The sequence below is a fragment of the Harpia harpyja genome, chromosome 19, assembly GCF_026419915.1.
Source record: "Harpia harpyja isolate bHarHar1 chromosome 19, bHarHar1 primary haplotype, whole genome shotgun sequence".
NCBI classification, from domain to species: Eukaryota; Metazoa; Chordata; class Aves; order Accipitriformes; family Accipitridae; genus Harpia; species Harpia harpyja.
Window position 1 is genome coordinate 16,136,497 of NC_068958.1, and position 137,961 is coordinate 16,274,457.

Sequence of the window (137,961 nt, forward strand, 5' to 3'; positions counted from 1 at the left end):
ATTGACTCTGATTTTACAGGACAAATCCAAGTTATGGTATGGACATCTATGCCACCAGTTAATATTCCAGCTGGAAGCCGAATTGCACAACTCGTTCCTTTTCAAGCGCAGGTTCCCAATGCTCTAAAACAACTTAGGGCGACAAACGGTTTCGGTTCCACAGGAGAACCAGAGATTTTTTGGGCTCTAGACATTGGACAAAGAAAGCCAACTTTGCAACTTCAGTTTTTACACCCTCAAGATCAACCTAAATTCTGGACCTGTCAGCTATTAGTTGATACAGGAGCAGATGTAACAATAATTTCAAGCACAGACTGGCCATCAAGTTGGCCGCTGGTCAATCCAGCCCATGGACTCGTGGGGGTGGGTGGAACATCAACTACCATGCAAAGTGCAGTAACATTAAAATGCAAAAATCCTGATGGTTATGTTTGCTCAGTGCATCCCTACATTGCTCCTGTACCAGTTAACTTGTTGGGGCGGGATGTGTTAGGGCAGATGAGTTGTACCATTGTCAGCAATCCTAAGCATTTTGTGGAGCGGCCATTGAAGAGCGACCAACCCTTAAATTAAAATGGAAAACTGATGATCCGATTTGGGTAGATCAGTGGCCGCTAACCCAGGAAAAGGTCGCTAAACTGCAGGAGCTGGTACAGGAACAATTGGAAAAGGGACATATCAGACCAACAACAAGTCCGTGGAATACACCTGTGTTTGTAATCCCAAAGGAAAGTGGAGACTTTTACATGATTTAAGAAAAATAAATGAGGTTATGGAAGACATGGGAGCCCTTCAGCCTGGGTTGCCAGCCCTGAGCATGATTCCACGAGACTGGGACATTTTGATAATTGATTTAAAAGATTGTTTCTTTACCATTCCTTTGCATGAACAGGATGCGATGCGATTCGCCTTTTCGGTGCCATCTGTTAACAAAGCTGAACCAATGAAACGATATCATTGGACGGTGTTGCCACAAGGTATGAAAAATTCCCCAACAATGTGTCAAATTTTTGTGGATTGGGCATTAAAACCAATACGAGAGAAATGGCCTCAGTATATATATATCATGATGCAAAAGCCATTACACAGACATGCTCCGAGTGTCAACTTGTGGGTACAAATTCACCTGGAGCCGTAAATCCACGAGGTTTGCATTCTTTACAGTTGTGGCAAATGGATGTAACACATGTACCTGAGTTTGGTAGATTGAAATATGTTCATGTGTCTGTGGATTGTTTTTCTGCAGCTGTATGGGCAACAGCGCAGACGGGAGAAACAAGTCGACACGTCCAGCAACACCTGCGTTCAGCTTTTGCAGCACACGGCATTCCACTAAAGATAAAAACTGACAATGGGCCGTGCTACATCGCACAGCCAACCCCAAAGTTTTTTAGTCAATGGGGTATTGTACACACCACAGGTATACCACATTCCCCTACAGGCCAGGCAATTGTAGAACACATGAATCAGACTTTGAAACGCCAACTGCAAAAACAAAAAGGGGGAGAGCAGATGGCTACTCCTCACAAACGATTGAACAAAGTTGTATATGTGTTGAATTACTTGAGATTGACAGATGGCGAAAGTGTACCACCAATTGTAAAACATGTGCAAGGCATGGTAGGAGATTTGTTTGACATTAATAGCAATGTTCAAGTTAGGGTTAAAAATGTTGATAAAAATGTATGGGAAGGACCATTTCAATTAATAACCTGGGGAAGAGGTTATGCTTGTGTTGTTACAGATCACGGAACAAGATGGGTACCAGCAAAATGGGTAAAACCCTGGACAGTCGTTACATCCTTGGAAAAACACTGAACCTAAAAGGACTCCTCCTCGCTGTTATGGGTGACACACATAAGTGAAGAATGGATGATCCAACAACCAAAACACAACGTATGGGTAATCTTGGCGAACATAATGCATCAAGAAGCTATCTATTTTGCTTGTATATAGAAATGCTACAGCTTAGTGTAACTATATCTATTCCAGAATATCATGCTCTTTTTGTATTCCAGCTGTTTTACCTGCGGGGATAGAGCGTGGGGGGGGAATTCCATCAAAACTTAACGGGAGGCCATGCAGCCTCAGACGGCTTATATTACTAACACCCGATATCAATATGATTCACAGTAAAAAGGCTCACAATAACTAACACAGGGTTAAGTGGATAGCTAGTAAGTTTGGGAATTATGGGATGATTAAAAGATTTGCTTATGCATGGTTTAATTATTCTAATTGTAGTATTAGCAGTTGTAATAATTGTACCATATATTATAGAAATAGTTGAACGTATGATTGCAAAAGCATTTCATGTAACTTGGCTTGCACAAAAACAAAAAAGGGGAGTTGTAGGAACATATTTAGCTAACAGTCACAAGAGCATTCCAGATGCCTTTAGAAGACCTTGAGCAGAACAAACAAGAAGACATGAAAGAAGAAAGATGATAATAAAGCCAATTAGAAGAACACAAGTGTGCAATCCACGATAAAGGGAACTTGGCACAAAGAACCTCAATTTGGCAGTTTATCTTGACCAATTAGACTGAGACAAGTTTCGCATGTTTTAGATGGTATAACCAATTATGCCTTATGTTTATGCGCGTGTACAGAGATGGTATAACCAATCATATTCTATGCTTGGGCGCGTGTACAATGACTTTGCAGAATATGTGATTATAAATATGTGTGTGTTTTAGCAATAAAGGGTCGTCTGTCAACTTTACAGGCGTCCGTGTATTTCTACCTCCTGCATGAGACACTTTCAAAAGTGGCTAGTTGTCACGACCCAGACTGGACAGACCAGGGAGTCATGTTTAATTTGAAATTCCCTCAGGCCAAATTAAGGTGAAATGACACCAAACGATCAGTTAAAGATTTTATTTATGACAGAAGCAAACTGAACTGGGGTGGTGTGGTAGTTGGTGGCATGGTTTCTCACAACAGGAATTGATATAAGACTACTTCTGTAAACCGTGTAACCCAGGGTAACCATATACATCAATTCAGGGAATAAGGAGATCCCTCCCATTGAGTCACAAGGTTCAGAGCAGACCCCCTTGCTTTCCAGACTCCTCCTCAGAGAAGGGCCTAGGGGCGGCTGGATCCGCTCTTAGTCTCAGACTTAGCCAACAGTTTATGTCTTGAAACTACCTCAGTAAACCAGGTAACCTGTGGTAACCATATGCATCAATTCAGATACCAAAGAAAAAAACTGCTTTTGGATGGCCTTGCAGTGTCTGGAGAACTGTGTCATTAATGTAGACATAAATAATAGAGGCACTAACGAGCATTCTTTAGGATAAGATGTATCAAAACATGTAGAAGATCACACTGCGCAGAATCATCCGAGAAGGGTCAAAGAGCAGACAGGCGAGGAAGACTACAGAGGACTCCTGAAGACCACCAGAGACCTCGAGTATGCCTGTGTGAAGGACATTTACATATGATAATGAGTTCCCAGAAAACTAATGAATATGTAAAACTTTTCTCAGAAATCTAATGAATATGTATATAGAACCTGTATATAAACTGTGCAATTAACCTGATCAGGTGCACACAATGGGAGGAGGGATCCCCTGTGTGCCCAGCGCTGCAATAAAGGATACCTGCTTAATAGTCTTCTGACTATTGAGTCCTGATTTCGGCTTTTTACGGCATCAGAGATGCGAATGGTGTGTGAACCAGAGTGCTAATGTCTTAAAAAGCTGTATATGACTGATTTAGTAGGTATCTGAAAGCCAGAACCCAGGCTATAAACTGCTGCATCCCACAGTGGGAACAAACATGGGCCAGAATGGCTCCCAGTCCTCCCTTCTAAACTACTAGTGTGCCCTTCCCTAAGCTCACTACACAAATGTGAAGTCTTTTTTACCAGCCTGAATACCACTGAGTATACCTTGAAATGTGGCCCTTGAGAAGCCTCCGTCCTACACTAGCCTCTAGGACAACATCCTTCCCAGCCCCAGGGTAACAGTAAGCCACTGTACTGGTTTTGGCTGGGATGGAGTTAAGTTTCTTCACAGTAGCTTGTATGGGGCTATGTGTTGGATTTGTGCTGAAAACAGTGTTGATAACACAGGGATGTTTTAGTTATTGCTGAGCAGTGCTTACACAGAGTCAAGGCCTTTTCTGCTCCTTGCACCACCCCACCAGCGAGGACGCTGGGAGTGCACAAGAAGTTAAGTTAGTTAAACCTAAATGATTCTATGATTCTATAAATTTCTTGACTGAGAGGGTTGTTAGACATTGGAATAGGCTGCCCAGGGAAGTGGTTGAGTCACCATCCCTGGAGGTATTCAAAAAGCGAGTAGACGGGGTACTCCATAACATGGTTTAGTGGGCACGGATGATGGTTGGACTTGATGATCTTGAAGGTCTTTTCCAACCTAAATGATTCTATGATTCTGTAAGTTGGGAGGTGACAGAGCCGGGACAGCTGACCCCAACTGACTAAAGGGATATTGATACCGAAAAGCCAGTCGAAGAAACTCTCTAAGACTCGTTTTGGAGCTTTAGAAAGCAGGCATTCTTTATTGCAGCGCTGGATGCACGGGGGATAGTTTCACCTAGCGTGCATACCACAGCTTTAGCACAAACAGGTTATATGGAGTAACTAATTGCATATTAATCAGATTAGTATACATATACATAAAAATTATTATAACTGATTATCATAGTACTGCCTACATCCGATCATGCACAATGAAGAATTCATTTGAGTCGAAGGGCTGCTTTTACGACCACCGACCCATTTGAGATTCTGTTGGCTGTCCTTGAAGTCTTTGTTCTTGTTCTTTGATCTTGAAGCTTAATGCAGTTTCAATCACATGTGGTCAGTTTCAACATTGTTCTCATCTAGCATACAGGAACATCTAGTCATAAGAGCAAAGAACTGCAAAACTTATGAGTAACTACCTCTACTAGTTAACTGCTTGGCTATACTTTTGTCTATTGTTTCAAATAGTGTTGGTATAAGATTTCTAATAATTATTTACCAAATCTCACTTTTACAGTCACCTAGCAGCAAACCAGTTTCCACGGCTGTGTAGGAGTCGGTCAGAAAATCAGCATTGTCTCAACATCGTCATCAGGAACATGAACAGTACGCTATCTGACAACGGCCTGTTTGGAGCGCAGTGGCCGATCCCAAGAACGGAATGCATGGTACAAGGCTCCGTTAGAGATAACCGCATAGCTACTGTCAAAAAGGATGGATTGCAACTGTTACCATAACATTGATGAATAAATAATGAACTTTAGATGAACTTTGCTTCATTATAATACCAAAACACACCTCCTGGTCGAAGGCTACCCGCCTCCAAGACTTACCACGCCTCAGACACTGACCCTGCGCCTGTGTGATAGCCTCGCTCAAGAAGGGCGGAGACTCCTGAGGCAGAGGTGGAGCAAGGTGTGTTACTAAGCATAAAAGATGACTTCTGAACAACGGAAGCTTGAAGCTTCCCCACCAAGGACCACGACGATCGACGACGCAGCATTAGCTGGACCCGGGACCGTTAGGACATCTTGAGATCAGCGGTGGTAGCTATAACTTCTCTTTCTCCTCTCTCTAAACTTAACTTTACTTTTCTCCTTTCTTTCACCCATCTCTAACTATCACGTGCCTCTTCACAGGCAATACAATGAAGTTTTACTGTGTGATTATTGCTATCCCCTTTGGTGTTGGTCACCTTAATTTTGCACTTTCGAGATCGTAGCAAACGAACCATCACGAGTCCACCGAGTGGACCATGACAGGCTGGTACAAAATATTAAAACCATCGAAATATTTAGACATACCATACAGAATGTATGGACATATGCTATCATATTCCAGACGATATGACATCATGCTCAGCAATAAAAGCTGGGGGAAGAAGAAGGAAGGGGAGGATGTCTGGAGTGATGGCATTTGCCTTCCCAAGTAGCTGTTACGTGTGATGAAACACTGCTTTCCTGGATGTAGCTAAACATCTTCCTGCTGATGGGAAGTAGTGTATTAATTCCTTACTTTGCTTTGCTTGTGAGCACAGATTTTGCTTTACCTATTAAACTGTCTTTATCTCAGCCATGAGTTTTCTCACTTTTACTGTTCTGATTCACTCCCTCATCCCACTGGGGGGCAGGGGGAGATCGAGTGACTTAGCAGCCTACTGGGGTTAAACCACAACACACACACAAGGTAACTACAGCCTTTGATCCATGAAATGTCCATAACCCCAAACGCCAAGTTGGTGATTGCCTCAAGATTTGGCAGCTACAGTATCCTAAAATTAATGCATGTGTAGCCAAACCCTCATTTAGAGCAACCTGGAGTGACCTCAGTTCTTGCGATTACCCAAAAATGGTCTCTATAGCAACCCTACCCTCAAATCATAGGACAATTCTAAATTGTATTAATGGAATAAACCTAAGGCTGGTCCTAACCCACAGATAACTATAATTTAATTGTAAACTCAGTCTTTTACATTACTGTAAATGTGACTCTTGGGGTTTTCCCAGCCTTTACTCATAGGTAAATCCCAACTCAACTCCTATGGCAACCATAACCATAACCTCAATGCCATCCCTAAATTTCTTTCCTGGGGCAACTCTGTCCCTGACTTCTGGCCTTTGGAATATCATGCTGGGGATTGCTGGATTGTCTGTGCCATGCACATGCCCCAGCCTTGCAGGGCTGGTGAAATAGGTACCGGCATCCTCCAGGAATTGTCTTTGGCTCTTGGCTCACTTCCTTACTGGCTCATTCCTGTAAAGGTCTCCCACACTTCCTGACATGCTTGACTAGCCAGTTAGTCCTCCTTCTGGGAGCAGGAATAAAAGGTTGGCATTGACGGCAGTCCTGACAGACAGACAGCTCAAGTCGCTTTGGCACTTCCTTGCTGTGGACTGCATTATGAGAAAGTCAATGCTCTTTGGCTTTCTTCTTGTCTTCCTTGGCCTGGGTCTGCCAGGCTCCCAAGGAAAAGTCATCCCCTGATGTGACTTGGTGAAGATCTTACGTCAGCATGGCTTTGAGGACTTTTGGGCAAAACTGTAGCTGACTGTGAGTATAATGAGCTCCCATTGCACCTCTCTGCCTACAGCACCCTTGTCCTTCTCAGCTTCTTTGTAATCTTCCAGCAGTACTATTCTGTCCCTCCATTCCTTTGACTTCATCATCACTCTTCCTCATCCCCTTCCTTGCCCCCTTCTATTGCTTACACAACAAATACTAATCCAGAGCTTTATCCTCCCAAGCATTTATCCATCCATTTCTCAGACTTGTGGTATCACCAGTTTAATTATTTCTCCAGCTCTTCATTCATCCTTGATCCCTTCATCTCTTTCCTCTTATTTACCCTGAGCATACCTTGACATTCCTCCTCTAGGCTCTCTCTTCCTCCTGCAGGGATCTGCGTCGTGAAACATGAGAGCAATTACAATACTAAAGCATTTCATGACAATGGTGTGAGCAGGGACTATGGGATCTTTCAGATCAACAGTCAGTACTGGTGTGAGGATGGCAAGACCCATGGATCCAAGAATGTCTGCCATATCAGTTGCTCAAGTAAGTGGTGGGACAGAACAAAAAGCCTTTCTTTGTCCACTCTTTGAAAGCACCCTGATCTGTCCATGACATCTGCCTAGGAGCTGCTCTGGGCATTTCTCTCCATGTGTCCTTCAATTCATCCATCTCCTCAGTATCCCACCTACCCTTCCTGAATAACACCTTTCCCTCTGCCCATCTATCCCTGCTCTCCCTCTACCCCTCTTTCCTTCATACTGACCTTTTTTCCCTTCTCTACAGAATTTCAAGATGATAATAATGGGGATGATATTCAGTGTGCCAAGAATATTGCTCATGAGGCTAATGGCCTCAGTCCCTGATAAGGATATTTGCAGTGGGCACTGTGGAAGAGTGTGCAGAGGAGACAAAAGAAAATCCTGCTATTGACTGGGGGGGGGGGGCGGGGGCAATGGATGAGAAGCTGTATTTGGTAAAGTTTAGCTCAGTCCTTCTCCTAGAGCTGGAAGGAGGAGTCCCGTCTCCCAGCACCTGCTCTAACCCCATAAATTTCCCTCCCCTCCCAGACCTCTCCCTTTTGTTTCCTTCCCCTTCTCCCAGCTCCCTAGATTGAGCTTATCACAATTTTCATTGATTTATATCTTTCATGACCAGCTTTCTTCACCCAAGACTCAAAGACTAACCAAGTTTGGTTTTATAACCAATTCAATCATTATCTAACTCCTCAAATTACATCATGTATTTCTTTTCCAGGCACGGCTGGAGAGACAATTGCAAGGGCAAAAACCTGAGTTCCTATGTCAAGGGTTGCTAAATCACTCCATAAGCAGCAACTCTTTTCTCAGGATCACCAATGGTGAAGAATGAAGGTGTATGGAGTGGAGGCTATGGAAAATGGATGAGTGTGGGGAATTAAAAGCAGCATATTAGTAAGGTAGAAAGGTGCTGGCTATCGTTAACACTGTAAGGACTTTGCGCTACTGCAATGCAAGTAGAGAACTTAAAGGCTGATGGCTTAGTAGAAACAATGCTTAGCAGAAGTGCATTACAGGTGGAGTTTCAGCCATTTACTTGCATAGTCCTGTCTCAGGATTTTGTTGTCCTAACAGGACTTACCAAAGTTTAGGGTTTCTCTCTCTTTTTGTCTCTTTCTTTCTTCTCCTTCATCCTGCCCTTCCTCCCATCCTCTTTCCCTCCCTCCCTTACCTTCTGTCATTCTTTTGTTGTTTCTTATCTGAGTGTAGACAATATGAAAATTAATGAATGCTATATTAGTTGTAATACCTGCATAATTGCAGTTGCCTTATAACTAGGACACAGTCGCTGACTGAGACGGGTAGTACAGCTGGCTGACAGAGAAAACTATACTGAAACATGACCTTGCTCCTTGAATTTATCTGAGCATCTGCTCCTGGCTGGTGTGAGAGATAGGGCGCTGAAATGTATGGACATCTGGCCTGGCTAAATATGGCTTTTCTTATTATCCTTTGAGGTATCAGATCAAACACAGCCTAGGAAAGATGCAGGCAGCATCTCTGTGAGGAAATAATGGGTTGGAAAGCCAGTTAGGAAAGGGAAATTTTGCCATTTAGGTCACGAGTCCTTTTTTGAAACGAAGGCTGAATCCAGAAACAGTGCACAATACTGAAACCATGTTTGCTTCTTCATATGCTTTGTTCTGCTGCCTGGTGAGCAGTGACTGCTTTTATGTTTATGCAATAAAGGGATGCTTAACTCTTGTCCTATGTGAATGTATAAACCAACTATGAAAGGCATGTTTGTTCAGATGGCTGAACCTAAAAATAATTTTTAAAAAGTGCTCAAAGTAGCCTTGCCAGAAGACCCTCTTCCCAGCTACAGGGCAGATGGTGGCTCTTTCCCCTCCCATGACCCAGGAGGCTTCATCCTCTCATCAAGTAACTCACAGCAGAGCTATTCTACATGCTGGTGTCCATGACATTTTTGAGAAAACTCAAAAAACCTTGAGTCAAAGCCTTACCTTGTCCTTGTTTTCAGTGAACGTACTTTCCATCTATTTGAGGATCTGAACAAACCTTCTTATCTGGGGTTTTGCCTTGTGGGCTCAACCCTGGTAAAGGGATGCCTTCTGTCTACCTAAAAATTAAGACCATGCGTGCATCTCCAAGGACATACTCAACACGAAAAGATCAGGGGTTGTGGAAGTAAACTCTCTGCAAATGAAACACGTCCCTGCTAGGGGCTGCCAAATTCTGCCGCAGCTCCATAACCCCAGGTCCAGTCAGCAGCGAGGCTGAGCACGGGTTCCCAGTAGGCACACACATACACACACTCCCACACACAGAGACACCAACACATCTAGGTACACATGTATATGTATATATATACACACATATATACACACATATATGACTGGCCACACAGATTAAGACATACACACTCAGCACTCACAAAAACACAGACAGCACCAGTGGCCTCATTCTGTTCCCCTCTCTGGCTGAACACAATGAAGGTCTCTTAGTCCCTGAATGGGAAAAATATATGTACACACACATATGTATGTACATGTACACACACACAGGCATGCAATGCAGCTCCCTCCAGCGGCTGGGTCAGACCCTCTTGTCTGCCCGGTAGCTGCCCCTGGATCCCCAGTTGCTGGCACCGGGACACACCAGCCCCCGAGGCCGCATCCCACTCCATGCTGGCAGACACCCCCTCACTCACACGCACGCACGCACGCACGCACACTCACACACACAAGCGCGTGCGTCCGTGCTGGTCTCGGCTGCCCTCCCGCCGCCTCGCGAACTCCCGTGGTCCCTCCGGCAGCCACCTGCGCCCGTGGCGTCGGGCGGCCGCTGACTCCCCCCCCATCCCAAAGGCGGCCCGGAGCGCTGCTCCCCCTCCCGGGGCGGGCGGGGGAGCCCTCCAGGGATGTGTCCGCCCGGCGCCGCAGCAGCTTTCGGCGGGGCCCCGATGCCGGGAGCGGGGCGGGGCCGTCCGCGGGGCGGGAGCGGGGCCGAGCTCGGGACGGCCGCCCCCTCACACTGCCGCCTGGCTGCCGGCAGTGCGGCTCGGCTGTGCTCGGCTGGGTTCGGCTGCGCTCGGCTGGGCTCGGCTCGGCTCGGCTGGGCTCGGCTGCGTTCGGCTGTGCTCGGTTCGGTTCGGCTCCGCGGGGCTGCTGAGGGGAGAGCCTAGGCCGGGGGCACCACCGGTCCGGCCGTCCCGGGGCTCCGGTCGGCGGCCCCAGGCTGCCTCACTCTGCCCCGCGCACCGGCGGCACGGGAGGAGCCGCTGCCGGGACTCCAGCTCCGCCTGAAGGTTCCCGTGGGCAGTTGCGGCCTTTGGCTGGTGCGTGTGGGAGGGGAGAGACTGTGGTGGACCCGGAGCGCAACAGACTGCCTGCTGCCGTCTGTCTGTCCGGCTCCGGCAGCCCCGAGGGACAGGCAGGGCAAGGTCCCGCGGGAACCGGGCGGCAAAGCAGGGAGGTGCCTGGGCTGGGGAAAGGAGAAGCTTTCAGGAGGTGCATGAGCACACGTCTGTGTGGGCCAGGAGGTGCGAGGTGTTCGTTGGCGTGGTCACTGCTGGCAAACGGGCAGTGCAGACAGCGTTTCCAGCTCTTCACAGTGGCAGGAGAGGCCCCTGTGGTGTGGCAGGCCTTCATCATTGGCCCACTGCATTTGGGGCCCTTCCTAAGGCCATGTCCTTGTGCAGTGATGGAGCAGGAGATGAACATGCAACCCCACGAAGTGTGCGAGGAAGACAAGGATGGGTGTGAAGAGGTTTCACGAGGAAGGAGTCTATCCCTACTGGGCAGGTAGGAACATCTCTGTCAAGCAGAGCACTGCAGTGTGTTTTGTTAAAGCCATGTCAGGTTGGTGGTTGCCAGCACAGCCCTGTGCAAAATACAGAGCACAGCAAGGTGGCAAGCTGTTGCCAGCAGCAGCACACAGGGTGTGTGAGCAAAGGGGTGTAGAGGACATCAGAGAGGCCTTGAGTCTCCTCTCCACTGTGCCAGGCTGCACAGCCCTAGCTCGCTCACCCTGCCCTCTTCCTCTGAGACTTCCAGGGTGAGTCAAAGGGCAGCTGTTTCTTCTCAGCCTCAACGATAGATGGGCCCCACATCCTTGCTGTCCCTGGGACAGGTTCTCCTGCACAGGCAGCAGCAGAAATATGGCTCCTGGCTTTCACTAGGGTTTAGGGGGAATAATGAGGACTAAATGAGAAATGGGAACATGCATGGACCTGCCTCACACGGAGACAGGGCTGGAGCCCTCAGCAGGAATGATTTGACTCTGATTTCATACAAAATGTAGCAGAGTGGTGTAGGAGGGGGCATTTAACCCCTTTAGAATCGAGGGGCCCCTCCCCCAGAGTGCATCAGAACTGGCTGGAGCAGCTGCAGGAGTTGCTCTCCCATGCTATCTCCAGCTGTGGGCAGGGAGTGATCAGTTCTCTCAGCACTGTGGCCCTCGGGCCCTCGACACAGCCTGCTGCACAGCTGCAAAGTAATTTCCCTCCACAGTGGAATGACCCTGCAAAGCAAAGGAGAGGAAACTTTGAGCAAGACAGTGTGGTGCAGTGGGTAGAGCAGCTCCCTGGCATGCGTGGGGTTGACTGGGGCACAGCTGATCAGTCTCATTAGACTGTGGCATCCCTGTAGGACAAGGGATACTATTTGCCATGGGACATAACTGTAAGTAATAAGATCAGTGCAATTATTTTGCTGACTTAGTCCAGGAAACCCCAGGAAAAGCCCAAGAGCAACCCTTCTGGGTGCCTCATTTTCCCCTGCTGTGAAGAGGTGCTGATAACCTTCCTCTCTCCCTGCCTACCTTCCAGCTCAGGAGTTACTATAACTGTTCACACCATTCATCCAGTTGGGCTTTCCCAAGCCCAGCTGGACTTGCCAGGATACAGTCCAGCCTAGGCTTTTTGGGTTCCTGCATCCCCAGGCATCCTCCATATCATGGAAACAGGACTGGGAAGGTGAGGTTGAGCAAGGGGTTGTTTGAGTGACTGGTGCCTGCCAAGGGTTTCCTCTGCCCCTCCAGAAAAGCAAGCCAGAGGACTTTTTTGACTCGCCATGATTCCCTGGAGCTCTGAGGTTGGGGTCAAAGTCCCTGTCAGTGAGATGGACCCAGCCCCAGAGTCCCTACAGCCCCAGGATCACAGGGTCCAGGGCTCAACTGAGCAGTTTGCACCAAACGAAGGTGAAATCCCGCAGAGAGAGGGGACTGATCACTTTGTGGGTTACCTTCTTTGGGAACCGGCCAGAGTCGGGGTTCTCCATCTCACCCTGAATAATGTGATTCAGCAAATGGGGCTGCACGTGTTGCACCAGGCAGCCTGGCTTCCCACTTCCGACAGAGTTGGCTGGGGAGAGCTGGGGAGAGAGCTGACCCCCTGGGACAAAGGTGCTTTTCTTTCAGAGACAATGTGCCCATCACTGGGCAGCCTGTTCCCACCCCCAGCCCGGGTCAGTGGCATGTGAAGCACTCACCCACCTCCCAGTGCACTGTGTAAAGAAGCAACAGCTGCAGGGGCCCTTCTGCTGCCTCAGGAGCTGTGACAGCACCCGGGAGCCAGGCCGGGATCTAAATTTAAACTCATGCTTTTTGTGTTTGTACATGCGAGTGCAGGCTCCAGCCCCCACTCCCCCACTGCCTCCCCTGGTGCGTGGAGGAGACAGACTCTGCAAGAAGGGAGATCCAGAGGAGCTCCAGCTGGCTGGGACCTGGGGAAGGGGGGCTCCACTGTGGGGCAGGAGGGAGAGAAACGGCTAGGGGAGAAACATCATGGAGCCTGCTTCTCCCCAGGATGACGTGAAGAAGAGGCAACAGAAGGAGAAATCCAAGAAGCCGGTGCCGCCAGCAGCCCCCCGGCCAGCCAGAGCTCTGTTCTGCTTAACCCTGCAAAACCCGCTGCGGAAGGCATGCATCAGCATTGTGGAGTGGAAGTATCCTTCTGGCTGCATGGGCTTGGGAGCACCCATGTGTGTGCCTGTGAGCAGGTGTGCTGGGGAGGCGTGCTGGGGAGCAGGACCCTGTGGGCTGCAGGCAGGAGCAGCCTGTGCTGGCTGTCTCATAGAGTCTGTAAAAGGCAACGAGGCACTTGGAGAGCCCTGGTAGGATGCATTGGCACAGGCAACAGCTGTGCAAACTGGGGGCATGAGTAGGCTTGTGGGGGAAGCTGGGGCTGAGAAGCGGGTCAGGCCATAGGGACCTTCAGTAGTGTGGTGCAGGGACAGACAGGGACAGCCTGGGTGGCAAGGGACTTGAGGGAGTGAACTCATTTTGTGCTGACAGGAGCTGTGCTGGGGAGAAACAGGGGAGAGCCCACCGGGAGGGGAGAGGGTTTGGCATGTGAGGAGGGGGCACAGTGCCCATCCCGGGGTGGGAATGGGGCCAGGCAGAGGAGTGGGGCCAGGCTGGGGGAGCGAGAGCTGAGGATGGAGCTGGGGACAAAAGGCTGCCCCGAGGAACAGGTTTGGGAGTGGGTAGGGAGACCATGGTGAGCTGCTTGGGATGGCTCTTTGTGTGTGTCACTGCTTGCCTGATCCTGCAGCCACTCCCTGCCCTTGTGGTGGGGGCTAGCCAGCATCCCCCAAATCTTTGCTGACACCGTTGTCCTCTCAGCCCCGCTTTCTCATCCCCCCCGGCACTGCTGTCACAGGTGAAGGCTTTTGTGAGTGATACTGTTCAGAGAAACAGTCTCTCTCTGTGCCTCTGGCTTAATTCAGGGATGGGTTTTGTTTGGTTGTTCTTTGATTGGCCATCTTTTCACTGGGGCGTTGTAGCTCAGAAATACCAAAATGTCATGGTTCTGCCACCAATACAGGAGCTATTTTAGGCCATTAGATATTGCTTTGTTCACCTGTAGTTTACGGAAGGGAAGAGGATGGGAGATGAAACATTTCACTTTGGCTTCAGCAAAACATTGGGGCTTAAGCAAAAATGATGGAATTTGGGGATGTTTCCAGCAAATCCAGTTCTTCCACTCCAACTTTTCTCATTTCAGTTGCTGAACCTAGCTGCATGTTCCTGGCCTTAGCAGGATCATCCCAGCCCTGTCCAGGCTTTGCTCCTTTTGGAGGTGGCTTGGTTGCCTTAGGCTGGCTGTGTTGCTGTACGCATAGTGCCATGGAGACACCAAAACCATGCCCCCACACTGCCAGAGATGCCATCTTTTTCAAAGCCCAGGATGCCCATTTGCAGGCACTTGGAGCATGCTCATGCCTCTAGTGGTACTGTGCTGGCCATCGATTTTGAGCCCTTGTTCCTTCACTGCAAAGGCAGTCTCTGTCCTTCAAGGAGAGGGAGCAGGGCTAAAATTGGGGAACTCTGTTTCTGCTTCTCTGGTATGAGCACTGGGCTGTTCTACAAGCATGTGGAAGGGAGCTGTGTCTGTGTCTTAAATAGGCACTGAGTATGGAAGAAACTTGTGCATACACCCTAGTGGCAGGGGAAGAGCTGGAAATAGGACTTACGTCTTCCAACATGCTCAAACACATTCCTCCTGGGCCAACACATGCCAGAGAGAGTGTGTAGCACAGTGGGTGTCTTTCCCACGTTGGTGCCCTGGAAGGGGAGTGTGGAGGGGAGAGGTGGGTGTCCCACCAGCAAGGTTGCAGGTACATGTGGTTCTGACCTGTGCAGGACAAATGATCCAGGGCATCAGGTTTCTCCAGCACCTCTCTTGTGTCTGGCTGTATTTATACCCAAATGCACTTGGCTGCCCTCATTCAGGGATCAGGGTTTGCAAGGCATGACAGGGCCATTCCAGTTCCTGCAGGTTGTTATCGTCTTCAGGGCCAGGCAAGCTGCCAAGAGAAGATTAGCTGTGATCATTTTCTCTGGGGATACCTGGCATCTGGGTTCAGTATGGCAGTACACATTCCTGTTCCTTGGGCCCATCTCTGCTGTATCGCTTCTGCTGTCAGAGCACAAAGCTGAGCCACAGGAGTGGGACAGGGTCTTTTCCAGGCAGTTGGAGAGTAGGGAGTATCAGTGCACTCAGCCTAGAGTAGGTGAAACTCAGGCTGGATTGAGGCAGAGGGTTTTTTATGCTGAAATTTGCTCACGTCTCAAAAAACGTGTTTGTTAGCACAAGGAAATCTGGGTACTCTGCAAATTGCTGGGTATTGTGTGCTTGACAGCTAGCCCAGCAAGTTGATGGGACATGTCTAGCTTTGTGGTGTCACCCTGGTACTCCAGGTCGTTTTGCAGCCAGGAGGACTTCAAGGCAGATGGGTGAGGAGTCTGGGGACCCTGGGGGACCACAGAGCTGCAAGGCACTAAGGGCCTAATTCCCACTGCAAGGCAGATGTTGGGACCCTTGGATGCTGTGTGGCAGGAGGCCGCTGGAGAGGAAGAAGTGAGATTGCAAGACAGGAAGATGAGGAGGATGTTGAGGCTCTGGCTTAGTGGCAAGAGGCAGAGGCACCGTGCCCAGTGACACTACATGCCTCTTTTTCTGTTCAATCTGTCCCACTGCGTTTCTACCTAATAACAGTGCCAGACTCACAGACTTGCAAGCAGCAAGCTGATTCCAGCTCCAGTTACAAGATACATCACCCTTCAAGGTGGGCTGCTCATCTTACCCTGTCAGAGCAGGCAGAGAAGCCTCTAACCCCTGGGCTCTGCCCCATTACCTGGAACACAGAGGGGAACAGCTTTTCCAGCTGACTTTAGTTTTTAAAGTATCATCAAGCTGATGGATTGAAAGGTCCAGAAAAGGCAAAATAACGTGTGATGAGTGTAAGACACAACTGACAGCACTTGGCCAATTCAGCAGGCCAATATGGAGAGAATGTTCCCTAGGTGCCCCTTGGCCCATGATGCTGGATTTGACAGTGGTATGGCCACCACAGCCCAAGGCAGGCCTCAGCATAGTTATCTGGAAAGCTGAGCTAATTAGTTGATTAGCCATGGTGTAGGGAGGCGTCAGTATGGCTGCAGGTCCTCTCTGCTGGGGTACTGAGTTTTGAGGGCTGTGCTGGGCTCTGTAGTGACATCAGTCTGCATGGCTGAGCTGTAGGTGTTCCCACAGAGCATGTTCCTGGGAGCTGTTCTCCTTTGGAAGATCTACCCAAAGTGAGATGGGGATGCTGGGAAATCCTGTCTTGTACTGGAACCTCTGTACCCGCTGGATGAGATCGATCAGTTTGCCCGTGGTGGCAGGTTAGTACTTACAAGTGGGGATGGGAATGAGAGATCTCAAAACTGTTTATGGGGGTAGACACTGGCTGTGGTCATAAGTGTGGACGTTGGCTCTTAGGACTATGGAGAAGAGAAGGGGCTGGAGGGGAGTGTGCTGATTAATATCACTATTTGTTGACTTACACTGTAGGTGGGTCTGGCCCAGTGGGCAGCTGGACGAATATTTTCATCTCCTCCATCTGCTTTTAGTTTCAGTGGCTTCCAGGGGTACAGGCAAGGCAACTGGATCAGAGCAACTGAGATGTAGTCACCAAGAAACATTATTGGCCAGGAAACTTTTGAGATTAGCATTGTGACCAAAAATGTTTCTTGGAGTTTTTTGCATCATGCTGTACCCAGAGAGCCGGCAGCACAAGACCACTAGATGAGTGGAATAGATTCCTTTGCTTTTAGGTATGTGCATAGCTGCATGGTGCGGTGGCTAGGCACAAGCACTTCAGAGATGCAGCAGGGCCTGGATGTGACCAGCATAGGGGCAGCAAAAGATGATGGCTGCCTTCTGACCAGATGTCTACTGCACTCCCAGGGTGCCATAGGATGGCAGGTTTGGACCATGCTGGGAGGAACAGAGAGTGGGGTCCCTGGGGTGAGAGCCTGGCTGTGGATGAGGCCCTGAAGCCAGAGTTTGAGCTCTTCTGGGGCTTCAGGAACATGATAGCTGAAGCTTGACCATGAGGTTTCAGTGGCCCAGCAGAGCAGTGACAGCAGGAGGAGTCTGGGAGTGACCAAGTGCCTGTCCTAAGGCCTTCAGGGGGAAATAGCAAGTCACCCCATTTGTTCAGAGATGTCATAGGGCCCAAACAGCACAATTCCACCTTCTAGGGGGTGGGACGGAGCTCAGGCTGAGCACTCTGGGTACTTTCACCCTGTGGCACCCCTGGGGACAGTCACAGGAGGACTGCCTGCACTGGGGCACTGAGGCTGTAGGATACCCAGGGGTGTTAGCAGCTGGATGTTCTCCTAGAGCAGACCCTGGCTGAGCTGTCTTGCCCCGGATACCTTCTAGTCAGGGAGACACGGCCCACTTGAGATCTGCTGCTCAACAACATCTCCCTCAGATGCTGAGTACAGAGGGAGCCAGAGCCAGCGCACTCCGAAGGGTGATGCTTTGGTTAAGTGCCTACGTTATGCAAGAGGGTCCTGACCCTTCAGGATGATTCACTGAAAGACGAGGAGGGGGAGACTGCCAGCTCTCCCATCCCTTCATTATTCCTTCACTGCAGCCTTTTAATTTGTGCCCCCTCTCTATATGTCCTGTGCCAAAGCTGCCCCTCTCCAGCAGCCATGTGCTGAGTGTCCAGGCCCTGCATCTCATCCTGGCCCGTTCCCTCCCTCCCTGGGGACACAAGAAACGGGCAGCAACTGAGGAAGTCTGACTGCTCTCTCTGGTACTCTGCCCTGGTGGGAGGTTGTTTCCCCATAGCCAGTGGGGTTTCCCCGCACATACCGGGACAGGACAGGGCAGGGGCAGAGCTGTACTTGCTTTTTTGTTCCTGTCTCCACTCCTTAATTCTTCCTCTCAGACCCTTTGAGATCATCATCCTCCTGACCATCTTTGCCAATTGTGTTGCACTGGCCATCTACCTGCCGATGCCCGAGGATGACACCAACATTGCCAACTCCAGCCTGGTAAGGCACAGCTCTCCCTGCTGTCCTGCTGGGACGTGCACGGCTTCGAGGGCTCTGCAGAGCTGTTTGCTCAGTGTGGCATGGGTGCAAGATCGTAATACCTGTAGTGGGGGCATCTGCTGCTGCCCTGGGGGGTGCAGTCAGGTGTTGTTGGTCCAGCGAGAGATGCTGCAAAGTCAGAGGGAGGCAGAGTGGTGGAGAAACCGCTGCAAAACAGGTTTTCAGAGGGACTGAAACCACCCCTAGGTTGAGATCAAAGGCAGCAGATTGGTGCGTGAGGTACACAGAAAGGAAGAATTGGTGCCAAAAAAAGAATGAATTCCCTCAATATTTTATCATGACACTTCCAAAAGGAAACATCCTGTTCCAGAAAGGCTCAAATGTTTTGTTTCAGCATTTTTGGAATAGAGTTTTCTGACCTTTCATTTCAAAACTATATTTTAATTTTGGCTGGTTTTGTTTAAGAGGGGGAAAAAAAAAATCTCTGTTAAGCAGAGATGTTGCTCCTTTCCAATCAGTTATTCCATTTTTTATTTTCCCAGTCACTCCATTTTGCCTGGAATAAGTTGTTTTGATGTGATCCAAATCAATAGTTTGCACTATTTTTAGTTTGCCACCCCTTTCCCCTCTTCAGATCCATTGAGAGTCCGAGTTTGGTGACTGAATCAAAGCATCTAAATACGCCCTTTTTTAATGAAATATTCTCTTCTGCCAATTTCAGGACTCCTCAGTGTTGGGGTGTGTTGTGTGCAGCTATGGCTGGCAACTTGTGTCTTAAAAAAGCACTTTTCTGTTTTTTGCCTGTTCCTTGGGGACTCTGCACGGAAAAATATTAAAGCAGTCAAAGAAACTAAGATACAAAATACAAAGTAAGGTTTTAGTTGTGCAATTTTTAGTTCCTTGAACTGCTTTTGTCTCTTTCCCTCTCAACAGGCTTTTAATGGCAGTGAAGATAGTGTTTACTTGTCATTTCCTTGGAAAAAGAAGAGAGGTCACTATTGGCAATGTGTTATTATGTCTTTTAAAAATAAAACCAAGATAGGCCCACAGAGGAGGGTAATTAAAAATACCCACAGAGAGTTAATTCCTGGGTTGTTCATTCGGCCTCCTGGTGCGCTGTCTGACCAGCTTCTCTAACACCTGCGAGCTTGGGGCAGAATTAAGCTCAAGATGCTGGTTTTGGCTTCTTCCCTGGCCAAGGGAGCATAACAGGATTTGAAAGGTGTGGTTATCTCAGCTGAGAGATTAAAGAGACTGTCGCAGTTTAAACCCAGCCAGCAACTAAGCACCATGCAGCTGCTCGCTCACTCCTCCCCCCTCCCAGTGGGATGGTGAGGAGAATCAGGGGGAAAAATTAAAACTCGTGGGTTGAGATAAGAACAGTTTAATAACTAAAATTAAAAAAAAAAAGAAAAAAACAAACACCCCCCCAAACAACAATAATAATACAAATATAATAATTGTAATGAAAAGGAATATAACAAAAAGAGAGAAATTAGACCCAAGACAAGTGATGCACAATGCAATTGCTCACCACCTGCTGACTGATGCCCGAGCAGTGATCCAGTCTTCCTGGCCAACTCCTCCCAGTTTATATACTGAGCATGACGTTCTATGGTGTGGAATATCTCTTTGGCTAGTTCGGGTCAGCTGTCCTGGCCATGCTCCCTCCCAGCTTCTTGTGCACCTGCTTGCTGGCAGAGCATGGGAAACTGAAAAATCCTTAACTTAGGATAAGCTCTGCTTAGCAACAACTAAAACATCAGTGTGTTATCAGCATTATTCTCGCACTAAATCCAAACCACACTGTACCAGTTACTAGGAAGAAATTTAACTCTATCCCAGCCAAAAAACAAGACAGCGACAAAGCAAAACTGGGGCAGGTTGAACATGGAAAGCAGGAGGTGAGGACAGCAGGGATGGGGGCTTCCCGCTGGGAGGGGTTTGGGGATTTGGCTGAGACCAGGAAGCCTGCGAGGGCAGACCTGGAGAAAGCCCAGCAGCACGTGGCAGTGTGGCATGACGGGGGGACAACCTGGCAGCAGCCCGCCTCGCAGTGCTCCTAGGCAGGGACTGTTGCTGCCCAAGAAGGACCAACAGCCTTTCCCATAAACGGGAGGCAGGCAGGGGTGTACTGAGTAATGTCACGTATAAATGAGATTTCATCTATTTATATTTATTGTATATTAGATTCCTTAAGCTATATCCTATTGTCCTAGTGGGGTTTTTTCAGCCTGTTGCCATGCCAACAGCCCTCTGTATCAGGAGCCTGGCAGCGGCAGGCTTCTGTTCTTTCATCCCTGCTCTGCATGTCCCTTTGGCATCATGTTCTGGTGGCTTTGTAGGAGCAATCCCAGCTAAGAGGTGAGCCAGACCCCCATCACCTTGGCTATCAGGCTGTGCTCTGCATGGGGCCCACAGGTAGTGCAACAAAGGTTTGTTGGAGGCATTTATTCCTGCAGCAGAAAGATCCTGCAATGCATTTAATCTCCCCCTGTACTTTTTTTAATTGCCTCTCTTCATTGCCCAGTACTCTCCAGAGAGGATTGAGTTTATCTAAGAAAGACCTTGAAATTGTTGAGGAGGCAAAACGAGTGAGGGGAAACTGAGTCAGAGCAGTAAGGACATTGCCCCACGTTATTTGTGGAGGCAGGATCGAGGCTTAGTCTCATCAGAGCTCACCGCTAATGGTATGCAGGGGCCTGTCCAGCCTGACCTTCCTTCAGAGAAGCTTCCTATATCCCAGGCCCTTAATGCAGTGAAAGCCACTCTGCTTTAAAGCTGAGGGTCTCCAGCAAGGAGAGTCTTGGGAAGGGAGGATCTCCTGGGAGACCCCTGCTGCCACTTTCTTCCTACAAGGTTGGAAAACCTGGAGAGCAGCCACGCATGTGACTGTCATTCCAGGACCACACAGGGAAGGTTTGCACACAGAGTTTACACTAGATTTAGAGTTAGTCTCATGAAAGCTTTGTTAACCAGAGCTCATTTTGGGGGGGTGAAAAAAGTATATTTAATAACCCATAAATCTTCTATGAATCTGTTTTGCTTTATCCTGGAAGAAATACAGTTGTTTAATTTCAACATATTTCATTATTATTCTTTTTAGATAAGATTTCTTCTGATCCAGAAGATTTTTTTTGTAATGCTGTTTTTGTCTGATTTTGTCTAATTCTAACAAAATCAAAATATTTTCTTTGACCCTGCTGAAATGATCTTGACTTTTCAACTCAATCAAAAATTCACAACATTTATTTTCACTTTGACTTGAGTTTCCAAAATTGTCGTTGAGCTCCAAATCACACTGTCTTTCACTAGAAGTCTTGCTCCAGGAGCAAGCAAGTTCAGAAATGTGAGCTGGCTGCCTGGACTCCATTTATGGTCAACAGAGATATAAAGGCAAATTTAGAGTAGGGTTTGCCTGCTAGGGCAGTTGGTTTCCTCCTGCATTTCTGATGAGTGGTGTCTTACATGCTGCACACACTAAGTACCTATTTTTCCTCACTAATGGGACCCAAGGGTGACTGTTTAGAGGGAGGCCACCCTTTCAGAGCATCCAAAAGCAGCTGGTCTGATTCCCATGTGCTTTGTAAGCTTATCAGGTAGAACATGGTGAGTGGGGGGCTGGAGCTCAAGCTGTACAGAAGACACTCTTAATAACACATGTAATGGCCTATGTGTAGGCTCTTTGTTATTATGTTTAGGTAGAACAGATGTTTAATGTAAAGGAGTGTGCTTCCAAAAATCCCACCATTCAGTTACAGGAATATGGGCATCTGATGCTGTTGCAGGTGTCCCAGACCTCCATCTGCTGCTCTGGAGGGGTGTGACTTGCTTGTGGGTTCTGCGTAACATCTGCCACCCCAGCACTGTCTCGTATAGCCCAGGGCATCTCCAGTAGCCCTGAAAACAGCTATGTTTGGGCAGCTGACTCATGTCTAGCAGTCCTTGAGCAGAGATTGCTGGTCCAGTGCTGGTTTTGAAGAGCAAGTACCTGCTGTTGGGTGTCTGTCCCTTGAGGCTGGCATGGGTCACTCACTGCAGGGAAGTCCTGATTACATGTGGCTTTCTTAGAGCCTGGGGTCACCCTTAATCTCCCTGGAGTCCTCCAATAGCTGTGAGAATAGACCACATGCCTGCACATCTCCGTGCACGGACTCTGTGCGTGGGACTTCAGAAACTACTGTTGCGCTTTCACCCAGCATCTTGAGGAATGCACATAAAGACGCAGCTGTATGAGCTTCCCCTGCCTCAATCCTCCCCTTTACTCTGGGCTGGGGCCGCTGTCAAGGACCGGCACCCTGCCCAGCTTGTGGCTTGGCAAGCCTGGCAGCCTCCACGGCTCAGCCTGGGGTTTTGGGTAGGCACCTGAGCCAGGCCTGTCTGATCTCCCCGTTGCTGTCCCTTCCTGACCCTACTCATGTGTGCTCGGCCACCCCAGGAGCCTTTTCATATACAGCTGTCATGAGGTTGCCCTCTTTCAAGCTCCTTCCCCCATGGACAGAGCTGGCAAGAGGATTTCACCTCCCCTTTGCACACATCCCAGCTGTGACTTTTGCTGCCCATTGCTGGTGCACAGCTCTCACCCTCCAGTTTGGCCAACAGAGCTGACCACTTGTCCTGAATGCCAGTAAAAATACAGCAGCTTCCAGACCTGCTCCATCAAGCAGGATGCCCCACGGTCCCCAGCTCCACAGCAAGGCTTCCTCTGAAGGGACCTTGCTGACCATCTGCTCCTAGCCCTGCAGAAGGGCAGATTAGCTGCAGCTCCTCTGGATTTCTCTTCCTCTTGGGCTCTCCACACCCTGGGTCTGACAGGTGTCAGCTGAGCCATTGTCTGTACTGTGTCCAAATCATTCTGTCCATGGTTTTGCTGGCAGAGGTGGTAGCACCCGGCAAAGCCTTTTCAAACCAAGCAGACCTAGAGCATCTAGTCCAGGGGCAACCCTCAGGAATGCCACCAAGGTGTCCCGTAGACATGTGACCAGACGTGGGACAGCTGGTGTGACAGGGAAGGGACGTGAGGTAATGAGGAGCTGTGGACAGCAAGTGAGGGAGATGCAATGGGGAACAACTCGTTGTAGGGCCTGGCCCCTCCATGCTTGCATAGCTGATGGAGAGGTTTATTGCTTTTTTGGTTCCTGTCTCTGCAGCCCTGGGGTTTGTCAAGCCCAGGTCTGTCACTTGTTTATGGGAAAGAAGGAGCTGTGGCTGGGGGATATGGCAGGAAAATCCCAGCATCACAGAGCAGCTGAGGGTGGAGGGACCTCTGGAGGTCATCTAGTCCAACCACCTGCTCTAAAAAATTTGTGCAAATGATTCAAAAACTCTCCCAAATTCTTTCCCGCATGTGTCCCCCTCCCAAGTGCTCCCCATGCTATGACAGAGGCCACTGTGAGAAGCAGAATTGTTTGTCTCAATGTCTCTTCCTGGACATGGTTTGCAGCAGCCCAGAGGGGCCTGCCTGCCTTCCACTGTGCCCTTCCCATGCTGGATACCAGGTTTCCCACCACATACTCAAAAAAGCCTTCCTCTGCTCCAGCCCTCATTTTTATCTTGATTTCCAAAGGATGGGGAGCCTATGAGATTGCTGTAACTATGTTCCCTCCCATACATTCATTAGCTGTCCTGCCCCTTCTCCCTCTTACATCTGCAGGGCTTGTCTCATCTACATTCAGGAGAAGGGGAGAAAGACACAGAGCTACTCTGTTTTTGCAAAGCATGGTTGCTGCAAGCCTCTGGAGAACACCCTTATGGGTGTTTTATGTTTTAAAAGTCCTTATGAAAGACTTCAGCAGCATAGCTACCTGCCCTGCATGTCCTGGTGCAGGCAGTTTATGTTTGCATCCCAGTCAACCCATTGGTGCACATATAAAAACGATTTTTATTGGTGAGGGTGGTCAAACACCAGCACAGGTTGCCCAGGGAGGTTGTGGAATCTGGAGAAATTCAAAACCTGCATGGACAAATTTCTGAGCAACCCACTATAAGCTGGCCCTGCTTTGAGCAGTGAGGGCTTGGACTAGGTGGTCTCCAGAGATCCCTGCCAGCCTCAAACCTCCTGTGATCTGTGACAACTGCCTCAGCCATGGCAAGGGCCACCCCTCAGCCTAGCAGCGAAAGGGTGGTGTGAGGTGATGGGGGCTAGAGCTGCAGGGGGAAAGGGAGGCAGGGCCAGACTGAGAGGCTCTAGAGGAGATGCAGGGACTGATGGTGCAGGAGCAGGAACAGAGGGCATGGAGGAGGGCAGGAGGCTGGGGACAGTTTGGAGGGGTCAGGGAGGAGTGCAAGTGCCGTAAGTCCTGCTGCATGTGGATGTCTTTTGCTGGGAAGCAGGAGTAGCTATCTGGCTGTGTTACGGTCACTGTCCCCTTACCATCTATCCCCCACTTTGGCCAGCTGGGAGGCTTTATCCAAGCCCTGCTCCCCCTATTCCCTGAGAGGAGATACTAGAGACATGGAGCTGGGGCTCATTTTGGAGAGCCCTGTGTGGCCATAGGGACTGGGAGCTGATATTGCTGAGCAGGCTGGAGCTGTGTCATGTTGCATTGCATTGGCATGGTGCACGCTGTTATTCCTACAGCTCATTCAGCACCCACAGGTCAGGTTACTCTGTGTCCCCTAACATGGTTGAAGTGTGTGTGTGTAGCAGCCCAGTGTGTTATAAAGACCTTCATCTTTTTATAGTGGCTTTTGAAGGCTAGGCTGTTCATACACCCAATCCCAGCTCTGCCAGGCAGCCCTGCCACCCTTCCCAAAGCAGCCTCCCACTGTGGGTAGCCAGCTCTGAAGTCTGGGGGTGATGAGGGGATGGTGGGTGCTGGTGGCACAGAGTGGGTCCTCAGCTGCTAGAAACTGGCCAGGGCTTCAGTGAGGTCAGTGGAGTTGTGCCTGTACACGGTGTGTGCCTGGCTTGCAGGGTCTGCCATGTCTCCCTCATGGTGCAGGCACAGGGTGGCCACTTGGGTCGTGAGTGCACAGTGTCCATGCTGACCTGCAACATGGGCAGCACCAGATCTGTGCAAAGTGCATGACTGATTTTTTCTCAAATCAGCCTGGGCATGTGAAGGGGAGGTCTGCACCAGGTGCAGGGCATGTGGTGCTTGACCTGCTACAAAGTCTGCCAGGACAAAATACCCCATAGCTTCTTTCTGCTGGTATCCAGAGGCGGCAGTAAGTTTTGTGCTTTGTGGCCACATGAGTTTCATTGCCAGTATGTGTCCTGCCATACCACTTGGCGAATCCAGAGAGAGTTTGCCCTGACGTGCCCCACTGAAAGGCTACAACACCTCACCTCACTAAGATGGTTATGAGATGTCTTCATAGTCAGCAGCCTGGCTTCTCTAGCTCTGCTAACATCAGCACTTGCCCACAGTTTACAGCCAGATAAGCCAGGGCAACTGGACCTACAGCTGTAGGAGGTGGTGGGGGATTCCTCCAGCCAGCACTGATGGATCACTGCATAGAACCTCCACATTGGCCATGCCAAGAATTTTCCTTGTACTAGAGGGATTACACCAGCAGGACAGATCAGGATGATCCAGCTCCGTGTACGTGGCTGGTTCTGCAAAGCAGAACAGTGAGCTGGTACTGTAAGAAAATTTGCAATTATTGCCTCTCCCAGGATGGAGGGAACATAGCCGGGTCCCGGGGGCTGCCTGCTGGCTCTCCCTTGGCCCAGGTTTGAACCTCGCTGCTCACTGGCTGCACATGGTGGGCAAATACCGCTGGAGCTGGCCAAAGCACCGTTCATCTGGTTTGGGCTTCTCAAAGGGACCTTTTGATTCTGGGCAAGGGATTTTTAGAGGGAGATCCCTGCCAGTCAGAGACCCTGGAGCCTGAATCTGTCCTGCTGGATGAAGCAGGGCAAGGAATTAGCTTTTGCAGTGCTGGGGCTCCAGGTTGGATCCAGCCTGGGCCTTGGCAGCTGCAGGACTGCTGTAGCTTGCAGTGGGCTTCCCCCATTTCTCCTCCATTTGCAGCAAGGGAGATAACCCCACCACACCACTGGCTGCTAGATGTGGCTCTGCAGTCCCTCCATACCTGAAATGATCCTCATGATAGTCGTATTTACATGTCTGGGATTACAAGGACAGGCTTTTGGGGACAGGCTAGGGGGGATGTCAGTGATATGGAAGGAGGTGAGTGGTGTTGAGTTGCCTTAGTGGTAATTGAGCAAGCAGTGCATCTGTCTGAGCCCTGGCCCTGGTTTCTTAAATGGACAGCATTTTCCATTTGACAAACCAGAGGGACCCTGGGAGGAAGGTGTGCTTACAGCACTGCAGCCTTCCCCAGTGGAGACCCGCTCCCAATTTGGTCTGAGAGAGACATTTCTGCCTTTCTGGGTGCAATTCCCTGCAGAGCCCAAGCAGGGATGCTCCTTGCCCTTCATGGGGTGCAGATGGAGGAAAGAGGCCATGGAAAAACAGTAATATAAATAGCCCCGTCCATCTGGCTGGTTCAGAGGGATTTTAATCCCAGTCTGGAAAGGGCAGCAAGGGCAGTGATCACAGTGACAGGCAGAACCAGGTGGGCACAGGCAGCTCCTGACTGTGCTCCAGGGAAAGACGAGCTATTCTGGGCCCTGTGGCTGCAGGGCTGTGCTGAGCCCCTGCAGTGGGGTGCCAGGTCCTGCCTGGGAGTGGGTGCAATGCCTCTGCCCAGCAGAGCCCACAGGCCAGTTTCTAGCAGCTCACTCTGCCAGGCAAATGTCTGGCATTTGGCAGGAAGTCTTGACCCCAAGGCCTCACTTCCCTGGGAGCCCAGGGCACAAAGGAAGCCACAATGCAGCTGGCTTGTCCCATGGTGACTGTGTGGTGTCTCCAGGACAGACCCAGCAAGCCCTCAGCTGGAGAAGATGAGAAGTCGTCAGTGCTCTCTGTGGGAGGAAGGCTATGGGAGAATGGAAGGGTGAGGCAACAGGGAGGAGAATCGGAGATGTGCAGTGCCCTGAGCCAAGCACCTCTGAGTGCTGGGTTTGGAAATGGTGGCTTTGCTGGTGTAGTTTGTAAGAACAGGTACCCATAGCCCAGGGACATGGTCCTGGCAGCGTGCCATTGAAGGGATGCAGGGGATGATGCTGCAGGCCAGAGAGTGGCATGTGGTGGCTCAGCATGCCAGCCCTTCCTGCCCAGGGTAGCCACAGTGCTGCCTGGTGTGTGTGGGAGATCACAGATGGGTTGGTAGCAGGGGCTGATCCAGAGACATGCGGGGGGCAGCCGTGCATGGTGGTGATACCAAGAGAGGTGACAGTGTGCTCTAACAGAGCATCCTTTCCTGCTTGCCTTTCCAATTCCCAGGAGAAGATTGAATACGCCTTCCTGATCTTCTTTGCCATTGAGGCGATGCTCAAGATAATTGCCTATGGGTTTCTTTTCCATACGGATGCCTATCTCCGAAACGGCTGGAATGTGCTCGACTTTTCCATCGTGTCTCTAGGGTAATGCAAGGAGGGGAAGCTGCTGGTGCTCAGCTTGTGCCAGGCCTGGTCCACAGCCCATCAGCTACATTGATTTTTCTAGTGACTGCAGTGGGTTTGGGGGCAACTTGTAGACTTAGTTCATGGCCTTCTCCCATGGCACCCTTTTTCATGCCCTGACATCCCCTGGGATCCTCTCTAACACCTATTTCTTCCTGTCTGACTCCTTAACACCTCTTGGGTCTCCTTGCCCTGGAGAATAGGAGTGGCATGGGGTCAGGCTGACTGCAGCTGGTAGAGTCCTGTCCCTCGCTTTCCTGCCTGCAGAGCTCTGAATCCTTAACACAGATTTCTTGGTCTCCATCCTCATGCCCTTCTCTTTCTCCCTGTCCTTTCTTCTGCTTCTCCCCCTTCCTGCCCTGCTCTGTGCCCCGGCTCTTTCAGGCTTATCACCATGACCCTGGAGCAGGTCAATGCGAAGCAAGGAACTTCAGGGGGAAAAGGCGGCTTTGACGTGAAGGCCCTCAGAGCATTTCGTGTGCTGAGACCCCTGCGCCTGGTGTCCGGAGTGCCAAGTGGGTGCTAGGTGTACTGCCAGCATGAAGGGCTGGCGGGTGGATTGAACCCCTGTGTCTGGCCAGGGTGGGGGGCCATGGGGCAGGTTTCTTGTTGCTGCTGGATCAAGCCCAGCAACAAGGTGGGTGTGGAGGAGCCCAAGGTTCTTGCTCATCCCTACAGCTTGCAGTTGTCGACACTGAGGATCTGCAGGTAGGCACACATATAGCTCCCTCCATGGCTCAGTGTCAGCACCTTTTGGTGGCCAGTGTGAAAGGGGCCAGGACCTCACTCTAGTTTCTCAGGGCAGGGTTCTTCTTCCATAACTCATGTGAATACAGTCAGAATGAGAGCAACAGAATAAATGGAGGGGCACGAAGCGGCCTCCAGCACTGCCTGGTGCCTGGCTCTGCTGGGGTCTTCTGCATGCTTGCATGGTGGGTAGAGAAAGGATTTCTTGCTTCAGAGATTTCAGCCCTAACCCACCTATGCCCCTCTTGCCTTGACCCAGGGCATTTCAGAGGCTGCTTGTCAGAGGGGCTGGCGGGAATGCAAGGTGCACCCAAAGCTATTTAGAAAGTGGTTGACCTCCTCTCCCTTCTCCTTGGTGCAGGCCTTCAGGTCGTCCTGAACTCCATCATCAAGGCCATGGTGCCCCTGCTCCACATCGCCCTGCTGGTCCTCTTCATGATCATCATCTATGCCATTGTTGGGCAAGAGCTCTTCAAGGGCAAGATGCACAAGACCTGCTACTACCTTGGGACAGGTGGGGCTGTGTCAGGGGGGTGATTTGGCAGAGATGTCTCTGTGTGGCTGCTGTGGGGACCACAGAGGTTCTCTGGGTAGCAGAAAGACTGGTTGTGCCAGCATCAGGCCTGGGAGTGTGGCTGGACCGAAGGATGTTTGGTACAGCACACAGCTTGGTGATGGTATGTGGTGTGAGGAGGTGATGAAAGGGGCACTTTTTGGAAAGCTTCTGCAGGAGGCTGGGAGGTGCTGGGACCTGCTCTACTTGGCCTAACCTGCTGCTCACACCATGGCTTTCCCCCTCAGATGTGATTGCCACGGTGGCATCAGAGAAGCCAGCCCCATGTACCAGCTCTGGCCACGGGCGACACTGCACCATCAATGGCACTGAGTGCCGAAGCGGCTGGCCGGGGCCCAACAATGGCATCACTCACTTCGATAACTTTGGCTTTGCCATGCTGACTGTCTATCAGTGCATCACCATGGAGGGCTGGACTGAAGTCCTCTACTGGGTACGCTTCAGCAGCTTGGGCTTGGTGCCCAGCTCGGCAGAGGTGACTGCTGGTCCTGCCTCAGAGCAGGGAATTCCCTCCAGGACACAGGACTCCATAGCAGGGCTAGGTCTCTCCACCAGTGAAAGACATCCTGCCCCCACCAAGCTTCATACTGTGATGCACATCCCGTAATGCACCAGGCATGTCTTCTGCATCTCTGCAGGCACTGCCGAAGCTGTCCTTGCTCTCCAGACAGACAGTACGGTGCTCCAGCTCCCACCTTTGTGAAGGGGTACAGGCCAGGCACAGCAATGGCTGGCTGGTGGATGCTTCTCCAGCAAAACCCCATGTTTTGCAGTCTTTGGGAGACTTTCTTGCTGAGCCTTAGGCATGGGAGTGATGTTTAAATCTGTTCCCAAAATGCTTGGGTCTGGCTTTACCTCCTCTAAAACCAGATGCAGAGTCGTAAGGAGCCAGGGCTCAGAGTCAGGTTTATCTGCTAGCATCCCAAGCACTCACTTTAGAGGGGGCAAAGCTCCCAGAGGCTGTTCAGGGGGCCCTAAGAGGCGACAGACAGCAGACTGTGTTCAGAATGCTTCATCTGCCTCTCTCCTTGCCAGGTAAATGATGCCATTGGGAATGAATGGCCCTGGATCTACTTCGTCAGCCTTATCTTGCTTGGCTCCTTCTTTGTTCTCAACCTGGTGCTGGGGGTGCTGAGTGGGTAAGTGCCACCCTGTCCTTTCTCTTTGCCAGCAGATCAGTGAGCATGATCAGAGTGTTGATACTGGCTGGTTTTAGCTATACAAGAAGAAAGCCTCGAAAAGTTTCTGTTCCTTTTTACTCTCCCATTCCTCTCTCTTTTTTTTGCATGCTTAGAAACCCTAAGCCTTGAGTTACTTTGTGTGTTAGTGTTCATGACTGTCTGAGGTTTAGCTCAAAACCTAACACAGAAATCTTTTCCCTGTAGCACAAGCAGCTGTCAGCAAACACAGCCATGGAGCACCTTATTAGGTGTTTGTAGTGTTGAGTGTGTCTGCCAGCACTCACAGCAAAAGAAGCTGAGCAGGGAGCTCAAAGCAGCAGTCCTTACCCCACAGCTGTGGGTCGAGACACTCATTCTCACTGGTACCAACAGCGCTGCCGTCCTGTTGTGAGCACACACAATTTCCTTATGGCCAACCCAAGGAAAACACCTTTGATATGAATGCAAGGGATGCAAGAGAAATATTGTTAGTCTAATTAATGCTTCAGCAGTCTCATCCAAATACAACAACGAGCTATCATCAGTCTGGTTACAATGATCATAATGCTTCTATGCCAAATGACTCAAGTAGTGGTAATTCCCATAGCAGTACAGTTAAAGCTGCTATGCACAAAATATCTCTGGTGCAATGCTCAACCTACTATGCGTTGCTGTGGTGAGGTGCCAGCATCCCAGTTTTGTTGCTGGAAAGTGTGTGTTGTCCTGGGGAGTGAGGGGGACTTCTCTCCTCAGTTCTGTGTAGGCTCAGGGTCTTTTTTATATGTTTCAATCCTGTGTGTATAAGTGGATCACACTCATCGTCTCTATTAGTTCACAGGGTTAGTTATACCCTAATTACTTGGATTTCTTAGTCCTTTTCTATGGCAAGAACTATACAACTGCACAAGGTTAAAACAAATTGGCTGTTAATATAGCTAAAACAAGCTCAAAACCACAAGACAGACCACGGGCACCTGACCTTTGCATGAAGTTGGCTGTAACAGCAGGACGAGCTGGACAGTAGTCATCTGATCCTAGATTAAGTTGCAGACACAGCAAAAGTTTCTGAAGTATTTTTGCAAATATAGCTAAAATATGCTTGAGATCAGGAAAATCCAGACAAGGCCTGACAAGTCCTGAGGCATAGTATGTCTAATTATTGTTATATTGTCTGAGACCTGTTACTAACACATAGCAACACCAGATTGGCTGGCCAGCAGATCTACAGTCCTGCCAGATACCAGGAGAGAAAAGAAATTAATTAACAAAGAATGAGAAGAGTGAGACCCCCTGCATTGGCAGACCTGTCTTTCCCATGTTACCATGAAAAGAGTGTCCTGTTTACTTGCCATAGGATGAGCTCACCTTCCCCACATGGAGAGCTTGGGGCAGCTTTCTGCCCCTCAGATGGGTGAAACCCCACTTGCTCTAAACCTTAGCAGGGCTGGAGAACTCCCACAGCCTCCAATGTCTAGTGTTAGTTGGCATGTCCAACCACAGCATTCTGCAACAAGGAGCTCCCAAAGAGCAGCCAGTGGTGGGGAAGAAACCTTGCCTGCCATCAGGCATCAGGTGATGATCCCCCATGATCTTGCATCATGGAACAGGGCCAAGAAGGAGGAAAGTCACTAGAGCAATGTCGTGGTAACACTAAGTGGTAGGGTATTTCAGGCTTTTATCTTTCTGCAAGGATTGGCCTGGCACAGGGCTGTGGTACCTGACCTCCACACCATCCCCCTCCTGAGTCTCACTCTGCTGCTTGCCTTGTCCCAGTGAGTTCACCAAAGAGCGTGAGAAGGCCAAGTCACGGGGCACATTTCAGAAGCTGCGGGAGAAGCAGCAACTGGAAGAGGATCTGAAGGGCTACATGGATTGGATCACCCACGCTGAGGTCATGGACAGTGACCGGGCCAGGGGAGAAGGTAGCAGCTCTGCTTGGTCAAAGACCCTTAGCATGAGGGTTGGGTTCCTAACACTGACCATCCTAGAGAGGCAGGGTAGTGACCTTTGGAGTAGTCACAAAGTCTCGTGTTGCTTGAAAACTTATGAAACAAAATGCTTTGACTTCTGCAGAACAGTTTCCTTCCTTTTTTTTTTCTTTCCTGAATAATTTTATTGAAACTGACCCAAACTAGCAATAACTTGGCCCTCACGCTAAATCTCCACCTCAACCACTGTATTTAATATTTGCAGACTACTAGCAAGCCCTAGGTCTCCTTTGGCAAAGTGCACCTGAAATGACCATGAGAAGCCATGAGGAGCATGTGGACTTTTGTTTTCAGCGTCAGAGTGCAGGGTTACTAGCTTGCACACTAACAGATGCATGAATTTCTTGCCATTGCTTGACAATTTTAAGGGATTAGAAGTGGCTGAGGGAGGGGGGTGAACATACAGACATCTAGCCAATGGCTCAGAAAGGGCTGGGGAGCTCTGCCACTGAGCTGCTGCATCTGCTATGCCACCCTGCCTAGTGAAATAACTTTTGATGCCTCAAGCTGAGCGATACATGTGTGCAAAAAGCCTTCGGAAATACTTGGAAAGATAAAACACCTCTTCCACACCTGTGGTCAGTGCTTTTACAAACTTCCTGTTGTTCAGCATTTGCTCCAATCACAACTGACCCCAGTTTTCTCCATGCTGGGAGCGTCTTGCACTGAGGGAACCTACGTACACACTGCTGTCTCTTCAGGCTGCCTGTCTGGGTTGCTGCTGCTCTTGCTGCAGGGCAGGTGTTCCTGGTTTGCACCTGACACTCAAAACCTTCTACCCAAATTCTTGCTGCTGTCTCCTTGGGACAGCATTTCTTGGTTTCACTTCTAATGGGGAAGCTCTTCCTGATGTGCTCCGGGGAGAGATTCCCTCCCACATGTTCTTCCCAAGGGGTCCAACGAAAGCCTGGGATGTTGTTCCCTTCTTAGGTATGATGCCATCGGATGAAGGAGGGTCAGAGTCAGAGAGCTTGTATGAAATTGAGGGCATGAACAAGTGGATTCTCTACTTGTAAGTATGCACTGGTTGAACCATCTGCTGCTCTGCATGTGGGCTTGCACAGTCTCTTGCTTGCTGTCCTGGCTGGGCCAGGCTTTCTTGTCAGCCACTGGTTTCTGGGGGAGAGTCAGGGGCTGTGTGCTCAGGAGGAGATGCAAACATTGTGGAATTTTCCTCGGGTACTGGCAAAAAGCCACTTCAAGGTGAACAACCTCTTCACTTTGGGACCAGGCTCTGAGCATCCTCTCATGGCCCATGCAGGCTGTCTTGTGGTTTAGGAGCTGGGCCTATAGCAGCCAACCAGAGGTGACTGTAGGCCAGAAAGGAGCCAGGAGGTGTTTGTGTGAATGAACTGCAATGCCTGAGTGAATGCACCCAAGTGCCAGGGGCAGGGTTATGTTCCTCAGCCTTTTCCAGGGAAGGCCCCTGAAGAAGAGAGCAGGGGTGGCTTTGCTCTGCAGTCTGTAGGCACAGCCCTGGGCTGACCCTTTGGCCGTCTCTTCAGCCGTCGGTGGAGGCGTTGGAACCGAATGTTTCGTAGGAAGTGCAGGGATGTGGTGAAGTCCAAGTTCTTCTACTGGCTTGTCATCCTGCTGGTGGCACTGAACACCCTCTCCATTGCCTCTGAGCACCACTTCCAGCCAGAATGGCTGACACAGGTGCAAGGTGAGCAGAGAGCCTGAGGGAGAGGGAGGGCCTGGGACACCCCGCTGCCCCGGAGACACGCATGAACTATTGCTGTGCATGCACAGCCACACTGGTATGGCACAGGGGCTGTTAGACACATGCAGACTTGCCCATGCACACAAACACAGCCTGCACATGAGTGTGTGTACACCATCCCCCCTGCACTGTCACACAGCTGCACATTGAACGTGTGGTCCATACAGTTATACATGCACAGCATATATATTCTTATGGACATGGGTTTGCATGGTGAACACACATAGAGTGTATACATTTACACCTGTACATGCATAGTACACAGAAACACACATTGCATGCACTCATGCAGTATAGCCACACACATTTATGCATGGAGTCACGCTACCTGTACCCACACACATGCAAACACACACAGACACATGAAGTACAGCTGTGCACACATGTACACAGCTCAGCCACATGTACACACATGCACAGCCCAGTACACATGCACACACTGCATGGACTCACATGCACAGTACAGCCACACTCTTACACATACAAGCACACAGTTACACATCACCCTTCTCCTCATCTTCCTGTGTGCTCCCCGAAAAACAGCATTTGCTGCAGCTGCAGCTCTTAGCAGGCAGAGAAGGGAGGTGAGCAGCACTGCCCTCCTTCCCTTCCTGCTGTGCCATAGTGAGATTAAGAGGTCCATGCTCTGATGGGCTGGATCTTGCACCCCAGACAATGCCAACCGGGTGCTGCTAGCCCTCTTTGTGGCTGAGATGCTGCTGAAGATGTACGCGCTGGGTCTGCGCCAGTACTTCATGTCACTCTTCAACCGCTTTGACTGCTTCGTGGTGTGTGCGGGGATCTTGGAGACCATCCTGGTGGAACTGGGCACCTTGTCACCCCTGGGCATCTCTGTGCTGCGTTGCATCCGGCTTCTCCGCATCTTCAAGATCACCAGGTTGGGGAGGGAGCTCTGTGGGTGCTGGTGGCTCACAGTCCCCAGGCATCACTGGCCTTGTCCCTGGGGAGGGCTGCAGCGTGAGCAGAGCTGGTAGTTCCTGGATGGAGGAACAAGGCCAAGCTGGGGATTTCTGTCTCTAGGACGTGGTCTAGTGGCAAGGAGGACAGAGCAGGGCTTGCTGGAAGTCTCCTGGGGTCCCTCTCTCACTCTGGGTTCTGGGGTGTTGTAAATGGGGGTGCTGTGGGCTAGGACTCCTGGCTTCTCTTTCTGGCACCAACCCACTGCGTGTTCATCCCCCTTCCCCATCCTGCCTGCTGGTGCCCTGTGCAGGCAGCAGGGTCACTTGCCTGTCACACCAGGCCTGGAGCTTCGTTTCCACTTCCTGGGGCCTGGCTAGAGCAGTCCCAGTGCCCAGCCTGTGAGTGGTGCTGGTTCAGAGCTCCCCGTTCCTGCGCTGCCAGCACATCCCCCTGGGCCAGGCAGGCTGTTCCCTGCGCCTACCTGGTCCTGCCCACAGCCTTCCCCACTCCTTCATCTCCCGCACACTCCTGTCTCTCCTCTCCCCAGGTACTGGACATCCCTGAGCAACCTAGTGGCCTCCCTCCTCAACTCGGTCCGCTCCATTGCCTCACTGCTCCTCCTCCTCTTCCTCTTCATCATTGTCTTTGCACTGCTGGGCATGCAGCTTTTTGGGGGCAAGTTTGACTTTGAGGACATGGAAGTGCGGCGCAGCACATTCGACAACTTTCCCCAGGCCCTCATCAGTGTCTTCCAGGTATGGTGCTGTGGGAAGTGCAGCAGAGGGCTGGAGGACAGGGTGCTGGGAGTCTCACCTGGGCTGTGGGTCTCCTGGGAAGAGCTGGGGCTCAGAGAGATGTGGGTTTGTGGGAGGCAATGTGGCTTTGAGGCAGGAGCAGGGAAATGTGATTGGGGTCACGAGCAGTAGTGTAGGTTCAGGGCTGAGCAGGGAGGTGGGGTTTGGCTGTGGGGCTGTAGGGGCTGTAAGGGTTTGGGGCTGGAGCCAGGAGGGCAGGATCGAGCTGTGGGGTTCTACCGTGCTCTGCTGTGAAGGCTGCTGAGTCCCTGTTTCTGCTCTGCTCCCAGATCCTGACCGGAGAGGACTGGAATTCAATCATGTACGATGGGATCATGGCCTATGGGGGCCCATCCTTTCCTGGCATGCTGGTCTGCATCTACTTCATCATCCTCTTTGTTTGTGGGAACTGTATCCTCTGCCTGCGAAGCCAGGCCCAGGCTCCCTGTACCGAGCCCCATAGCATCAGCTACACAGGACTGTGAAGCTGGGGGGCTTCCTTAAGCTTTCAGTGCTTGCCTTAAGCTTTTCAGTTCTGAACAGCAAGGGAACAAACCACAGGCTTCAGGGCTTGCATTGGTGGTGGCTGGGGTCTGGATTCAAGGAAAGCACACCACGGGGCAAGTTTGGATGACCAGCAGACATAGATTCAGCCATCAGTCAATGCAGTAACAAGGCTGAGCTGGACAGACTGAGCTAATGCAGAGAGGGCAGTGAGCCCAAAGCTCAGTACCAGCAAGCATGGGTGCAGGGTTAGGGATCACCAGCCAGGGTTGTCTCAAGGGCTTAGCTCCAGGAAGGTTTCTCAGGACACCCTGGAGACCATTGACAGCTCTGGCCACATCCTCCAAACGGGAACCAAGTTCACGTCCTTAGCGCTGTCCCTCCAGATATCCTCCTCAATGTCTTCCTGGCCATCGCAGTTGATAATCTGGCTGAGGCTGAGAGCCTGACCTTAGCCCAGAAGGCCAAAGCAGAGGAACGCAAGCGGCGGAAGATGTCCAGGTGAGTGCTGCAGTCCCTGGCAGTGGGAGCTCCCAAACCAGGTGCTTTGGTGTGAGGGGACAGAACAAAATCGCCCATACCTGTGCCCAGAGTTCACTTCCTGCTCTCCCTTCCTCTCCACTCAGAGGTTACCCAGAGAAGTCTGAAGATGAGAAGCAGATGCTGGCAAAGAAGCTTGAGCAGAAAGCAAAGGGAGAAGGGATTCCTACAACAGCCAAGGTCAGTGCTGGTGGGGCTGAGCCTTGGGGAGCTCCTGGTGAGGGACCAGGCTCCTCCTCCCACCAGCCAGGACTTTCAAAGGCTTGGAGCCAGCCTGGGTCTGGACTCTTCTGGGCCAGAATCACTCCTCGCCTTAGCATCCTCTGGTGATGGGGACTCTCTGGGCACAGACAGGACAAGTTGCCTGGTGAAACAGGTCCATTGCTGGGCATCCTTTTCCTCTGATTCATTTCCTTGGCCACAGCCAGTTGTCAGTGGTTGAGATGGGCTGATGCACACCAGTGTGGAGGGGAGCAGAGCAAGTGAACAGCATCCCAGACCTCCTTGATGTCCACACCACACCTGTATGGAAAACCCTCTATTCAGCTGTGCTGACTGTGTGCAGAACTGCCTCTTAGAAACATCTGGCCAGCAGCTGCTTCCCTATCCACTTTCCAGAGATGCCCCATGGGGAATCAGCCAGGAGTTACCCCATGTCTTATTCCACCCATGATATAGGTGCATGGCCCCAGGCTCTTGCCCAGCACACATTCCCTTGTCCCATACTCTTGGTATTGCTCTTTGCTCAGATTGTAGCATCCCTGAGGTATTTCCCCTCACCCTACTCCATCCTGGGCCAGGACTCCATGTGCTTGGTGCTGTACGGGCCAAATGCAGAGACACTGCTTGCCCTACATGACTTCCAAGAGGATAGGGTCTGGCCAACATGCAGCATTTGGCAGCAATACTGGCACACTCAGCTGCACATCCTCTCTGTCTCTCCCTTGTTTCAGTTAAAAGTGGACGAATTTGAATCCAATGTCAATGAGATCAAAGACCCCTACCCTTCTGCAGACTTCCCAGGTAAGATGTGTCCCTGGCAGCACAGCAGGAAAGCTGGGGAGGAACTGCAGAGGGATGGTGCCAGAATCCTGGCTGTGTGAGGAGCAAAGGATGTGGTGACCCTCTGCCAGCCTTGGGGTACTGAGGTCCTCCTGGCACAGATGCCAAATCAGGATCACAGGATCAGAGGATTGTCCATAAGGTCACATTCCCTCTCCCTCTCTGGGTGATTCTTTCCTTTTCCCTCCTCGTGGCCACTGTGCAGGTGACGATGAGGAAGATGAGCCTGAAATCCCCCTGAGTCCTCGGCCACGTCCCCTCGCAGAGCTACAGCTGAAAGAGAAGGCTGTGCCCATGCCTGAAGCCAGCTCCTTCTTCATCTTCAGCCCAACCAACAAGTAGGCACTGAGCCTTCTCGCTGCCTCGTGGAGACAGGCCTGGCCTGGGTACCTCTGGCACCGACCCTTCCCAATAGGGTCCTACTTGTGCGTAACAGCCAGCTCTGAAGGGAGCCAGCTCACTGGTAAAAGTCTCTGTGGAAGGGGTGCACAGACATCCCTTCATGCCTAGGGCCTTCCTGTCCTCAAGGTTTAGCCATAACCCTCTTCCAGGCTACCATGGCCCTATCTGATGTCCCTCTGGCCACTCTCAGCATCTCATGTCATTTCTGTCCATGGCAGGTTTCGGATGCTGTGCCACAGAATTGTCAATGCCACCTGGTTCACCAACTTCATCCTGCTCTTCATTCTGCTCAGCAGCATCTCACTGGCAGCCGAGGATCCTATCCGGGCCGAGTCCTTCCGCAACCAGGTACCTGTGTAGCTGTGGAGGGTTGGGATGAGTGGGGGAGACCTCATGGAGACCCCCCCAGCTCCCCAGTAAGCAGAGACCTGCTTGCCAGATGTCATGCCTAGGCAGGTAGCTGTGATTTCATCCCTGCCTCTGGGAGGGCAATACACTCTGGGAGGAGAGGCTGGCTGTGTTTTCCATTCAGGGCACAGCTGGGACAAGTTTTTACTGCTCCATGTCTCAGTTTACTTCTGGGTGAAGAGATCCACCTGACAGGGTGTGTGAGATTACCTTGGTTCAAGGCTGTGGTGGCTTATTGGGCATAGGGACATCCTGTGAGGTGGTGTCACGGATGGAGTGACGCACTTGTAAGAGAGAAGTAGCAATATGTTTACTGATATAAAACAGTGATTTAATGAAGTTTGATAGTAAATGTGACAGTGGTCTGTTTAACAAGATTCAATGGCAAGGTACACTTGATTATTTACTGGATGGAGGACAGGGTCAGACAAAACTGTCAGGGAGACCCTCCTGTAGAGTCACGAGGTTCAGAAAGGACCCCCTTGCATTCTGAACTCCTTCTCAGAGAGGAGTTTAGGTGTGGCTGGATCCAGACTTAGTCCCAGACTTGGTCAACGGTTTATGTCTAAAGGATTACATATGCACGCTCAATCGTTGATATCACTTAACTTAGCTAAGTTTTCAAAGTTCCGGCATGCTTATTCCCAATTCACTTACCAAGTATCTGACGCAATAAGGATTCTCTCAACCTTGAGGAGTGACCTTGAGAGGTGTCTCTACTCAAGGGGAGATCCTGACATGCAGCCCGCTGTCGTGCAGGAGAGCACAACAGGCCCTGGACTGTCCACTGTTTATGGAGTAAGATAATTGACTTATAGTCATATTTACATACCAACTACAGATGTTAGTTTCTTCCAAATTTGGCTTGAGTCGGACATTGACCAGTACCGTGGTTAGGTAGGCGCATTGCTCAAATTAGCCCTTGGCTGTTGTGTTGTTATCTTGTCTCCCCCGAATCCATGTGACCAGACACATCCATTACAATGGCCACTGGTGGTTATCACTTGAGCAGGGTTATGGGCAATACAGGTCAGGTTGGGGTGGGGGGAGCACACTGTCACACTCCACCCCGTGACTATAGTCAATTCATCTTACCCTCACAGAGTGGTGGTACGGTCACCTCTTGCCTCTGTGCCATAAATAGTATATTGATAGTTGGTGCGCTTACAGATTCACGCTAAGTAGATAGTGAAGCGCTGCTGTTTGTTATGCATTAATTTGTATGTTTTGGGTGGTTGAAGTTGGATTATTGTTTTGTCATGTACCAAACCTTTATATACAATACAATTATAAGCAATATTAGAGTTAATAAAATCACAGCTGGGTGAAGCATGAAATTAAGAATTCCCATTGCTATCAATGACCATCCAAGAAGAGTTTCCCACCAATGGTGTTCTCCATCCTTCTTCACTCTTTCCAAGACACGGTGTATCATGTATCTCTTCTGTATCATGACGAACAGTGGTTAGGGGTTTTTGTCCATTGTTTTGGACGTGTTCTAGCAGTTCACACAGGTCATCATGTTGTAGTAGTTTCTTCACCAATGTAAGATTTATTCGGATGGGGGTAGGCAATAAATCTTGACTCAGTGTATAATCAGACTGTAACAATTGATAAGACGTAACAGGAGCTGAAAAGTCGCATCCCATAATTTTAGTAAAGTTACAAACACAAATATTTGAGTGATTACTTATATCTACAGTATTGTTATCTGTCAATATAAAATCACAAAGGGTTCTCATACAAACACATCCTTTTCCAATATATACAAATTCAGTTTCAGGGGTTTCATTGGGATATATTTCAAAATGACAAACATTTTGTTCAGTATCAAGACAAATGTCCTGGGCTTTGATGGTGTTACTCTCACAAATAAATCCTTGTTGTTCCCATACAACGCATGCGTTAACATCAACAGTTTGCCATTTGTTTCTGTTTTGTTGGGCCCATACTCCATGTTCTGAAAGATAAAGTATAGCTACATTGTGATTTAATCCTAGTGCAGTGATTGGGTATATGGTGTATACGAAAGCATTGTGTATTGGTAAGACAAAAGCTATGACCTTATTATTGATGGGGTCATAAGTAAAATTGACTAAATACCACCAGGACTGGAATTCTTTTTCAAATTTAGTTGCATTATCCCAAATTAACTTTTGAATTTCAGTGGGTAAGGTGCCCTCTTCACCTTCTCTTCTAATTGCTGCTACCATAGATTGCATCCACAGTTGAGCTTGGATACAACTAAGAGCTAGAGAAACATTATCTTGGGCTACACCAAGTGCATCCACAATCAGTTGGTGGTCCCTTTCATTAATTCTTTGCCATTGAGGCAGTATATCAGATATAAGAACCATTGTTTAGTTCGCAGTGCTAATAGAGAAGACCAATGGGTGTTCTAATTTATTTAAATCACTTGTCCTTGTGCTCAGTTTATAGTAACATGAACACAGCATTTCCATTTACCATCCTGCAGGGTGCTGTAAGAGAAAATAGAGACTTGTTTAGATGGCGAGAGTCCAAACAGGTTATACCGTTAAAAAGAAGGAAAAATCCATCGTGCACTAATTCTGTGTTTTGTACCACTGCTCTTGGTAGCTTCCTAGGCAAGTGGGCCATGAAGTTTAGTTAAAGTCAAGTCCTGCTAGGTAGGCATACCATTTTCTGATAGTGGGTTTTTGTGCAATGCCTTCTAGGGGAGCAGTCCCCTTTAGGGTTGCTTCTGGTAAATTAAATGGTCCTCTAGTTTACACAGGTATTCTCTCAGCTTGTTTAACTGCTCAGACTGAAGATAGAAGTCCCTTTTCCCATTCAGACTATCGTTGTTTGGTTTCTTTAAATGTGGTTGAGCTAAACAATAAAGGTCATTTTGGCCCATCAAGGCCAGTTTGGAACAGGTTACAGTAAGTAGCACAAGTAGTGAGTTCTGGGGAAACACCATTCGGCTGTAATAGGGTCACAGGGGTGTACTGGTCCCAGTGACTGATAAGTTTTTAATTCTTCAGTTAGAGTTTTGACCACCTCTTTATGTTCTAATTCCTACTCCCAGGGTTTGCCTTTCTGTAAGACTGAGTATAATGGACAGGAAATGATAGAAAATCCAGGTACACGCTTCCTCCAGTATCCTAAAGTTCCCATTAATTGTTGTAATTCCTTCCTTGATTGGGGCATTTGCAGCTCTTCGAGTTTTCTTAAGGTATGTGGAGGAAGCACTGCACTGCCTGCTATCCACCAAGTACCTAAAAATTTTACTTCTTTACTTGGTCCCTGACATTTTTCGGGTGCAATCTCAATTTCTGCTTTATTTAGTGTTTGCCATACTGCTGCTGCTGCTTCCCCCACCTTCTCAGGGAAAGTTCCTCCAATCAGAATACCATCTATATATTGGTACAGTTTCTCATCTTGGGGGAGTGAGACTGGAAAAGTTCAGCAAGTGCAGCATGAGCAATTGTGGGTGAATGTTTATACCCCCGTGGGAGTCTGTTAAAGATATATTGTATTCCCTCCCAAGTGAAAGTAAACTTCTCTTTATCCTCCTCCTTTAAGGGAACCATAAAGACCATATCTTTTACATCTAGCGCTGCCATCCATGGGTGTGCAGCTCTTGCAAAGTAGCTGTTCAGTTTGCAATGTTTGGTTCAGCAGCTGTTAGGGGGGCTGTATTAGCATTCAGGTGCCGATAATCAATTGTTAAACACCACCTCCCATCTGGTTTCCAAACTGGCCAGACAGGTGAGATCTATGGGGAGTGAGTTCTGGAGATCATTTGTTGTTTCTCCAAATCAGCTATGACTTCAGAAGTTCCATTTCGTGCCGCAGCAGAAATCGGATATTGTGGTACTTTAGTGATTTTTTTAATCAGGGAGTGCAGAGGCTGCGTGGAGTACCCGCACTGTGGCAACCCAATTTCTGCCGGGGCTGGAATGGATGTTTGAGCTGAAAGACCACACACTGCCATTTGGCAGGTGCCAGGTTCATCCCTTTAAAACATCAAAACCTAAAATATTTTCATGATTATCTTTAATTGCAGAGCAAGTAGTCACTATGCCCTTTTCGCCTGGGAGCCATAAATTGACCTTGGCAGTTTGACACACAACACTGGCTCAGTTCACACTGGTAATCTTAACTCTTTGCTGTCCGCATCACACACCTAGCTTCGGCATTTTGTTGTGTTAGTATTGAAATTTGTGGTCCCATATCTATTAAAAGCTTCACCAATTGTCCCTGAGGACCAACTAGAATTAAAACATATGGGCCATCATCACTTATCTACTCATAAGCATCCACTTTCCGGACAGGCGGGCCCAATTGCCTCCTGGACGTTACTCGGTTTTTGACTTCATGTCCTGCAGTTTCTCCCTAGGGACTGTTTCACTGTTATCTCGTTTCTGGAATGCTTCAATCAGTCTTAAGATAATGCCAGTAGGCTGACCTTGAATCATGGCTCTGGGAATGCCTAGGGCTAATGCATTCCTCCATAATTCATGCCTCTGTTCTTGAGATTCTGTTTTGGGGTATTTAAATTTGTTTACCTTTGATCTGGTTTCTGTTCCCTGTTTCACGGGTCTTACTTTGTGATGTCCTCCCTGGGGCTTCAGGTTTTGTTTTTCAGCTGGTGTGTCATCCCAGCCGATTTCTCAGCTGTAGTTAATAATGCCTTGCATTAACTCTGCCCATCTAACGAGTTGTTTAGGAGCATTATTGCCCTGGCTTTTATTATATTCAGTATCTCTTAATCTCAACCCGTTTTGCAACTAGATAGGGTTTTAGACCTTGAGAGGTGTCTCTACTCAAGGGGAGATCCTGACATGCAGCCCAGCCTGCTGTCGTGCAGGAGAGCTCAACAGGCCCTGGGCTGTCCACTATTTATGGAGTAAGATAATTGACTTATAGTCATATTTACATACCGACTACAGATGTTAGTTTCTTCCAAATTTGGCTTGAGTCGGACATTGACCAGTACCGTGGTTAGGTAGGCGCATTGCTCAAATTAGCCCTTGGCTGTTGTGTTGTTATCTTGTCTCCCCCGAATCCATGTGACCAGACACATCCATTACAATGGCCACTGGTGGTTATCACTTGAGCAGGATTATGGGCAATACAGGTCAGGTTGGCAGCAGCAGGGAGCACACTGTTACAGGTAGCAAGCTGGACCACTGGTGTGTGTGCAGCACCCTGAAACGCTGCTGACATGGAGCCGTGGTAGCCACAGGTCTAACCACACAAGACATAAATGGGTCTGTACCAGTGCAGTGTCTGGCAGGGACCGGGGGGTCACACGTGAGAGCTTCCCAAGGCACTCAGTGCTTTTGGGGATCAGATGCTTTCAGGTGAATCAGGTCAAGCCCCACTCACTTGGAAACTGAGAGCTTGGTCCCAGGCTGCAGGTTGGATCATGCACTGGGGAAAAATCAGCAAAGCTGAGGGAAGTTCAGGAGTCTTCTTGGCACTGGGTTTGCAGGCTCTGTTGAGCTAGGTGGGCTCCCCAGTCCACAGAGTGGATGGCAAAACCACAAGGCCAGGATGTTTGAACGCACTGGAGCATTTCCCATGTCACCCAAATCTCATCCAGTTCTTGTGCTTCTGTCCCCAGATTCTTGGATACTTTGACATTGGTTTCACCTCTGTCTTCACAGTCGAAATTGTGTTGAAGGTGAGTCCCCCTGCCCCGTGGTTCTGGCCACGCGCATGACCCAGAGCATGGGTCCAGACTGTTCTGGCCATGGGCACTCATGCTCGTTGGGTTTGGGTGCAAGCTTGAGGTCCCACTGAGGAGAAGCTGCTGGCCGATCCTCATGTCCCCAGAGTTCATGCAGTCTAGGTGGTGTGTGATCTGCCCCAGAGGCCACGTGTTCACTCTAGTGAGGTCAGGCAGCCGAGTCAGCTGTGCTGTGGCACAGGGACAGATGGGCCATGGCACCAGCATTTTCATTCTGACGTGCCCTTATGAAAAACTTTGAGAAAGAGAAAGCAATGGAAATCTGTGGAGTAAAACAGTAATTCAAGCAGCTGCTGCACGTTGCTCCCACTCCAAATCTCTTTACTCTTCTCCTCTTTAATTTGCTGAATGACTGGGAAGTGTTTTGTCTCCAGCCAGTACAGTACAGAGGATTTCCAGCTGAAGTCCGCTTCCTGCCTGGCTGCAGAGCTAGAGGTTGGAGCAGGATAGGGTCCCCAGGCCATGGAGCTGTGAGAAGCCGCTCGTGCCTTGTCCACCCCAGGCCTGTGGAGGGATCATCCCCCCAAGCCCTGCCTGGCCTCTTTCCTAACTCCTTCTGCTCTCCAGATGACAGCCTATGGTGCTTTCCTGCACAAAGGCTCCTTCTGCAGGAACTCCTTCAATATCCTCGACTTGCTGGTGGTTGCTGTCTCCCTCATCTCCATGGGAATCGAGTAAGCACCTCCACGCTTTGCGGGGTGGACACTGGTCTGTTTAGCCTGGCAGGACAGCTGGGGTGCTGCAGCTCTCTGTGCTGGATGAAGAAGGAGCAGCCAGTCCAAGGGCTGGGCATTAGCCCATGTGTTAGTGTCCATAAAGTCATGCTTAGGGGGACAGGGCATGGACAACTGGGAGGCAGGGAAGCAAACTCCTTGAGTGTCGAAGATCTGGGTAGGAATTAAATTTGGAGCTGCTTTTCCAGCTGCTTGTGTCTATTGGCCTTATGTGGGGTGGTGGCTTGGTGACATCTGCATGTCTCTGCCAGCCCTTGCCCCTCACCCCTGGTCCCAGCCTGGCCTCCATGGCTGCTTGGGGGGGCAGTGCCAGGCTGACCTGGGCAGGGGAATCGCCCCAGCTCAGCTCTGCCTTCCTCCTCAGGTCCAGTGCCATCTCAGTGGTGAAGATCCTCCGGGTGCTGAGGGTGCTGAGGCCTCTGCGAGCCATTAACAGGGCAAAGGGGCTGAAGGTAAGAGGGAGGCTGGGTCTGGGGGACCTTGGCCCATGAGAGTCCTCACAGGAGGTTATGTGGCAGGCATCATGCCGTGTGGGGTTTGCAGGGCCAGGAACCCAATTCCCTCTCCCCATCAGTGGAAGGGGTCTGCCCCATCCCACTGCTCTCAGCAGGCTCCTGTTCTTCCTGGGGCCCATCCCTGCAGTTGGGAGGGTGTGGGACATGCAGCAGAGGCTTGCCGCAGGCATGCTCACTTGTACACTGTCCTTGATCTCCACAGCACGTGGTCCAGTGTGTGTTCGTGGCCATCAAGACTATCGGTAACATTGTGGTCGTCACGACATTGTTGCAATTCATGTTTGCCTGCATCGGGGTTCAGCTCTTCAAGGTGAGAGGTGTCTCAGATGGGCAGGAGAGACGTTCTGCTCAGGCATATCCTAGACAGGCTCTTCTAGTCATAGCCCTTGGGGATGGTGTCTCCCAGTGTTGAGGGCAGCACAGGCCATACTCTGTTCTGCAAGAAGACCTGCCTGCACCAGACCTCCTGGCAGAAGAGCCTGCTGTGGGAGGAGGGCAGGAAATGCCCAGGATACTGCCAGGTCCAGACAGCACATGTAAAGGGACCAGCTGCCTCGCCCCACTTAGTGCCTCGGTTTCCCCTTTCTAAGGTGGCAAGTGCTTCTGACTTCCTCTGCACTTTGGATGCAAAGTGTTTGCTTTTCACAGCACCACTCTTGCTCTCTGGGCCTTGGCTGCTCTAAGGCAGAGCTGGCCCTGGCTGAGCTCAGCTTTGTTCTAATAATTGAGCTTAAATTCCCAGCCGACGTGGGGAGAGCTTTCAGGACACCCTGCAGACTGAGCAAATCTGTCAGCATACCTTAACGATTGTGTGGTTACTGCTCTCTTCCCTATTTTCCGAATAGTTTGCTCCCAGGTAGGATGAGCTAGATAGGTCTCAGCTCAGGGCCCTGGAAGATTTGTTCCCATCACTAAGCCACGTTTACTTGTCTCACCCTGGGATTGACCCCAGGGTCTGCCATGGCTCATGAAACACCCTGTGAACTGGGTTGCATTGGCATGTAGAGTGAGGAAGCCAGTGGTGGTGTGAGGAAGGGGCCAGAGTCAGCACAGAGGCAGGGTGGGGACTGACTGTGGGCTGTGAAAAAGTCAAAACTCCCCAGGGCTTCTGAAGCACAGCAAAATCATAGCCTCTTTTGATCTCTGTTAAATGCAGGGCAAGTTCTACAGATGCACAGATCCATCCAAGATGACGGAGAAGGAGTGCAGGTAAGAGCTCTCTGCAGCCCAGCACCAGCAGGGCAGTGGCCAGGGATGGGAGGGGTGTGTGTGGGAGGGGTGCCACTTGTGTTCCTGCATGGGGATGTTGCATCCAAAAAGTGGAGCTGAGCTCTCCTGCTGTTCCCCCTCACGCTAGGGTAAATCAGGAAAAAGCACAGGGCTATCCTCCACTCCCAGGGACCAGAGAGCCCTGGGCCAGCACTGCAGCAGGTGGGCTGAAGGGGGCCCTGCCCAGTAAGCACTGCATCCCTTCTGCTGCAGGGGTTATTTCATCAACTACGTGGATGGGGACCCCACGCAGATTGAGCTACAGGAGCGTGTCTGGTTGCACAGCAACTTCCACTTCGACAATGTCTTCTCAGCCATGATGTCACTTTTCACAGTCTCCACCTTCGAGGGCTGGCCAGAGTGAGTCTGGCTGTGTGTGGGGCCTACCAAGGAACAGGTCTGTACTGGGAGCAGGTCACTGCCACAGGCCTTTACCATGGTAAAGGAAGAAGAGCTGCCCAGGCTGAGAAGCAGGGCTAGCCATCCTGGCAGTGGCTGTGGAGCTGACAAGGTCGTCCCAGCAGCCCTGTCCCGCTGTTGTTGGATTTGGGATGTCCCCAGTGCTCTCTGTAACCTTCCAGAGGAGAGACGGTCTTTCCCACCTAATTAGGATCTCTGTTGCCTCGCTTTTCCTCCTGCAGGCTGCTATACATGGCCATTGACACTAATGCTGAGGATACAGGCCCTGTCTACAACTACCGGGTGGAGATTGCAATGTTCTTCATCATCTACATCATCCTCATTGCCTTCTTCATGATGAATATCTTTGTGGGCTTTGTCATTGTCACCTTCCAGGAGCAGGGGGAGAGCGAGTACAAGAACTGTGAGCTGGACAAGAACCAGGTAATGGGACTGCTGGGACAGGGCAAGGTGGACCAGCCCTGGATCTGGCACTGCTGGGGCTGGCTGATTTGGATCAGCCCTTAGTGGTGGCACTACTGGCGCAGATGAGTTGAACCTGCCCCAGGTCTGTTCGCTGCTGGGGCAGGATCAGCTGGACCGATGCCTGGCACAACGCAAGCCTTCCAGGGAAGGGCAGAGTGGACCAGAACCAGGGAGTGGGCCTTCTGGTGCAGGTAGGGTGCCCATACTGAGCTGGAGCAGAGGGTTGTGCCCAGTTCTGGGCTCCTCAGTACAAAAGTGACATGGATGTACTGGAGTGAGTCCAGCAAAGGGCACCTGAGATGATTGAGGGTCTGGAGCATCTGTCATACAAGGAGAGGCTGAGAGCTGGGTCTGGTGTTGAGAACAGAAGGCTCATAGGGATCTTACCTATGTGTATAAATACCTAATGGGAGGGTGTAAAGAAGATGGCACCAGGCTCTTTTCAGTTGTACCCAGTGACAGGACAAAAGGCAATGGGCACAAACTGAAGAAAACAAGAAATTCCATTTAAACATCAAAAAAATCATTTTTTGTGGTGAGGGTGGTCAAGCACTGGAACGGGTTGCCCAGAGAGGTTGTGAAGTCTCCATCTTTGGAGGTATTCAAAGCCCAACGGGACACAGTCCTGGGCAACATGTTCTAGCTGGCCCTGCTTTGGGCAGGGGACTTTGACTAGACCATCTCCAGAGGCACCTTCCACTGTCAGCCCTTCTGTGATGCTGTCATGCTGTGATTCTGGCTGGGGACATCAAGGTTGAAAGCAGCAGAAGCGAGACTGGCATTGGCAGACAATGTGGCACGTGCTGGGGAGGACAGCTAGACAGGGATGCCTGCTGGCCCAGAGGAGGTGTTGGCATGCTTAAGCACTGTGCAAGCCTGCAGAGGCAGCATGGGCACCTTGAGCTGACAGTGCCGGGGGTGATGTGAGCTGCACGTGAACCCAGCAGAGATGGCCCTGGCCTGCTGGGGAGGGAAGGGCCTGCTCAGCACCTCTCAGGTGCAGAGAGAAAACTCAGTGCCCCTTCACCTCTGGTTCATGTGATGTCTTCAGGCTGCTCTTGGCCCTCTCCTGAGAGACCCTGGGAAAGTGCCGTGATAACCAGGCAGGCTCAGGACTGGAGGGGTAGGTATGAGGGCAGCATGGCAATCTTTGGAGCCAAGTGGTGGCTTTGGAAACTTGGTCCCATGTGGGTGGTCTGGGAGTGTATTTGCAGAAGGCACAGCAGATAACTTGAACCATCACTGTCCCTGGCCCATGTCGCTGGGCTGAGAGAGAAGGGAGGGATCCAACTTGTGTCTGTGGGGACGTGCAGTGTTGCTGGTGGTGCTGTCTCTGTGCCTGTGCCCCTGGCACTGCCCTGTGCCTCGCTGTGGAATCACACCTGCCCTCCCCTCCCCAGCGCCAGTGTGTGCAGTATGCGCTGAAGGCTCGCCCACTGCGGCGCTACATCCCCAAGAACCCCTACCAGTACCAGATCTGGTATGTGGTCACCTCCTCCTACTTTGAGTACCTCATGTTCTTCCTGATCCTGCTGAACACCATCTGCCTGGGCATGCAGGTAAGGGGCACAGTGCCCACCACGGGTGGTGGAGGGGTGTCCACAGCAGTGGATGGGCTAGCTCAGCCCTACCACCTCCAAGAGAGTTTCTGGGGTGGAGGTCTTTCCTACACAGCAAAGCTCGTGGTGTGTGCTCAGCACCCCTGGGGATAGGGCCAAAGTGGGACTGGTTGAAGGTGGGGAGCCCATAGAAGGGTCTGCAGAGGGGAAATTTCCTTTTTGGTGACCATTGCTGAGCCGTAGGTCTGTGGGAAGGGGATCTGCATCCAGTACACACCTCTGACTCACAACAGAGGCTGGACCTACCGTGGGCTAACATGGCTCCTTCTGCCTTCGTCCTCAGCATTACAACCAGTCTGCAGAAATGAACCACATCTCAGACATCCTCAACGTGGCCTTCACCATCCTCTTCACCCTGGAGATGATCCTTAAGCTCATGGCCTTTAAAGCCAAGGTGAGAGGAGGGCATGATCAGGAGAGCAGGAGAGGGCCTCAGGCCAGGCCAGGGGGGTCTGTTTGCCCTGCATTTGGCATCTCTCAATTACAAACACCTCCAGGCCTGCAACTCCAGAGAACTTGTCCTTGTGAGACCCTTGGGGACCCCCACGTGCAGGACCTGTGAGTTTCTGGAAGGACTACTGTTTGTCAGGGCTACCCTTGCTAGCCAAATCCAACCCAATCCAGCTGGCCATTGTTCCTATCTTCAGGGTCATCTGTCACTGGTGGGGTCATAGCTCTAGCCACCTTGATCCACTCTCCTCACTTCACACCATTGCAGGACAGGACCAAACAATTGACCAGAGGGTACAAGGTCTGACCACCATCCCTTCTTCTGGCTCTCCCTGAGGTGCCAGAGGTCACTGGTGATCCTTCCTCTGGGCTCCAGCATCTCTCTCCTTGACTTAACCCTTGGATGTTCACTCCTCTTCTCTGGCTCTTCCGTGGCAGGGCTACTTTGGGGACCCCTGGAACGTCTTCGACTTCCTCATAGTGATTGGCAGCATCATTGACGTCATCCTCAGCGAGATTGACGTAAGTGTCAGGCTACTTGGGCACGAGGGTGTCACTGCAGAACACTGCTGCCAGCACCTGCCTGAGGCTGTGCTGCAGCACCTGCCCTGGGGCGAGACAGGGATGCTGGTGTGGCGTCCAGCTTTGCAGAGTGTTGGTGTCCTCTCCTCTCTCCCTGCTCTGCTTGGTTCTGAGGAGGGACAAGCCAGGATCAGCCAGATGAGTGTGTGGAGATCACAGCCGTGGCACTGTGGACCTTAAAGCACTGTTTAAACATAGGGGACCATCCCTGGCTGGCCAACATTTCACACAGCCCCCTCCTCTCCCGTCCCCTGAATCTGTAGGCACTGGGATCCTAAGGTAGACAGTGTACTCACTCAGGACTGGACCACGAGCAGCAGGACGTGTGCCAGCCCCTGCCCCACTCACCCTGATTGTCTTTCCCATGCACACGCCTGGACAAGCAGTCACCCATGCATCCAGCCTCGGATCAGTGCAGGTGGGAAGAAGAAGGGTCCCCACAGCTCCCTGTACCCACAGGACACTGCTGTCCCATGCTAGGAGAGGATCAGACACATCAAATTTCAAGGCATTTGCTTTGTGTGTGTCCCTTTATACAGTAATCAACACATATACACATACTGACTGTATATGTGTGCATGTGTATACACTATTTCAGAAGCTCTACACCATATAAACTGCATGGCTGGGTGGCTGCAGGCAGTGGCTATATGGTAAGCGCTCTGCTGGGAGCATTTTCAGAGCAGTGCTAGGAAGCCAGCGTGCCACTGCCTTTCATAGCACTGGGACATCCACACCCGGTGTCTAGCACTGAAAATGCCCTTCTGCACCAGGAGGTCGTGTGCTGCGTTTAGTAGATCTGATGGTAACCCAGAAGCAGCTGTAGGATCGGGTAGATTATAGATTAACCCTCTCTAGTGATTTTGCATGCCGTCTCCTCTCAGGAGCAGGTCTTGCCAGCTCTGATGCACTGCAGGGCTGTGTCTGGCAGAGCTGCTGCTGCTGCCACCCCTGCGCAGGGTGACCTTCAGCCATTCTCTGTGCCGGGGAGGAGAGGGTGTTCGGGAGTCCTTGGTGTGAGTCACCTTCTTTTCTGGAGGATGGTCCAGGCCTCACAGAGCTGGGATGAGCAAAACCATCCAGCTTCCTTCCCTGTGACAGCAACAGGCTTTTCCCTACACAGCCCTGCACTTCGATACTGCTGTCCTCTAGCCTCTGGGCTTCTCAGCCTTGACAAGCTCCCAGATTTCATGCCAGTGCCAGCAGCTTTCATCTGTCACTGGGTCCTCCAAGACCCCATCCTTGGCCCCCCAGCTCTCTGCACCTGTGAGCTGGTTTCTCATTGCCTGTCGGGTATCATTTCCTAGTGTGCTACCTCCTTCCCCATCCTGTTGTCACGCAGAAATGAAGTTCAAAGGGTGCTCAAGGCCCTGCACTGGGCAGAGATTTTCAGTCCCTGTGGAGCGAGAGACTGGGTCAGTTGTCACAGATGCCAAAGTACTGCTGTGTTCGGCCATGGGTCTGTGGGGATGCCCAAAGACACAGGTCACAGGCACCTGGAGGAGTCCGGTGCCCTGGCTGGGCTGGCAGGGACTGACCCAGGTGCTGTGCTCTGTGTGCCATAATGCCATTGGGAGTGGCAGGGCTGTGCAGAAGGCCAGGCAGGATTTCAAGAATGGTCCTATATGGCCTGAGCTTCCCTGGTCCTCTCCCCCAGGTCTGGATGCTGGGGCACTAAGGGTGCTGGTCTCCTGTCCCAGTCCCCTAAGCTCTTCAGGGACCTCTGTCACAGGCAGTCCTGCTCTGGCAGGTCTCATGCCCCAGTGACCATCTATGTCCCCTTCTGAGAGCAGAGCCCCTCATGGCTTCCCCACCCTTCCTCCATGTGCTTTCTTTTCCATCCAGCCCACATCTCTACCAGCATTGCCAGGCTTTTCCCAGCCATCTGGTGATGTGCAGGGGGATTAGAATTAGGAGGGGCAGGGCAACCTCACCTCCCCTTCCCATAAGTCTCCTCCCTGCTGAGGGAGCGCAAGGTGGGTCTGTTACCTCCGGTCCCCAGGAGCTGTTTGCAACTACTGCACTCATCATAGATCACCTTGCTGGCGCAGGCAGACGTTGGGGGCTACAGTGTTTTCAGGAGGGTGGCCTTCACAAAACAAGCCTGCACCACAGGGCAGGGGTGGTGGGTGACAGCTTGCAGCAGCCGAGCCATTCCTGGTGGCACCCAGGCACATGACTCTGGTTTGCAAAGTCTGTCCTATCCTCCTCTCTCTTTCCATTCTGCATCTTTTCTCCTCCCTTATGTCTCTGTGTGTGGCTGTCAGGGTGAAGTGGTGGGGAGAGTTGTGCTGTCAGGAGCCCTCTGCTAGCCACCACAGCCAGATCCTCACAGCTGTTCAATCATTGAGTTTCCCCAGATCCCAGGGGGTATTGAGGGGTCTGGGGCAAGAAGGAAGTAGGGATCGGGGTCCCTCTGGCAGTGCTACCCCAAGCTCTGAAGTGTAGGGGGCTGGCAGTGTCCATGCTGCTGTGTCACTCCTGCCACTGCCTGCCCTGTAAGGTCAGCCTCTTCGCAAGGGCTGACCCTTCTGGCCTACCCAAAGCCTCCTGCAATCACTGGCTGGGCCCACAGGAGCAAGCCTGCTCTCTGCAGGGGGCACTGGGACTGGGCCACCCCATCGAGGGTCAGGTGTTGGTGTGTGCGCTGGGAAGGAGTCCCCCTGCCCCAGAGTATCCTAGGCTCTCTGCAGAGGAGTGTGTGTCCAGCTAACTTTAGGAGCCTCAAGGGTTTGTGTGCATGTGTGTGTGTGTGTGTGTGAGCGAGCACTCCTCTGTGTGTGAATGCGTGTGCCCTGTGTGTGCCAATGTGCATGCAGACCAGCAGTTCCTGCCTCTCGGTTAGTGGGTGAACGGTGCTGGGCAGTGGTTTGCCTCCTACTGACACCAGTGTCGGTGCTTGCTCCCAGCAAACCTGCACCAGTTTTGTCTTGGTGTCCAAGCAGCCATGCTGAGAGCAGCCCAGCTTCCTGCGGAGGAGCTGTGGGTTGGCTTGAGCTGGTCAGCTTGCCCCCACACCCTGGGGGTGTCCATGGGAGGCAGCAAAATTACACAGTCCTGAGGTTTGGCCCAGATTTCCTGGCCCATACACCCCTGCCGTATATGTCACAGCAGGAGAGATGCAGTGGGGCACAGAAGTGGGTAATCCCTCATGATCAGTGTGTTTCCCTGGCCATCCATCTGCTATCTCTGCCCCTCAAAAGTCATGTCACTTTGTGAGCCCAAGTGACAGTGGGTCTCTCTGCCTGTCCTTCCCCTATGCTTCTCCTCTTGTCCCCAATGTCCATCTTACTCTATTCTGTGTCTGTGTCTTCTTCTTCTGCAACCACCCATCCCTTCCTCCCTCTCATTCCTGCCTCACTTCTGCTGACTCTCTTGTTCTCTTGACAGACTGTTCTTGCATCCAGTGGTGGATTGTACTGCCTCGGCGGAGGCTGTGATAGCATTGTAAATATCAGCTGCATGTGCTTGCAGTGCCCCTCTCCCCTTCACTGCCCATGGCCATGCCAGCGTGCCTGTGGCTGGTGTTTGCATGTGTCCTGCATGTCATTAAGACACACCAGACCCAGCTGCTCTGTCTGGGGTGTAGCTCTCCCCTTGCTGAGAGGGACTTGGGGCAAGACACCCCACACACAGACACCCCTTCCCACCCTGAGACGTACCGGGCTGTTCCCAGCCCTCCTGGGTCCATCTGCTGGCCCAGCCCTGCCCTGCACCATTCCACCCCATCGGCACTGCGACATCTGACCTGAAAGGAGCATCTAACAAAGGTGTCCTTGGCTGTTGAGGGCAGGACAATTGGCCTTGGTTCCTCTGACCATCACCCTGTCTGTGTAAGGCCTGAAGGGATTTGCCTGAGCAAATGCAGCCTCTGACACTGTTAGCTGGAGAAATGGTTAGAGGAGCAACTCTTGCGCTGTGCCTTCCCCTAGGGAGCCAGATGTGTCCTGTAGCTGCTGGCCTGATGTGCTGGGAAGCTGAGTGGGCCAAGCCCTGTGCTGGTGGCTGAGACCACCATGAGGGTGCAGTGGGGTGGGGGTGTCCTGGGTTGGCCCATAGGAGCTCCCGTAGGAGCTCTGAAAATGGGGAGGGGCTGGCTGCAGGGTCCCATGCACTGGAACCTCTTCCCAGGGGTCCCAGGGCCCTAGTACTGGGAACACCAGAGGGCAAGCTGGCCTTTGCTGGGCACTGCCCAGGTCCTGGCGGTGGGGACATGGTGCACTGGAGCTGGTGAGATGTTCTTGACCACCATGCTTGCTGGGCAGGTGCTAGGCACTAGCAGAGTGAAAGGCAAAAGAAAGGAGTGGGGAGAGGAGACTGTGCTTTCCAGTGAAGCCCTGGAAACTCAGAAATGCCAGACTGGGGAAACTGGAGCTGCTGGGAGGGGACTTCACAGCTGGATTTTGTTGCCCTGTAATAGCTGGGAGTGGGTGGGCTGGATGATGGGAGTGAGGGACATCCAGCAGCAGCAGTAAAGCTGTGGGAGGCCAAGGAGGCAGTGGGAAAGGCATCCCAAGCGGTGATGGAGTAGGGATGGACAGTGCCTGGCAGAGGCCAGGATGGTCTGCTCATGGTTCCTGGTGGCATAGGCTGGGGCTGAGGCTGTGCCATGCTGGAGCAACCAAGTAAGCAGGTGACCAAGCCCCCAGCATCTCCAACGGCCAATGTCCCAGGTGCTCCCAGACAAAACCTGTCCCTCTGAGCCAAGGAGCTGTGCCTGCTGGCTCCCTTCCTGCCTACCCGTTCTGCCCTGAACCCAGGAATCCCCAGCCCTGGGACACGGCTGTTCACCCCTGTAAGGGGGGAGGCCTGCAACCACCCCAAGAGAGTAGGCATCACTGCAGGTCAGGGTGACACTGGGCAGCGCTGCCCCAGAGCCACCCTGCCTTCAGTCCCTCCTTTGGTCCATGAAAGCCCTGCTGGGACATTCTCAAACCAACCTTTCTGTGCTTAAACAGCCATCATTAACCTTTCATGTGCCTGGTGCCTGGCCTACAGCTCACCTTACAAATGGGCCCTGAGGTGGGGGCGTCCCATATGGTACATACTGGCCAAGAGCCTGGAGGGACCTGAGCCTGTCCTTGAGTGGCCCTGTCTGGTGTGCGGTGAACAGCACAGCTCTCCCAACCTGCATTACAGCATGCCTTTCTCCCTGCAGTGTCCCATCCCCTTAGCTAACAGGATTGCTCTCATACCCATAACCAGGCGTCTCTGCCCTGGGGGTCAGAGATGTGAGGCAATGGGGCTGGGGAGATGAAGTCATTGGGAAGGCTGGAGGGGAAGTGCCAGCACATCCCCTTTACAGTCTGGTCCTCTGTGCAGGCAGGGGCTGTGAGGACCATGACTGGTGGCTGGAGGGGGGGGGAAATCTTGTTACCCTTCCCCCCACCAGGACCTGGACCCCCCCTTGTCTGCCTGGAGGCATCAGCACCCACTGCCCTCCAAGTGTTGTGCTCTGCCTGCAGGACTCTGATGACAACTCCCGCGTCTCCATCACTTTCTTCCGACTGTTCCGGGTGATGCGGCTGGTGAAGCTGCTGAGCCGGGGGGAAGGTGTCAGGACCCTCCTGTGGACGTTTATCAAGTCCTTCCAGGTATGCGAGGAACAGTGCTCCCCTCCCAGACAGGCACATGACTTGGGCTGTCAGCAAGCTCTGATCCTCAGGCTAACTGGGTGAGCAGTCTGTCCTCACCAGGCAGAGGAGGAAAGCTCCAGTGCCGGCAGGCTGCTGGCCTCAGACTGGACCAGGGGCTTGTGCTGTGTGGGAGAACATTGCCTGTATGGGTGGGAAGATGGGGGGGGGGTCTCCCTGGCTGACACCACAATGTGTCAAAGCTGGGCTGAGCAAGCAGGCAGGGCCTGCCGGGGCCCATCAGCCCTGGTCCCAGCAAGGCTGGGCTCTGCACCAATTGGGTAGCCCAAGGGCATGCTGCAGCATGTCAGCACACAGCCCCTAAGCCTGGGCAGCTCCCTCAGCCCTGGGCATCCCTGGGTTGTACTCAGCCTTCATCCCAGCTGCAGAGACCTGGTGCTCCCTTGGGGGTTGGCATAAGCCTCCCATGCATGAGAACTGGAGAGTGGGGCTAGTGGGAGGGCGGTTAGAGGAGCAGGCAGAAAGTAAGCTGTCCCCTCCCGACATGGAGGCCTGGATGCTGGCCTCACGCATAGCTCCAGACCCAGCCTCCTGTCCCTGGGATGCCTTGATGCTGGGCTGGTGTCTCACATGAGCCATGGTCCTTTTGTCACAGGCTCTGCCCTACGTAGCCCTGCTGATTGTGATGCTTTTTTTCATCTATGCTGTGATCGGGATGCAGGTGAGAGGCACAGGGATGGGATTTGGTCTTGAATGGATGCCCTGAGCCTGGTAGCATCCAGGGAGATGGGGTGGAGAGGGACTAGGTCCTCTGCCAGGCACTCCCTGGGACTTTGCATATGATGGGACCATTTTACCCTGGTCTCCAAGGATGCTTACAGCCCCACCAGCCTCCTCCCATCCCTTGGCTGCAGCTAGGGCAACTGAGGCACGCAGCAAATAGCACTTTCAGAGTCAACGGAACCACCTAGACACACAGTCACCAGTGCTTGTGCCTGGTTCATAAGACCTTGTCTTCTTGGCCCAGATGAAGTGCAGCATAGACAGGAGCATTTTCAGCATAGGCAGGAATGTCCAAGGAGCTCATGAACCCCAGAGCGCTCAAACCTCCATCTCAGTCTCTTTTGGGGACACCCAAACGGAGTAAATGAGGAAGAGGAGCTCAGGGACAGGGGTGCTCTGGAGGGTGGTCAGTGCCTGAGAAAGGGTGCTGGGGACCTGACAATGTGGTTTACAGATGTTTGGGAAGATCGCCATGGTGGATGGGACGCAGATCAACCGAAATAACAACTTCCAAACCTTTCCACAAGCTGTGCTGCTGCTCTTCAGGTCAGTCTTGTCTTGGCAAGCGAGCCACTCCAGAAGGGAGCTGGGCTCAGAGTTGGCCTGGGAGCCCACCAGCTTGGAGTGAGGGAGATCAGCATTTCTGTAGCTGATTTCTTTTTTGCCATACAGAAAAATGTCTTGCAGCAGTGGAAGCATTTCAGGAGTGGCTGTTGGTTTGCCTGGTGTGGCTGAGCTGCAGGAAGGAGGGACTCTTTGGGGTTCCTATTCTGAGTGTTTCCTTCCCAGACTGGATTTTAATTTGTGAATTGTGAGGATACTCCAGGGGAAGCAAAAGCTCAGTCCAAGGCTTTCCTTGACTCCAAACACTTCACTTTGGAGCTTTGAATAGCAGACTCCCCACAGCAAGCTCAGGATCCTTTCCCAGTGGCTCCCCATTCCCCTCCCTGCGTGCCCAGCTCACGTCCAAGACGGGCAGGGACCAGCTGGCATCCCCTCTCCTCAGGTGTGCAACCGGCGAGGCCTGGCAGGAGATCCTGCTGGACTGCAGCTACGGCAAGCTGTGCGACCCCGAGTCAGACTTTGCCGAGGGCGAGGAGTACACCTGTGGCACGGGCTTTGCCTACTTCTATTTCATCAGCTTCTACATGCTCTGTGCCTTCCTGGTATGCTGGCTCCCACAGGGCTCTCTTTGGCACCCCCATCCTGGCCCTGGGCAGACCCTGGTGTTGAGTTAGCCTTGCATCTTGTGAGCTGAGCCTGCAGCACCCTCTTCCTAGGGGCATCATCCCCCCACCCACCTATCCAGCCATGCTGTTTACCTGACACTGCACTCCTGTGGGGCCCAGGATCCCCCGTTAATTCCTTCCCACAGCTCCCATGTGCTGCCGTCCAGATGTGTCTGTGTTGGCTCTTGCAAGGGTGGAGAGGGAAGAGATGCCCTGTGCCTGCTGCAGCCTTTCACATGATCTCCTTGGGTGGGAGGCCCAACCCTGCATGGAGTGGCCCACAGCATCCCCTGGCTCCAGGAGAACCTAAGCCCCTTCTCCCAAACACGTCTGCCTGTTTTCCCATGGCCCTGGCTGGGGCCCGTGGGCAGCACTGCCCACTCCATGCTGCCAGCCGCAAGGGCTGTCACTGTCCCTTTTCCCCGGGGACCTGCTGAGTGCTTGGACCTGCCCTAACTTGCGTCCTTCACACCTGCTCCTCTGCCTTCAGATCATTAACCTCTTTGTGGCCGTCATCATGGACAACTTTGACTACCTCACACGTGACTGGTCCATCCTTGGACCCCATCACCTGGACGAGTTCAAACGGATCTGGGCTGAGTACGACCCCGAGGCCAAGTGAGTGACAGGGGGTGAATGGCAGGGAGGGGATGGTCTGTGGGGAGCCTGGGATGGGCTGCCCTGAGACACGCATGGCAGCGTGAGCTGTGGCACTCTCTAAGAGTTAGATCCCAGCATCTCAGAGGTGGATGAGGACTTGCCAGCATATTTCAGGGCTGATACAAGCCATTAGGGTGTTTGGGGACACGAGACTTTCAGTGTCCTCTTCATCCAGCCCTGTTAATGCTGCCAACTAAGAGTTGGCATGCCACTGTGCACCTTTATCTGCTGTCTGGTGCCATGGGGAACAGCTGCCCTCCCCAAAAGGAGCATAGGGAATTGTAGGGATTTGCGCACTGCAGGAGCACAGGACAGGGCACAAGGATGAACCCTCCCAGCCCCTGCCCGAACCACTGTCCCCTATGTCTGCCACGACACTGCTGATGCAGTTTGTTGCTCCACAGGGGCAGAATCAAACACTTGGATGTAGTGACTCTGCTGAGACGTATCCAGCCTCCCCTGGGCTTCGGGAAGTTCTGCCCACACCGTGTAGCTTGTAAGGTAAGAGCCAAGGGGGTGGCAAGGTGTGTGGGCACGAGGCATCTTCCCCAAGCTGTCTCTGCATCCTCCTCAGGGAGGCTGAGGGTGACAATCCAGCCAGCTTCCCCGTGTCATGGTTTACACGCATGCTCTGACCTCTCATGTTTAATGGAGGGGAGTATACTGGGGACAGGGAGAGATGCTGTTAACCTGCATGGAGCTGATGTATTTCAGGCTCCTGAAGATAAGGACTTGCCTGTGCTTACCCCCACACTGAGGGGGATGGCACTGGTGGGCTGGTCTCTGCCCGACCTGGAGCCCTCAGTGCAGAGGAACACCCAAGCCACACTGGGGTGCCCCACATCTGCATCCAGTGCAGGAGGGAAACGCTGGGCCTGAGTACCTGGCCACATCAACTGGACTGTAGAAGTTTGTTTCCAAGGGCTGATAGCACTGAGGGAGCTGCAAACACCAGCTCTGTAGGCATGAGTACACTTTTCCTGGCTTAGCTCATTCTGCACAAGTCCAGGGCCTGTGTGAGGCTCACATGTAAACCACATGGGCAGGGGCTCAGGCACTGGTGTAAACCCTCGTGGGTCTTGGGCAAACTCATTAGGAGGTTTGATGTCCAGATGCCTCACGGCAGCCTGGGGCACTTTTTGGAGGGTGGAGCGGAACACGGAATGACTCCCGTCTCCCTGAGAACAATGCTGTGTCAGTTGCTGGCTGGTTGTTTAGTCTGGAGAAAAGGTGGCTGAAGGGAGACCTTACTGCTCTCTACAGCTACCTGAAAGGAGGTTGTAGTGAGGTGGGTATCGGTCTCTTTTCCCAAGTAGCAAGTGATAGGAAGAGACGAAATGGCCTCAAGTTGCACCAGGGGAGGTTTAGATTGGATGTTAGGAATTATTTCTTAACTGAAAGGGTTGTCAAGCCTTGGAACAGGCTGCCCAGGGAAGTGGTTGAGTCGCCATCCCTGGAGGTATTTAAAAGACATGTAGATGTGGTGCTTAGGGACATGGTTTAGTGGTGGACTTGGCAGTGTTAGGTTTACGGTTGGACTCAATGATCTTAAAGGTCTTTTCCAACCTAAATAACTATGATTCTATGATTTTCTCCCATGGCACCAGTGCCCCGTAGGTTGCGTTATTATTTCCACCGATCTGATCTGGCTCTCCCTGCAGCTTGGTCTGGTGTAGCTGGCTGGTTAGGATGAGTGATGTCGCTGCCCCTGGCCCATGTGCTGCCAAGCAGTGGTGCAGAGCCTCGTGGGCCTGGGCAGAGCGGGTAGAGCTGGGAGGGCTCCTTAGCTGGCAGCTCAGTGCCAGCCTCTCCCCAGCCAGCATTGCTGCCCTCCAGCCAGGACAGGCTGTGTGTTTGTGGGGAGCTGCCAGCCTGCTCTGCTGCCTGGGGTCACAGTTGTTGGTTTGCTGTGCAGCGTCTAGTGTGCATGAACATGCCCCTGAACAGTGATGGCACCGTCACCTTCAATGCAACCCTCTTTGCGCTGGTGAGGACAGCTCTCAAGATCAAGACAGAAGGTAAGAGATGCTCCTGTCTGCCTCTGTGGCCTGATGGGGGGACGCTCTCCTTGTGCTGCAGGGTGCTGGTTATGCACCATTCCCCCACTCTGTCTGGGGACCTCAGGGCACTTGCCTGTGGGGCTAGACCCTCTGGTGCAACCCTTGGCTTCATACTATTAATTATCTCATTGGACCAGAGACCATGGGCACATGCATGGGGCTGCTCAGGCCAAGCCTGGAGGACATTATTAGTTGCAGGCACATGTGTTGCAGCCCTGAAGAGTGAACCATTGCCACCCCAGCTGCATAGCTTCACCCTGAACAGCTCAGAAGCAGTTCTGACCAAGTTCCCATCCCTGCCACAATGCACAGCCACCGGCCTCCCTTCCCGCACTGTTGAGTGTAGTCTGATCTCCCCCTGCCCCTGGCATAGCACCACCTGCTCCAGTTTTGTGTTTTGCCATGTATTTATAAGTTCAGACTGGAATGGAAGGGGATGGATCCTCTTTGAATTTAGCTGTGCTGGGGAGGAGTTGCTTTCACCCCCTTCCTTGCCAGCAGTGTGGTTTCCAAAGCCCTGCTTTGGGAAGATGCCACACCAGTTTGTTTGCATGCCTGTGGGTTAGGCAGTATCACACAAGCAGCTCTGTGGTTGGGCTGGGGCAGCCAGCTCTGGCAGGAGGTGAGGCTGGGCAGTGGTGGGCCACAGGGGCTGGTGTCTTCCAGCAGCATGGCACGAGTGCCTTCCTTCCAGCTGGGGTGGGGAACATGGCCTTGAGCACAGTGCATGCAGCCCTGGGAGGAGCACAGGAGATCTCAGAGCACACATGGGGACAGACTGGGATTGCAGGTGAGCAGGAATGGTAAAGCCTGTGAGAGCACCAAAGGGGAGGTCAAAATCTGTTGTTGATCACCAGAACAGAGACAGTGGCACTAATGCTCTACCCGTTTGCTAGGTCTGACTCACTCTATATAAAGTCTTTTTCCTAAAATCAAAGCCTCATTCTTACAAAGCTCATTTTTGTTGGGTGGGGAGGCTGGAGAGGAGCTGTCACACCCCGGAGGAGTCTGGCCAGGTTTTCACATGCTTTGTCTTCACCTATGTTCACATTCCCCTGGGAATGAACAGCTCTGTCCTGCTTGCTTTTCTTACAGGTAACTTTGAGCAGGCCAATGAGGAGCTCAGAGCCATTATCAAAAAAATCTGGAAGCGAACGAGTATGAAGCTTTTGGACCAGGTCATCCCACCTATTGGAGGTATGTCACCTGGTGGTACTTCCCAGAGGGGCAGAGTGACACCTGGTCGGGGTCTCAGCTGCTCCAACAACTCGGGGCCTTGTGATAGGCGGTATCATCATGTTGGTTTCCTCCCCTCCAGATGATGAGGTGACAGTGGGAAAATTCTATGCTACTTTCCTCATCCAAGAGCATTTCAGGAAGTTCATGAAGCGCCAGGAGGAGTATTATGGGTACCGGCCCAAGAAGAACCCTGTGGAGATCCAGGTTGGTAGCGTGTGGATGGTGTTGGAGGGATGACCTTTCCTGGGGGTGGTGGGGAGCTCTGCAGATCAGGGAAGACGCTTCCCACAGCTCAGGAAAGTCCAGGGTGACTTAGAGAGACAGAGCTGCAATGACATATAGGGACCCCTGTGCCTCAGGCACACTGCTGAGGGTGACCTTAGTCTCCAGGGTGCAGGTGACTCTGGAACAAGGAGATTTTTTACTTTCTGCCCCGCTGACTTCAGCTGCAGAGAGCGCTCAGCAGGGTCTGATGCCTCACTAAGCAGTTTTAAGACCTGGAAACCCCCACCACAGACCAATGTCTGGGCTGAATGCTGCTCATCCAGGCCCTTATCCACCTGCTCTTCTCCATTCCAGGGCCTTCTCCCTTTCCTCACCTTAGCAGTGTTGTGGATATTTCTGTGTGCGTGATGCTCTCTGTATCACCTCTCATTGCCTAGTGCAACATCAGATGGAGAGGGGTTGCTGTGCTTGATCTTGAGCAGGATCACTGCAGTCAGAGAAGCCTGCAGAGCACCCCTGAAGGATGCTGTCAGGGTGGGATGGGAGAGGATTTATGTGCCTGGCCAGAGCAGCTGGGAAGTCCCCAGCTTCTCCTGACCTTACAGGGAGGAAATCGCTTATAGAGATAAAAGACCAGGCCCCAAAGGTGCAAGGCAAGGAAAAGAGCCAGGGCCCAGATCAGATACCTCCAGATCAGGGACAAAGGCACAGCTACCCCTTGGGCATCACCAACCAGACCCTTCGTCAGGCTGCCCTTAGCATACCTCCTTGTGGGACAACATTAGCCCAGAAGCTGTTTCAACAAGCACAGAGCCAGCCAGTCGCAGGGTGACCCATGGCCCATCCCTGGTAGGAGACCTGGCAGGGCAGCATAGCTTACCAGGTGAGCATGCTTCGTCATGTTTCCCTCTCCAAAGACCAAAGTAAGAGGGGTGGTGGGGCCAGGCCACATCCAGCCATGCCTTCTTGTCCCCACCAGGCTGGGCTGAGGAGCATTGAAGAAGAAGCGGCTCCTGAAATTCATCGGGCCATTTCTGGGGACCTGACTGCTGAGGAGGAGCTGGAAAGAGCAATGGTGGAGGCTGCTATGGAGGAAGGGATATACAGGGTGAGTGTGGCCCTCAGGGCACCCCAGGTGGTGGTGGTCCCACCCAGCCACCATTTCAATGTGTCAGTGGTGGGTCAGCATGGCTACCAGCAGCTGGAAGACACTCCACAGAGGTGAGTCTGACCATGAAAGACAAGTGTGGACCACAAGGATGGATCAGCACTTCTTTCTTCTCCCCGAGCATCAGGACATCCTGGTTGAGTCATCCTGGGCAACCTGCTCCCTGCCTCAGTTTACCCTCTGTAAAAGGACCCTGCTCATGTGCCTGGCAGGAGTGTGCTGAATGTTTACTCAGAGGTTTGCAGGGCCCCATTCACACCTTCTGCCAGGCTAAGGCAGGACAGCTCAGGTGTCATCATCACCAGAGCAGGAACAGATTCACTTCCCACTCCCTGGGAGTCTTTGAGACAGCCTGGGCAGCTGTGGTATTGCAGGGTTGCACCTCCTGCTGTGTCCAGAGGTGCCACCGGCTCAGGCTATCCCACAGAGGTAGCAGGATTTGTCATGCACCGGCCTGGCTCTCATCCCAGTGCTGCTGCGTGACCATCACCCCTCAGTGCCTCAGTTTCCCCACCTGGGCAGTGAGGCTTTTGAAACTGTGCAGTCTGCAAGGCCCGAGCAGAGAGACCACTGTTCCCACGGGCATCTCTGCATGTCTCCTCCCATGGGAATGGCCCCAGAGCTCCAGGTCTCCCCTGATGCCCTCCCTGTTGGTTGCAGAGGACAGGTGGCTTGTTTGGCCAGGTAGACAGCTTCCTGGAGCCCAGCAGCCCCCTGCAGCCCCACGTGGCCAGCCAGAGGCCCCTGCAGTTCACGGAGGTGGGCAGTGAGGACCTTGATTCCCCCGTCTTCCTTGATGACTTCCCCCAGGAAGGCAACACCAACGTCAACAATGCCAACAGCAACGACTGGCTGGAGAGGTAAGGGCTGGTGAGCCTCGCGTGGGCAGGTGAGGAGGGGCAGAGCTGGGCCGTGCCTGGTGGCTCCCAGCGGGGCTGTGCTGGTGGCTGGCTGCACATCGGTCTTGCCCAGGGGCTCTTCGTGGACGGGTAAGGTCTGGAGAAGTGGCTGAGTTGCAGCAGCGAGGTCCCTGCAGACTGGGGGAGGAATTGAGCGCTGGCCGTGGAAGTGGCTCCATGGACACAGGAGCTTTGTGCAGAAATTCAGCCCTTGGGGTGTGAGCCAGGGCCCAGGCAAGGGGACAGGGAGGGCAGACACCCCTCGCTGGTCCCCAGACCCCAGCCTGGCACTCCCAGATATGTCCCCAGAACATGCAGGGTAGTTCCAGGGCTGGTGTGTGGCTCCGCATATCAGCGTGTGTAACTCCCTACGCACCCTTCTTGTCCTTCCCATCACTCCTTCATCTCAGTGCCATGAGGGTCGAGGTGGACAGCAGGGCTCCAGGGATTGCAGGAATGACCCTTCCCCCTTCCCCACCAGTCTCTGAGTGCCAAGGCCCAGGTAGGGGCCACCAGCACCTGCCTGGGCACAGGTACAAGGACAAGGGTTACCAGTGTAAGAGGATGTACTTAATCCTACTTCTTGGGGTCTCCACCCTGTTCATCCATCCCAGGTGCCCCTCCTGGTCTGCCCCCCGCAGCTGCATTCCCTAGGGTGGAGAAGGTGGGGAGGGCTGCACCCCTGGGTGGAGCTGGTCTCAGCGTGTGGTCCCTGCTCAGGCTGACCCACCTGCCTGCCCTTGCCAGGATGGAGTACGAGGATGAGATGCTGAGGAAGACAGTGCCAGCAGCACCCAGGCGTCCAGTGTGGGGTGAGTCTCAGCGTTGTTCCTCTTCTGGGGAATCTTGACCAGCCCAAGGGCCAGGTAGGGGGAAGGGGCTGATGTTGGCAGGCAGGAGGAGGAGACGCAGACCCCAACAACTTGGGGTTAGCTGAGAGCCCCGAGCACAGCAGGACCTGTTTGGGCAGCTCCAAGAGACCCTCCTCCCACCTTCCCACCCTCTGGGGTGATGGAGCATGGAGCCAGTGCCTCGGGCTGGGGGAGGACTGGCAACCCCTGGGCAGCAGGGCCACAAGACCATGTTCGTTTCCACGACCAGGGACTTCTCCTTCCCAGCTGTGAGTGAGGAGCCAGCATGGGGCAGTGGGCAGGTGCTGGGACTTCAGTTGGTCCTGAACTCCTAAGCCCTTTGGTTTCCCCAGTCTAGTTAACCCGTTCCCAGCTCTGGGTGGCAGTGGTGTCCTTGCTCTTGTGCCCATCTGATGTCCCCACCTTTCCCTCTCCCAGAACGCAACCACCCCTTACCTATGGAGAGGCTGCAACGGAGGCCGAGCAGGAGGCGAGGGTCCACCCCTGGGGGTCATGCATCATCAGCGCTGCTCCTTCTCCCCCAGGAGGTAAAGAGGGCAACGTATGTCCAGAGGCAGTGATGCGGGGGATATGGATGAACCTCCCTCCCTCCTGGGAAAGGCTGTTGCAGCCATGCTGGGGAGGAGCCGGTCTCTAGGGCTCCCCACCATGAAGCCAGCTTTCCTGAAGCTTTCCTTTCTGATCAGCTCAGGGGAGGAGCCAGGCCCCCATCCCACTGCTGCTGGAGGCACGGGGTGCTCATCCAAGCTGAGACAGCTCGAAGCAGCATCTCTCTGGCTCCCTGGCTGCCTCCAGAGCCAGGGCAGAAAAAAGGGGTGCATCAGTTTGCTCCCACAATCCCCTGGCTGCCCTTGGCTGGCCACAGTGCCTGCAAGTGCCAGGGCAGGTCTCTGCCCACATGGCCCTGCTGGTCCCATTGTGGGTGGTGCCCTGGACCCGGGAGCTCCAGCAGGATGGGAGTGTGTGTCCAGGCTGGGGACAGTACCTGCAGCCCCCACATTAACGTGGGAGAAATCTTCCATGGGCATTGCCCAAGCCCAGGCTGCAGCTTTTTTTGCTCCTCTCGCCCAGCTGCCCAGAGAGGATGGCACTGTGACAGGAACGGCATCCAGTTCAGCTTACCAGCGGGGTGAAAGCGGTGACCCAAGCACATCCTCCACCCCAGCCATCACCTTCCTCATTCAGGAGGTAAGGCAAGGGCAGAGGGAAAGGCAGGGCTTCCAGGGAGTGAAAGGGGCTGGCAGGGGTGCCATGCTCGTGCTAAGTTGGGAGGTTGGAGGGCAAAGCTTAGCTAAGAGGGTGAGCAGCAGGTATGTGCCAGCACAGAGGGCAGCAGGGAAAAGGAGGCAAGGGTGGGCTGCCTGCAGCAAGGGACACTTCTACAAACTGAGCACACATTGGGCTGTGACCCCATCCTCTGCTGCAGGCTCTGATCTCCGGGGGCCTTTCAGCTCTGGCCCATGACGCATCCTTTGTAGCAGTGACCAGGGATGAGATGGCGGCCAGCAGCCAGCTGGAGATGGATGAAGTGGAGAAAGCAGCTGTGGAGCTGCTAAAGGGAAGAGAAAAACTGCAGGGTACAAAAACTGGCTCTGCCCCCCAGGACGCCTTGGCCACATCACCAGCCAGCTCCCCAGGGCTCAGCGCAGCCCCCTCCCAAAAGACCATCGCTGCCACTCACCTGTGAGCTGCCTGACGATGCAGCCCAGCGGGCACGGTGCCTTCAGGAGCTTGCAGGCGGTTACTGGAGCAGTGCCACACTGCTCCCCCTCTCTGCCTGGGGTCCTGGTGGGCTCTGTCCAGCTGCAGGAGGATTTTTGGGCCAGGTCTCCAGGATGCTGGTGCAGGACAGGACAATGCTGTGGCAGCAGGGTTTTGCAAGAGCTGGACCGGTCATTAAAGTGTCCCTGCTGTGTGACTCCATGGATCCCCCTGTCCCCTCCTTCCTCTGCTACCCTGCCTGCACAGCCTGTGCCCGTGGCTGCTTGCTGCCAAGCCCAGCCTATGGAGGGGGCTGCAAATGCGAGACCACATTTAACCAAAGCTGGCAGTGATTCATGTGGCAGCTTCCAGTCCCCATGCTGAGGGAGGTCTGTCTCTGCTCCCAAGTGCTCATGCCTCAACCAGCTATTTTGAGGTGCCAAGCTCTGGGAGCCTCCTGGTATCCCAGCAGCTGGACCCAGCGTCCTGATGTCTCTGCTGAAGCCTATCCCTCCTGCTTGCAGCCAAGCCTGTCCTGTGGGGAGGAGGACAAGTGGCTTGGGCAGATTTACCTTGGGCTTGGGCAGCAGGCAGGCACAGGCTTTGTGCCATAGCGAGGCCTGGGGGCTTCTTGGCTCACTCTCCCAGCTAGGTAAGAAACAGGATGGGGCAGAGGCGTGAGAGCACGTCCAGGTTGGTGCAGGAGCCCTGGGTGTAACCAAGAGAAGAGTTGGCCACTGCAGTGCGATTTCTGTCACTTCAGGCATCTCCAGCAACTGCTCTCAGGCGTGGGCACCCACTGCTCAGCCCGGCCTGTGGGAGGTTCTCATCTAGCCCACAGACATGCCCACTGCTCTGAGGGGGACAGGCCAGAGACGGCACAGCCAGGAGAGTGCAGGTAGCACAGTGCTTGCTGCATGCCTGTGCCAGCGCTGCCCAGTGCTGTCTGCGCACTGTCCACTGCTGCCTGGTATCAAGTAGCAGCTGAGATTACTCCTCTCTGGGAATGGGTCTGCCAAGGGGTTTCACTTTACAGACCTCTGTGCCCCAGGCGGGGTGTGGGTGCCAAGCACTGGGGCAGCCCCGTCTCCCCAGGTCATCTCTTTGCTGGGATCTTGTTCCAGAGGGCCCCCAGCCCAGTCAAACTGGGCAACGGAGGGCTATTCCTTGCCTAATATATATTACAATGCAGCAAACTGATGGGTCCCAGGGGAGTTGCTGAATCAATAGCACTTGCCAGCTCTCCAGCAGGGCATTTATTTGTTAACTTAATAAAAGGGAAATGGCTGTTGCTGAGCTCCAGCTGCAGCCTGAGCATGTCTTGTACAGGGGACATGGCAGTGTAGACAGCTTCCCCCCAAGGGGATGCAGGCAATGAGCAGGGATGGTGTAGGGGCCTAGATGCTGCATCCCTTTCTCTTGCTTTACTGCCCTGGGGCAGGACGTACACCCCCTTACACACACGTATTCACAAACACATCTACCTGCTCCTGAGGAAGGGGCACAGCGTGGTTGCCAATGAGGTTCTGGGATCTGCTGTGCCAGGGGGGTGTCAAGTATGTGGTTCATTAGTTACAAGGTGAATGGTGATGGTTTCCTGGTCCCTTTACTGAGGTGCCGCACTGAATGTGCCACTTTCCAAGGCAGGTAGGTGCTCACCAGGGACTCCAAACATGAAGGGTAACACTATGATGGGGACGTATTGCAGTGATGGAGCAGTGCCTGTGCACCCTCTCCTGAGGTCTGAGGCTGCACAGGGGCTGATTTGCCCCAAACTAGCATCTGGGGGGTCTTTCTTGTGTTCATTTCTAGCTGAATTGGGGGACAGATCTGGCTTGTGACATGGCTGGCACAAGGGTGGGAGTAGGAAGATAGGGCCGGCAACACCACAGCACGGTCGCTGTCCCTCTCTGCTTGGAGCTTCAGTGGGCAAGGGTCCAGCCACAGAAAAAAACGGCAGCTCAGGGTGGGAAGTCCCCCTGACCCGGGTGTCCTCACAAACATGGCACCCAGGGACAAAGGAAGAGAAACGCTAGCTCCTCACATCCTTGCAGGACAACAGACAGGCCATATCCTGCTCATCCCCATGATGCTGTACCAGCATGAGGTGCCCTGAAACTTGCCCATCCCAGCAGATGACAAGCCAGCTCCCCCAGGGTACAGAGCCCCATGCGCATGTCATGTGGCCCTGGTACCTTGGGAGCCTCAGGAGGAGCACGAGCAGTTGGGGTGAAGGGATGGTGCTGTTGAGATGAAGGTATCCAGGCCCCAGAGCAGAGGGCAGATGCTGGGCTCTGTGCTGGGCATAGCTCTGTCTTCATTACCAGTCAGTCACCACTGCTGGCATGTCTTCGCTGTCCCAGAGCAGATGGGCAACTCTCCCAGGACACAGCCTGGGCTCCTCAAAGTAAACCTCAGTGTGCCTCAGTTTCCCCTCACAATCCATTGCTGTTCACCCTGACATCAACAGCAACCTGCAGAGCTGGGGTTCCCCTGTAGGTCCCACACCTGCTTCAGGCTGGGAGATGCTTTTTCCTGCTGAGCCAGAGGCTACCTGTGTCCCTGGGCAGCGCAGGCTCTGCCCGCACAGGGCAGCATGTCCATCTGGCATCAGCCCCAGCAATGTGAAGGCAACTGATGGGGAAGCCAGGAGAGAGCTCCTCAGTGCCTGCCTGTCGCCAGTCCTGCTCCCTGATGGGCCCTGGACATGTCCCCCCCCTTGTTAGCCTCCAACAGCAGCTCGTAGGATGAAGCCAATCGCCCTGTGGGCACCGTCCTCTGCTGTATGGGTGCCCAGCTTGGTGCTTGGCCCCCACAGCCACACAGTACGGACTGGGAGTGCTAGAGAGCTGTGTTGGCACCTGGGCACTGTCCTGTCATGTCCATGCCATCAGCCTCACCCCCTGTCCTCTTGGGATGGGCTCTTGCCACGGCCCTGGGCAACCCACAGGGTCACTGGCAACCCACAGGGTCGCCAGCCCCCCAGTCCCAGTGGCTCTGGCAGGAGGACCCAGCTCACCACTGCCCTGCACTGGCTCCTGCTGCTCAATGGTGTCATCCCCTGACACTGCAGAGCTCCAGGGTGGGACCAGGTGAAGCCATGGAGGTGTTTGGGTGATGCCAACCATGTGGGAAGGAAAGTCCTGGAGGTGATTGTTCACCTCCGTCCTCCTCCAAGCACTGCCACTCACAGGGGCAGGGACCTGCAGGGTCCCAGTCTCTGTCCCCTGTCCCAAACCAAGTCACTGCACCCCAGAGCAGGCTGGAAATATCATTTATTGGCACTGTGGGGCTGGAGGGTTTGGTCTGGGGACCACACAAGGGTTAACACCTTTGCAGGGACATGTTTCCCTCCTCTGTGCCAGGCATAACATGGCCTCATCGGTGGTGGGTGGCGGGGGACAGTATGTGGAGTGACTGCTGTGCTCAGCACCCGTGCCTCCGCCTGTGTGCACACCCAGCAGCACCTGCACCCTCACCTACACAGAGTGGTCTCTTGCAGGCTGTACGGCCCGGAACAGCCGGTACAGCCCGGTACACCCGGGTACAGCCGTGCGCAGGCGGGAGCGGGGCCGCTGGCCCGGCAGGGGGCAGCAGGGACCGACGGGAGAGGGTCGGGGGGGGGGGGAAGAGAGTGTATGAGAGAGAATGTGTGTGTGTAAAAGAGAGTGTGCGTGTGAGAGTGTGTGTAGGGGGGCTGTATGGGGTTCGCACACGACAGTTCTGTGCCTGTGTCTCTGTGTGTGTATCTATATGTGTGAGCGAGAGCGTGTCTGTGTGAGAATGTGTGTCTGTGTGTGTGTATGTAGGGGCTCTGCGGGGCATGCACACAACAGCTCTGTGTGTGTGTGAGAGAGAGAGTGTGTGTGTCTGTTTCTGTGTGTGTTTCTGTATGTGTCTGTGTGTGTCTGTCGCTGTGTGTGAGTCTGCGTGTCCGTGTGTGTGGGGGTGTGGGTGTATGTCTGTGTGGGTGCGTGTGTGTAAGAGTGTCTCTCTGTGTGTCTGTGTATATGTGTGTGTATGTCTGTGTGTGTCTGCATGTGTGTAAGAGTGTCTCTGTGTGTGTCTGTGTCTCTGTGTCTCAGTGTGTGTGAGTGTCTGTGTGTGTGTCTGTGTGTGAGTGTCTGAGTGTGTGTATGTGTGTCTGAGTGTGTGTCTGAGTGTGTGTGTATGAGTGCGTGTGTATCTGTGTGCGTCTGTGTGTCTGGGTGTGTGAATATCTTTGTGTGTGTGTGTCTGTGTGTGTGTGTGAGAGAATGTCTCTGTGTGTCCGCGTGTTTGTGTCGGGGACGCGCGGGGCGCGCACCCGGCCGCTCTCTATCTCGGTGGTTGCGGGTTCGCTCCCGCCCCTTTCCCGCGGCTCCGCCTGCCGGCACTGCGGCTGCGGGGGCGTGTCTCCACCGCCCCGCCCCGCCCCGCCCGGCACCTGGGGCCGCCCGTCTCCGCCCCCTCCCGCCCCGCCCCCCGCCGCCTCCCGCCGCCTCCCGCCGCCCGCGGATGCTCTCGGCAGCGGCGGCCGCGGTGCCCGGGCGGCGGGGGCATGGCGGCCCCGGACAGCTGTGTCAAGGTGGCCGTAAGGTAAGTGCTGAGGGGCGGGGGGCGCAGGGAGCTCGGTGCACCCGGGGGCCTGATGCCCACCGGCGGGCTGGGGGCCGCAGCTGCGTGTGCGCGGCGGCGTGGAGGCGGGGGGGGGAAGCTTGCGGGTGCCCGGCTCGGTGCTGCCCGGCTCGGTGCTGCCCATCCCCGGGGCAGAGAGTCCCCCCCGAATGAGGTTTTGCCGCCCCCCCCCCCCCCCAGCCCCGCCGCCGCCGCTATCCTCCCCACCCACCCACTCCGCATCGTTTCGGGGCTGCGGCCCCCCCCCCTCGCCCCAGCGGCTTCCCCGCTGCCCAGGCCCGCGGTGCCCACCTCCCCTCCCCTGCGGCCGGGGGGGGTGGGGTGTCGCGGGGGCGAGACTGGGAACCCCCGGCCCCTTCACCTGGAGGGCTGGCTGTCGCCCAGCCTTTGCCGCTCGGCAGCTCCTGGCTGCGCCGCGGGTGGGTTCGACCCCCCGGTGGTGTCAGGCAAGATGCCGGGGTGTGGGGAGGGGTCCCTGCCTGCTTACCCCCCCCCCCCCGGCTAGGTGGTAGGGAACGTATGCGGCATCTCGGTGTCCTTTGTGCTGACTCCGGGCTGGGAACAATGCGCCTTCCAGATCGTGCACCTCAATAAAGGAGCTGCCGGCGGCATCTAATTCCTGCGGGGGCTCGGGGGGGGCTGCGGGAGCTCGAGGGGCGCTGGGCTGGGCGGCAGCCGGAGGGGCAGACCCGGCATCGTCCGCGGAGCCCCGCGGGGGTGGGCGAAAGCGGGGGGCTCTTTGTTAGCGCCGTGCCAGGCTGGGTGTATTCTGTGCACAGCCGCTGGGGTCCCGCAGACCGGCCTCGGTTCGCTTCTCTCTGCCCCGAGAGGAAGAAGGAGCCCCCAGAGGAAGGGGGGGTACGGCCCCCGCCGAAGCCGGCGGGAGAGGCAGGGCGGGACCCTGCCCGGCTGTCGCGGCTGGAGCTGCCGTCCCGCGGGGCAGCGGCGTGGGGAAGGGACCGGGCGTGCGGCTTCCCCCCGCTCGCCCCGTGCCTGCGCCGGGTCAGCCCGCCTCTGCCGGAGAGGCGTGAGTCCGGCCCGGCCCTCGGCGCCCCGAGCTCCCGGGCAGGGTGTCGGAGTGGAGCTGGGCGAGGGGATGATCGGGTCCCCGTGGGGACACGGCTCGGCAGGCCCAGCCCCACGCGGTTCCACCGACCTCGCCGTCCGGCTGCGCCTGCCTTGTCTCCCACCGTGGGGCTGCGGGGTCACCCTGGGGAGGGTAGGGCAGGGCAGGCCGTGTTCCCCTGCCCGCACCCCTGAGGGCACGAGGCGGGTTGGGGTGCTGATGGCAGTCTGCAGGGGGGCTGCGTTAGTCCTCGGAGGAGGATTCGTGGCGGGCACTGCCCTGGCGGGTCCCTGCTTGCCTGGGCAGAGCGAGAGCACAGAAGATGCTGGGTGCAGCATCGGTGATGGAGGGAGAGAGGATGGGTGTGGGGCTGTGCGCGCTGCTGCGTGTGTGCCCGTCTGTGTGCGTGTGCGTGCGTGTGTGCACCAGGACACCTCCCAGCGCTGCCTGCCCGTCCAGTCTTCCTGTCTTGGAAGCAGGCGGTGGCGATTTTCTGCCTTGCTCCGTTCAAGAGGCTGAGAATCGGGGCCAGGCTGTGGTTTTAAAGGATGGGGGAGCTGCAGGGGAGGCGACGGCATCCCCCTCGTGCGGGTGCTGCAGGGGTGCCTGCGCAGGGGCAGGGCTGGGCTGGGCCAAAGCAGGGGTGGCCGTGCCAGGACACTGACCTGGGAACCGAGTGATGCCGGTGGCTGTGGGTGGAGATTTCCTGCTGGCCGGACTCTTCCCGTCCTCCATCCTGCATTTCTCTCGAGATGAAGCCTTTTAACAAAGGCCCAGCTCAAGGCCGGGGTCCCTTTTACCCAGGAGATGGAGTGGGTGCTGCTGGGGCTGGCAGCCGTGGAGTCGTTTCTGTGGGGTTCTTCCTACCTAATCCCTTTGGCCCCTGCCAGCAATGGGGTCGAGGACTGTCCGGTGCACAGGGAGGGGATCACAACCGGGAGGTGACTTGAATATGCAGCATTGCAGTGGGGCTGGGATGTCCATGGCGACGATCCGGGGAGGGGGGCGAGGTCCAACTCTCTCCCACCCCCTCCTTGAGGGAGCGAGCCAGCATCTCACTTGGTGCAGCCAGTGGGAGCCGGGCAGCTGGGGCGATGCGGTGGCGAAGGTGAGCCGGCAGGACAAAGGAGGAGGGCTGGGAGCAAGGAGGCTGCGAGACAAAGCAGGCAGGTCACAGCGCCTTGTGGGAAGGTGGCTCCTGAGGCTGGGCTGAGTGCGCAAGGGCTGAGCTGCTTCCCCTGCGGACCACCTGGCTTTTCTGCCAAAGCAGCCCCAGGGCGCTGGTGATGGGACCCCTCCTGCCCTGGGCTGGGATCAGAGTGAGGTTTTCCTTTGTGAGTGCTCGTGACACCCCGCCGGTGGAGCAGCCAGGCTGCGGGAGTCTCCAAGACCCCCCACCCTCCAAGCAAACCTGCCCCAAAATCCCACCTCCCTTGGCCATCAGAGCACAGAGGAGGTTGAATGCCTCTAGGGTGCAGCAGGACATGGATCAAAGCTCCCCTTTTGTCCCTTTATAATAACATGAATGTGCCAGCTGTGTCATTTCTTCCGGGTCTCTGTGTCTGTGCTGCTGGTGGGAGCGAGGTGGGACCTGGGGAAGGGCCGGGGACACTGGGAAGTGATGGGGGCTTTGGAGGAAGGTGCCATGTGCTGTTGGGGTTGAACGGTGGGGTGATGGGGTTGGTCCAGCTGTTGTCAAGAGGTGCTGCAGCCACCGGGACCCGTCTCTGGGGCCTCACAGAGCCCTCAGGGAGGGAGGAGTGGGGACAGAGGAGCAGGGGTGGTGGGGCTGTGCTGTCCTTGGGGGGACTCCCGGTTCTTGCTGGTTCTTCTGGCCTGGTGAGAGGAGGCAGGAGGGATGCTGTGGTGTTTCACTGTCAACTTCACAGGTTCCCATCTTCCCCTCGGGAGACCCCTGACTGCCCCGCTGGCACTGGGGGTCCAACGGACCTGAGTGCTGAGACACTGATTGGGACACAGAGGCATTATTTAGGCTTCCTGCATGCCAGGAGTGAAATGGCCGGTACCTGCTGTAGCACTGCTGTCAGCAGAGGGAAATGCAGGCCCAGCAGCTGCTCCTGGCCCAGGGGCTGATTTGTACCTGCGCCTTGTACCTGCAACTCAGACCTGCACTGTCTGCAAGGGCAGGGCTGGATTCTGCCCCAACTCCCGTGTTCCTTGCAGGCAGGGTCTGCCTCCACTTGCCCGTTAGCGTTAAGCCTGGCATGTCGCTTCCTGGGTGCGTCTGAGCTTGCCGGCTCCGGCGGACGCTGCTGGGGAGGAAGCGATGGGGCTGAGCCGCCGGCAGCGGTTGGGTTGCGCGCCCTGTCGTCAGTGTAACGGTCTCGGCCGGGAAGCTGCTGCCTGCCATGATGGTGCTGAGTGGGGTGGCCCGGGGAGCCCTTGCTCCTTGCTGCTTCGGGGGGGGGTTTCCTCAGAGGCTGGGGAAGGCAACAACTGCCATTTCCTTCTGTAGGTGACCTTCAAATGGATGGCTGCAACGCAGCCAGCTCGGCAGCTCCCTGCTTGTGCCCTCCGTCTGGGAGCGCAGCCATTGATTTGAGGCTCGTGCCTCCCCTTGAGCCTCAGCAGCATCCCTCCCCGCAGTACCCAAGTTCTCAGTCAGGTGCTGTCGGCTCTTGCAGCCGCAGTGAGCCAGGGGTGCAGCAGGGGAAGCGGGACTTGCCATGCTGGCTGCAGGAGGTGGAGCCCAGCCCCATTGCGCACGGGTGGTTTGCTGTGTCAGGAAGGGCTGATGGCGCGTATTGACCCAGAGGTCATTAAACTCCTTGGCTGGGGCAGGGGGAAGTCTGAGAAGCCGGGCTCACTGTAGAAATGCTCCCTGCGGGCACTTTCAAACTGCCCAGCTCATCGGAGAGAAAGTGGCACCCCCTGTGCCAGAGCTGCCAGCGGCACCCAAGTGCGCCTGGCCGGCTGCGGAGACTCAGGAAACGGTGCTTGTGAAATTGGGGAAGGAAGTTGTGTCAGATTTCAAGTTTATTTAAACCCTGCAACCTCCAGTGTTCTGCTGTTCTCATAAACGCTCCTGCCGTGATGCTCTGCGCTCCACGTGGGCAGCCCGGTGCTGGCTGTCTCCTGCCCTGGGGAGCTGCTCCCACCTCCTCCTCGGGAAGAAGGACGGGATGTGCCGCTCAGGATGGGACAGACTCACGTGCCCATTGCCATGTGCCCTGGAGGGCCTCGGCTCAGGGGGAGCATGCTGGCAAAGGCCAGGTGCCAGGATCAGCTGGGCTCTCAGCCTTGCCAGGGTCCTGGCATCTTTGCTGCCACGTGACTGGGGCTCCTCTGCCTGCTGGGATGGTTTCTGTGGACCTGAAGCCTCCGGGACCAGCTGGGGTCAGTCCCTGAGGAGGCAGAGTTATTGTAGCCCACCCAAACCAGCTCCTCCCAGGGCAGTTTTGGGTCTGGATGGAGAGGTGGTGTGAGCCCAGCTCGTGCCATGCCAGCATGCGTGCTGCCCAAGGGCTCCAGCATGGAGAGGGGTGGTACGGCCTGGTACCCACTGCCCACCATCACCACAGTGCTGCTGCAGCTCTGAGCCCCTTTGGTGTGGCCCAGGGAGGACACTGAGGAGTGGCTAATGGGACACTGTCTCCTGCCAGGTCTGGCTGGGGCTGTGCCGGTTTTGCTCAGGTGTCACAGGGCCATTGAGGGGAGAGATGAGGCAAACCCACCCCACTGCATGGGATGTGCCTGGCTCCTGTCGTGATGCGGGGGACAGCCTGTCCTGGTCAGGGGGGCAGCCCAGCCTTGGGGTGCCCCATGTCCCATCTGCAGGGACTGGGAGGCTCCCTGGCAAGCAGCCCTGATCCCAGGAAGGAAATATCTCAGGAGGCTGCTATAGCCTGGGGGTGCTGGGCAGGCAGAGCACCGGCATGGGTGCCCCAGCCACTTTCCCCATCCTTTGCCTGCACCGAGGGCAGCTCAGCCCTAGCAGTGGGGATGCCCCATGTCCCGTGGCTGTTTTGCTGCTGTGCTGAACCCATCCAGGTGAGCTGCTGCTCTTTGGTTTCGCTTTGGGGCTCCCCAGCCCCGGTGTGAGGCAGGGTTGTGCATGTTCTCAGTGCCCAGAGAGCAGCATTAAATAGGCCTCCTTGGTCTGGAGAGAGATGTTGGGGGCCGTGGTGGGTGGGGGGCCCCACGGGGTCTCAGAGGGAAGTGCTGAGCCCAGGTATGTGGGCGCGAGGGGTTTTTCTGTGCCTGGCTTCAATCAGGTGTGCACTCGCTGGCTTTTACAGCGGAAATGTTAGAAAGGAGATGGAGACGGGTGCCAGTGCGAGGGGGGAGCAGGGCTGCACCCTGCGGTCCCACGCAGGCACGCCATCTCCTGCAGCATCGCTCAGAGCAAAACAGCTTTAAGAGGCTTTTGGTGCCTGCACCCATCACCCATCAGCAAGGGATTTAAATATGTAATGCTATGAAGTCTCAGGAACTTGGGAGGCTGGGGCTGTCTCTAAGCCAGAGGACAGAGCCAGCTGCAGCTTTCCTGCACCAGCAGTGAAATTGGGGGCAGGAAAAAACTGCAGGAGATGAAGCCCTAAACAAAGCTGTCGGGAACATGGCTCCTGGCCCCCGGAGAGGGAAAGCAATATCCCCGCTGAGCCCGGTGCTGAGGAGCCAGCCCTGGCCGAGTGGCTGTCACGCTGCTCCTGCTGCGAGGAGGGGCTGGCCCCGGTGGTCCCACGGGGCTGTTTCCTGCCGGCGGCTGTCAAAACAGTCCCTGTCGTTGGTTAAACAGCTGGCAGGTTTGGGATGTGGTGGATTGTGAGGGCAGCTGCTGCCAGGCTCTGCTGCAGGAGATCAGCATGCCGCAGGGTGACTCTGGTCAGATGCTGATGGGTTTCTGCTTTAGCTTGGTGGGAAGGAAGGTGACGGGCCTCCTGCCACCCATTCCCCTCCGGGCAGACCAGGAGCTGGTCCAGTGCTGCCCTGGCATGTCCCCGTGTCCCCCCGCACTGGCTCTGCACTGCTGTGAGGCTGGGGTGGCTGGCAGCCTCATCCCACTCGGCATCTGCCCCTCTGCCCTGCTCCACATGGACACAACACAGTTGTCGTCCCCATTTCCAACAGAGGGTTTGGGGCTGAACCCGAGGTCCCAGGGATCCCAATGAAATCTCTTCCCCTCCTCTGCAGCTCCCTGGGGCCAGGGCATGGGGGGGGGGGGGGCAGATTTTTTGTCACAGCTTGCTGTAGCCAGGCCTGGCCCAAAGGTCCCCTGTCCCATGGTCTCCCCACCCCACGTAACCCCACGGGGCTGTGAACACCTCCCTGCCCACCTGCCCATGCACCGGCTGGTGCCTCTGTAGTGTCCGGGGGGGTGGCTCAGCAGCCCCCCTCCAAGCTCTGGGTCTGTTCTCCCAGCGTCGCCAGTCTGATGTCTGGGCCAGCACCAAGGGCAAAGCTCTGGAGACTGGCACAGGGGCGGCCCAAGGAGCATTTCTGCACCGGTCTGGCCCTCCCCAGGGCCGAAAGATTTAACAAAAGTCTTTCTGCCCCCCTGCCCCTGGGCTTTGCTGCAGTTAGGGCCCCACAGGCTCTCAGTCCCCTCCCTGGAGAGCAGTGCAGCCTGACCTTTAGCACCAGGCACAAAACTGCCTCCAACTTCTTTCCCCGGCTATTCCTTCCTCCTGCGCCACAGCCTGGGGCTCATCTGAGTGCTGGAGCCCAAGGACCCAGGTATGGGTGCTCAGGGGAGAGGGATGGAGGTGCCGGGGCAGAAGGGCAGTGGGGCAGGGTAGGATGTGCTGGGTCTGTTCGGCACACTCTTCCACAGAAGTTGCAAGGGTCCCGTGAGCTTCATGCGAGCTTCTGCACTGCTGGGTATAAAAACCCAAATATCCCATTGGCAGAGCCCTGTGGGTGTGCTGGGGGCATGCTGCTTGGGTGGCAGGAGTGGAATGTCTCCATCCCTGCACTGGTTTGGGAGGAGATGAGCAATGCTGGCAAAGGAGGAAAGGCATTGTGTTGAGGGAGAAAGGCTGGAGCTGGGCTCCTGGTCCTTGCCTACCTCTCTGCCCCCCAAGCACTGAGCAAGGGCACTTCCTTGGCCCAGTGTTGCAGGGCTGGGAGGCACAACCTGGCCCCTGCCTGCGGTAGGAGGAGGGGGTCTCTTGGGCCACGCCACTGTGGTCTCTGCTCATCTATTATTTCATGCTGCACCTGCCCAAGAAGGATGTTAGGGCAAAAGGTGCCTGTTCCCTTCCCAGCTGTGGGACCAGGTTTACTCGTGGGTGCTTTGTAGCATCCCCCCTCCTGATGGCCAAGGGCTTGGGATTTGGGGGGGGGGGGGGGGGGCGTGGAAAGGCACCTCTTTTGTGCTACCCGCTCTCCTGTCTTGCAGGCAAGTTGTTCCAGATGTCCCTGTGGGCTCTGGGGTTGCAGCATCTTCTGCCAAGATCAGGTTGTTTTCCCAGTGGCAATCAGAGTGTGCTGGGGGGCTGCAGGCATGCCTGCTTTCTGGGGGCGGGGAAAGCCTTATCTCCAGTATGGGTGCACCAGTACTGCGGTGGGACTGGGACATGGCAACCTCACAGGGGCACCTGAGAAAGGGAGAGACCCTGTGGGTGTGATTCACTGGCGTGGGAGGAAATGGGAGCCTCAGTACTGGGGTGCAGAATTGGGAGGGGGAGTGTGTCCATCTGTCTCCGTTGGACCCATGGCATTTCTGTGCCCCCACAGGGTCAGGCTGATGGCCCATTAGGCCCAGAATCTCCTGGCAAACTATGGTTTCCTATTGCTCTCCAGTAACTGCTGACGCTGCTGCTGAGCCAGTGTTTTCGTGGCCGTTCCCTCATGGTCGGAGGGGACCAGGGGCCCTGCCGGGGTGTGCGTCGAGTTGCGTATGCTGCCACATGTGTGTTTTCTTGTGCTGCCTACCCCGCCTGGGGTTTTGGGGCCCTGCACCCCTTTGTGGATGGCTGTCCTGGGTCTGTCATCTGCAAACATCCTCCTGGTGTTTCCTAGCCGCTTCTCTTGGGCAGGTCCAGCACGGAGCTGATGGCATTGCCAGTCGCTTATGGGGGTGGAGTCGCCCAGGGAGATCCCAAACTCGGTCTGCTCCTGCTCCCCTCTAGGCTGGGTAAAGCATGATCCCGTGCTTCCCCTGGGCCCTGCTGGTCTCTGCCCACTGCCTTGGGCTGGGTGTCCCTGAGTGCTGGGTCCCCGTGCAGGCAGCACATCCCTCGTCCCTGACCCACGGTGGGTCTCAGTGCAGAGCAGATGGCACGACTCAGCGCCGTGTGCTCCTGCCAGAACTAATAAGCAGCACATGGTGGCTGCCAAGGCCTGATTTAAAGGTTTTGCTAAGCCAGGGAAAGCCTGGAGCAGGAGGATTGGGCAGGCCCGGTGGGGTCTGGGGTCCAAGACAGCTGGGTTTGCCCCGCAGGGGAGCAGGCTGGGCAGCCGGGAGCTGGGTACAGCCAGCACATCCATGCAGAGGATCTGTGTTGGGGTCCCTTCCTTGGGGCGATGGATGTGGGGTGGAGGCGTGTCCCTCCACTGAGCTATGTCCAGCACACCTCCATGCACACCCCAGCTCTGTGGGGACCTGCCTGTCCCCAGGCTGCCCAGCGCTGTGGGGCAGTGGGGACCCAGCAGCCAGGGAGCTCCATCTGGCCCCTGGTGCTGGTCCAGCCATGCTGGCCATGGCACCCTCTGCTTTGATAGCGTTTGGCTGGAGCACAGGCAGTGATCGTGTGGCGTGGGTGGCTCCACAGGCAGGCTGAGCCTGGTGCTTTCCCGTGTTGTCCTTGCCCCTGCTAGGAGGTGGCTTGCTATATCTCTTAATTGGAGCATTTGCTGACCAGACCTGGCAGTCCCCGGGGAGCCTCATTCAATTTTCTCTGATTGCTGAGCTGCTTCCCTGCTGTGGTAATTAAATGCTTAAGTTTGTCTTGATTTGGGTCCAAAGCAACCTGTGTGCAAACAGCCAGCCCTTGGCAGCCAGCCCTCTCCTGGGACCCCGTGCTCAGGGGCGGAATGGGGCCAGGGGCATCCCTTCCTGAGCAAGGGGGCAGACCGCCCCCCCTGGGATCAAGCCACACTGAGCTGAGGCCTGGGGAGCCGCTGTCTGGTGGTGAGGGCGGGTAGCCCCACGCTTGCTGTGCTGGCCTGGAGGTATGGGAAAACCTGGAGCACTTTGATCTTACCCTGGTGATGCTGGCAGCACCCGCCTGCCTGGGGAGCTGCTTGGCCAGGTTGAGTGCCCCATACACTGCCACACTGAAACTCATGTGCCCTCTTGCCTGTTGGGTTTGCAATGCCCGGGGTGTCCTTGACCCATAGGATGTCCTAGGGGAGGACAGGACGATGTTAGAGCTGCTCTCCTGCTGGCTGCCCTGTGCTGCTGGGTGGGATCGCAGGGCAGGAGCAAAGCATGGGGGGAGCAGAGGGTGTAGCGAGGCTGGCAGATGGGCTACGTGCGAGTCTGGGCCATCTGGCAGATGCTCCTGCAGCTCTGATGCTGGGGAGGCTGGAGGGAGCGTGAGCAGGGCAAATGCAGGTGATGTGGGGATGGGAGTGGGGCAAACACAGGCAATGTGGGCATGGGAGTGGGGTGAATGCAAGGTCATGTAGGGAGGGGAAATGGGACAAATGTGGGCGATGTGGGGAGCAGGGTGATGCAGGAATAGGAGCAGAGTGAACAGAGGTGATGCAGGGAGTGGGGATGGGAGAAGGATGAATACGGGCAATGTGGGGAGCAGTCCCAGGTGCTGCCTGGGCTTGCCCAGCCCGCTTGTCTTGGCAGGCACATCCACAGCAGCCGGGCTGCACGGCTGGTCGGGGTCTGCCAGCTCCAACCTCTGCCAGCCCACACTGGCAGAGGTGCCCACAGGCAGGCAGGAGGCAGTGCCCCAGCCCCTTACCTGGTGCCGGAGCTGCCAGCATTGCAGCGGGCAGCCTTGCCCCTCTGGAGGTGGGACAGGGTGGACAAGAGCAAGTGGCTCTGAGCCTCTAGGGCCTGGCACAGAGAGGGAAAATGCCATGGAGCTCTTCCACCTGCTGCTCCCTGGCTCTCTGGCTCAGCTCCCCGGGAAACAGGCTGCCTGGCTGGGCAGCCTCCTCAGCTCCAGCCTTGGGAGGGGAGAGGAATGGCTCCTTGCATAGGGTCTGCAGGCAGCCACCCTCCTTCCCAGAGTGGTCTTGGAGGGACAGGAGCTTCCTGCTGCAGTCGGGGAAGGCTCTGCCCATCTGCAGTTGCAAGGTTATAAAAGGCAGCAAAAGGCTGCTGCAGCTGGGGCGTCACCGGCACCCCCAATCTGGAGCGGCTGCCCTGCAACACCCTGCCAGTGCTGAGAAATGTTGGTGAGTGGGTGTGTGCTTGGCCTCCCTGGGGAGCTGGGACAGCCCCCATTTGAGGTGGATGGTGCTGGGTTACAGGCCTGAGGGGGTGCTGGAATCCCCTCTGCCCCTATGTCCATCCTCTCCTGCCGGGCTGTGCTGGGTGGGACGGCTGCCCTGCTGCAGGGGTGGCTGTGACTCAGCAGGGTGGTGCGGGCTGGGGGGAGCTTGGCGTGTGTCTGGCTGTGGGTGCAGGCAATTTGGGGGGGGGGGGGTCGTGGCTCTCACTGGGGGCAGAAGGGCTATGGGAGTGTGTTGCCACAGATTTGGCAAAGTGCTGTGGGCCAAAGGATGCTCTGGAGCCCTTTGGGGTTGCCATAGTGATGGGCTGGGAGGCGGGAAACTGAGGCAGTCAGGTGAGGGGGCAGGGGGACATGAGGACATGAACCCGGCAGTTCATGTCACCCAAACTGTGCCTTCCTGTGCAAGGAAACAGCCTTCCTTTGGTGCACAGTGGGGGCTGGGTGGTGTCTGCTGGTGGATGCAGCCCTGACATGGGGATACTGGCTGTGCCCAGTGAACCCCATCCCCTCCGCTTGTTGCAGGGCTTGAGATGCTGGGACGGGCAGGTCTCTTCCCAGAGGGGCTGCTCCTGCCAGGGTGGAGGGACCTCCGAGCCGACCCTACGAGGACTGCCTGTGGGAGCTGGCTGCCCCGCAGTGCCCACCCAGCACTTGGCTCCCAGCCTTGCTTGGCTCCCCCTGCTCCAGCCAAACACTGGCATAGGGCAGCGGCGCTGAACAACTCGGTCTTTGTGCTTGCCGCTGAGCACACCCGTGTGTGCGCTGAAGCTCCCTGCCCCTCCGGGTGAGGGACCCGCTCCCCCCTTCCTCCCAGATGCTCGGTCACCCTGGCAGCCCAGCCGTGGAGACGGTGCTTTCACAGTCTGCCAGCCCGGCACGGAAGGGAAGGAGAGCAATGGAGAGGCTCCCAGCCGAGGTCCTCTTTGTGTGTCTGTGCGGCTGCAGGCTCTCCCTGGCACACATGCTGCTTGTGCTGCTGGGTTTGGATGCTGAAGCTGGAGCAGGCAGGCTCCTGCTGCGCTGCCCGTCATCGCCCCAGTGAGAGCTGCTGGTTCGGGAAGGAGCGGTCTCCACGTCTGCCTGCACCTCTGTCTCTGTCTGTGCATCCATCTGCCTCCCAACCCTGTGTGTCGGGTGCCCAGGGCTGGGAAGTGGCCAGGTTTGCTTGGCAGGAGCACTCGGCTGGGACCATGCAGCTCTGTCCTGGGTGCTCGGTCCCCTGTCACCATCCCTTCACAGTGAGCAGAGTGTGGGAGGGCTGGAGGTGGCGGCTGGGCTCATGGTGCCACTGTGGTCCTCCTGGCTCTCTCCACCCTGGATGTGTTGCCTGTGTCGAGGCTGGTTTATCAGCATGGGTGGGAGGGAGATGGGGCTGGTGCTGATCATCTTGCAGGCCCCAGGACAGCCTGTGTCCTCCTCCCCACGCCGGCTTCAAGCAGGAGAAGCAGTCCCCTGTGCCAGCGTGGGGATGGCTGCACGCAGGCTGCCTGGTGGAGCTGGGGCTCTGGTCCGCTCCTCCCTGAGCTGGGGGGGTGGCGAGGCAGCACCCCACTGGTTAAGTCCTGGTTTATTTTGGTTGCTGCTTAGCGGATACGTTCCTAATTGCCACATAACCATAGGAGTCTGTGCCATGGGCTCCCAGGGGATCAGCTGGGTTCTCTGTGGGTGTCCCAGCCCTTTATGACAGGGCACCCTTGTGTGTTTGGCTCTGCGATGGGTCCTGGTGCTGGGCACCAAGCTGTCCTTCTGGCTGGTGGCCCATGACCAGGTGCAGAGCAGGTTGGCTGACTGTGTCCAGATGCAGGTAAGGGAGCAGCTCCATTGGCCCGCAGGTTGGGCCCTGACAGCATCACACCCAGTTCTTGTGGGCCCATGGACAGACAGGATGTGGCCAGCATCTTTTTTGGTAGAGGTAGGGACAAGGAGTGCCAGAACGCACTCAAATGGTGACTTTATGACCACCAACGTTGCTGATCTCTGTTGCAGAGCAGGGAAACTGAGGCAGAGCATGGCAAGCACTGCCAGCTCCCCCAGTGTCACCTGGCGGGGTTGAGGACAGGTCCAAGGAGAGAGCCCGTGTTGGCTCTGCAGATGCTTATGTCATGTTTGGAGGAGGTATTGTGGTGCCCAGGCATGACTTGAGCTACACGTGAACACCTGCCTGGCCCCATCAGTGTCTCACATTGCCCAGTGCCTGGCATGGTGATGTTCCTGCTGGGAGGGCAGGGATGGGACCCCCTGATGTGGGAGAGCTGGGACAGTCAGACTCTGGGGAGCAGGAGGAGCAGCTGCACTGGCCTAGAGAAACCCGCTGTAATGTCTCTTGGTGGCCACATAAATCTCCTGTGATGCTGGGTGGCATCTCTGCGCCATCCCATGCGGGGCTGTGGCTGCTGCTGCTTGTCCCTGCCCTCCTGCTCCGCTTGTTCCCTTGTAGCAGGGGTCTGTCGTATTCGCACACCAGCTGGCAGCAGCTCCCAAGGACATCCCCAGGTGATGCTTGTCCAGTTGCCTGGGGAGCAGGACCTTCCTGGGGGGTTCTCGCATCTCCAGTCTCCTGGGGAGACAGAACAGCATGGGAGAACACATTGAGGACTGGCACCCGGGTCCTCTCCAGCCCCCGCAAGTCCCCTGGCTGTGAGAGCCAGGGCAAGTGATGGGGTCCCTCGGGTGCTTGGAGCTGGCTGGGCAGCGAGGTTTGGGGAGCGGGAGTGGGGGAGACATTGGTGTTGGCATGTGGAGAGCTGGAACAGCCCAGCATGGCTAGGCTCAAGGTGGGTCCCCAAATGCCCTATGGAAAATTCATGTGTGCACACCCCTCCAACACTGCTGCTTATCTTCTCTTCCAAATCCACGTGCACATATTTAATCACCTGGGCGGGGGGGGGGCAGAAAGAAATCTTTTGCTGAAAACCCTGTTCTCATTTTTCTTGAGAGGAAAAGAATTTTCCAAAAATACCATGGTTCCAGTTTGTTCCTCTGCCTGTTCCCCGGGGATACTGTCGCTGTGCGTGTCTGGGGTGGGGAGGGGAGAGAGAAGTGCATCATGTTGGTCAAAAACTAATTAAAGCTGGGGTTAATTTTCCTGGAGGGGGGTGGGACCCTGGGAAGGCGAAGGGAGCGAGTCTAGGGCTGAGCACATCAGAAGCTGCTTTCTATTGTGGCTGCTGAGCTAAATATACCCACGGACGTACATAGCTGTTCCCACACGTCTGCTGTGCAGGCTCCCTGCGGGGTGAGTGGGGTGCTCGTGCTGCCTCCCACCCCGCCGGGGACACCCTGTTCCCCCAAACACAGTGGGTTTTGGCCCTCCCAGGCTTTGCTTGCCACCGGCCAGGCTGGTGAGGAGCGGTGGCTCATGAGGAGCTCCAGTCTGCAAAGTGTCTGCTGCGGTCGCTGCGCCGGCTTGCCGGCGATGCGGCTTCGGAGGAATTAATAGCTGTGTTTATGAGGCACCCAGGGAGGGGAGATGTGCAGTCATTAGCTCTAATGAGAGCTGTTTGCCATGGCACTTGGCTCTGCACTCCCTCTTTCTCCATGAGTCCCCTGGGACTAGCCAGCTTCCCACAGCCGGCACATCCACCAAAACTAGAGCTGCTGCAGCCCTAACACACACCAGTGCCTGCACCGACGCAGAGCTGTGCCGTGGGTCTGGCCGTTCTGTACCCAGATTTCTTGGGGAGGGGTTGAGTGTGGTAGGTGGGGATGCGGTGGGTTGGTCGTGCATGCTGCCAGAGCCAGGAGCCCAGCACAGCCTCGCCTGTCCTCTTCACATCTGCTGAGTCCATGGCTGGGGACAGCCATTGGGCTGGGTGGTGGTTTGGTTTGGACAGTTGTTTTGGTGCTGGGACTGTCTCGTCGTGTTTTTGCATTTTGAATTTTAAGCCTTTGTAACTGCGCTTTGATCTTGCTGCCTCACAAGCGAGTGCAGCTGGCTGCAGCACATCCCGGCTGCCCGCCTGTACCCTGGCAGTCCCCGTCAAGGCTGCTCTGATGTATTGATCAGTGTCTACGTGCAGCCCAGAGCTCGCTGCCTGGCCGGGGGCATCGTGGCAAATGAGCCAGTACAGGCGTGGGGAGGCTGGCTGGCCCTGTATGGGCCGTATTCAGCTCTTGGTGCAAGGCCAGTTTTAAGTGCAGGCTGCATGTCATTACTGCGTCTGCCTGAGCCATGGTACCCAGCCCTGCCTGTCACCTCGGCTGTGGAGGTGACTGGTGGCATCTCTGGGATGCACCAACCTCTTTTCTCAGCCACAAATGAATCAAGGTTGTTGCTGGCTGCAGGAGTTGAAGCATCCCCTGCACTGTTTGCTCCACACTGCAGGCAGAGGTGCTGCTGGACCCCTGCCCCCAGCAGGCACAGCTCCAGCATGGGCCACGCTCGCATCCTCAGGACCAGACTTGTGTCCCTCGGGACAGGGGTGAGCCCCGAGGCTGCCCTCAGCCCGCTTCTCTTCCTGCAGGATCCGTCCCCAATTGTCCAAAGAGAAAATAGAGGGATGTCACATCTGCACCTCGGTGACGCCTGGTGAGCCCCAAGTCCTGCTGGGGAAGGACAAGGCCTTCACCTACGACTTTGTCTTTGACCTGGACACATGGCAGGAGCAGATCTACACAACGTGCGTGGGCAAGCTCATCGAAGGCTGCTTCGAGGGCTACAATGCCACCGTGCTGGCGTACGGCCAGGTACATGCTCTGCCTGCTCCTTGGGCTCTGGCATGGGTGTTGAGCTCTCCTGCAGTGCTGGAGATGCTGAGATGGCACCTGCAGAGGTTAGGGAAGGTGGAGGTGTATAAGCTCCTGGGTGTTGAAGGGACAGAGAGTTGTCCCTGGCCTGGGTGAGAGCTGGGGCAGGGGGTGGCCTTGGGTGGGAGGAGAGGGAGGCAGGGCTGGGAACATGGGAGCTGGTGTGGTGGTAGGGATCAGAGGGGCTCAGCAGAGGCGTTTGGGGAGCCTGGGGTGGCAGGGGGATGTGTGGGGTGCAGTGGGCAGAGCTGAGCCTGTGAAGGCCCAGCCAGCTCCCCCCTTGCTGCCTCTTCACAGACTGGTGCAGGGAAGACGTACACCATGGGCACTGGCTTCGACATGAACATCTCTGAGGAAGAGCAGGGCATCATCCCGCGGGCCATTGGCCACCTCTTCAGTGGCATCGAGGAGCGCAAGCGGGCGGCACAGAGTCAGGGTGTGGCGGCACCCGAGTTCAAAGTCAGCGCCCAGTTCCTGGAGGTGGGTGACACTGTGGCCCTGCTCTGTCCTTTGCTCAGCTCTGTGTCCTGGGCTCCTTGAGTCCTCCATGTCCTGGCTGCTCCCTGGCTGAGCTGGACCCCGCAGCAGGCATGTGGCCGGGGATGCGTGCCAGGGCAGAGGAGACTCAAAGCACCTGAATGTTGTTGACCTCACGATGGCCACAAACTGGGGTGGCTCCTTCTTGCCTGCAGGGACACCCCCCCATGGGGAAGAGGCTTATGCTCTGGACCCTGGAGATTCAGGGGACTCTGAGCTCACTTACTCCTATTTGAAGCTGAGGATAGTGGCATACCTGCTCCCCTGGGTCTGGACCAGCATTCCCAGTGAAACAAGGAGAGGAAAAAGTGCCATTCTTGTGGGGATTTGAGGAAGAGCTGTGTTTTTTCCCATGTCCTTTGCTGCATCTTTGACCTTGAGAATGCTTCACTGCATCCTCTCCCGCATCTGCTTTGGTCTCTCCATTTCAAAAGTCTCTTCTATTAACTGCTTCTTTCCCTGGAGAAGTTTGTCCCAGAAAGCCTGTGGACCTTGTGTGTCTGCAGTGGTTTCCCTGGAGCTGGTCCTGGGGTGAAAGTGCAAAGAAGTTCAAGATGGGAACTCGTTTAAGGCCCTGGTGAGAAAACATAGGGTGGTGTTGAGCAAAGCTGAGCTCCTGAACAAACTTCATCTGGTTGGTGTCCTGATCTGGGGTACAGCCCAGAGGAGACAGGCAGGCAGAGAGAGAGGCCCTGTGCTGTGATCTTGCCTCCATGTGGCTTTGGTGGCCATCACATCTGGGTTCCTCCACTGTTTGGGAAGCAGTGCCCAAAGTCACCTCCTAGCCTGGAGAGCTGGCCAGAGAAATCCTTCCCAATCAGCTTTCCATCTGCAGAGCCCTTGTTAGCTCCCATGGTGCTGTTGTGTCCGGCCACATCCTTCCCTCCCCACAACTTGGCCTGTCTGAACTCTTGGCTGTCTTCCCATGCATCCTCAGCCTTGTGGGGCTCTGCTCTAGGGAACCTGTGGGCTGGGATGGAAATGGGGACAATTTCCTGCCTGTTCTGAAGTCCTTCTGGGGGCTGAACCTTGTCAGGCTTTCTCCCTGCTGGAGGGTTGCCTAACCCTGTTGGGGCTGGGGCATAGACCTGCCTTCCCTAGGCTATCGGATCAGATACTGGCCTTCAGCCCAATGTGTGTCCCCTCACCTTATGTGACACACTTTCCCTTCCCTCTCAGCCCCCTGTATCTGCCCTCTAGGAGATCCTCTGCTGTCCAGTTTAGTTTCCCTTGCCTCAGTTTCTCCCACTCAGTTTGGGGTGACTCAACACTGCCCCAAGGAGCTGGGTGACCTGTTAGCTGGGGTTGGGACATGTGAAGGATGAACACTGGGGAGGGGATGTCCCAGGCCATCCTAAGAAGCATCTCTGCAGACCAAGAGGTCCAGCGCAACCCCAGGGGCACCTGGGGGTGACAGAGCAGTGGCCCTGCATGGGGTCACACCAGCTGCCGCGGGGATTTCCTGTAGCCCTTCTCTCTCTTCACCACCTCTGACCCCTGCTGGTTTTGGCTCTCAAAATAGCCTCAGAGATGTTTGTCTGGTGACTGCGGTGGAGGATGGGAGCAAAGCTTCCTCTGCTGTGTTTCAAAGCTGCTCATGGTTGCTCTCCCCAGGCCAGCTGTGCCCAGTGGGACACTGGCAGCCCCGGGGGGGGGGGGGCTATCTGCCAGCTAAGGGATCTTGAAGGCTTTCCAAGGGCCTTGTTAGTGTGGGGATAGTAAAACCCCATTGCCTGATGGCCTGGTGACAAAGGCCATTGGAGCCTGTCAAGGGCTTTGCCTACTGGTCCACCATGCAGGCATGGGCATGAAACCCGAAGCTCTTGCACTGAGACCTGTCCTAGAGCCACCCTTATCCAGGCAATCCGGGGAGGGTTTTGTGGCAATAATGGCTCTCCTGTGCCAGCGTGGGCACGTGGCCACATCAGATGCTGGTTACCACCCTGCTGTCCCGGCATTGGTACAGGATTTGGCCCTGCTGATCCCCGTCCTGTGACTCTCCTCCTGGGAGCAGGCTGTCAGAGCACAGTTTAAAACCTCGGGGAGCCTGTTTGCACCTGGGGTGACCAGGGACAGATTAGCCTGATCTGCTCTGCTGGCCAGGAGCCTGCGGTCCTTGGGTGACCCTGCTCACTGCACTGGGACGTGGGCGTGAGAGGGTGATATGTGGCACTGAGTGGTGGTGGCAGGGGGACAGACAGGCAGGGATGTCCCTCAACCCCAGGGTGAGAGAGGATGCTGCAGGGTCAAGATATGAATGGGAGCATCCTCTCTCAGCTCTGGGTCCTCAGGGTTTTCCCTGCTTGTCCAGCCCTCCCTGGTCCCCCTTGTCCCCTTTCAACCCGGCAGAGGTGACGTCAGGGAGCTGTGGTGGGAGGGGGGCTCCACTGGCTCCCATGTGTGAGCAAGGAAGGCTGGGGGGATGCATAGTTCCTGGGTGTCTGCTCAGGCTCTGGGGACAGGGCTCTGAAAATGTCCTGGTTCCCACACAGCTGCTTGTGTGGGCCAGGGACAGGACAGGGTCAGGCAGCTGGAACCAACCCAGACTGCAGCTCAGAGCTTTGCGGGGCAGATGGGCACATGTATGCATGCCTGTGCACACACATGCACACATGCACCATTCCTTATTGGCATCCTGTCCTAGCTGGGTACCCATGCATGCAGGTCAGAGCTTGCCTGTGCATCGTCTCCTATCTGCATGCACGTGTTTGTGCATTCTCTCCTACACTTGTACGCACACCAGCTCTCCTGGTCAGCCTTGCCTAAGCACACACGTGTGCACGTATGTGTGAACACACGCGCACCCCCAGCTGTGTGCCCTGTCGTCCTGGCTCTCAGGACTGCAGCAGCAGGATGGCAGAGGGCAGCTCCTCTCAGTCCCGCTGTGCTGGGCTCTAGCAGCCTCCTGCTTGCTACTACTCACCCCACACCTGCTTCCTCCCTGCTCAGCTCTACAATGAGGAGATCCTGGACCTGTTTGACAGTGCCCGCGACCCTGATGCACGCCACCGCAAATCCAACATCAAAATCCATGAGGATGCCAGCGGGAGCATCTACACCACAGGGGTCACGTCGCGCCTCATCAGCTCGCAGGATGAGGTAGGTGCAGGACGGGGCAGATATGGGTGCCCACCAGCCAGGGTTGTGCTACATGGGGACAGCCAGGCAAGGGGGGTATCTCACCCAGGATGGGACAGAGCAGCCCTGAGGTGAGGCAGGGAGAGGTCAGCATGCTTGCTGGGCTGCAGCAGGGTGCTCTCCTGACTCCCTAGAAGGGTGCTTCAAGGTTTTGTTCTTCCCTGCCCCATGTTGTTATAGCTGATCCAGTGCCTAAAACAGGGGGCTCTTTCCCGCACCACCGCCAGCACCCAGATGAACGTGCAGAGCTCCCGGTCCCATGCCATCTTCACCATTCATCTATGCCAGATGAGAGTGTGCACCCGCCCGGAGCTGGTGAGATGTGCTCCTGCCTCATGGCTGGGCTGTTCCTGGATCTGATACCCAGGCAATGTGTGTGGGTCCCTTGGAGAGGGGAGAGGGTTTGAAGTCTTGCAAAGAGAGGCAGGGCTTTGTCTTTCTTCTTTCCAGTCATAGCCAGGGTTAGCATTTAATGGGAGCTGAGGTCTGCCCTGGAGCAGCCCCATCCAAGGCAGGGATGGTCTGGCCCAAGGGATGGCCCAGAGCAAGCTGCTGTTGGGATCCTCTCCCCCATCCTTGAGGGGCTGGATGCAGAGGGTGAATGCTCAGGCTTTTCCTGATGTCTGAGCGCACCCAAGGGGGCTGCTGCCTGCTCTGGGTCTGTGGTGGTGACCCTCTCCATCTGTGCCTGGCCGCAGGTGAATGGGGAGGTGAACAACCTCCTGGACGGAGCCCAGCCCACCACCGAGTACGAGACCCTCACGGCCAAGTTTCACTTTGTAGACCTGGCTGGCTCAGAGAGGCTGAAGCGAACAGGTGCTACTGGCGAGAGAGCGAAGGAAGGCATCTCCATCAACTGTGGGCTGGTATGGCCCTGGGCACCGGTGTGCAAAGGCAGGGGGGAGGCAGGGCCTGCCTGGGGGAGCCTGGGACACCTTTGGGTCCTGCTTGGAGCTGCTCTGGGCTGTTGAGGTTGCTGCTGTCTCTGCTGGGGTTTATGCTACCTGGCCCTGTAGGCAGGAATATGCACAATCCAAAATACCAGTGGTGAGGGCACAGCTCTGCTGCTGAGGGCAGGACTATGGGGAGGGATACAGCTGGGCACAAGGGTGCAAGTCCTCAAAAGGTCGAGGTCTGCTAACTTGAGCTTAAAAAAATCTCCAGGGCTTGATGCTGCTCCTCGGTGCATGTGGGAGAGAGGCACAGCCCAGGGAAGGCGGGGCGAATGCTGAGACTGGCAAGGGAAGCCCCGTGCCTCCACCTCTTGCACCCCAAACCTGTGCTGCAGCACATGCCCCAGGCCTGATGTGCTGGCTACATGACAGCTGTATTCTCATTAGGAGCTGAATTTGGCGGGGGGGGGCTTTCCTTTGTGTTGGTAGCTGGCCTTGGGGAACGTCATTAGTGCCCTCGGAGACCAGAGCAAGAAAGTTGTGCACGTGCCCTACCGCGACTCCAAGCTCACCCGCCTGCTGCAGGATTCCCTTGGGGGCAACAGGTAAGGGGGTCCCAGGCTGGGGCTGAGCCCTGGGAGAGGACTGCAGGGGCTGTCCCCCTGCAAATAGGGCCGAGGGTCTATGGAGCCACATGGGAGCTATTTCAGGACTCAAATGCCTCATGGATTGCCCGGTAGGGAGGGGATGCCTCCTGGCAGGCAGTGCATAACTTTGCAGGTGTAAAGAACTTGGCTCCTCATGAGTCCCAGGCACAATTAGCCAGCTTTGGCAGAATTAGCTGGTGCAAAACACTCTGAAGCTCTTGCAGACCTGGGACTTGGCAGGTGGTGTTGCCCAGCATGGGATGGATTGAATTCGCTGCCTGCTCTGGGGGTACTTCTCTGAAGAGCCCATTCTTCCCCAGCAGTCCTGGCATGTGTGGGCTGGCAGGGGGAGTTGGATTTGCTCAGTGCTGTGTGATGTGTTGCTTGTGGGGTGTTGCCGGTGCTCTGGGTCTAGAGGGACTGAACCCAGTTTATACCTTGGTTATAAAACACAGAAGGGCCTAGTATGGGTGTCTGGGGGCATGCGGCCTGTGCTGGGTCCCAGGTTGCCAGGTGCCGAGTTGGTGCAGGGTGGGGGAAACTGTCCTTTCACCCTGACCTTCACCTCCCCAAGCCAAACCATCATGATCGCCTGCGTGAGCCCATCTGACCGGGACTTCATGGAGACCCTGAACACGCTCAAGTATGCTAACCGGGCTCGCAACATCAAGAACAAGGTGGTGGTGAACCAGGACAAGACAAGTCAACAGATCAGTGCCCTGCGGGCCGAGATCGCCCGCCTGCAGATGGAGCTGATGGAGTACAAGGCGGTGAGTGGCCGAGTGAGCCTGCAGAGGTGGGATGGAGGCAGGAGCAGAAAGCTTCTTCCTCCTGTTTGAATTAGGCTGGTTTTAGCAAGAAAGACCCTCCTGCCTACCATGCTCTGCCCCTGTTGATGGGGGTAATTGCTAGGTGAGATCAGGAGGCTTAAGAGATGGGGGCTTAGCTCCTTCCTGCCCTGCCACAGGCAGGACCTTGGGCAAGTCTCTTGGGGATGCTAAGGCAGGGAGAAGCCTTGAAGCATCTCTCACCCTCCGCCTGTTGAGCTCAGGCATTCCTGGTCCTTAGATTTGTCCCTGCCCCTGCTTTGGTGGCTGGGGCTGCCCCCAGGGATGCAGCAGTGGGTCCCCATGTCCCAGCTTGCCCTGCACTCAGGGACTCTCCTCCTGTTCTCACAGGGCAAGCGGGTCATTGGGGAGGATGGCTCGGAGGGCTACAGTGACCTTTTCCGCGAGAACGCCATGCTGCAGAAGGAGAACAGCACCCTGCGCATGCGGGTGAAGGCCATGCAGGAGGCCATCGATGCTATCAACAGCAGGGTCACCCACCTCATGAGCCAGGAGGCCAATCTGATGCTGGCCAAGGCAGGTGAGGCTGGGCTAGAGCGTGGCATGGTGGGTCAGCCCAGCGAGCATAGCTGGGATGGGTGCTGCAGCACAGCCCATGTCTTGCCTTGATCCACCTGCACCTCTGCTCCTCCAGGTGATGGTAACGAAGCCATTGGCACCCTCATCCAGAACTACATCCGGGAGATTGAAGAGCTGAGGTGAGCTGGGCACCATGGCTGGTGAGTTACCTGGGTCCCCAGGCTGGTGGGTGCCATGGTGTGGCCTGAGCCTAGGTGTGGCTTACAGCTCCGTGCCTCTAGCATCACCGGGGTGAGTTGTAAGCCCTGATGGAGTAGCAGCTGACTACACCGCTGCTACACTGGGGCTGTACAAGTCCCAGCCTTCGTGCCAGGCAGTGCTTTGGCCATTGTCATCCTTTTTGTGGCTGTTGATGGAGGGGGAGATCCTGCGGGAAGTGCCTGGTGTCTCCCAGGGACTGCTGGCCCCCCCCAAAGCTGGGTCCATCCCAGTGTCTTGCATGGTCCTGGGACCCTGTCTTGCAGCATCCTGACCTTCTGACCCAACAAAAATGGGAATGGCTTTGTGGTGACTCTGTCCCTTGCTCGCACCATCCTAAAACCAGGCAAGATCCCCTCCTCTGGGGACAGTGGGATGTCCCCTCTTTGACCACATCCCATCTCCAATCCCTAGGACAAAGCTTTTGGAGAGCGAGTCCATGAATGAGTCTCTGCGTCGCAGCCTCTCACGTGTCTCTGCCCGGCCCCCCTACTCCATGGGCTCGTCCCCAGCATCTGGCTTGGCTGGCCTGTGCAGCCCCGCTGCTCCGGTGGAGACAGAGGCCTCTGATGTCCTCCGACGGGCCAAGCAGGACCTGGAGCGCCTGAAAAAGAAAGAGAGGCGGCAGCGGAGGAAAAGGTGAAGGCAGCTGCTGCGCGATGTTGGGAAGGGGGAGGCTGCGTGTCAGTTCCTGTCTGTCCTTGTGGGGTCGGGTATCATGCTTCCTCAATCCATGCTAAAGCCAGAGCACTGAGACAGAACCCAGACGCCTGGGTTCCCCTCCCAGTGCTGCCTTGCCCTTGGTCTCCTTTTCATCCACCACAAGATCCTGAAGGCTGTTTTCCCCAAAGGGTCTAAAAGCAGGAGGTGAGGGGGGCCCTGGCAGGACCCGTCCCCGGGCTCCCCCATGCTGGGACTCACGAGCATCCCTCTGCTCTACCCCAGCCCGGAGAAGGAAGCATTTAAGAAGCGGCAGAAACTGCAGCAGGACAATGGGGAGGAGACGGATGAGAACGAGGTGGAAGAGGTGAGCGGGCTTTGTCCTCATACCGAGGGGGGTGTTCGGGTGTGGAGCATTGTCATCGCCCCATGTGGGAGAGGGACCAAGCTCAGTCTGGCCCTGCAAGCAGGCTGGAGGGGTCATGGAGCTGAGGACTCCATGCCGGAGTAGGGAGGAGCCGGATGCTCCCCAGTCAGCCCCGCTGTGGAGCAAGGAGCCCACATCTTTTTGGGCCTGGTTTCAATAAGCATAGGTGAAGGGGGGTTGGGCAATGCAGTGTTATTCAGCTGGGAGGGGATGGATGCAAGGATGGATGGGGCACAGAGCTGCTCAACAGTGTATGCTGGGGGTCCAGAAATGGTGCTGCAGCCCCTGGGCATCCTGTGTAGGAGGCTGAGTCCCATTGTGGGGGCTACAGCCCATCACTATGGGGTGAGCTCAGGTTTGCAGGATGGAAGAGCTGCAGAGAGAAGGGCAGGGCCATGTTGCAAGCTGAGGTTAGGCAATTGTCTCTTAGGAGGAGGAGGAACAGGATGAGAGTGGCTGTGAGGAAGAAGATGGACATGAAGATGAGGATGAGGACTCAGCCAGTGAAGAGAGCCTGGTGGACTCAGACTCGGATGCAGAGGAGAAGGGTAAAGTGCGGAGCCATGCATGCAGCCCAGGGTATGGGGGTGCATTTGCTGGTGTCTCCTGGCACTAAGCTCTGGTCCTGGGAAGGGAAAGTCTGCTGGGATGCCCCGGCATGGCCCCGTCCGTGTCTCCTCTGGGGGTCTTGGAAGAGCACCAGGGTTGCTGCAGGGAGTCTCCCAACGCTCTCTGCAGTGCTGCCGCTCCCCAGCAATGTGGGTTCCCATCAGCTCCCTCTGCCCTCTCCTTGTGCTGTGGTTCAGTGGGGCTGTGGGAGCCATGCTCCCCCATCCCTCCCAGCCTGACTGTCCCCCACTGGCCTCCAGCCGTGAATTTCCAGGCCGACCTGGCGGATCTGACTTGCGAGATAGAGATCAAGCAGAAGCTGATTGATGAGCTGGAGAACAGCCAGCGGCGCCTGCAGACCCTGAAGCACCAGTACGAGGAGAAGCTGATCCTGCTGCAGAACAAGATTCGGGACACACAGCTGGAGCGGGACCGGGTCCTGCAGAACCTCAGTGAGAACCGCCTCACCTGTGGGATCCCATCCCCGCAGTGTCAGGCCCCACTCCCTGCTCCTGCCCAGCTGACTCGGAGCCAAAGCATCCGCTCTCTGCACGCAACACTGGCTCTGGTAGAGCTTTGCTGTCCTCCCACCTCTGCTTGAGCCCCTGGGACCCCCAAGACCCTGCTTGTCTTGCCATGGGAGCTGGACTAGTCCGGCTCCTGACCCCAGCTGGTGCTGGAGAGGTGGCTGGAAAGGATGGTGAGGCAAAGCCTCCTCTAGCCTTGCACACTGCTTCATGAGATGTGGGAACACTTAAGGAAACTGAGGTGCTGAGGGGCACATGAAGAGCCCAAAGACCTAGTGGTATAGCTGATCTCTGGGCTCAGCAGGACAGGATCACCCACCCACATGGCTGCAGGTCTAGGTCTGCAGCTCCTCTCCGCCCAGTGACTGTGCTGTAACCCCCTGTCCCCACCCTGTGCTGAGCCCTAACCCATCTCTTCCAGCGGGTGCCCCCAGACAGACCTGAACCTGTGATGGGGCCAGAGCAGAGAGGTGAGGGAGGGGTCTGGCAGGATGGGGAGGGAGCAGTGCCCGGTGCCTCCAGGCAGTGTGTGTAGGTGCAGGAGGATCCCAGGGTGTGTGGCCATCACAAGCCCTCTCCTCGCTCCCCCAGGCACCATGGAGTGCTACACAGAGGAGAAAGCCAACAAGATCAAAGCAGACTATGAGAAGCGGCTGAAGGAGATGAACCGGGACCTGCAGAAGCTCCAGGCAGCCCAGAAGGAGCATGCTCGCCTGCTCAAGAACCAGTCCCGCTACGAGCGGGAGCTGAGGAAGCTGCAGGCGGAGGTGGCCGAGATGAAGAAGGCAAAGGTACCTGGACATGCCAGGGCAGGGAGCGCATCCCCTGGTCAAGTCTGGCTCTCTGCTCAGAAGCAATGTTTTCCACTCCTGGTGGCAAGTGCAGGACATCTGTCTGTCTGTCTGGTGGGTGGGTGCCCTGGGACAGTCGGGTGCCTGCACCGACACACGGTACCTTCCCGTTCCAGGTTGCGCTGATGAAGCAGATGCGAGAGGAGCAGCAGCGGAGGCGGCTGGCAGAGACAAAGAGGAATCGGGAGATCGCGCAGCTCAAGAAGGAGCAGCGCCGGCAGGAGGTGAGAGCTCAGCCCACCTGCATGCTGCTGGGTGTCCCTGTGGGGGGGGACTGGGCTGGCTGGGGGTGGATGTTTGTCCTGCTCTGGCACTCTGAGGTGCTCATAAATACCAGTCAGTGAAGCTTGGGGCCATGCTGCACCCATGGCCTCGCCAGGGGCTGCGCAGCCGCAGTAGAGCACATCTGGCTGAATCACTCCCAAGGGCCTCCTGGAGCTCCTAGTGTGGTTGTGGGAGGTACTGTGAGCTCCCCCCCATGCTCAGGGGGCAATGTGTCATCAGGGTCAGCCTTAAGGCTGGAAACCTGCTCGCTATTAAAATCAGGAGTGAGACTGTTCATGGCAAAGTAACTGCTCCAAGCTTTGGTGGTGGGAGCCCTGGGACTGCAACCATCACTGGGCAGGACCCCAGCGGTCTGTTTCTCTCCCATGCAGTTTCAGATCCGGGCTCTGGAGTCTCAGAAGCGGCAGCAGGAAATAGTGCTGCGGAGGAAAACCCAGGAGGTGAGGTGGGGGGGGTTTCTTCACATAGCCCCCAGCCCCCATGGGGATCCTGGCCCCAGCGCTTGCCTCAGAGACACCCTGTCCTCCAGACAGTGCCAACCCTGGGAGCGGGTTTCCCAAAAGGGTGGGAGGATTTTTATGGCTCAGTAACCAGGTGGGAGATGGTTACAGAGGCAGAGGAATTACCCATCTCCCAGGGCAGCTGAGCCCGGTGACAGGGGATGGGCTACAAGGGAGAAGGTGGAAGCCCATGAAGCACAAAGAGTCCCCAGAGCTCTTGGTCCTGCGGGGCCCTGGGGGAGACGGCAACAGGTTTGGGCTGGGGACGCCCGTCTGACACCCTCTCCTGGGCAGGTCTCAGCGCTGCGCCGTCTCGCCAAGCCCATGTCAGACCGGGTCGCAGGCAGGACAAGCCAGAAGCCGGCCATGCTGGACTCAGGCGCGGAGGTCTCGGCCAGCACCACCTCCTCCGAGCCCGAGTCTGGCGCTCGCTCCGTCTCCAGCATCGTGCGCCAGTGGAACAGGAAAATCAACAACTTTCTGGGAGACCCTTCATCCTCCGTGAATGGGGCTCGGCCCACCAGGTCAGGGCAGGGGCTGTGTGGATGGGTGATAAGGCATCCCAGGACTCCCATGCATGGCTTTTGGCTGGTGGCAGAGGTTGAAGGCCAGCTTCTTACTGTGCATTTGGCCCGTTTTAAACCACTGACCCAGTGACAGGCTGTGCTGGCAGCGTGTGACTGACTGTCACCTGGGCTTAAGCCCAGTGCTGGCCTTCCATAAGCATTAAATGCCATGGCACAACCCCTGCTGGGCTCATCTCTCTCTTTGCTAAGGGGTGATGGAAAAGTTGGGCGATCCAGAAATGATGCAGATGCCTCCTCCACTCCTGGCCAGCCAGAGCCCGGGCATCCTTTTGGGGCAAGCACAGCTTTCCAGGTATGGTGCGGCTGGTCGCCCATGTGCCTCTTCTCCCCTCTGGCTGTAGGAAGAAGTTCCCCAAGAAAGGGGCGAGCCAGACCTTCAGCAAAGCCGCCCGCCTCAAGTGGCAGTCACTGGAGCGGCGCATCTTCGACATCGTGATGCAGAGGATGACCATTGTCAACCTGGAGGCTGACATGGAGCGGCTCATCAAGGTGACAATGGTGCTTGGGACAGAGAGGGCTGTGTGGTGGGTGCGGGGCAGGGGGACAGCCGTGCTGACAGTACCAATGCCCCTCCCTTTTCCCCCAGAAACGCGAGGAGCTGGCACTGCTGCAGGAAGCATTGCTGGGCAAGAGGATGAAACTGCAGGCAGAGAGCCCCAAGGAGCAGAAAGGGCTACAGGAGCTGAACGAGGAGATCGAGGTGCTGGGGGCCAACATTGACTACATCAATGACAGCATTTCTGACTGCCAGGCCACCATCATGCAGATCGAGGAGACCAAGGTGGGTGGCTGGACTGGGCCCAGCTGGCAGGGAGAGACTGGGAACAACCCTGGGAGGCAAGGGTGTCCTTGAGCACAGCCAGGCTGGGCATCCCAGAGTCCTCCCCTGAGCTGTGTCACACGCTCAGTGGGGCTGCAGCCGCACAGTCATTTCTCATTAGGTGGTTAATTGTGGAGGGGAGTGCTGCCAGGTCCTTGGATGTCCATGGACAGGCTGCTGGTGCTCCACACCCCACTGCCCTGGGATTATCAGGAAGCTGCAGCCCCCAGTCCTGCCCGTGGGGCTGGTGGTCACTTATCCCCATGGGAGTTTTATGGGCTGGAAACATCCCAGGGAGGATCAGCTTTTTTTCCAGCAGAAACCCTGCAGGTTTTATGTACAGTTTTGACACTGGGCATGCCGCAGAGACACTGTGCAGCTCCCGGCTCCCCTCTAGTGGCTGCAGCCTGGGCTGGAGGCTGTGTGCTGTCCCTGGCTTGTCCCTGGCTGTCATCTAGATTGGCAGGGAAGAAGGGTCTGTTGTTAATTCACACTAGCCTTTGGATTGGTGACCTGATCTGCTGTGGATTTGGGTGAGGTTGGTGTCTGCAGATTAGTGTCTAATTAAGTGTTGGCACCAGGATTTCCGTAGCAACACAGAAGCCCTTCAGGTTGTGTTGGCCATCTCCATGGCTGGATCTCCCCAGTAGCCACTTGGGCAGCCTGAGGAGAGCAATTGTTGGACTGGGCAGTGCTGGCAAGGCAGTGGAGGTGCTGTGCTGGCCACAGAGCCTGTACTGCCTGTCCCATGCTGAGTGGCAAGCTCCCCTGCTGCATCCAACACCTGTCCCTCAACTTTTCAGGAGGAGCTGGACTCCACAGACACCTCAGTGGTGATCAGCTCCTGCTCCCTGGCCGAAGCGCGGCTCCTGCTGGACAACTTCTTGAAGGCTTCCATTGACAAGGTGCGGGGCCAAGTCAGGACCTGGATGCATGATGGGATTTCTTGCAGCTGGGGAGGGGAGCAGGGTGCCAGGGTGCGGACCTGGTGGGGGGAACTCGAGGCACCCACCTGAGGTCCGGCATGGCTGTCCTTCCCCAGGGGCTGCAGGTGGCTCAGAAGGAGGCCCAGATCCGCCTGCTGGAGGGGCGCCTGCGGCAGACGGACATGACCAACTCCTCGCAGAACCATGCCATCCTGGATGCCCTGCGAGAGAAGGCTGAGTCGCACCCTGAGCTGCAGGCCCTGATCCACAACGTCCAGCAAGGTGGGACACAGGGCTGGTGCATCCTCAGGCCAGGCACGCTGCTTGTGGGTTGAGGTGCCCACCGGTGCTAGCCCCCCAAGAAGCACCTCGATGTGTCATGGCTGGGACCAGCGTGCCCAGGGCTGCCCTGAGGGCGATGCTGGGTGGGGATGTGTGCTCTGTTCACCACACAACAGGGACAAGGACTGGGTCCCCCCCGTCAACTGCCTCGGCTGCCCCATCAGCTGCACAGTTCAGATGGGGCTCGGCACAATGGAGTCCCCTCTGCACTGCTGATGTGCTGTCTCCCTCCTGCACAGAGAACGGCTATACCAGCACAGATGAGGAGGTCTCAGAGTTCAGCCTGGCTTCAGATGGGAGGTGAGCACCCAGCCCTGGCCCTGCCTGAGCTGGAGGTAGCTGGGGAGGCCAGGGGTGGGGTGGGATAGGATGTCTGGTGCCACCCATGGGACCTTGCAGATGGACATGTATGAATAAAGCTCCACTTAAGCTTTCCTGTGGTGCCCAGCCCTTGGGGACGGGAGCAGAGATGTCTCTTACACATCAGCAGGGAGTGAAGACTAGGTCATCCCTTGGAGAAGGGGTGCTGGGGAGCGGGGGGTGAGCCAAGAGGTCTAGTGGGCCGGTGGCAACTGGCTTTCTGAAAGGAGTTTGGCACTGAAGATCTGTCTTTGCTTCCTTCTCCTTGCAGCATCTCCCAGTCTTTCACCATGAAGGGCTCAGCAAGCCAGGATGATTTCAAGTTCAAGGTTAGTTGGCCTTTCTGTCTGGCCCCATCACAGGGAATGGGAGGAGGGATGGAGGGACATGTTCAGCAATGCTTCAGGCCTCTGCTCTGTAGTCTGACCCTTGGAGAGCCAGGCTTGGCATAAGGCAGTATGGCTGGTCTCTGGGTGGGGTCAGCTCTAGGCAAGGGGGAACCAAGACCTTCTGGTACTGTGGTCCTCTGAAGCACCAGAGGTTTGGGAAACATCCACCACATCAGCCAATACCCTCCAGATCTGAGTGGGCACCAAGGAGGTCCCTGTGCAGTGCTGCATCCATTGTGGGCAAAGGTGGAAGAAAGCTCCCATTGTTCTGCACAGGCTGTCACATTTGCTTAGAGTATGGAGACCCGGCACTGTGATGAGCATCCCAGCACGACACAGGGGGAACTCAACCTCTGTGGCCAGAGAGCACAAGGTCTTCCACCCCACAGCTCTCTGGCTGCTTCCACTGTCCTCCCCTTGTGCTGCCTGTGCCTGAGCCCTCTGTCCTGCTCTAGGGAGAGCCCAAGCTCTCAGGGCAGATGAAGGCAGTGTCAGCTGAGTGTCTAGGACCCACACTGGACGTCTCCACCAAGAACATCACCAAGTCCTTGGCATCCCTCATGGAGATCAAAGAGGATGGGATCAGCTTCTCCATCCGAGACCCCTATTACAAGGAGAAGGTGTCACGCACCATCAGCCTGCCCACGCGAGGAAGCACCTTGTGAGCATGGGGTGATGGGTCTTTGGGCATTGGGAGGCTCATGGAGGCATGGGCCAGCAGATGGGGAAACTGTGCCCTGGCTGTGGAGTTGCAGAGTGGTGAGGGTGAGCCCAGTCCTGCATCTATCCAGGCTTGTCTGCAGCAAGCAGTGGTGGCTTTCTCCAGCGGGACTTGGAGAGTATGTTGGTATCCTTTGCAGATGGAGAGAAGGGTACTCCAGGAGGAAGGAAAGAAGGGGGGCATGCTCACTGCCCTGGGTTATCAGCCTTCTTGAAGGCTTCTTGTGTTGCCAAAAGCCTCCGCACTCGTGGGATGACTTGAGGCATCCTCTGATCTTGTGACTGACTCCAGGGCAGCCCAACTTCTCCATTTGCTCTGCTGGGGAAGGACAAGACATGGGTGTTCAGCATGGAGGGATCCCAGAAGGGGGACAGGCACCCACTGTGCTCTCTTTCACTTGCTTTAGTCCCAGGCAATCTCGTGGCTCGGACACTTCACCTCTGACAAGAAGGAAATCCTATGACCGTGGCCAACCTGCCAGGTGAGCTTGGGAGCTGGAGAAATGGCGACATGGGCAGGGAGAGGCTGGGTGGCCCAGACGAGTGGGGAGAGATGCTGGCTGGACCAGCTCTTGCTGGACCCTAGTGTGCCAGGCAGCTGCCAGGTGAGCAGTTCCCAAGTCATGTGTCCCTCTAATCCTTCCTGGCTCAGGCCTCCAGATGTTGGCTTCACGCCTCCCTCATCCCCACCCACCCGTCCACGCAACGACCGCAATGTCTTCTCTCGTCTCACGAGCAACCAGAGCCAGGGGTCTGCCTTGGATAAGTAAGTCCTGGTGGGGCGGGAGGGTCTGAGTGAGAGGGACCCATACCATGACAACATACGGGGTCCTGCGGTGGGGTGTAGGAGCACAGGACCTGGGTTGGCTCTAGCCAGCCTCCTGCCACCATTTTCACTCCCTGCTCCTCTCCGTGAGGGAGCAGATGCTCTGCAAGGGCCATGCTGGACCCTTGACCTGTCCTGCCTGCCGTGTGTCCCCTCTGAGCTGGCTTTTTGCAGGAGCTTGCAGTCCTGGCCTCTGGCTAAGCCCTACTTGGAGACAGGGTGGTGCCAAAATTGGACCACTGGAAAAGGCTATGGAGCAGGATGGGGTGAGGTGGGATGGCAGCTTGCAGGAAGCTGATGGACTGGCACCAGCCTACAAATGCTGCTGTAGCCTCCCAGCCTCCCCCTGCAGCAGGTCAGGTAGCTGCCCTTGACTTGGAGCATTGCTAGCAGCGCTGACGTTCCCTGATGGAGACCTGCTGTCTGATCCTCACATGCCCTCCTGCTCCTCTGCTCTCTCCCCTGGTTTTCCATGTGTGCTTCTCTTTCTCCCTCTCTCCCCTCCTCCTTCTCTGTCCTACACTGGCTTGGATGCAATAACAATCCTCCATCTCTGACTCCTCTGCTGCCTCTTCTAGTCTGGGTTTTCTCTCCCATAATCCTGCTAATTTTCTGCCCCTAGGTCTGATGACAGCGATTCCTCTGTCTCGGAGGTGCTGAGGTATAGACAACTTTCTATTTATTATCCCTTCCTTCTCTCCTCCTCTCTGTCTCACGAGTCTGCTCTCCCTTGTCCCTGCATGCTCCACCTGTACCTTGCTGCTGTCCCCCACCTCCCAGCTCACGTGTGCTGTCCCCTCTTGGCATGCCACCTCTAGTGTCTGATGCTGTCCCCTTGGTTGCGAGTTCAAACTGTTCCTGCTCTGATCAGCCCTTGGAAATGTGGTGCTGGGCTCATCTACGGGCACTGGCTGGTTTGGGGTGGCAGCATGTTCTCCTCCACCTCTGATGAGTTCTTATCAGCATGACACCACCATGTCCCATCCCATTCCCAAGCTCTCCAGCAGGATGGTGTGATGCTGGGGAAGGGGGCAAGCAACACTGGGTGCTCCCAGTGTGTCCTTGCAAGCATCTTCTAGGCAAATATCTTCAGGTGCTCCCCACACCTGGTTGTGCTTCCCTGGTGCTGGGTTGTGGGTAGATAGATCTCTTTCCCAAAGAAACCAAGTCAGATTGTGGTGCAGAGTTCAGTCTTGGGGCTAAGGTGCTCCTGGGCTTGTCCCACTGCACCTTCCTGCCTACGGAGGTTTCCCAACACGAGGGCCACCTTTCCCCCATCCTTTAGGAACACCAGCCCTCCAGCACCTGGGTGTCCCTCACATTGCCCATGCCTTGAGTTCCCACAGGCACCCAGTCACTGGGGAGGTAGCACCAGATGAGTCTGCGCTGCGTCACCTTGGGCAGTTGGCAGTCAGGCAGCAACAAAGTCCATCGATAACATCTCGCCCTGGGGAGCAAGGATTGCCATTTAGATTCAGTGTCACCTTGAGACTGGTAGAAACACTAGGGGTCAGAGGAGGGCTGTTTCATTTGAGGTTGTAAGTGCAGCTGCTCACTGAGAAAGATCACATGCATGTGATTTCCAAACCCAGATTAATGAGCTTGTGTTTGTCCTCATGACTAATGAAAACCTTACGTGACCTCAGGCCTGCCCTTCTCCAGCCCTGTGCCTCAGTTTCCCTACTTATAAGAAAAGACTAGCACAACCCAGGGCCCCATGGCTGCAGGGAGGCCGTGCTTTGGGACACCAGCTGGGAAGAGCCATTGGTGGCCATGCACACTGGGGTGCTGTTTCTCAGCACCCCGAGCACTGCTAAAGTGGAGGGGATTGGCAGATGCTGTGTCCAGAGGGGCAGGCAGCAAGTGTCCCTTGGAGGAAGGTTTGGCAGGGATAGGTCATCTCCTGCCCAGAGCCAGCGGTGGGTGCAGGGCTTCCATAGCAATTGCGACAGGGACACTGGGTGCAAATGCCAGTGCTGTCCTTTGTCACCCTTGTGGTCTTATGTAAAGGAGCGGGGCCCTGTCTCCAAATATCACCAGCCACAGGCTGACAGCCTCCAAAAAAACAGGGTGCTGGGTATTGGTACCCTGAAACATTTATCCCAGCAGAGCTTTAGGCTGGAGAAGGTGCAGTTTGTCCCAAAGTGACCTGAGGACCAATGAGCTGGGTCTCCTGGCTCCTTGGGTCTGTGCTGGCCAGGCATGAGAGTTTCAGAGGGAAAGCAGAGGCCACTGGGCAGCCCCCGTTTCCCGGTCTGCATTGCTGGGGCAGAGGCAGTAGGCAGGGGCTGCTCCTGGGGAGATTCCTGGGGTTTCCACAAAGACCTTTGCTCAGACATGCTGGGCTCAGATGGAGGGGCCCATCGCGCTGCCAGGTGGTGGAAGATGCTTGGGGTGAAGGCAGCTCTTGCTTTTCCATGCCCTTGGGACTGTGTAGCATGGTGCCTTTCCACACACACCCCACCATGCTTGTTCTTTCTTTCCCATGCAAGGGGCATCATTAACCCGGTGGGTGGCACCAAGAATGCCCGGACAGCCCCACTGCAGTGCGTCTCCATGGCAGAAGGACATACCAAGCCTGTGCTCTGCCTGGATGCCACCGATGAGCTGCTTTTCACTGGGTCCAAAGGTGCGTGATGGACAGAGAGGACGTGGGGGTTGCTGGCCTGCAGATGCTATGGGAGCAGGTTGGCATGGGGGAATACATGAAGTGCTGGACACCATGGGGATGGTTCCCCTTGGGCCTCTTTCCTGTTCTCAGCATTGAGCCTTGCCCTGCACTGCCTCGGTGCTGGGGCTGGCTGGCTCCTTTCCTCTGGCCCTGTGGGTGGGGGAAGGCAATGCTCAGAAGGGGTATTGCCCCCAAGCCACCATGCCCTTGGAGGGAGAGCCCCCCCAGCCTGACACTCTTGGGCACGTTTTTCTTTCCACAGACCGGAGCTGCAAAATGTGGAACCTGGTGACAGGCCAAGAAATTGCTTCCCTCAAGGGTCACCCAAACAATGTGGTCTCCATCAAGTACTGCAGCCACACGGGGCTGGTGTTCACTGTGTCCACATCGTACATCAAAGTGTGGGACATCCGGGACTCGGCCCGGTGCATCCGCACCCTCACGTACGTGGCAGGCAGCTGTGGGGGACTCTGGGCATCTCTGGCTTTGCAGAAGCCAGTCCTGGACCTACTGGGGCTGGGGACAGGGCCAAGTACTAGCTGCTCTAGTACCAGTTTGCAGTGCTGCGTCCTTAGGGAACAGGGAGGTTGGGAGAGAGCTTGGGGTGAGGGGACCAGTGGGGACCTCCTGCAGCGAAAGCTCAGGGTAAAGAACTTTGAAGACATTTGCAGCTACTTCTGGGGGTGGCCAAGAGAGCCAGCAGCTCCGTAGCGGAGGCATGGCCCCTAACAGCATCGTGGCTGAGTAAATCACAGGCCCTCCAGTGCCTTGGATCTTTATGAGGAGTTTGAGGACCTGAGGGAGCATGGGACAGTTTGTAGCTGTGGTCTGCTGGTCTGGAGCAGGGCTCAAATGTTAGGAGAGTATGGCAGGCCAGGGTTACCAGGTCTCTCCAGCATAGACCTCCTTTCTGCATCCAGCCTCAGCTCATCTACCTTGGCCTGAAGGTGTTTCTCCCTTGGTGCAGAGGCCAAATACCTGTGCCTCCCTGTGCTGACTGCCAGCGCTAGCCAGCTCTTCCTGCAGGAAGCAAAGAGGAATGGGAGAAGAGCAGCCCCCAAAATGGAAACTGGGGCAGGATGCTCCGTGTCATGCACACACCTGACATCCTTAGCTCCTTCTGCAAACAGGGCACTGGCATAGGGGACAGAGATCTTGTTGATCCCATTGTGGCCAGAGAGGTAGTGATACCTCTACAGCCTTTCCCCAGTGTGGCACCCACCTGTGCCAGCCTGGACCACAGCCCCATGTGGTTCCTCAGTGGGGCCTCGGTGGCTCTGATCTCTGCTGATCCTTCCCCGTTGACATCTCTCTCCCTTAGATCTTCTGGACAGGTGATCTCTGGGGACGCGTGTGCTGGGACCACCACCCGCACTGTCACCAGTGTGCAGGGGGAGCACCAGATCAACCAGATTGCTCTCAACCCCACTGGCACTATGCTCTATGCTGCCACTGGTAACTCTGTCCGCATCTGGGAGCTGAGCAGGTGAGCGGGTAGTGCTGGAGTGGGCAGGACAGCTTATGGATGCCGAGTGGATGCTATCTGCTCAAAGCCCCCTGAGATGACTCCCCCCCAGGGAAAGTGAAAGCCTTTTTAGCAATGGAAGTTGCCTGGAATAAGGACTTTCAGGCCCCTTTCCTATGGGACCCAAGGGGTGATAAGCAGCAATGAAGCTACTTGGGGTGGGAGGTTTGTCCGTGAGCTGGGCAGAGCTTAGGAGAAGGAGAAAGACAGGTGGGATGAGCAGCAGTACTCCCCTGGTTTTGCCCTTGCCCCCCTCCCTGCCAGGTGGGCACTGGGCTGGTGACCCCTTGCTGCAGCCTAGGCTCTGTAGCCAGATGTTGGCATGCCCTAAGGCTGCCTTCCTCCCCCGGGATAACTAGGAAGGGGGGGGTGTCCCTGTTCACAATCCCCCAAAGAGAACAACCCCCACTGGGGGGCACCAGGGCTGTGGGGGTCTCTGCCTGGGAGAGCCCCTTGAAGGAGCTCCAGCATCCAGGAAGGAGCTGGCTGACCCATGTTATTGAACTCAGGTTGCAGCCCATCGGGAAGCTGAGTGGCCACATCGGGCCTGTGATGTGTCTCACGGTAAACCAGACAGCGAGCAACCACGACCTGGTTGTCACGGGCTCCAAAGATCACTACGTCAAGGTACTGTCTGCCTTGGAGAGCAGAGCCCTGCGTCCCATAGGGAAGCCCAGTTGTTGGCAACCCCTAAGGTCTCTTCTCTCCTCCTGAAATCTGAGCCCAGATTCTGGTTTCACCTCTGCATGTGAGGTTTTTGCATATCTCCTTACCCCAAAGCTTGCCTTTTCCTTGGTCCACAATACAAATGCACCTTTGGAGAGGGATTTGCATTTTTCTCATCCCTTGGGTTCTGTGGCTGGTACTTGCATGTTACGGCTGACCCAGATTAGCAGCTCACCCTGTTCTGCTTGATTCTCCTCCCCAATGCAGATGTTTTGCGTCTGCTCATTCACAGTTCCAACACAGCAAGAGTTTGCCTCTTCCTTTTAGGTTTTAGCAGGCTGAATTGGAGCTGGCACCAGGGGAATGAAGAGGGATGGTGAGATGATGAGGGAGTCAGGATCCCACTCTTCTGACAGCTGCAAGCTGTTAGCTTGGCTTGTGGAGGTGTGTGAAAGTTCACCATGAGTAAAATGCAGCAGAATGGGGGCTCTCTCTGGTGGCAAACCTCCCCTGATGGTGGCAGGCCCCCTGGAGAGACCTCAGCCCCTAAAAACCTCCACTGGCCAATGCCCACTCCCCTTTCCAGCATCACTCTGGGTGCCCTGAGCCTAGAAAACAGAGGGTGATGGCCAAGCTTTCTAAGAGAGGATCAACTCTGTTTCCAGTGTAATCTGGGGTCTCTCATCCACTGTTTTTCCCCAGGTGTTTGAGATTGCTGAGGGCATGGTGGGCAATATTGGCCCCACTCACAACTTTGAGCCCCCTCACTACGATGGCATCGAGTGCCTGGCCATCCAGGGAGACGTCCTTTTCAGCGGCTCCAGGGACAACGGCATAAAGAAGTGGGATCTGGAGCAGCAGGAACTTATCCAGGTCTGGAGGGGAGCATACAGCACAGGTCCTCGGGTAACATGGGGCAGAGGAGTGTTGCTGCTGGGGATCTGGGGGGACCTTTGTTCAGGGACCTGGTGCCAGTGTCCTGCACTGAGCTAACCAGGGAGGGCAATCCCATTCCTGAGAATCTGGCAGTGCCTGTGTGAGGTGGCTCTGTACCCCCATAAGTTTGTGGTGTACGGCACTCATGATTGCCAGCTCTCCCTGGCACACAGGCCGCAGCATCAATTGCAGTGCTGGGTGTCGTGTTAGTCTCTGAAGACAGGATTGTTGTCTCCTGCCCAGGGGACAAACCAAACCCTGACTTCTGAATCCATCCCCTTGGCCTCCTAACTTTGCATCACTAGCCCCACAATCCAGATCAGGCCAGGGGTGACAGTGAGGATCTGAGCCTCCCAGGTTGGGTGCATGAGGCTGCTGGTGGTGCTGCAGATGAGGTTGGTCACGATCTCTGCTCTGTGCCCATACCTACAGCAAATCCCCAATGCCCACAAAGACTGGGTCTGTGCCCTCGCCTTCATCCCTGGCCGCCCCATGGTGCTGAGTGCTTGCCGAGGAGGCATGATCAAAGTCTGGAATGTGGACACCTTCACCCCGGTTGGGGAGATCAAAGGGCACGACAGCCCCATCAATGCCATCTGCACCAACTCAAAGCACATCTTCACTGCCTCCAGGTGAGCCCCAGGCTTCTGCTCCCCAGAGCCCCTGGGAGGTGGGACATCCATGGGTTGAACTGTCATCCCCAGGCCTGGGTGGGTTTGCGCAGAGTGGACAGGGAGCAGGGAGGGAGGGAAGGAAGGGGGGAGTCTGGCAGCTTTCTAGTCCTTCCACTCCTTCATCTCATCTTGCCCACCTTAGCCTGCCCCATGACATGGCCTGCCCACTGCAGTGCCAAGAGCTATTCCCCCGGCCGTCCCCTGCCCGCGCTCCGGTGACATCCTGGGTTATCCCCCACGCAGGGACCCCTCTCTCCCGGGGCTGGGCATCCTCTGCTGCTCTCGGGGAGCTCTTTGGCAGCAAGACTCTGATATCCTCTTTTCGACCATGTCCCTTTTCTCCCTTCCTTTTTCTCTGTCTCTCTCTGTCTCTCCTCCTCCCTACCTCCCATCTGTGCCACAGTGACTGCCGGGTAAAGTTATGGAATTACGTGCCTGGGCTCACCCCTTGCCTTCCACGACGCGTCCTTGCCATAAAGGGCCGTGCTACTAGTCTGCCTTGACCCTCCTGCTCTTTCCGACTCTCTCGCTCATGCACTCTTCTGTCTTTCCTTTCCTTTTCTCTTTCTCTCCATCTCTTTCTCCGTCTGTCTTTCTCTCTGTTGCTTGCTTTTGCTCCTCTCTTTTTCTTTCTCTCTGGTCTGAGCTGCTTCTTCACGGTATGAAACTATTTTGCGTTTTTCCCCACTTGATAAATCTTTGCTAGAAGTGACTTGCCCCTTTGTCCCAGCCATACCCCTGCATTGTTTTGGTTTGCTTTTTTTTTTCCTTGCCAAGTGCCCACATCTACTATGGCAGCTCTGTGGAAGCCGTGGCCTGCCCACACCCTTGCATGGATGGTGGGGTGGGAGCCAGCAGCCACCCCCGAAGCAGCCCATGCCCTGGGGAGAACAAGCACAGCAGCTCCCCGTGGTGTCACTGCTTTGACCTAGTTAGAGCTCATTCAAGGGGTTCAGGAGTCCTGATGTCGGGGTCAGCCCTGGAGTTCACCATTTCCCTTTGTCCCCAACTGCTGCCAGTGGAGTGAGCTGGAGGCTGAGCCCCATTGGGCCTGCCTGCTCCCCAAAACGGATCGGGCAACCTCCTGCCAAGAGAAAAGGGCCTGGAAGTCTTGTGGGCTGCATGCTGCCATGGGCTGGGGGTGGGGAGCATTTCTGCTCGCAGTGCCTCTCTGCAGCATGTCTGCAGGGCTCCTGTGGGAACCCCTGGGTCACACCATCCCTCTCAACTTTGTTTCTCAGCGACTTGACAGTGAAGCTGTGGAGCGGGAGGAGGTTACCCGCGGGGTCAAACTAAGAACTGCAAAAAGACTGGAAGATGTGACAGGAGGGTGAAGGTCAGGGTACCTCTCCCTCGCTATCAAGACCCGGTCACCTACTGGAGCCCATGGATAGGGATTTCTTTGTGCCTGACCCAACGGAGTGGATGATGTCCCATATGGTACTTTGAGCACTGCCAGCCCCTGTGAGGAGGCAGCTCTGTGGGTCAGTGTCAGCTCCACCTTCCCTCCTACTGAGGTTTCTTGATGGTTTTCCAGTGACCAGGAAATGTTTCGTCTGTCTTCTCACTCACCCTGCTGTAATGCCTGCTGGGACTTCCAGGGGTCAGAGCTTCTTGACTCCTTCTCAAAGACACCCAATTCCCTCCTGCCACCATGATCTGCTGCTTCTGTCCCTGTTGGCTCCGGGGCTGGTTCCTGTAGGAGCCTTTCTCCACTCCATGGCCACGAGGACATTTGGTGTCTGCTGGCCAGGACCACAGCATAGAGGGGCTGTTTCTTTGAAGATGTTACTCGTGGGACAGCCTCTCTGCTGTTGGGGGTCTGCAGAAGGATTTCCAGGTAGTCCCATCGTTTCCCATCCTCCATCTACCTGTCCCCAGCGGCTGGAGCTGTGCACCTCTGAGCTCCTTTGCCCTGTCCCAGATCTGGAGACATGGCAAGCCTGGGAAGATCTTCATCAGACAACTTCCAGACAAACCCGCTGCAGTTCCCTTCGATGTTCTCCAAACCCCAGTCATAAACTCAACTGACCCATGGCTCTCGGGCTCTTCCCCATGTGCCCACCCTGCTCTGCAGTGGGGAAGGGAAGGGCTGGTTAGCCCTGCTCTTGACACCTTGGCCCTCAGCAGGGGTTTTGTGGTGGGTTCCTGCAGCACATTAACCCCCTTGAGATGGAGAAACGAAGCAAGAATGGAGGTTACAGGGCAAAGAAGCCAAGGCTGGATTTGTCACCCCCACCCCTGTGGGCCTGTCTTGTTCTGCCATCACTGGGAGCTGGAGGCTGTAAATCCTTCCCCCAGGCTCTGCTCTCAGCCCTCTACCTGGGAGGGGGGCTAGCTCAGGTTTGGCCTGTCGGCCCCCGTGGATCCGGGAGCCAGAGAGGGCCCAGCAAGGCATGGAGCAGCTGGAGGACAGGCCAGGTTGGAGTCAGCTGTGCCGGGAGCAGGGTGAGGAAGGGGTTGCACACACTGGTCTTGCACAAGTCCCCTGATTCACCCAATGCTTGGAGGACAATCCTGCAGTGGATGATCTTGCACAGTCCAATCTCCATGAAAGGCTGGGAGCTCTATCCAGGAGTGTTTCCCCAGGCACTCAGCTTCTCCAGGCTCCCTCCTCCCTCTTTCCTGTTCAAGGGGCTGGCAAGGCCCTGGTCTCACACTGGAGCTTTTCTCCACCTCTCCTGTGGCCTGCTGGACCATCCCCTGCTCCATCCTGCCCTGGGCCAGGCAGGGCTTCTCGCAGGATGGCCAAGGAGACCCTGGGATTGGTGCTCTTGCCTCACATGCTCTTAGTTCCCCTCTGTCACAGAAGCAGCAGCGTTTGAACTCAAATTTAAGGATTTCTCCACATGATCCTACCAGCACTGAACTGGGATCTCAGAGGTCAGGGGCTCCAGGACCTGCCCCATAAAGCACAGACTGTTTTCCCTCTGCTTTCTCCAATCATGGTGACTCATGGACCAGCCCCAGATCATTTGCCACCAGCCCTTGTTAAAACCATTCTGGGTGGAGCATGGTAATTCCTCCACATCCTGAAAGACAGGAGCATCTCTATTGATTTGATGGAGGGGTTTGCCTTTTGGGGGGGGGGGGAACCCATTCTACTGCCTTGCCTTGGCGGAGGGCGTGATGGCGTGCGTGGGTGTGACCCTGCCCAGGACTGTGACCAGTCCCTTGTAATTGTGGCCGAGCCCTGCACAGGCCTGGACTGGTGGCTGCATCGAGGCAAGGAGCCCTCCTGCTACGGCTGGTGGAGAAGCGGTGCCAGTGCTGGCAGCTCTGGGCTCTGCACCCTGCGGGACTGGAGGGGGCAAAAAAAGAAAGCATGGGGGCACCCTGATGCACAGATGTGGGGGGCTGGAGGAGGTGTTGCCCTCCAAGCCTGTCTTGGAGAGGGTTTCCCTGCTCATTCCTCAGCCAGTTTAGCCTTTGCTTGGCTGGGTGGGTGTGGGGGTGTGTTTGTCTGTAGCCAGATGCACCACGTGCATCGGTGTCTGCACAAGATCTGCCAGTGCCCAACATGAAACCTCTCGCTGCTCCCTCCTGAAGTCAGTGAAGGGACCTGCTCCTGTGGGGCTTGGGGTCAGACTACCTTGCCTTTCACCACCAGTTTCTTCCTGTGTGTAGGCTGCAAGTGCCTGCTTCATTTCCCAGGGCTGAGTGGCCAATCCTGGATGATGCTGAGCATCCACCTCACTGCTACATCCAGCAGCATCTTGAGGGGGCTTCAAGGTTTTTGCAGCCTGCAGGTGGAGTGAGCTGGGTACTGCAGCACAGCAGCAAGCGTCCGGAAAGGGGGGGGTCTTTGACGTGAGCGGTGACTGTGATCCCATAGCATTGTGTGTACGTCTTAGTATCTGTGTGGGTTGGTATTTCCCATGCAGGAAAGAGTTTCTTGGGTGTTGATCTGGTTTAGCTACCTCATGGTGCAAGCTGGGTGCTGTCGTCATTGGGTTTCATTTTGGGGATAGGGTGGGGAGTTTGTGTTTTTAGTCTTTTCTTCTCTTAATTATTGTTATGGTTTTGACACTTGAATTCGTCCTGGGGACACGTGGCCTCACCCCCACCTCGCTGCATGTCTGAGCCGCCCCTTGTGTTCCCCTTCCTGCCTTCTCCTGCGCAGCACAGCAGGACCAGCATCCTGCTCTCCCCTGTGTTCCCAGCTCCCACCTTTGCAGTGGGATCCCCCGAGTCACAACACTGAGATTTTGCTCCTGTTGCTGGTGGGGTGCTTGGACTGAGGCTTGGTGTTGTTGCTGTCAGTTATTGGGTTGATTTGCAGTCTGGAAGTGGTCCCTCTTGTCCCTTTGAAGGATGGAAAGGGACCTCTGAGAGGCTCAGCTCAGCCTGTATTCCTGCCTCTGGTCTCACAGATACTCTCTGTGGATGCAATGAAGCCCTTATTGTCTGGGAAATGTCCATGCAAAGCACACTGCTGGAATGGGCTGGTCCTAGTCCCAATTTTTCCAGAGCCTGCTGTAATCTGGTGGCAGCCTCGAGCAGTGGGAACTAGTGCTGTAAAAGCCTTTGTCTGGGGTGGAGGCGGTGTGTGAGAGAAGCTGATTCTTGTGTGTGATGTTTGATTTTTTTCATCCCCAAAATATAGTTGAATCTAGATCCTGTCCCAGGCACTGAACATAAACCAGGGTAGCCCTGGAGCCCCCAGATTACCCCCTACTTGGGGCTGGGGAGCCAACACAGGGTCGTACTCCACTCCCCTGGCACAATGGGGTTTGGGAAGGGGCTCGCAGCTCTGAGCCACACTGTTGGGTTGGGGGGGGGGGCAGGTTCCCCCAAACACTAAAGCACAAGGTCCTAACATGCAGGTGGTCTAGCAAGGGTGGCCCCTTGGATTCTGGTCCTTCAGAGCTCAGACTGGGGCCATGGGCTTGGACAGCCAAGGTGGAGGTGGGTCGAGGGATGACGGTGAGGGCTGTTTGCCTGCCGGAGGAAGCAGGTGAGGTGTTTAATCCTTTTGCACTGTGCTGGGGTGCTCCCCTGGGGCTCAGGACTTGCACTGCTGCATAGCTTAAGTCCCTTCTAGTGGTGTCTGAGCCCCTCTAATAGCCCCTCTATTGCAGGGACATTTTGGAGCTGCCTTCACACCATGCACCTCGTTTTGCTTCACCCTTGGGTGCCTTGGTTTGCACCAAGGGTGTGATGATACCTGCAGTCCAGGGAAGTCCTTCCCTTCCTCAAATCTCTGGGTGATGCTTTTGTCCCAGGCCCTGACTCTTGCTCTGTGGGTCTCCTCCCTCCAGCACACAGGAGCCAGCTCCAGCCTCTGCTGAGGGCGTAGTGCTGGCCCAGAGCTGAGCTTTGCACACAAGGGGTGGAGATGACTCAGGAGCCCAAAAGCACTGTGAGCCCACCCAGGGAGCCTGGGCACTGCCCCTTCCCTGGCACCTATGCTTTTATGGCACAAAATGCCAGGCTGGTGGTTCATCTCTCAGTCTGGCCAGCTGTGAGGAGCTGGAGCACCAGGGTCCTGTCCCCTCAGGTACATTGGTCCTCCCCAGCACCTCTGAGCACAGCTACTTTGGGGTCACAGATACTGCCTCCTGCCTTGGTGCTGCAGAACCAGTGCCTGCTCCCCAGGATGCTCTCCTAGTGTCCCTATCCCAGTTGTTCCCCAGTCCCATGCTGGATGGGGTCCAGGTACAATCCCTGGACAGCACAGGGCTCCCACTTGCTTTTCAGCAAGCTCACTGGGGCTTTGCTCTGTGCTGCAGGCTGCATGCCCTTTCTGAGCCCCCTTCACCCTCCTGGGGAGGGAAGGGGACCCCTGGTCCCTCCATGTGCTGCACAGTGCTCCAGCTGTAAGTGGGAGGGAGCCCAGCACAGCCCTGACTCCCCAGGCCCTGGCCTGGCCTCCTGGGCCTCACCCCCAGAAAAGCACAGCCCTGCACCTTTCTCCTGCCCCCAGGGGCTTGTCCCCTCATCCATAACAGCTCTGCCCCTGGTACCTGCCAGCTGTTCTGCACCCCCATGTCCTGGGACCACCCACTACCCTCCGGTCCAGCCCTGCGACAGGGCTTCGGCAGCTGCAGCGTTGTGGCGCCTGCTCTGTCACCCCTTCCCGCTGCACAAGTATGGCAAATAGCAGGTGCCTTTTCTTGCTTTGAGCTGTTTTCTAGAGGCCAACTCTTGTGAAGGCTTTTTTTCTCTGCTGGGTCGTGCAGCCCAGCCCAGCAGTCTGGGTTTGTCAAAGGACAAGGTGTGTACATATATTTTATACCTTGATGTGTTCCTGTAAATAGTGTAAGTTATTTTGGTCTCATGATGTACATGTTTTTTCAATGGCTGTGTTTGTTCCTTGCCTCTTTGTCTTCACAAATAAAATATACTGAGATGAAGTGAGGGAGCAGAGATGGCTTTGAAGAGGGGAAGAGCACAGCCAGGAACTACCCATCCCATCCTGAAGCACCTGGCACAGGGGCTGGCGGAAAGGCTGGGTGACCTGACGCTCCTACAGCCCTTCTGGCCCTACCGTGTGTTGTGAGAAGGTGACCTGCAGCCTTACAGGCACTGAGTCCTCCAGCAGACAGGGCGGATGTTTTGCGCTGGGGGAGACTTAAGGGGCTGAGGTGGAGGAAGCACAGACCCGGCCGGGCTGGCTCTGCCCCTCTCCCGGCAAGGAGGAGGAGCAGGGGAGGAAGGGGCCCACGCGGGCAGTCCTAAGCCAGAGTGGCAGCCACCCCCCGCAGAAGTCAGAGCATCCCCAACCCTGCAGCATGGCATCACCCCCCGAGGGTCCCCCAGCTGGCGGGGCCCAGGGACTGCGGAAGGTGCTGTGGGGCAGGGGCTGGGTGCCTCCTGCCCGCGGTGGTTGCCCACACCCCTGCCCGGTCGCCCGCCCCTCGGGGCAGGCGGGCTCTCCTGGGGCCGGGGTCCTGGGGGGACACGGGCTTTCTGGGGACACCGGGCGCCCGCCCATCCCATGCTGGGGAGCGGCCCGGCTGGCCGAGGGGAGCGGTGGCCGTGGGGACAGCCGGCAGGTGGCAGCCCCGGCTGCGGGACCGCCGTGCCCGGGGCTCGGCAGAGCGGCTGGAGCTGGGGGGCAGCAGGGTCCCCTCCCGGGCTGCCCAGGTGGGGATGCTGGGGTGGGGGATGCAGGTGGGGCGGAGGTGACCCCGGTGCCAGCGTGTGGTGCCCGCTGAGCGCCCAGAGGTGGCCGATGCTGGTACCAGCCTGTGCCCCCCAAGACGTTGGGCAGCCAACCTGCCCCAGCCCCAGGTGCCGTGGGGCGGGGAGGGCGGGCAGCGAGCTGTACCCCCAACTCCGCGGGGCTGTGCCTCAGCCTCAGCAACCTCCACTTTCTCTTTCCCAGCCAGCCAGCACTGGTTAAACTGGTTGGACGGAGCAGCTGAGCGGAGAGCCGCCAGCCATGGGCTGTGCCCGCACCGACCACCCCGGATGCGGTTCCTCCTGGCACACAGCCCGCTCCCCGCGTGGGGCACCCCACACCCTGCTGCCGCCGCGGGGTGAGCGCTGGGGCCCCCCGGCCCTGGGCTCAAAACACGCCTTGCAGCGCTCGTCCTGAGACCGGTGCCAGTCTGGCCCTAACAGTGTCTCTGGAGAGCTGGCAGCGCCCAGAGCCGTATCAGTCTCCAGCACTGTGTCCTGCGTCACCCTCAGCCTGTGTCATGGCTTATCTCAGTGTGAGCCTCCGTACCCACAGCCACACCACAGTGCTGCCAGGGCAAACAGGATCTGTGGGGCAACAAACGTGGGGGTATCATGGGCCAAATTACTCCTGGCAGGGCAAGTGACATTAGTAGCATCCCCCTCCCACCTGGTGTCCCAGCCACTCACTGCACCACAAACACCTTTTCTTGCTGGCCCTTGTGTCACCAACTCACTCCAAACTCATGATCACCCCTTCCTTGCTCCAGCAAAACACATGCCTGTGGCTGGCAGCACCCTGTGCCATGCTCCCCACGTGCCTGAGAAGGTGCCCTGGGAGCTTGGGCCAGCAGCAAGGGGACAGCAGGGACACATCCCTGGGAGCCACTTCTGGCGGTGAGATTGTGGCAGCCCTCTGCCACCCATCCTCAGGCTCAAGGAGGAGTTGCTCTGAGCCCATCAGTGCTGCGGCTGCTCCTTGGCAGTGGAGGATCCCATGGGCACCATCCAGCAGCTTGCTGCTGCCCTGTGGCTCTGGGGAGGGCATGAGGACACCCCAGGAGAGGCTTATGCTCTCCCATGCTCCCGGCACAGTGTCTCAGCATCTTCAGGGAGTGTCCCCACTGTGATCTTCTCCCCATGGCCCATTACAGGGCCTGGGTTGTGGCACATTTGTTGGGCAGATGGGCAGGAAGGCTATTTCTCCAGGTCAGTAAAGCCAGAAGGTGACTGCAGGGTGTTGGAGAGGATTGCTCAGGTCCGCTGGCCTCCTGGCTCCCAAACACAAGGGGAAGGAAGGGGGCAGACTGAGCCCCAGGAGGACCCAGAGGGCTCCCAGCATGTCAGGCGCACCTAAGGTGCTGGGGGGGTGTCACCCACTGAGGGCACCTCTCCCATCGGTGGCGTAGGCTGGGTGCACGGACTGACCGTGGCACTTCCTCAGGGTCTGCCGTGGGTCTGCAGAGAAGGGAGACATGGGAAAGGGGATGCTCAATGTGGTCTATGCCAGAGAGCCCCATCAGGCATCTGATGAAATCCCCTGGGGTAGGAGAGCCATGGGTGGTCTGGACAGGGCTTGGGCAGGAGACTCCTAAATGCTACATGCCCTTCCCATCATCCCTTGGCCTGTGGCCCAGGGCACAGCTCAGAGCTGTCATGTCCCACTCTGCTCCAGAGACACCTGCATTTCAGCAGTGGGTGGAAAAAGCTTCCCCAGGGGCAGGTTTCTAACCACGAGCACTGGAAGCCCAGCTGGGCACAGTGGAGCCCTGGGCTCAGATCCCAGCTGAACACAGGCTTAAGGCTCTGTGTCTGTCCAGCACTGGTGTTTTCCCTGGTGGGCTTGGCTTGCCCCATGGCAGCAATGGCAGGGGCTGCTCCTGTGCATGGGGACATCCCTGTGTGCTATGGGATGCTGTGCCCAGGAAACAAAAGGGCCCAGCAGCACCCAGCACTCGTGACTCTGCTGTGGAGGAATGAAGCTGGGGCAGGTGATCAGCTAGCGTGACCCGGTGCCTCCTGGCTGGCGTGCTGGCCCTGCCTGCCCCAGGGCTACAGTATGGCATGGCAGGCCATGGTGACGTGACAAGGGGGATGGGGCACACAGCCACCCTGCCCTTGCTGGCCCACAGGCCAAGGTAGGGCATCCACATTTGCGACAGTTTGTCACCACCTTGTCACATGAGATGGTTTGCTCCCAGGCACCAGTTTGAAGACACAAGGACCTAGAGGTGGCTGTGTGATGCCAGGGTCTGCCATCCTCACACAGGGCCCTGGGTTTGTGCCAGGCATGGATGAGGCTGGCTCAGCAAAGTACCAGCACCAAGCAAATGGGTGCCAAGTTGTTGGCTTGGACTGGCCTGGGGCTCCTCTGCCAGCACAGGGCTAAATCCAGGATGAACACACCCAGACAGGATCCCAAGTACCCCTGCCCAAGAGCCAGAGGGGCAAGAGCCACCAGAAGGTAGTTCCCCAAATGCATCCCACAACCCCGCCTTGCCCCTTGGCACCTGTCCCTGGTGAGTGTACGTGTGTGCCTGTGCCAGGCACTTGTGAAATGGCAGGGAATGGGCCATCACAGCTCTTCAGCCTATCCCAGACCTCCCCCAGGCAAGAATCAACCCATCCTAACAGAGAGAGCAGCAATACTTGGCACCTGCCTCGTCTCTGCTCCATTCCCACACAGACCACCCATCCCCACCTGAGTCCCACTTCCAGCATCTGCCCAGCTTGGTCACTGGGTCCTTCCTCCCGCTTTGGGAGAAGCTGTGCCTGTGCCAGACTGTGAAGTGACCAAGCCTATGCTCCAAACATGGCCAAGGCACCCATGCAAGCACCCGCTCGATACGAGGGCTGGGCTGCCCTCCTGAGCAGGGGGATGTCATAAGGCTGGGTGGGTGCCCAGGGCAGCATTCCCAGCCCCTTTGCCGCAGGGAGAGCACCAGGGAGAGATGCACAGCCCTCAGGGCCCGCTCCAGCCCTGCTGGGTGTGTTTGCTTGCCAGCGGGAGCTGAGTGAACCTGCTGCTGCGAGCAAACAAACACAAGCCAGGCAAACAGCAACGAAGAAAACACCCCGCGAAGCCGGTGTGGGTGAAACTCTGGGCACCGGCAGGGCAAGGGCTCTGACAATGATTAAACTGGCCAACCCAGATTTCCCGGCAAGGCAGCGCTGGGCTGGGACCCGGTGGTTCATATTATGCAAATCACCTGGATCTGGGAGCATGAACGTTTCGGGCTGGAATTCCCCTCGGGCCGCCAGATCGCGTTACGCTGCCCGTGCTATAAAAGAGGAGACGCGGGCAGGGCTTGCCCATCGGCACCAGCCTCCCCAGGCCCATGAGCAGTGGCTAGCTGCTGGGCAGGGCGCACACCGGCTCCCCTCACTGCTTTCTGGATTAGCTGCTGCTCCCGGGATTGCCATCACAGAAGGTACCAAAGCTTTTTCGTCCGGGGCCCTGTTGACATCCTCAGCTCGGGATGGCCGCTTTGCTCCCCTCCTTGTGCATCTTCGCTCTCGCCGGGGGATGCGCTTGGTCTTTTCTCGCTGCACGCCTGTTCTCCCACCGCAGCTGCCAGCCCTTTTGGGGGCCCAGTGAGATGGCGGTCTGGAGGGGCCCCCATCTAGCCCCCGAGCTTTGTCAAGCAAACAGCAAGATTTGGCTCTTCCACGAGGGCTGGGCAGGGGTTTGGTCCCCTCCTGGCTGGAGAGTTACTGGGATGTGCTTCTTGCGACTGGTTGAGAGGACTGGAGCTGCCAGCACTGGAGTCCCTGCAGTGGGCAGCAGGCTGTGGGGCTGGGGGAGCACTCGACGGCTGAATGCCCTGCAACGCCCATCCCCATGGAGGGGCTGTGCAATACCGTTCTCTGCAAACCATCTGCTTGCTGTCCCTTTGTGCTGGCTGCCAGTGGGGCTGGTGAGACCGGGCTGCTGGGGACGGGACTCTTCTGCAAGCACGGTGACGCTGTGTCCCCGGTTTGCTCTGGCTCAGCCTCCCTTGCTCCCGGCCCCCGGGGCGGTGGTGAGTCAGGCCCCAGCCCCAGCCGGCGGGTGCTGGGCGGGTATTTCTGCAGAAGTGACCTGAGAGGTGACGATGGGTGGAGGGAGGGAGAGTCCGGCCTCACCCAGCCTGGTCCCAGGGGTGCTGCGGGTGCTGCAGGCTCCAGTCCCCCTGCCTACACGGGGCCGGGGCTTACTGTCGTCTCTTGGCACAGAGCTTGATGGCGGGATCTTGTGAGATCAGCAACATCTTCTCTAACTACATCAGCGCTATGTACCAGCCGGACGAAGTGCAGCCGACCCTGGACATGCTGGGACACCTTGGGGACGACAGCACGCTGGGGCTGAGCCTCCCCACTAGCCAGCCCCTGGCACAGAGCACAGGTAGGACAAGAGGAGCAGTGGTGGCTGCACAGGGGAGCAGGCACGCAAGGCAGAGCAGCTGGCTTGGAAGAGCATTGCAAGGTCCTGGTCCTACTGGGGCAGGTCAACAGCTTGCACCATGCCTCAGTTTCCCAAGGGGTGTGTTGGCTAAAAGGTTGCTGGAGGACACCCTGGGTGGCACAAGGTGGGCATGCTTGGAGCGCATCAGATGCACATGGAGGATGAGGGACTCATTGCCCTCCTCCCCCAGCATGTCCCAGGGGATGGGCTGCCAGGGCTCACCAGGAGAATAGTTTGGAAGTACAGCTCTGGTGCCGGGGGTCCCACTCCACCAGTGGGACTGTCATGGGATGGCCCTGGGGGAGGCGTGGGGAGCATACCAGCAGAGCAGGGCAGATCCCAGCACACATGGGACAAACATCACCGAAACCGGGGGGGGGGGGGGCGCGTCAGGTTGTTGCTCTCTCCCAGGACAGGAGCAGGGCAGAGCAAGGCCAGTGACTTGGGAGCAGGTGCTAAGTGCCTGTTAGTCTCATAACCCTCCAAGTGCAGGGCCTGCTGTGCCCTGCGTGATCACCACGGGACTGGACCCTGTGCCCAACTGCAGCTAGCAGCCCGTGTGTGGCACACATCTCTGGCATGGCCGCCCTGCCCCTGAGCCCTGCTTTCCATCCCTTGCAGACAAGCCGGAGTGGTTCAGTGAGCTCCCGTACTTCTGGACCAAGGTGCAGGTGCTGGAGTGGATCAGCTACCACGTGGAGAAGAACAAGTACGATGCCAGCTCCATCGACTTCTCCTGCTGCAACATGGATGGGCATGCACTCTGCCACTGCACCAGGGACCAGATGCGCCTCATCTTTGGGCCCCTGGGGGACGAACTCTACGACCGCCTGCATGAGATCAGTGAGTGTCCCAATGTCCCCTTCATCCCCAGGCCTGGCAGCTCGAAGCATGAGGCTGAGACGCCCGCCCCAGCCCAGGACCCCATGCTTCCTGGGCACTGTGGAGGGCTGCCTGGGGGAGGCTGCTCTGGGGAGACTGCGCAGGGCAACGTGGGGGCACAGACCAGAGTCCAGGCAGGGCTGGGCTTAGCTCCCAGTATGCACCATTCCCCTCCATACCGAATAAGCATTGCTAATCCCAGTCCCCCCACCCCTGCAGCATCCGACGAACTGAACTGGATCATTGACTTGCTGGAAAAAGAGGATGTGACTTCCCAAGACACCCTCCTGGACTCTAGACACCTGGGTAAGAGAGGGGCCCCAGCCAAGCCTTTGCCCCAGGGACCATGTGCTGGTGCAGGCAGGGCTAATCCCTTCTCTGTCCCTTCCAGAGCTGGGAAATCCCTGTGCCAATGACTCCCTGGAGGACATGAAGCCCACAAACCCTTTCCTATCCACAGACTTCACCTGCTTGGCTGGTGCCATGTCCCCAGGCAGCTCTGATGTCTCAGGTCAGTGTTTTGCCCTGCAAAAAGGTCCCTTCACTTGCGCTGATCTGGGAGCTCAGTGGGGAACTGCCTCACCGCCAAGGGCAGGTTTGGGTCTTGCACCAGGCTGCCTGCAGGGGCTGGGGGTGGGAATCCAGGGGGAAGCATCTTCAGATGCCATCAGCTGGTGGTCTGAGCCCTGTCCCTTTCCCTCTCAGGGCCTGTGATGTCCCACAGCCCCAACTCCCAGGACTCCGGTGGAAGTGACCTTGACCTCGACCCTGTGGAAGCAAAGCTCTTCCCTGACAGTGAGTTGTTTGCTTCCCCCCCCGGGAGCTGGGAGAGGAGGGCTTGCTCCAGGGCACTTCCAGCAGCTGCAGAGGACATCCCATCTGGCAATGATTTAGGGACAACACCTGAACATCCATCCCCACACTGGGAAAGAGGGAGGGGGCTGGTTCTCTGTGCACCATGGGTCTGTTTCTCTCCATTGAGCATGGTGATGGTGCAGGCTCTGGGGCAGAGCTGGGGTAGCCAGGGCAACAGTGAGCTTGGTGGGAAGGGGTAGGTGGTGGCAGCTGGGTGAGGGCTGCAGCCAGAGATCCCGGACACTGAAAACTGTGTTCAGTGTTGATCCCAGCTGGCGATGATACTGGGGACATCGAGGGTGCGAGGAAGCAGCAAGGTTTGGGGAATGAACAGCACGCTGCCCTAAGCATGGTGGTACGGATGAAGGTGGGCCAAGGCGGGAGGGAATCGGGAGACCTTGCTCTCAGGGGAATGGTTCCCTGGTACCCAGGCCCGAAAAGAGGCTGCAGCCCCTGGTCTCTCCCCCTGCCCCAACCAGCTCTCCCCTGTGCTTCTGTTCCTGAGGAGGACATCTTTGTGGCCAGGGAGGGAGGAGCTGCAACCCAGCAGGCTCTGCACAGTGTAACATGTCCCCTTGTCTGTGTGCACAGATGGCTTTGCAGGGAGCAAGAAAGGGGACAGCAAACATGGCAAGCGGAAACGGGGACGGCCCCGAAAACTCAGCAAGGAGAGCAGAGACTGCCTGGAGAGCCGGAAGAGCAAGCACTGTACGTGGACCCTTCAGCCAGGAGTGGGGACTGCCTCCCCCAGTTTGGCTCCATGCAGGGGAGATGGGAGGAAGGGCCACGTCTGCTGGCCATGCCCCTTGACAGAGGGGTTTAGGGAGATCCAAAGTGCAGGCACCCACAGGATCTTCCCTGCTATACAGCTTGCTCTCCTCTTCCAGCCCCAAGAGGTACCCACCTGTGGGAGTTCATCCGGGACATCCTGATCCACCCAGAGCTGAATGAGGGGCTGATGAAGTGGGAGGACCGGCGGGAGGGTGTCTTCAAGTTCCTGCGCTCGGAGGCGGTGGCTCAGCTCTGGGGCCAGAAGAAGAAAAACAGCAGCATGACCTACGAGAAGCTGAGCCGAGCCATGCGGTGAGTGCCCTCCCCTGTCCCCAGGGGGGACCTGCCCCACAGGGCTGGGTCAGACCCACCAGGGCTCAGCCTTGATCCCCCACAGCAGCTCCCCAGCACATGGGGCTGCATCCAGAGCCCTGACTCCATCTCCTCCAGGTATTACTACAAACGAGAGATCCTGGAGAGAGTCGATGGGCGACGGCTGGTGTACAAGTTTGGGAAGAACTCCAGCGGCTGGAAGGAGGAGGAGGTGCTCAACAGGAACAAGGAGCTGTAGGAGTCCTGGATGAGCCGGGGTCTGACAAGCCCCTTGGGGCCAGCCCCGTGCTGAGCTCCTGATAGGAAATTTTGCCTGCGGCTGTATCTGGAAGCTGCTGCCCTGTGCAGCGTGTGGAACTCCGACCCTTGCATGAGCACGCTCGTGCGTGCTGGTGTTTAAAGCTAATATTTTGGCTCCGGTAGGCTATTGTAAACCGTTACTTCCCTCGCTGGATTCGTACCTCTGACTGGAGTCGCAGTGACTTCGGCTGTTTCAAAGCCTGGACAAATGCAAAGGGGAAGAGAAGTTCAAGTGGCAGCTGGCACGCAGTGAGAGCCCAGCAGGTCTCCTGCTGTCACCCACCTCCTGCCCGGGAAAGAGGGGCAGCACCACCATCTCACCTGTGATCGGACAGCTATGGGGTCCTCCCCTATCACTGCTTGCGCCATGCTGAAGGCGCTCACCGTCCTGTTTGCTCTGCGTGGGATGGGTGAGGCCCCCCCCCGTGCAGCAGCTTCTTAGGGTAGCACCTGCTGAGAGAAGATGGGAACATTGTGGAGCTTTACTCTAGCCCTGGAGAGCCCTCAGGAGGGAGAGGACTGGGGACAGCAGGGCTGCTCTGCATTTCCAGCCCAGCTGCCTGTATCTGGAAACAGGCCTTTTCCCCAAAAGCGGCTTCTAATTTATGTAAGACCAAAAAAAAGCACAAAATGAATGTACAGATATATTTTTTCATGAGTAAGATGTTCCTGTGTGAGAGTGTGCATTGTAGGCCATGCACGTGTCTTGTGGCAGGTGGTGATGCTCAGCTGGACTGAAGCGATGTCACGGGGGCACAGACTGGCTCTGTGTCAGCCACAGGAGGGGGATGCCAGCCCAGCCAGGCACCCAGCAGGTGCATGTGGTTTCCTCCTTTTCAAATGGGAATATAAGAGGAATAAATTGTTGTTTCGTTGGTTTTTTTGTACCTCCCTGCCATTTCGCTTGTTTTTCTTAAAGACGTGGTGGGGACCAGACTCATTACCTGGGATGTCCCATTGCATGAAACCCGTCTGCCTCCATCCCTCCTGCCTGCCATGGCCTGGACTTGCCTGGTCATCCTGGCACAGGGTCTTCCTTAGGATGAGGTGGGCTGGTGCGAGTGAGATCTGGAGGCCTTGTCTCAAAGCCAGCCATACAGGGGCATCCTACACCCACTCCCAAACCTTGGCCCTTCTGAGGACCCTCCAGAAATTCAGCACTGGCACTCGCCTTTGCAAGAGGGCTTTCCTGGAGCACCAGCTCCAAGACAGAAGCAAATTCCTGGTCCCAGAGCCCAGTCTGCCGTGGTCTGGTGGACGGGGTCTCTCTCAGCTCCCTCCTCATTAAGGTCCCCAGCCTGGCTGGGGGTCACAGGCTGTGGGAGGACCTCCAGCCCCTCTGGCCAGTGCTTTCTTCTGAGGCATGAAGGGCAGCACAGGCACTGCAATATGTTTAAGGCTTGCTCATCTTCCAGTCTGGCTATCTGGGAGCCTCTCCTAGGACCTGGGTGCCTCTCAAGGACCATACCTTCAGCAGGGGGGACTGGTAAGGCCTGGCAGTGTGGACAGCCCAAACACACTGTCTGCCCCTTCTTGCTCAAAAGCAACACCAGCCTTTCCAAGCTAGCCCAGCCGCAAAGAGGTAGGGAGCATGCCCCAGGGGTGCTGGGAGGATCTCTCTGACCCACAGGATATGTCTGTGGGGCTGCAAGAAGGAATTCATGGGGTTGAAGGCCAAGGAGGCTCTCAGATATGTTCCTACCACGAGCTTAGCAAACAGTGGTCCATGCATCGCTCCCGGCTGGCGTGCATTGCCCGCATTTCATGGCAAGCATTTCTGAATACTGCTGGGCACCAGAGGGTCTTGTTGTCACCCCAACCTCTTGCTGGTGTACAGGACCCTGCTGAATGTGGGCATACAGTGGATAGCAGTGCTCAGCTCCTGTTCACCCTCAAGAGGAAAGGCCCTGGGACTCCTCCTCTGAGCTTGGAGCTTGACCAGGTGTCCTGGTTTCAGCTGGGATAGAGGCAAAAGCAATGCCACATCCTTCTGAATGGTTTCAGCCAGTGCCTGGAGTGACTAAGGAGGTGAGCCAGCCCACCAGCGGGGGGATGAGGGGAATTTTTGGGGTGCCCGTAGGCAGTAAGGGTGCCTTGCAAAGCCTGAGATGCCTTTTTGGCAGGAGGACCCAGCCATTGTTCCTTGCCTGCCCTTCATTACTGCTGGAGACATGGTACAGTTAAAAATCACCCATCCCACACTTGCAAGAGTGTGACCCAATGCAAAAGAGAGAGAAGTAAGTAAGTCCTTCAAAGCAAGGTCTCACATCACCTTCTGTGCTGTCTCCCCTGGGCTGTCCTGGCTGCAGCAGCTGCAACTGCTCCCAGTCTGCCTGGCCTCAGCTTGAGAGTGAGGCTGGTGGCTTCGAGCATCCCTGCTGCCAAGCTACTGTGCTGCCAGAGGAAGCCCAGGCCCCTGCTTCACCAGGACGTGGATAACAAGAGATGGGTCCAAGGACTGGGGGAACCACGGACCCTGCTGCAAGTCTCTTGTTTTGCTTTCAAACTCCTGGTGGCCCTGGCCCTGGGCACCCTACTTCTCTGCTGACAACTCCCAGGTTGTGGGCCCAGTGGCATCTGAAGGACCTCCTGGAGATGCTGCAGTGGCATCAAGGGCATGGCCCACCTGCTTTGCCGGGGCAGGAGGTGCCCATGGGCCAGGTCCAACCTCTTTTGGGAGGCTTCAACTGCTGTTTACATGAGGAGTTGCCTTGCTGGTCCAGCTGGGACACCTGGTCTCCTGTGGCCATGCCATGCTATGCCATGTCATCCCATGTCCACCCTTGCAATTCAGCAAGACATAAGAGGAGGTCTGCAATCATGCAAAATCCTGGGGATGACAAAATCATATGGAAGACCTCCATCCCTCGCCTTCTAGTGTGCTGGGCTGAAGTTGTACTGCTCCCAGATCCACGCGCTGAGATGAAGCCATCAGGGTTGCCCTGTGGTGCAAGAAGAGGTCCCAGTCCCTGGGTGTGAACCAGGAGCCAGCCTGTGGTCTGGGCTGCAGCGAGACCTCCGTCACATTCCTTGCGTAATGTTCCCCAGGGAACAGGTTTTCCTGGCTGGTGTCTGCTGGCTCCAGCGAGCGGAGGGTGCTCCAGTCCCATCCCTGACCTCCTCAAGCTGCCGCAAGGAGCAGGCTGGACTGGGTGGCAGGAGGGACAATGCCAAGATGCTTAGGCTGCCCATGCAAGTAGCATGTGTGGGAGGGGGCCAGGATGGTGGTTGGTGGCAATCAGCATGTCCGGAGAGGGGACGCAGTGAGCAGGGCAAGCCCAGCCCCAGGCCAGGTCTCGCAGGAGCAGTCTGCACTCCTGGCTGCTGTCCCTCTGAGTTTGGGGCTGTGGGCGAGGTGTTTATTCTCTGTCAATAGATAACCCTGGCAGGTTGGCAGGGAGAGGGGAGCACTTTGTCACGCAGCCTGCTGCCCTGCCAAGCGCACCTTGTTTGCTCAGGCAGTTTCATTTCTTTCCCGCTGCGGTTTGTGTTACCTAACTGGCCTGGGACAATGTTTAACCAGCTCTGGCAGCAGCAGGGAACCTGTCTGCCTTGCCTCCCATGCCCCCAGTGTCCCCACCACCTGCCACCCACCAAGCGGGGGCATGCCAGCCAGGAGGCTTGGGACAGAGGCGTTGGGTCGATAGACCCCAAAGCTGTATGGGCACCCTGTGCCAGAGGAGGAAAAAGAGGCAGGCGTGTGTGGGCATGGGCTGGGGGAACAGATCCTGCAGCCTTCCATGAAGTCTGCATGGGTCTGTGGGGCAAAGAGCCAGGGAGGACTGGAGGAGGGTGAGCAAGGCCAGACACACACATACCCCAACATATGTGCACACACCAACACACGCTCAGGGTAACACCTGCAGTGACCTCCAGGCCTGTATTGAGCCAACCCAGTAGAGCCTCCCAGCACACTGGCATGAAAAAAAGATTATTTATTTGGTTTTTTAATCTCCCTGGAGGTGCCTGGATTTTATGGCTGTGACAAGCCGTGGCAGAAAATGGAGAAAAAGAGGATTTTTCCTCCAAAACAACCTCCCCTCACACACTTACACTGGGGTCTGCAGGGGGACCTTTCCCACACGGTGGTCCCAGGATGAACATGTTTCTGGTACACAGTTCCCATGGAAATATCTTGGTTGCCTTCAAGTTTGAGCATTAAAGTGGGTTTTCTGTGGCCCCACAGGGACACAGGGGCCATTGCTGATCCCTGGCCCCAGTTAGGGAAGAGGAGGGCAGTTTGCCCTGGCCATTGCTTGTCTGGAACCCATGGACCCGAAGCAGGCTGCTGTGGCTGAAATGTGGCAAGCATGGGAGCAGAGAAAGGGGCTGAGGGGAGAGGTTTCAGCTGGGCCAGCAAGGTGTCCTATATCCCGCCTGCCAGACCATGAACTGCCCCTGAGCACAACAGCATGACCTGATTTTCCAGCTAAGCTGGACTGCGGCCATCCTTGCAGCGGATCAGGGTGGATGGGAACGTGGTGGGGATGGGGGGGCAGCCTGTGGGAGGCAGAGACCATCTCCCAGGGAGCCCCTGCTCTCCCTCCCACTCCCACTGCTTTTTTCTCAAGCTCCCTGCAGTCCCTACTGGCTTTCACCCTTTCTTACCCTCCTGCTTCTGGCTCAGCAGGATGGGGGAGCAGGACTCCACCCCATACTGGGAGCAACTGGGGGTGTGGGGTCCCAGCTGCCTTCCCATTGCCACGTGCAGGGGAGCTCCTGGTAGCAAAAGAATGGACACTGTCTCCAGCTCCACAGAGAGGGCAAGAGGAGAGAGCCCAGGTCTGGGGCCAAGGCAGCACCTGATGTAAAAGGAAGGTTGGCTCAAAATATCCAATGTCTTCTTTCCTCAGGCGAAACATTTCTTTGGTGGGGCATTTCTTTGGTGTGTTTCTCCCTGGGGTGCCTGGTCAAGGTGGGAATCAGCCCTTCAGACTCTGGAAACAAGCTTGCAGAAAGAAAGGTAGGTGTGTAAATTGTTGGCTCTGGTCCTCCCAAAAACATCCAGGGCGAAAAAGTCTTGGAAGCCTGTGGGAGAGGTTTATTGCAGCTGGACTGCTGCAGCTGTGATAAGAAACCCTCTCCCCACTGGATTTCACCTGGCACTACCCTTGCCAGCCCCTGACCAGCCCCAGGCTTGCTTCATGCCACCCAGGCTGCGATCTCCCAGGTTTCAGGATTGGCTGTACCTGGAGGAGGTGTGCAGGATTCGGCACGGACAGAACCAGGCTCCAGTGTACACAGACTCTGCCATGGAAATTGTTAGAGAGCGAAAGTGTCAGGCAGTTTGGGCTGCCCAACTGTTTTCAGCGCTTTTCCAGCAGTGGGCCAGATTAACAATCAGCTGGCATAAATATGCCTGGAGAAGCATCCTCCTGATGGGGCACCCCATCTGCATACCCCTGAGCTGACCTGGGAGCAGCTGAGGTTAGTGCAGTGGGATAGCAGAGCAGGGCAGCCACCATCGCAGGAGGGACTGTGCTCTGGGGACAGACACCCACTGAGCTGGGCACTCGGTACACCTTGGGGACCAAGGGCATTGCATGGGAGGGGATCTCCGCACTGCACAGGGGGAGTGAAGGGTGTCGGGCAGGCTGCATAGCTGCAGGTTGCAGTCCTGGGAGGGGTCTCGTGGATGCAGCTTTAGGGGCTGTGCTGGGGGCAGGAAGGTGAATGCTGCTGGGGGACATGCTGGAAGGCATGGGGGTTTTATATACCTGCACTTCTGGAAGCTGAATTATACGAGGGGAGGGTTGTTGCTCAGGTGTGATATGGAGGGCAGAGTTATTGCCCAGGGGATATATATCACATAGGAGCTGGGAAGAACAGTGCTGCTGGGGGTTCGTAGCAGGGTGCTGCCGTGGCAGGCTCAAACCCAGCCCGGTTTTAGGGCTGGGCTGGCATGCCTGCGGCTGGGCAGGACCCCCAGGGCTGCGTCCCTCTTCCCCAAGGTAACAGCAGTTACCTGGGCTCCAGACAATGCTCCCCCCTGCCTTGAAGCCCAACAGTTTCTTTGATAATTGCTTCCAGCAGTAGCTGCCCCGGGGGTGTCTGGCTCGTCCAGGAGAGCTGCCCACTGACAGTAACTCATCTATTAAAACCCTGGGCTGTTTGGTTGTTAAACAAGAGAGCAGCTGTTCCCACTGTAGGAACGGGGAAGCCGCTGCGGTGGCTGCCTGGAACCAGAGACAGCAGGTGGCCAGTGGGCTGGGCGTGCTGGGGAGCACCCCCAGGGCATGGGGGTACCACTGTGGGGTACACCATATGCCTCTGCCTGCCCATGCCCATCTTCCCCTTTCCCTGTGGTCAGCACTGCATTCAAGCTTCTGCATCCCACCCATCCCTTGCCTCCAGCCAGAGCTCCTAGGGGTCTGTACCAGGAGGTCCTCTGCTTGTCTCCCTGGCATGCTAGCACATCCAGGATGAGACTGGCGGGTTCAGGCTCCCCAAGGGCTTCTGGCTGCCCCCATGGTGATTCAGCACCAGGCATTTTTCCCTGCAGCCTGGGAGCAAAGCAGAACCTGCCCTGTCACCCATGGGGAGGGATTACACCAGCCCTACCTGTCCTGTGCTGTGCTTGCTGCTTCTCTGGGGCCAGGGCTCTGCATGTGGCCTGGCTGTGCTGCACATGTGTGGCTTCTGCTGGCCACATTGGCTGGTCCCTGCTCCTCAGGATGAGACTTGGGGACCTGCTCCCAGCTCAAAGCTTTATTCCCACCCAGGTTTGACAAAGCTGCATCTCTGCATCCTCCCCAGCTCATGTTCCCTGGGCAGATGCTTCCCCTCCTGCAAAAATGCCAGATCCTGGACTGCCCAGCTCAGGATAGATGTTCAGCCCTTGGTCTCTGGCATCCTCAAAAGGGTGGCACTGGTGGGTCTTCTTAGGTGGATGTCTCCCAGCTTCCTCCCTTCCCCTCCCTCCACCACTGCCACCAAAAATCCCAGTCCTGTTTCTCAGTGAAACAAAAAGAAATGTTCATCACATTCTTGTTTCCTGGCCAACTCTACCCTTTGTTATCCACCAGACACAGGACAGAGCCTGGCACTGCACCAGCTTGCACATGGAGTCACTGGGCAGAGAGCACGAGCTGAAAAGTCCAGGAACGAGAGAGCATGAACTGAAGGTCCCAATCGAGCTCATGGCATCACCAGCAGGTTGGCAGATACCAAAGAGGCTGCCCGGGATTACTGCAGCCCAACTCCCATGACACATACATTTCACTTCAACAGACCAATGCCTCCTGAGATCTCCTACCTTTTCATGGGCAATCACACACCTCTAGATCTTCTCCCTGCTGAGCAGACCATGTGGAAACAAACCCAGAAGCTCTCTGTCAAACCATCAGGATGTGTGGTCCCGAAAGCCCTGTGTCCTGGAAAGGCTTCCTCCAGGCTTGGTGATGAGAGCACATGGGGATGGGGACAGTTGCAGACACTGCAGATGTGGGATGTGGGGAACACAGCTGTGTTAACTCATGGCCTGCAGCTCCCAGCTGATATTTTCTTTCCTCCAGCTTGTGCAGATTCATTTCATAGCAGGGTCTCCAGCAGCCCTGATCTCCTCCATTCATTGCTCACCTTCCCACCCAGCCGTGGCCACGTGCTCACCTTTAAGTTTTCAGCTGAGAATCCAGGTAGTAAATTAAGGTGTTTGAGCCCACCAAACCATTTTGGGTACATTCTGGCCCCAGTTCAGGAAGGTACTGTTCATTGAGCTACTCTGAAAGCCACAGTTTTGAAAGCCAGTGTGGCCAGGACACTCCTCCTGGCCTGACCTGCCTTGCTTCAGCATGAAGGTGTATGAGCAAGGCTGTCCCAGCTCCCTGCCTGCCCTTGCTGAAGCACCCCAGCAGCCTGTGACAGAGCACATGAACACAGGCAGTCAGAGATGAAGGAAGAGGGAAACGAGGTGGTGGAGAGGGAAGGAAGATGAGGAGCACTGGCATCCAAAATGCCTGAGAGAAGATGCAAGGGAGTGGTGGGAGCTGGATGACAGAAGCTGACCACCCCGCTGCAATGCATGTTGCTGGCTGCCTAAAGAAGCCAGACCCATGGGGAACCATTTGCTGAGCATTTTATTGTGTCCATCAGGCCTGGATGGAGAACGCAAGCTCTCTCTGTGTGTTCCAAGAAGAGCTCTGGGTGGTTCCTGGCCTCTAGCACCAGGTATGGCATGAGGGCTGCCAATGGCCAGCAATGTTACAAGAGCACCTGGGGGGTACATGGAAACCATCACACAGTCAGCATGTCACTCTGTTCAGGACTGCCATGGCAATGGACAGGAGTGTCACACCCCTCCTGTGTCTATTTCTGGCAGAGCGCAAGAGGTTGGTGAGCAGAGATGGAAGATGTATAATGAAATATCCAGCCTGCTGTACCATATGGTATGGCATTTGCCAGATTTCCCTGCCTGCTGGCCCCTGAAGTTGATGGCTGGGCCAGTGGGGACATCCCCCAGCTCAACCTCTTCCAAAGCTCCTAGAAAAGTACAGCACCAGAGAGCATAGCTGTGCCGCAGGGCAGGGTGACCCCCTGCCAGCCCAAGTGATGTATCCTGTCATTGGTCACGAACATCAGAAATTTCCACCTGCCTGAGACAGGGATGACGGTGCCCTGCTGAACTGCGGGCACACCCGCTGAGCACGAGACATGCTCTTGCATCAGCTGTGCTCTCCTCCAGAGCCCTAGGGCAAAGGTCTGCTTGGGGTGGAGGTGGCAGAGCTCTCTCTGTCGCCAAAGGATGGGGTGAGCCAGGGAGATGAAGATCTTGGCTGAGATGAGCTGAGGATCTAGTCCTGGTCATCCCAACACAAAGCCTTTGAGGATGTCCCTTCGCATTGATCTGGCTGGGGGGCAAATCCCCTTGACTAGGCTTTCTTCATTCAGGGACTGACCCCTAGGGCAGTCTTTTGCTGTCACAACACATCCTAGGGCAAAGTGACCCACCCATCTGCTGGCAAGCTCCGGTGGCCACAGTGTCCAGGCCACAGACACCAGTCTCAGCTGGAGTGCATCCAGCTAGCTGAGGTGCTGTCATCATGGAGTAACATGGTGGCAGCTCCTGTGGGATCTTCAGGCTCTCCAGAGAGCTGGAGCTCCTCTAGTTTTTGCCTTCAGGACTGCAGGCAAGCAAGTCCAGGCCTGAGCCTGCTTTCAGGCGAAGGGTGGGTCCTACAAGAGAATCTTATTGCTCCAGGCCTTTCTTAAATGAGCTGAGTTTCAGAGCATGATTTGTGGGAGCCACCTCCATCACTGCCATTACATAAGACATGTTTTAGGGGGTCAGCAGGCTGAACTGATAAGAAGCCCAGTGCCTGAGCCATAGGGAGGTGCTGCTGAGCTTGAGGGGGGGTGGGGACTTTGGGGCCAGGTCCTGCGGGATGAGACCATAGAGCATGTTCACCAGCTGCACTGCCCAATGAGATCTGCACGCCCCAGCACTCTACCCCACCAGGACAATCACTGCACCTGCACTAAGGACAGCCTCTGTGTTAGTGGCACCAAGCACTTTCTGGTGCACGAGCAGCATCTGATGCAGTGGCCACAGCATGGCTAGTGCCTATCAGGTGATCTACACAGGCTTCCAGATGTGGAGATGCCAGAGCTGCTGGATGTCCCAGTTTTCTTCCCTGTAAATTTTCAGTATACCCAGCTGAGCACAGCAAGACCTGGCTCTGTCTGGCACCAAGCTCCAGCTGGTGCCTTTCTGGGGTGCTGGCCTTGTCAGGAGCCAGAGTCAGAGTGGGCAGCACGTCCACCAGGATGGACAGAAAGTGTCTGGCCCCAAGTCAGCTTCTGCCAGTGGCCAGGATGGTCTGGGTAAGATCTATGGGGGCAGATGGGCACTGACTTCCCTGGGGCATGCAGGGGAAGCCCTTCACCTTCCCCACCCCAACAGGGTGGTGAGACCCAAGTGCAGGAGACCCTGCTCCAGTGATGGCACTGGGAGGTTGGGGCTCCTGGGATGTGCCTCAGGGATTCTTTGAGCACAGAAGGAGAGGAGGTGGGCACACGGAGGGGCTGAGTCTCTGTGGGCTGCAGTCCCTTCTCCTTTGGCACGCTCCAGCCCAAGGCTTTCCAGGTCCCTGGTGCTAGGAACCCTTCCCAAGCCATCCCAGGGAGCAGGTCCCAAGGGTCGCTCTAGCTGCAGGCAGGTCCCCGGTCTTTGTGTGGAGACCCATCCCTCCAGCATCCTCCCTTCCCAGAAGTGATGGTGGCAGGCGGTGGCAGGCGGCCAGCCCCACCTGTCTGACAGGTAGAGCAAGGGTGGGGGCAGCCGCTGCCACCGGCTGCCTGCATGCCTGCCCCAACCTGCCGGGGCCCTGCCGGGGAACACCCTGCTGCAGTAGGCAGGAGGAGCTGTGCCCCTGGCCAGCAGTGCCACCCTGCAGGGGCAGCACAGCTCTGCCCCTGGCACGGGGGAAATCGGGAGGCAGCACACTGCTGGGTGGGGATATCCTGAACCGTGGCATGTTACCCAAAAGCATACGTGTGACTGCACAGGCAGTGGGTTACGCAGCGACAGACACACTTGCAGACATACAGTTATGGATGCATACAGATGCGTGCAGAGTATGTTACACTGGTAAACAGTCACAAACGCAGATACACAACAGATGCATGCACAGCGTGACAGTTATGGACGCAGTTACAGATACACACAGTGCATTGCACGCGCACAGGTACACGCACAGTGTGTGAGTTGCAGGCATACACACAGACGAGTTACATACTGCATTACTCAGATGTGTAAGCAGTTACACACATGGTTACTCACACAAGCCCCCATACAACTCCTCACCCATGGGCACACACACCCCCTCAGACAGGTTGCACCCGGCATGGTGGTAGCCCAAGTCGCACTCGTGTCCCATTCCCACCACGTGCAGAAGATGCGCAGGTGCCCCTCGGCCCCACCGTGGCCTGCCGCTCACTCTCCAGCCTGTCTTCTTGCTCCCAGCTCCCTGGCTTGGGAAGGGCTTTGGGATGGGCAGAAATCCCTGTGGGGTGCTGATGCAGCCAAGGGATCATGGTGGTGTGTCATGCCCCGCTCCAGCCCTGGGCCAGCTGGAAGCAACAGGCAAGGGCATCTGAGGATACAGGGTGAGTATTCCCTGTTTTGGGGCAGCTGGAAGCCCCAACAGTCAGGAGCTGACCCCCAGTCCTGCCTGGTGAAGGTGCAAGCAGACCATGGGTGGACTCTCACCCATCCCTGGTATTTTGGCAAGAGGTGGCAATGCCAGGCCTGTACCTGTGGGAGTGCTGGCCAGCACCCTGCCTGCTCTGGTACCCATCCACCCAGCGTGTCCCCAGCAGGGACAGCGAGGACCCATTCGGGGCATGGCTGGGCAGTGTCCAAGTGTGATCACACACTGTTTATTTTCCTAGTTTCAGTCCCCAGGGACCTATCAGTGACCTGAGCTCAGAGCCGCAGGGGCAGACTTGCCTGGGGTCAGAGACCTCCAGCACTCACAGCATCTCAGCAGCTAACTGAGGGTCACAGAGTCAAGGATCCAGCTGGGCCACTCCAGCCCCAGGTGACGAACCCCAGCATCTTGCCCAGCCACTTGCAAACAAGCCAAACAGCTCAGTGTCTCCCAGAATGGCTGCAGATATCTTGACCCCCTTACAAACAAAGCAGAAGCGTGGGCTGTGCCTCTCTCCTCCAGGCAGAAGGAGGGTCTTGTGTCCTCTTGCTGCTCCTGCCTGTGAGATGCAACCCAAAGATCCCATGAGGCCCCTGCTTGACACGCCAACACTGCACCTCCCCTGCCCATGGGGTGCTGCCAAAGCCCCTGGGTGCCCCACAGGCTGGGGTGAGAGTGCCATGCAGTTGCCCAGACGGAGAGGTAGGTGGGCACCCCTCTGCCCCAGCAAGCTGACCACAGTGGGTCAATTCACACACCAGACCAACCGAGTGGTATTTATCTCAGTTTGCCCAGGCAAAGGCCACCAAGCGTCCCTGGGGCTGTGGGGTGAGCAGGACATGTGGGTCCCAGAAAGCAGGGTTAGGGTGATGGAGCTCACTTAGATGAAAACACCAATCAGGTCTACCATGAGGCAGATGCACTGGCCAGGGTTCAAAGCAAATGACTGCAGCTGGGAGGTGAGGAAGGCTGAGGGTGCAATGTAGCAAGAAGTGACTTGGCACCATGCAGACACCCAGGCTAAACTGCTGGTGCACAGGGCAGTGGGGAGACGAGATGCTCACCCTGGATCTACAACAGCACTTTGGGAATCTAGATGCAGAGCCTACAACAGTCTCTAGCTTGATGCCCCCCATCCCCAAACAGTGAGAGCAAATCCCATTTATCCTGAGGAAACAGGCGCCTAACACAGGGTGTGTCACAGAGAAAGCTGGATGGGGAAGGGGCCCTTGGCTGCAGCTCCCATGACCCCCTAATTGTCCCACACTGTCCCTGGGGTGGCGGTGAGCTCGTTTCGCTGTAGTTACCCTCCTTGCTGCATGCCTGGTGCTTTGTCATGAGGCAAGAGGAGGAGTGGGAACAGGTTATTCAAGGTCTGTGGGGCCCAGGGCAAGCACAGGTGAGCGCGGGAGCTGGGGGTGTCTGGGGGTGTGAGAGCAGGGCAGTCAGGCAGGGTGAAGCCCCCTCCTCTTCCCACAGGAGCTCCGGGGAGGTGGGGGCTCGGGAGCCCAGCACCAGGCACTGCAGTATAGCTGCGGGGCACAGATGGGGAGCAGTAGACTTTGCCCCGCCTACAAGGTGTGGCAGAGAGGCTGTACAGTCTGCAGGGCATAATTATCATCAAGGCCGGAAAAGGCGGGTTGGGGTCAGGACAGGTCACATCTGGGTCAGATCGGGAGACCTGACCTGGATGGCATCAACAGAAACCCCCTGTGACGGGCTTTGCAGCATCCCTCCGCTGCTTGGGACGGGGCCTCCTTCCTTGGCAGTCGGTGTGTCTGTCACTGTCATCTTCCCAGCCTGAGAACCAGTGGCTTAAATGTCCCCACATGGACCAGAACATTTTCCACAGCCCCAGGAGCCCCCTCCTGCCCTCTCCAGGCTCTCCTTTGCCACCTGATCACCAAACTGGGCGAACTCCTTCTGGTGGGGCCACGACCCTGCAGGGCACAGGGACCAGGCACAGCAGCCCTTCTGGTCTGCCATCGCAAGGCACTGGATTTCCTGGGCACCTTGGAGACCTAGCCATGCTTCACAGGAAGCTGTTCCTCTTCCTCTGCAACAGCTGCTTTTCCTGCTGGGACGTGCCACGACCACAGCCCCTGCGGACCCTGTGCCCACCCCATGTGACCCTGGGGAGGCTGCGGTGCTGCCCCCTCTTCCCCTGCACAATACAACCCCCTCTGCCCATACAGACCCCTTGCTCCTCAGCCCTGCACACACACACTCCCCATCCTTGCACCCATCTTTTCTGTGTGCCTATGTGCACACACATGTGCCAGCCCCTAGGACTGTCTGGTTCTCCCTTTTTTGGGGGGGATCCCATAAACTCAATGGACCTACAAACACCCGTCTTCTCCCCCCAGGGTGCAAACCAGTGTGGGTGGTGGGATCCAGCCCTAGGCAGGGTAGCTCAAAGCACACGTCTGCAGGTTTCAGAAACCCCGACACCCTTCTCTGGAAACAAAACCTAATGGAAAGAGAGGGAAGGAGCATCCCAGGTACCACAGTGCCCCCCCATCTATGTCCTTCCCTCCTCTACTCCTTGGGCTGATGGTTTGGGTGTTGGAGGCGGTCTTGGCTGCTGACCCAAAGGGTCCCCTTGGAGGGAGGAGTCAGGGCTAGGAAACTGGTACCACATGTGGTCGGTACAGAGAAGATATGGCCTCGGCCAAGGCTTCAAGAAAACAGAGGAGGGGCTGGGGAAGCACCGTGAGAGCTGAGGATGCTCCTGCAGTCCACCAACCCCGCACTGCCCCAGGCCTGCCCCATGGCTGCAGAGCCAGGCCTGCCACCAGCACGCAGCCGGACGTGAAGGGCCGGTCTGGCCACACTGCCCTTGGCTCCATCCCTAGCCCAGGGCAGGAGACCAGCAGGGACCTCTGCCCCTGCGGGCTGAGGGATCCCACAGGTCCCCCTTCTTGTGGACAGGTCAAGCATTGCTTTAACACCATATCTGGTCCTTGCTCCAGCCGCTTAGCTAGAAAATGATTGCAGCTCCTTCCTGCCCTGATGGTGGTTAGAAATCTTCTCTTTTCCAGCTGAAATATGGCCACAGACACTGTTGTACATTCCCTTCTCCTTGTGTGACCTTAGTCCATAGCCAAAAGAGTTGTCCCCCACTCCCGTGAGCCTGTGTGAGTCCGTCAGGCGAGGCTGCACCCACACCCCAAGATCTGGGGATGGGGGGGAGAGCAGAGCCTGGGGGCACCTGCCCTGGTTGGGGGCTGGGGGTGCCCTGGGCAGACGTGACCCCATACAGAGAGCTCGCAGGGCCTCAACCCAGTGAGGTGGGCATGTAAGCAGTG

At 55.8% G+C, this 137,961-nt stretch overlaps 4 protein-coding genes across 11 annotated transcripts; all 4 read left to right on the plus strand.

The window, feature by feature from the left end:
* The first annotated feature begins 6,898 nt into the window (after positions 1-6,898).
* LOC128154765 (lysozyme C-like) lies at positions 6,899-8,324 on the plus strand. The gene is given in 5 exon segments (XM_052815829.1): positions 6,899-7,025; positions 7,028-7,048; positions 7,394-7,552; positions 7,793-7,870; positions 8,263-8,324. Coding segments are annotated over 5 exon segments (447 nt in total).
* Positions 8,325-13,052: 4,728 nt separating this feature from the next.
* Positions 13,053-67,060, plus strand: CACNA1S (calcium voltage-gated channel subunit alpha1 S). 5 transcript variants are annotated; one of them, XM_052815260.1, is made up of 44 exons: positions 13,053-13,451; positions 18,237-18,342; positions 27,639-27,778; positions 28,202-28,332; positions 28,926-29,078; positions 29,366-29,571; positions 30,174-30,277; positions 32,072-32,220; positions 33,217-33,298; positions 33,792-33,952; positions 34,682-34,907; positions 35,478-35,685; positions 36,015-36,135; positions 36,615-36,729; positions 36,855-36,948; positions 37,722-37,791; positions 38,036-38,168; positions 38,451-38,580; positions 44,234-44,293; positions 44,927-45,033; positions 45,458-45,545; positions 45,811-45,918; positions 46,765-46,817; positions 47,091-47,237; positions 47,519-47,720; positions 49,163-49,321; positions 49,665-49,775; positions 50,270-50,353; positions 53,804-53,860; positions 55,879-56,007; positions 56,663-56,728; positions 57,245-57,336; positions 57,797-57,956; positions 58,510-58,637; positions 59,084-59,180; positions 60,595-60,697; positions 61,835-61,936; positions 62,058-62,182; positions 63,183-63,311; positions 64,032-64,231; positions 64,991-65,082; positions 65,560-65,669; positions 66,214-66,330; positions 66,569-67,060. In XM_052815260.1, exons 1-44 carry the CDS (start codon positions 13,291-13,293, stop codon positions 66,827-66,829), a joined length of 5,577 nt encoding a protein of 1,858 aa, XP_052671220.1. In that variant the 5' UTR covers positions 13,053-13,290; the 3' UTR covers positions 66,830-67,060. The 5 variants fall into 5 exon arrangements, with proteins under 5 accessions (XP_052671220.1, XP_052671223.1, XP_052671222.1 ...); XM_052815261.1 differs by having other exon boundaries at positions 13,054-13,451; positions 65,018-65,082; XM_052815263.1 differs by lacking the exon at positions 56,663-56,728.
* Positions 67,061-71,316: 4,256 nt separating this feature from the next.
* On the plus strand, positions 71,317-115,152 carry KIF21B (kinesin family member 21B). 4 transcript variants are annotated; one of them, XR_008239363.1, is made up of 36 exons: positions 71,317-71,421; positions 86,373-86,595; positions 86,953-87,135; positions 90,142-90,291; positions 90,511-90,645; positions 91,029-91,196; positions 91,713-91,828; positions 92,445-92,640; positions 93,049-93,238; positions 93,353-93,416; positions 93,910-94,134; positions 94,441-94,522; positions 95,013-95,130; positions 95,452-95,643; positions 96,310-96,509; positions 96,686-96,793; positions 97,226-97,294; positions 97,649-97,878; positions 98,283-98,430; positions 98,528-98,722; positions 99,565-99,666; positions 99,804-99,969; positions 100,269-100,329; positions 100,661-100,718; positions 101,234-101,439; positions 101,906-101,980; positions 102,151-102,264; positions 102,947-102,985; positions 104,817-104,953; positions 105,258-105,438; positions 106,317-106,481; positions 107,030-107,147; positions 107,889-108,059; positions 108,555-108,754; positions 109,200-109,455; positions 110,038-115,152. XR_008239363.1 is itself a non-coding variant. In XM_052815285.1 (35 exons), the coding sequence occupies exons 1-35, from the start codon at positions 71,384-71,386 to the stop codon at positions 110,090-110,092; spliced, it is 4,878 nt and encodes a 1,625-aa protein (XP_052671245.1). In that variant the 5' UTR covers positions 71,317-71,383; the 3' UTR covers positions 110,093-115,152. The 4 variants fall into 4 exon arrangements, 2 of the variants coding, with proteins under 2 accessions (XP_052671245.1, XP_052671246.1); XR_008239364.1 differs by lacking the exon at positions 102,947-102,985; XM_052815285.1 differs by lacking the exon at positions 109,200-109,455.
* Positions 115,153-119,216: 4,064 nt separating this feature from the next.
* Positions 119,217-124,395, plus strand: ELF3 (E74 like ETS transcription factor 3). Its single transcript, XM_052815828.1, has 9 exons — positions 119,217-119,352; positions 120,137-120,305; positions 120,987-121,208; positions 121,467-121,553; positions 121,639-121,758; positions 121,953-122,042; positions 122,694-122,810; positions 122,990-123,185; positions 123,324-124,395. Exons 2-9 carry the CDS (start codon positions 120,143-120,145, stop codon positions 123,442-123,444), a joined length of 1,116 nt encoding a protein of 371 aa, XP_052671788.1. The 5' UTR covers positions 119,217-119,352; positions 120,137-120,142; the 3' UTR covers positions 123,445-124,395.
* Positions 124,396-137,961: the final 13,566 nt, after the last annotated feature.

Excerpts from the sequence above, each read along its gene's own strand:
- CACNA1S (XM_052815260.1), top strand. The coding sequence starts at position 13,291 with ATGGAGCCTGCTTCTCCCCAGGATGACGTGAAGAAGAGGCAACAGAAG. Across the intron at positions 33,299-33,791 it reads AACAAGTGGATTCTCTACTT|CCGTCGGTGGAGGCGTTGGA; the intron begins GTAAGTATGCAC and ends CCGTCTCTTCAG. Across the intron at positions 58,638-59,083 it reads GAGTACGACCCCGAGGCCAA|GGGCAGAATCAAACACTTGG; the intron begins GTGAGTGACAGG and ends GTTGCTCCACAG.
- KIF21B (XM_052815285.1), top strand. The coding sequence starts at position 71,384 with ATGGCGGCCCCGGACAGCTGTGTCAAGGTGGCCGTAAG. Across the intron at positions 97,879-98,282 it reads AATGGGGCTCGGCCCACCAG|GAAGAAGTTCCCCAAGAAAG; the intron begins GTCAGGGCAGGG and ends CTCTGGCTGTAG. Across the intron at positions 102,265-102,946 it reads CAGGGGTCTGCCTTGGATAA|GTCTGATGACAGCGATTCCT; the intron begins GTAAGTCCTGGT and ends TTCTGCCCCTAG.
- ELF3 (XM_052815828.1), top strand. The coding sequence starts at position 120,143 with ATGGCGGGATCTTGTGAGATCAGCAACATCTTCTCTAACTACATCAGC. Across the intron at positions 121,759-121,952 it reads AGGCAGCTCTGATGTCTCAG|GGCCTGTGATGTCCCACAGC; the intron begins GTCAGTGTTTTG and ends TTTCCCTCTCAG. Across the intron at positions 122,043-122,693 it reads AGCAAAGCTCTTCCCTGACA|ATGGCTTTGCAGGGAGCAAG; the intron begins GTGAGTTGTTTG and ends CTGTGTGCACAG.